The 144,179-nt window shown below is 42.1% G+C and overlaps 2 long non-coding RNA genes across 5 annotated transcripts; both read left to right on the top strand.

Moving 5' to 3' along the window:
* Positions 1-46,097: 46,097 nt before the first annotated feature.
* Positions 46,098-126,978, top strand: LOC138737400 (uncharacterized). Of its 4 annotated transcripts, none has more exons than XR_011340882.1 (3): positions 46,098-46,211; positions 46,519-46,676; positions 126,897-126,978. It is a non-coding gene; the product is annotated as an uncharacterized lncRNA (long non-coding RNA). The 4 variants fall into 4 exon arrangements; XR_011340879.1 differs by lacking the exon at positions 126,897-126,978 and adding an exon at positions 74,994-75,791; XR_011340878.1 differs by lacking the exon at positions 126,897-126,978 and adding an exon at positions 70,263-72,045.
* Positions 126,979-128,675: 1,697 nt separating this feature from the next.
* On the top strand, positions 128,676-131,165 carry LOC138737399 (uncharacterized). The gene is made up of 2 exons (XR_011340877.1): positions 128,676-128,859; positions 130,958-131,165. It is a non-coding gene; the product is annotated as an uncharacterized lncRNA (long non-coding RNA).
* The last annotated feature ends 13,014 nt before the right edge of the window (positions 131,166-144,179 follow it).

The following is a 144,179-nucleotide window of genomic DNA, read 5'->3' as shown; positions in this document are numbered from 1 at the left end:
AAGACCCAAGGGCTGTAGCTGCGGAGGCAGACATTCTATGGCTGGCTAAAAAGCACATCAAGGAAAGATAAATCTTCGCAATCAACCCCTCCAGTTTTGACCCCATGTCACATTCTAGAGCACTTACCACATCACTCCCTGCAAGCTGGCAACGCCCCAAAACAGGCAAGCAGCTTCTGGACACCTCGTCTTGGTGTTATTACCACAGGCGTTGGGGAGTAACTGCCCACAAGTGCCTTCCACCCTGCTTATTTGCGGGAAATGCCCAGGCCAACCGCCAGTAAGGGCTACAGCAGTTGTGGAGAAACCTGTAAACTTACTGTATGTACGGAACCAGTTGTCCCAGCCAAAATTTCTGGTGGACACGAATTCAGAAGTTAGTATATTTCTACCCACCAGTTTTGACACATCCATCCTAACCCAGACCTGCAACTACGAGCAGTTAACAGTTCCAACATTCTGACCTTTGGCACCAGAAAGATGAAATTCAAGTTCGAGAATCATCTTTACACTTGGGGGCATTTATTATGTCAGCAGTATCCCAACCTTTGCTTGGTGCAGATTTTCTTCGGCCTCATTCATTCCTCGTCGACTTAAAAGGGCGTCGGCTGATAGATGGAACTAATTATCAGACCATTCCTCTGGCAGACATCTCTACACCTGCTTTGCTCCTCCAAACATTAGGTAAACCAGTAGATGAATTCTCCAAGCTTTTGGTAGATTTCCCTGAGATTACAACTCTACAATTTTCTGCCTCTGCAGAAAAACATGGTGTTACTCACCGCATTTGTACTAAGGGCCCTCCTATCCATGCTAAAGCTCATTCCTTCCCTCCATAGAAGCTGTGTTTAGCTTAGGAAGAGTTTGCCAGGATGGAGGAATTAGGCATAATTCGTAGGTCTGACAGTCCCTGGACTTCTCAATTACATATAGTCCCGAAATACAATGAAGGTTGGTGACCATATGGAGATTACAGGCATCTTAATGACACCACCATCCCAGATTGTTATCTGATGCCTAATTTTCAGGATTACTCAGCTAATTTGCATGGAGCGAAGATCTTCTCTGAAATAGATTTGGTGCGTGGCCGTCACCAAGTACCGGTAGAACCGGAAGACATTCCAAAAACAGCAATAATTATCCTGTTTGGGTTGGAATTTTTATGAAAGCCGTTCAGATTAAAGAATGCAGCTCAATCATTTCAGCATGTGATGGATGTTTTAGGACGTGGTATGACCAATGATTTCATTTACCTCGACGGCATTTTAGTGGCCAGTGTGATCAAGGAAGGACATTTGGAACATCTTCGTACACTTTTTATTTGTCTTCAAGAATTTGGACTGACCATCAATCTGGATAAATGCATTTTTGGACAAGAAAAGACTGATTTCTTGGGGCATAGAATTACTTCAGAAGTTGTGACCCGCTGCCATCCAAAGTTGAGGCCATTACTGAATACTCAAAATCTGTTCCAGTTAAAAGTCTATAGGAATTCTTGGGAATGGTAAATTTTTACCGTTGGTTTCTTCTGGGAGCAGCTCATATCATGAAGCCCCTCTTTTCATTTTATGTCCAGAAATGCCAGAACCATCCATTGGACTGAAGAGGGAAACAATGCCTCCTTGAAGATGAAAGATTTGCTGACTCACGCCACTATACTCAGCTGCCCAGTTTTAAATGCAGCCACCGCCCTTTCTACAGAGGCTTCCAGTGTAGCCATGGAAGGTGCACTTCATCAATATGTTAACGGGCAATGGAAACCGTTAGCATTCTTCAGCTACCTTCTTCATGAAGCAGAGAAGAAATACAGTGCTTTTGATAAGGAGCTTTTGGCCATTTACTTGTCTATTCAAAATTTATATTATTTTTTTGGAGGGCAGAGATTTTAATATGTACACTGACCACAAGCCCTTAACATTTGTGTTTTCCAAGGTTGCAGAGCCCTGGTCAGCTCGACAACAATGGAAATTATCACTCATTTCAGAAATTTCCATAAAAATACTACATATTTCCCGAAAAGACATTGTAGTAGCTGATGTACTTTCCCGCTCTGCTCCACTCAAGGTTTCGTCTGTAGATCAAGGTATTGTTGACACAGTTTTGCCTGTGGTCTAAAGAACATGACCATGAGACGAATACTTATTGGACTGCAATCACCAACCTGCAATTGAAGGATACCTTCAATTTGTCCAGTTTGGACTTCATGGCAAACTACTCCTCTGTAATATATCAATGGAACACGCAAGCCCCTGAATCATGGAAATGTCAAGATTTCAACTCTGTGCATAGTCTCTCACATCCATTAATTAGATTGATCATTCATATGGTTTCTGACAGGTTCGTGTGGCATGGTCATAAAAATGATGTTGCACAAATGGCAAGGTCCTGCATTGCCTGCCAGAAAGCAAGACTTCAGCGGCATTCTAAGGTACTACTGCAGTCCTTCCTGGAAGTTACTCAACATGTCAACATGGACATTGTTGGTCTGCTTCCTGTTTTAAGAGGATGCTGTTACCTTTTTGCAGTAATAGGCAGGTTTATGCAGTGACCCGAGGTTGTGCCTATGGTAGATGCTACTACAGACATTTGTGCTCGGGCATTCATCAGTTCCTGGGTGTCTTGTTTTGGTTTACTGGTGCGTGTTACTTCAGATAGAGGACCACAATTTACTTCCTCGCTGTGGATGACCTTGTCTCGCTTGCTCAGTGCAACAATTCATCATACAAATGCCTATCATGGAATGGAAGAAACATTTCATTGACATCTCAAGTCAGCCTTGATGGCTCGGTTAGACAGCCCGAACTGGGCTGATGAGCTGCCATGGGTGTTACTGGACATTAGAACAACTCTAAAGAAGGATCTCCAAGCTTCATCTTTGGAGCTCATGTACGGCGCACCATTGGTGGTCCCAGGGGAGTTCCAACTCCAGCGATGAATCTAAGGAACTGCTGACCAGGCTAAGGGAGACCATAAGAAAATGGACCCCTATACCACCATCTTCGCATGGAGAACACTCTTCTTTTGTGCTCAAAGACCTCAAAAACTATGAATATGTCTTTGTCCATAGGGAAACACTTGGTCAACCTTTGCAGATGCCTTATGAAGGACCTTATAGGATACTCAGACAAACTAGGTTGACCTGTATTTTGGACTTTGGAGGGAAGCCGCAGTCTTTCACTATTGACAGGTTTAAACTAGCTTTTGTGGATAAGTCTTTCCCATTGCAGCAGCCAATGGTCCTTCTCAGAGGCCGACCACCTAAATGACAGACAAACCTTTCCACTGGTTCTTTAGGGTGAGGGGGGGGGGTGTAGCAGTGCTATGGTGGCACTACAATTCCCAGAAGGTATCGAACCAGTTATGTGATGTCAGTGCCTGATAATATCAGTGTTTGTTGGGTACGTGATTTGGGTTTTTAAAAAGTTGTGCGGATTTTGAAGAGAAAATCCATTTGATTCACTCTAAAAATGCCTTGAGTGGTTATTTCATCATGACCATTGTGATTCCAGTAGCTGCAGCACAAAAAATTTATGGACAGTCATTTTGGCGTCACCCTCTCTGATAGTGTCATCCAGTTTGGTTGCACCCCCTTCACCCCCCCCCCCCCCACTCCCAGTTACGCCAGTGTCTTGAATCTAATTGTTCACTCTAGACAGTCTCATTACATGAAGGTGATGGGGAGAATCTGAGGACAGTTGGTTGGAATACAATGAGAATAAAATAGGATTGCTGTGGGTTTGGCGTGATTGGCAAGGGCTTGGTGAGCTGGGGGTGGAGGAGCATTTTCCGTAGTTCAATTTTTAAGAAGGTTTAGCGGTTTTTAGTGATTCAATGTTTTTAGCACTGGGGATTACACAATGACAGTGGCCAATTCTCCAGCACCAACAAATCACTGCTCAGCATAATCCAGGCATCATTTGATTCACCAATGCACCTTCCAGAGGCTAATATTGGACTAGATGCAAGCTCAATACTTTTAACTGCTCCGGTTAAAAACCTAAGGGTAGTTTTAGCACCTGGGTTTCTGTGCCAGTTTGGATAGACCATAAGCTTTACAGGGCCCCGGCCTCGGTCGAGTGAGGCAGGCGGAGGTCCCGATACAGGCAGAGAGTTGGAGGCGGCGGCCCCAGTCCGGGCACAGGGAGAGCAGCAGCGGCCCCGGCCCCGGTCCGGGACAGGGTTATAGAGCTTTGTAATACAGTTGGGTGGTTCCTTTATTTGCCAGATCGTCAGGCAGCTCTTTCCATTCATTTTAAAGTGTGCATTTTTAAGTCCATATCTGATCACTAATTTCTGTATTTTCCACTCTAAAGCTGCCTTTGTTACTCAAGATAAATGATATGCGCATATCCTAGTTCCCAATGAAGCTGAAGACAGCCACAGCTGATTGTAAAACTAGCCACAAGAAACAATCTTATCTGGAAACAAAATAATTCAGTTGATGGGCTAAAAATTAGCAAGATTTTTTTTGAGAGCAACAACATCTTGTTATACAAAGTATATATACAAAGTGGCCTCACTGAAAAATGTTCAAAATGTGAAGTGTTAGACCAGTTCCTATAAACCTGTTAGTAAACTATGCTCAGATTGTTTGTTGAGCAATGTGGACATATAGGGACAAATATACACTTCTGACAAAAGTAGGGTTTCCAGGCATCCCGCATATACAGGACGTGTCCTGTATTTAATGATTTTTGTCCTGTGTCATGATTTGACTTTATCAGGACACCTTAACTGTTTTATTTTAAGATTTTTATAAATCAACTGCAAAATTCAGCAGTTTTGAGCTGTATGATTTGGAATTTTCAATAATTTTATTTGTACTGCATATACTTAAATTTTACTTTATTAAAACTAAAACATTAAATAACCCCATTATTACGTTGAAGGAAGCCACACGAAGACAGCAAGTATTTGCGGCAAGTAATGAACTTGTTTGAAATCTCACGTATCATGTGTGCATTTGTTGGCTGCAGCCACTGGCCACCACCAGCCTGCCCGCCTGTTAGTTATGTGTTTTCAGTTGTTAGTGATGAATCAATTAAATATCCAGTGTTACAAGTCCAGAGGATCCCAAAACCTCTATATACTCTGTCACACCAGGCTTGATGTTTTCATTTCTTGCATTGGTAAGCTAGCAAAATATTTTCCATTTGTGTTTGGTAATTTAACCCCAACATGTCAAAACGAAAGAGTAAATTTTGTGACGAATTCTCTGAAGAATGGACATTTATTAAACAAGGGGAAAGTTGTTTTGAAGCTCTTTGTGGAGGAGGCAATTGTTCATTCAATATAAAAAATGGTGGGAAGTTGGATATAAAGCAGCATATACAAACAACAAAGCACAAGGGATGGACACTTTCCTCGACTACAAAAGAAACTGATAAAGTAACACATTTCTTGATGAAGAGAAATACAGAAGAAGAAGATAAAATAATTAAAGGAATGTAATTTAAATATTTATATTCTAATTGGATAAGAAATGAATATTTTGGTAACAGGGTCTCATCTGCATAAAGTTAACCTGATTAAATTTTGTATTTAATCCAGAGACTGTGTTACCAATATTTTTTAGTATATAAGTTTTTACCATGTAGTAATATTATTTTATCTCAATGTACGTATGTATACGCAAATTAGAGATCATTTGAATTTAAATTTGAACAGGGTGTCCTGTATTTATATTTTGCAAATCTGGTAACCCTATACAAAGGGTTTCAATTTGAAACATTGACTGATCATTTCTATCCATTGATGCTGCCTGACCTATCGAGTTCCTCCATCAATTCTTTGTCTGCTCAAAATTCCAACATCTGCAGCCTTTGTGTTTCTGTAACCTTAATCCTGTTTGTCTTCTTCCTACTCACTCTGTTGTAGCAAATACAGATGATTTGGTGATCGCTTTACTTCATTTAAAGATAAATTTTTAGTTGTGCTTATTATCCATTTGGCACCAACATTCATTGATGGTTGAAATTGCTGGAATTTGTTAATGTAGATGAATTCAACTGTGTTCAATGTGTGAAGGTTCCAGTCTACATGTTATGAGAAGCATAAGCATAACAGGGAATTGGTTGCAATTCCTGTTCTTCACGTTGAATTTGGTGATGTTCTACTCCTGTTGTGAAACCTTAGCAGTTCTGGAGGGTCATAGAACTGGATGAGGAAGCCAGCACATTATGTGTCAAGTTCCAGAGAACATCAATGAAAAATAAGGAAATACTGGGAAAAGAAGGGCCAATGGGGGTAGTTTCCCAATCTGTGTTGGTATCTTCCCTTCCACAATTGACTATGCTTTGTTATTTTAGTAGCTTGGATCAGGAAAGTAATGGCTCTGTGCTGGCATCCTGTATTCCGTTATTTATAAAACTGCCCCTTTTAGTGGAGTCATTCTGGAATGTGGATTGTCATTTTAATGATGTAAACATAGGAAATTAACCTATGGTCCCACGATCAGGAATGAGAGAACAATATCAATACTTTTTTTTAACAAGAATTGCAACTGAATGTTTATTTATTATTTTATATTTATTGTATTTTTGTCTCATGGGGAATTGTGGTAATTTAAACTATTGTAGTTAATGTAACTGGCATACTTGTGTAGCTGCAGCAAGTAAGAATTTCAGTGTGTTTGTACAGATGTATGACAATAAACTATCAAATCAATTAATGGGATTGAAAAAAGATATCAACAATATGAACCATGTTAGGTTTAGAGCCATGGTGAAACAGCACAAAGCAGGCTCTCTGACCCTCCAAGCCCAGATCCAACTGCGCTGGGTAGGTCACGTCTCCAGAATGGAGGACCATCGCCTTCCCAAGATCGTGTTCTATGGCGAGCTCTCCACTGGCCACCGAGACAGAGGTGCACCAAAGAAGAGGTACAAGGACTGCCTAAAGAAATCTCTTGGTGCCTGCCCCATTGACCACCGCCAGTGGGCTGATCTCGCCTCAAACCGTGCATCTTGGCGCCTCACAATTCGGCGGGCAGCAACATCCTTTGAAGAAGACCGCAGAGCCCACCTCACTGACAAAAGACCACATCCAACCCCAACCCACCAATTTTCCCTTGCAACCGCTGCAACCGTGTCGTCCTGTCCCGCATCGGACTTGTCAGCCACCAACGAGACTGCAGCTGACGTGGACATTACCCCTCCATTAATCTTCGTCCGCGAAGCCAAGCCAAAGAAAAGACATAATCCTATTTTATTCTCCCCTCTTTATTGTCAACTGCAGATTTTACCACTCACCTAGAGATTGGGGATAATTTACAGGGGACAATTACCTGTCAAGTCGCATGTCTTTTGGATACAGGAAGAAATCACAGCGATCGGGAAAAATCATGTGGCCACAGGGAGAATGTGTAAATTCAACGCAGGGAGAACCAAAGGTCAGGATTGAACTTAGTTCACTGGAACTGTGAGACATCAACTCATTATACCACTCCAAATATTATTCTTCACCTAATCCAACTTTAGGGTTTCACTCCAACTGAAGAAAAGAAAATGAGTAATTTCCCATTATCAGGGATGTGGCTCAGTATTTCAATTAGATCAGTTTTGAAAGGGGCCATTAAACTTACATACCACATTCACCCTTACACAGAACGAAAAACATATAACAATACAGCGTATAATCAGGCCCTTCATCCCAGATGTCTGCACTAAACATGATGTCCAAATCAAAAATCTAAAAATCTGATCCCCCTCCATCCTCCAAAGCACCATTTTTTTATTTATTGGTTTAGACATATAGTGCAGTAACAGGCCATTTTGGCCCATGAGTCCGTGCCACCAAATTTACACCCAATTAACCTACACCCCTGGTACGTTCGAATAATGGGAGGAAATTGGAGTCCCTGGGGAAAACCTACACAGACATGGAGAGAATGTAAAAACTCCTTACAGATAACACGGGATTCAAACACCAGTCCCAATCACTGACACTGTAAAGGCATTGCACTAACTGCTAATCCAATCCTGTGGCCCTATTGTTGTATCTTCTACTCCTGGTGGCCCAGTCCAAGCACTTCTGTGTAAAATATTTGCACCACTCATCTCCCTTAAACTTCCCATCATGTCCTCTGGCATGTGACACTTTTGGCCTGGGTAAAAGATTCTGACTCTCTACCATATCAATGCCTCTCATAATTTAAAAACCTTCATCAAGTCTCCCTCAGACTGCTACACATTGGAGAAACCAGGCCCTTTATCTAGTCTCTCCCCATAACTCACACTCTCTAATCCAGGCAACATCCTGGTCAACCTTCTCTGCACCCATTCCATATCCTTACTGTTATGGGGTGATCAAATTTGTTCAGTGTTCCATGTATGGCTCGACCAAAGTTTTTATATAACTGCAACATGATCTCATTGCTCTCATACTCAATTCCCTGGGCAATGAAGCCGCACATACCAAATGCCTTCTTTACCACCCTATCTACTTGCGTGGCCACTTTCAATGAACTCTGGACCTGGACCCCCAGATCCCTCTGCACATCAATGCTGATAAGAGCCTTATCATTAAGTGAATACATTCCCTTTACATTTGACCTCCAAAATTGCAGCAACTCAGACTTGTTTGGATTAAGCTTTATCTGCCATTTCTCTATCCATTTCTATAACCCATCTACATCCTGTCATATTCTTTGATAATCCTCTACACTGCCCACATCTTTATCAGGTTTTTTGTATAAATCTACCTCCTTTTGCATCTAAATATTTATATATATCACAAACAGGGGAACCAATACAAATCCCTGGAGAACACCTTTGGTCAAAGATATCCATCCTGAATAGCAGCCTTCCACTGCTTCCCACTGTCTTCTATGCACCAGCCAATTACAGATCCAAACTATCAGCTGACCATGGATGCCAGGCATCTGAATTTTCTGAATTAGCCAACCAAGAAGACAACATCCTCTGCTCTCTCCTCATCAACCATCTTTGTCATCTCCTCAAAAACACAAATGAAATTGTTAAGACACGACCTACCCCTCAAGAAATCATATAGATGTCCATAATTGGAACATGGATTTACAAATGTGTATAAATCCTATCCTTGAGTCATCTTTCCAAGAATTTCCTTGCCATTGATGTGAGCCATCTCTACAGAGAACTAGCAATGAGCAAGAGGAACACTGGTAGACCCCAGCTTCACTTCAAGGACCTCTGCAAGTGTGACATGAATGCCTTAAAGATCAACACAGAGTGTGGGGAGGATACAGCAGATGTCTGCAACAAATGGCGAGGGACTCTTCATCAACACATAGAGAAAGGTGAGGGAGTGATCTTGAGTCAGTTTGAGGAGCGGAGAGCTAAGTGAAGAGCACATTGGACAGCAGTCAACAATTCAATGATGCCCTATATTTGCAGCAACTGTGGCAGAGCCTGCCATTCCAAGATTGGCATCCATAGCCACAGTCGACGCTGCTAAACAAACTAGTGACTACCGGAAGGGCAAAACCCATGGTCGATCATGACTAAAGGAGGCCAAGAAGAAGAATAAGGTATGAGACTTACTGACTTATCATTTCCAGGATTATTCTTTTTTCTGATCTTAAAGAAAGGCAAGACATTAGCTGTTCTCCGGTCCTCTGGAACCTCTCCTGTTGTAATGAGGATATAAAGATCTTTATGAAGGACCCAGGAATCTCTTCACTTGCATCATTCAGGGCTATCAGGGCCTTAACCTTCCCCAAAAGACCCAACACTATTTCTTTCTTGATCTCAAAATGTACCAACACACAAAATGTACCAAAATTCTCCGCATTTTGTTGCCTATCACTGTCCATGCCCTTCTCCTTGGTGAATACTAATGTAAAGTAATCATTTAGTACCTCATTCACTTACTTTAACTCCAAACACAAGTTGCACCCTCTGTTCTTGAGGGTCATCTTCTTTTTTAATGAAATGGCTTGGGATATTCTTTAATCCTGCTCCCCAAGGACATACGGCCCTCTTTGGCCTTTCTTGTACACTGTTTGTACTCTTTCCTGCATCTTGTATTTCCCTCTATGTTTCTTATTGTAGCCTCCTTTTACTTCTCATCAATCAATGTTTTTTAAACTTGCCATCCTTTTCCTTCCTTTCCACTGGAACAGACTGGACCTGGACTCTAATTAATTTGTTCTTAAGTAACTCCCATCGAGTGAAACAACAAAAGTCCACAGACATTGTGAATATAGTAAAAACACAAAAATGCTGGAGAAACTCAGCAGGTCTTGCAGTGTCCATAGAAGTTAAAGATATGCAACCAACATTTTGTGCTCAAACCCTTCTTCAAGGTATGAGCAAAATACAGGCAACGCCTGAATAAAAAGGCTGGGGGAGAAGAGAAGAAAGAGCAAGAGGAGCACAGGTCAACAAAGAAAAGGTCAAAAGGTGATCATTGGACATGGACAGGAAGACAGGAGAGGAAAGATGAGAATTGATCAGGGGAAGTGGTGGCTCTGTGAATACAGAGTGGAGGAAAGGGGGGGGGGAGAGAGAGAGAGAGAAGGAGTTAGAGTGAGAGAGAAAGGGATAGAGATAGAGTGGGAGAAATTAAGGTGTGGGGAGGGCTAATGGAACCCAGAGAAGTCAATGTTAAAGCCATCCAGTTGGAAGATACCTTTGAGTTATTTTCCTGATCTGAAGAATTTCTAGATCAGTTAATCTCTGATTATTAAAATTCAGTGGCTGAAGAATCTCATTGATTCATTCAGTAACTATTCTTTCTTCACTGCCTATTTATATTTATGGGGAGAAAATACAAAATTCAGTGTTTCAAATTGACTTGGAGCCTTCATGCAGGATACCCTAAAGGTTAACCTCCAGGTTGAGTCAGTGGTGAAGAAGGTGAATCCAATATTGGCATTCATTTTTAGAGAAATAACAAATAAGTGCAGGGATGTAATGTTGAGACTTTATAGGGCACTGGTGAAACCTCAATTGGAGTTCTGTGTACAGGTTTGGATGCCTTATGCTGGCGTGCTGGCTTTGGAGAAGGTACAGAGAAGATTTACTAGAATGATACAAGGAATGAAAGGGTTATATCACGAATGTTTGTTGGCACTTGTTGGAGTACAGAGGATGAGGGAGACCTCATAGAGATATTTCGAATGGTGAAAGGCCAGGACAGAGTAGGCATGGCAAAGTGTAACCCATGGTAGAGCAGTCGAGGACAAGACGGAACAATGTCAGGATAAAAGGGTGTCAATTGAAAACAGAGATGTGGAAAAATTTCTTTAGTCAGAGGGTTGTGAGTCTGTGGAACTTGTTGCCATAGACGGCTGTGGAAGTGAGGTCGTTGGGTGTACTTAAGTCAGAGATTGCCAGATGTTTGGTTAATCAGGACATCAAGGGTTATGGGGAGAAAGCTGGGGATTGGAGCTGAGTGGGAGGATGGATCAGTTCATGATAGAATTGCGGAGCAGGCTCAATGAGCTGATTGGCTTACCTCTGTTCCTATATTTAGTTATCATATGATAGCTAAACTTATTTTATATATAATACACACACACACACACACACACACACACACACACACACACGCACACACACTCATCAGTTAAATTGAAAAGTGAGTTGGCTTCTTTTAACACAGTAAATATTGGTACAATTTAAAATACAGGTAATGTAAAATAACTCAATGGCAAAATCAAACATGTCAAGTTTTGTATATTTGCATGAAAAATTCTAAACATCAAATTAACCCTTCGTACTCCAGCCATTTTTAATGTTTCATAATATATACTCCAGATTGAGTTCATGGGTAAACTGCAGTACAAACACTAGAGCAATCCTGGAAAACAATCCTGGAAAACAGGGACAGAACGTTTATGCCCTTGTTGGTTGTTCCTGAAAACTGGGACATGGAGTTCAAAGGGTTAATGATTGGTAATATTTTAAATCCACAAACTTTATCTTCTGTGCTTCCTGCCACCATTTAGAGAATAATTTAATCAAGGTCAAACAAAATGGGTTGATTTCCTTCTAGGTTATTCATTTTTATGGATGCCCAGTTTTGCCAAAATACACGAAAATCATCCATATGGTAACTTTAGCTCGATGGTTTTGTAATGAATGGCATCAAATTCACATAAGAATGATCAAAAAGAATAATTACTAAAAGAAAAAAGAGAAACTAGTTCTATCGCTAATAGGAATGAATGTATTGATGGATTTAATAATATTATGTGGGGTCATTAGTATGTAAGGGACTGCATAAATTGAACATTTGTAACCCAGGAATGGCTATTACAAAGATAGTTCACAAAGTCCTTGTGGTTGCACACCACTGGCCTACTGCAGGGGGCAACCTCTGTAGCTGCAGAAGAGTATGGGGACAAGACAACACCTGGCCGACTGTCAATCAGCTGAACTGAATGGACCAAGCCCCACCCGGTCAGGTGTCAATCACCCTCTGGGATATAGGCCAGAGCCAGCCCTTTGAAGACACTCTCAGCATTTTCAGCAGGCACAAGCTCCCAGCTGGCTCTGAGGAAGTTTAATGAAGCCTGTTGTACAGTCTTTTGGTTTTGTGTGTTTGCTTCTGACCAACAGCGCACCATAATCCTTTATATATTTTAATCCCCTTCTTACCCCACTTAACCAGATACATGTTAAATGACACACGCATTCAGATGCATCAGTACTTCCACTCTAATGGAAACAGATAACAATCTGGGCCAGCCATATTATGGACTATAAATTGGGAATTGAATTCTGGATTTGCTGAAAATATTTAAAAAATGTATTTCAGCATGAATTTCTATTCTTTTTGAACAAGTTAATGAAGTTTGGAATCTATAGAACCATAGCAATTTAGCCTTTGCTATTTTTTGTTACATGAGTGTTTTACTATCTTTTTCAAAAGTCCCAGAGCCTTTTATTGAGTAGCAAAATGTTGATCATTGAATAACAATTTTTTAAAAATGAACAGGTTTTTTGATGTTGCTGTGCAGTGGGTCAAAGTGACATAAATTTTGACAGAGTTAATTAGAACCAAGTATTTGTTTGGGTGCTAGAATTTGGGCAGAGTCTGAATCCTGCTTAAGTTAACTTTATATGTGAGTACAATTAGAAAGGTAAAGGGATATTAGACATGTTGTGGCTGATAAAGGGCTTCAGGTGAGCAATGGAGTGACATTTAGGTTATTAATCTGTACATATTAGATCATAAAGACAATACCAATAATATTATTCTTGCAACTTTTACTAGACTGATTTGATTCTCTATACTTAATATTCTATGTGACTTTGGTGTTGAGTTTATTTGATATACAGCTGATTGTAAGGTATTTGAGAGGCTGTTGGGACATCTCTTCCACCATATAAAATTACTCAAAAAAATCAGATTTGAGATATGAGCAATTTGACTCAATTGTTACTATTTTTTTAAAAATTAGATATACAGCACAGTAACAGGTTACTTTGGCCCTACAAGTCAGTGCTGCTCAATTTACACCCCATTAACCTATATCCCAGTACGATTTGATTTAATTATAGTCTCAAAAAACAAAATAATTGTTTGACTTGGATAAATGGTACATACCATGTCTCCTCTATGCTTTTTTGAAATACAAGAGTCAGCTTTGTGGCCTTAATGTCAGAGAGCTGATTGTTCGGCTTCTTTATCCTCCACTAGCATCAAGAAATCTTGATTATACAAAAAACAAAAAAGGGCAGAGAGAATGATAAGCAATCTTCAGGCAAGATTGTTAGCGGGCTTGTACATAACAACTGCTGGGCAAAGTGGAAAACTGCAATCCCTCTTTATTTGCTAGCTCTCCCACCCCCACTTCACCTTATCCAACATTTGTATCAAGACTTGGAATGAAGTATTGATTTGTGAAGATTTTTGTGGAATGAGAAAACAAGGAGATAACTCATCAGTGAATAGAAAATAAACTTTGTTGGGACAGTTGTGTCCTCTGAGTATTGCTTCCTGTCATTTGTAGTTTTGTTGATAGCCTTGTGTGCTCAAATTAGTGCAGACAGGAAACTCAAGGAAAATAAAAATCAGATGTTGAAAGAAAGAAAGATACAGAGAGAAAAAGAGAAAAAGAAAGAAAGAACAGATGTAAAAGAAATTCTTGCCTCCTCCATGAATTAATCTTATGGCTGGTAAATGATTTTTCATTTATATTAAAAAAAGTGTTTGTTTTGAGACAATATAAATATCTTTTAAAGCATTGTAAAACCAAAGAAATCTTTATTTTGCATTCAAATAAAACAAAATATTTGTTAGTCATCGGCAGTTAAAGCAGAAACAGGTATTTCTGGTCAATATCATAACATCATCCTGTTGCAACGAGAATGTGAATGTAGAAGTTAATAATTATCTCTAGTTTAATTTTACAAAAACAAAATTTCTTTCCTGTAATATATCAAGAAAATCCTGACAATGTTTTCAAAAATAGTCAGTAAATTCTTTCAAACATTTCTGTGCCAAAGTAAGACAATATCATCCTACCATATTTTAAGTGAATGATAGCTGTCTGTTTTGGCTATATAATACTCTGCTTTAAAAAATCAGTTCAAGTTGTTCACTGTTCTTCCTCCATGGAAACCCTTTATGTAATGCATGGTTACAATGAGTTTCTTGACATACTGCAACCGTGTCTGCCTGTCCCGCATCGGACTTGTCAGCCACAAACGAGCCTGCAGCTGACGTGGACATTTACCCCCTCCATAAATCTTCGTCCGCGAAGCCAAGCCAAAGAAGAAGAAGAATAAGAAGAATCTACATATGCCTCAATTCTTACTTGCTGCAGCCAAACAGGCACTTTGTAATAAAAAGCAACCACCCTAATAGTCTGCAATTGTTACCATACAGAAAGAGATAAAACATACAAAAGATAGATAATAAAACATTCACAGCTACAGTAGTGCAACAAAAAATATTTTTTCAATGCTATGGTGCAGTTTAGTGCATACAGCTGCAAGGGAAAGTTCTAATGGGGCGGTATGGTTAGTGTAGCAGTTAGTGCAACGCTCTTACAGTGCCAGCCACCCAGGTTCAAATCCAGGGCTGACAATAAGGAGTTTGTACATTCTCCCTGTGTCTGCATTGGTTTACTATGTGTGCTCCAGTTTCCTTCCACCCTTCAAAACATACGGAGGTTGTCGGTTAATTGGGTGCATTACAAGCTCCCGTTTCATTGAGTGTGAGTATCAGGTACCAGCTGCATCCATTCACAGCTGTGAACAACAACTAGAACAGACTGGACCCAAATTCGCTATTTTGGAGAGGAGAAGGAACATTTGTTTCTTTTTCCAAGGACACAGGTGGTGAGAGAGTCATGTAGGTGAAACACTGAAGAAACAGGACATTATTGACCACCAGCCATATCATGGAACACTTAGTTGAAGTGATCCTTGTGAAATGGACAATTCAGCTGAATCTCCCTGTTAGGGGAAATCACTGATCTTTACCATGACCAAAGCAAAGGTTACTTTGATTGATCCTACCTGGGCTTTGGACACATCGTGGAAGTGACTCATTCCCCTCCCCCCGCCCCCCCCCCCCCCCACCCCCACCCCACCTACGCAAGGAAAAGGGGAGTTGTGATAGGATCTTTTCTCAGGAAAAAACTTGACAAGAATCCATGAGTTTTTGGCAGTCCAGTCACTCAGTTTCTCCTACCTTCTTCATGATTACTTGTGTGCATCAGTTTAAAAGCCTGTGTTTTAACAAAGGATTTCTTAGACTGAACTTTGGAATGACTTTACAGAATTATGCCTAAGCTGTAATGCTTTGGGTATCACACACACACACACACACACACACACACACACACACACACACACACACACACACACACACACACACACACCACACATACACACACAACACACACACACACACACACACACACATATACACACACACATTCGTGCATAGTTGTGGTTGATTTGACTAATGTGTTATATTAATACACTGTCATTAATATAGCTTCACATGAGCATTATCAAACATAATTAGAGTTCAAGCTACACAAGGGGACACAAGTAGATCCATATTCAATTAGTAAGTTTAAAGAGAAAACAAATGGAGGCGAGGAGGTTTCAGAGAAGGAATTCTAAATTTTAGGGTTATGGCAAGTGCAAGTATGACCAGTACCTGGATTGGAGCCACAATATCACTGATGTTGTTGTCAAAGATGCTGGAAATGTAGAGAACCAAGGTCCTGGAGAAAATTGTACACAAGGAGAATTTTAATTTCAAGGAGTTTTTAAAAATACCATTAATTTATAAACTGTGAAATAAAGTGAATTATATCTTTCAATTAATGGAACAGTTTATTCATTTTTCTTTAATAAACATGGCATAAGCAACAGGTAAGTGATAATTCTTAAGCCTTCCTGTTCTTTCTTATTCCATGAAGAAGGGTTCAGGCCCGAAATGTTGGTAATAATACGTTGACCTCCTCCAGCATTTCTGTGTGCTTTTAGTACAATCAAAGCATTAGCAGACTTTTGTATTTCACTAAGCAATAATTGCACACCTTCCAGCTTCTCAGCACATAACGACAGAAGGATCCTGTTGTTGCAAAAGCTGGTGAATTTCTGGAATTCCCTATGCCAAGGTTTGTGGAAGCTAAACCCCAGTGGACAAAGGTAGATAACTGAAATGTTTGGGAATTGAAGGATATGGAGAATTGACGAAATGTGATGGGCTGATTATCATGGTCACATTGAATGGTGAGGCAGACTAAAGGGACCAAGTGGCCTACAACTGCTCCTATTTTCTTACATCCTTATATTCCCCAGAGGAACTTTGAAGCATAACCTAAGCATCTAGTGTCTCGACCACCATGTCCTGCACCTCAGAATATGTTGGTTGATGACATTTATTGCACTGAAAGACCACAGAGTTTCTGGCTGGCCAAAAGTAATTTGTCAATGAACTCAGAACCATCCAGAAGCAGTTTATATTTGTCTTCGCATGCAGTATGCATTCCTAGGAATAGCCCATAGATTGTAGACTCCTGCATAGATCAGAGATCAGTTTCCAGACCTCTTGGTAAGTGAACATTCCAGAAGGAGATTGGATAATGGCCTCATCCCTGCCGTAGCCACTTAAGGACCATATACTGCAGTAGTGAGACTCCCCTATAAACAAAATATCTGACAACAAGGACTCTTTTCACCATCAGCAAGGAAGGTATTGGTGCTTGTCTGAAAATTCGAGGGACAAGGCCAATCTGCTGAATGGTTTTGAGAGGTTTCTCTGGAATCTTTATGTAGAAAAGACGCGAATGATTTCAAAATTAAGGAGTTGGTTAACTGAGAGCCAGTGCAGTTCAGGGAATCCAGCATGAAATGATTTTATCGCAGATGTCATCACTATGACCATACTTAAAGTATGACAAATGTTTTAAATAGTTTGGCTACAATTTTATTTGAGCAGATATGTATATTCAATATTTCAAAGCTTAATTCTGAAGATGAATATGTTAAAATTAAACTATATTTTAAAATATGTCTGTAAAAGAAAGACTTATTTAAATAGAGCCAGACTTTTAAAAAAATGTTGTTATAATATGTACATTGTAATACTGAAGGTTGTTATAATAGTGTTCGACTTTATTCTGTAATTTACTCAAAAACAAAAATAAACTAAAACATGTGGAGCAGCAAAATACAACCTCATGTAGAATTTAAGTGTGTGTAATTTGGGCTACAAACATCCATAGCATATTGTGTGTCTTTAGAACCAAACTGCTACTTAACTGGAAATGACAGATAATTGTAGATAATTGTGTTCAGTTACATAAATGAATACACTGGAGTGTAAATAGAAAATGTTTCAGTTTTTCTCCCCCATTTTCATTGCATTCAAGGGAAACATTCCTGAATCCACACTGTCAAATCATGCCTGTGAGAGATAACAAAAGGGAACTGCATCTTATGAAAATAATGTGTACTTAACAAAACCTTTGCACTGGTCAAAGTGTCTCAATAAAGCGAAACACACACAAGATAAAACTTGATACACCACTGATATGAAATTTAGATCAAGTAAATCTCATTTGAGTCTTTGCAATATTTAATAAGGTCATCTGCAAAAAAAATTCTTCAAACATTTCTGAATAAAAATAAATAAACACATTTATATTTCACCTTCCAATCTACTGTAATAATAATAAGTTATTATTGTAAGTCTAGCCACTGGCCTATGTTGGTGAATAGGAAGATCAGGTTCTGCACAGTAAGGAAATAACAAGGTAAATGGAGAATGTTTCTGTTTTGGCTGAGGGGTGAGTGATGCAGATATCTTTCTTTTCTTTGATGATTGCAAGTCTTTAGAACTCTCTTCCATGAAGGTCAGTTATGAACTAGTACATGGACATTTTTCAGGCAGACATCGATATATTCCAGAGAAGTAAGTGAGTAAATGTTTACTGGGGTAGACAGGAAGGCAGAATTGAGGTTACAATAAGATCAACCGTGATGTACAGTGATTGAATGGCAAGTCAGACTTGAGGAGCAATTAACCTTGTCATACTACTAAAATTTATGAGTATTGGTACAAGCCCTGGAAGTATTTCCTTTTGTCTTCTTTAATGCTTTATGTTTTCCTGGTTGAACATCATGTTCCTTTGCTATTCAATTGTGTTCATTGAAACCAGATGGAGGGACATGGCCAATATTTTGAAATTTACAGCAGAAAGATTATCCCTTACTTTGTTGTCTTGAACAGCTGAAAAATCATGATTCTGTCCATGAGTGCCAAGGCCAGTCACTTGCTTTTGCTCTGCATAAGGCAGTGAAGATTCAAATCCAGAGGGAGTAAAGAGGTTAGATTTTGCCTTGGACATTTCACTCTCCCAAATGATGGACAGAATATTGAATGGCATTGAATCTCACCAGAGCCACCTGTGCACTAAAGCATATAATGCTCCATATGGATGCTGCTGTCTGCTTTCATTCATCAGTGGAATGACCACTGAATCATACATACAACATGATAACAGGCCCTTCTGGCCATGAGCCCATGTCGCTAAAATATTCCAAAGAACCTACAAACCTGGTACATTTTGAATAGTGGGAGGAAACCCACACCAACACGGGAACAACATTACAGACAGCATCGGATCGAACCTAAGTCGTTGGTGCTGTGTATCACGCCACCAGCTCGGTTAACTATGCTGCATTATTGCCCTCCCAACATTTGTTTGAGCCTCAAATCAGGCATAAATCTAACCAAATTACAATTTATAAAAAATATAAAAAGGGATGATGAGTGTTAGGTCTGCTTTGTTCATGAATGAGTGAGACAAACACCAGGCTGAGTCGAAATCGGGGTTCTTTGTTCTTCATTACCGGATTGTAACACTTGCGACTAAACATTGTTAGTCGGAGAATGCATTCTGCCGTTATCAGCAAAATGGTGATTTTTTATACCCTTGGATACATGCTTAGAACATCATCATATCATTACTTGTCCAATGACTAAAACTGTTGCTATCCTTTCCCTGCTAGCTTCCTGCCTCTCAATCCATCAATGTCTCTCTTATCTTGTAAGTACAAGGATGCATTCTGTTACTCCTTAGTACTGGGTGACTCCTTCTCCGGTCCCATCTCATGATGTTTTACCTAACATGAGTCAGTATACAGAAGGGAGATTGAAAACTTGGCTAAATGGTGTACTAGCAACATCTTTTCACTCAACGTCACCAAAACCAAGGAGCTGATTTAAGACTTCAGGAAGGGAAAAGTGGAGGTGTACGATCAATGATCATTGGGGTAATCAGAGGTTGAGAGGGTGGGCAAATTTAAATTTCTGGCAGTCACTATCTAGGAGGATCTTTCCTGGACCCAACATACTAATGTCTTTGAGAAGAAAGCACATCAGCACCTCTACTTCCTCAGGTGTTTGTGAAGGTTCGATGTGATATCGGAAGCACTAGCAAATTTCTACAGCTGTGTGGTGGAAAATGTGCATTATTTACAGTAATTCCAGCCTAGTATTAGCTACAATTCTGAATGCACTCCCTTCCACCATGTTAAATCCAGAACAGAACAAAAACATTATAATAAATGGATGAGGTCCCAAATAAATACATCTGTGGAGAAGGTTCAAGAAAGCTTGGTGTGACAGATTATATTGTATTTTATATTGTATGTAGATATGATTTAAAGGAGATAAATTGTGGTGTTATTTTTAGTGTAGGTCACAAACACTCCACAACAAATATCTCATTTAAAATACCAGAGCTCTGCTCAAGCCAGACAGTCCAGGCTCCCAGTGCCTTTGTAAAGACAATGGAAACTTGTTTTGCTGAAGGACTTCACAAGTAGGTGTTAATTAGACATGCTGTGGAGTAATGGATTATTGTCTTGGAAAGCAACAGATGAACGGACTCAGAAGATTGAGTCCAGTGCTACAGTTTGTCTGAATGCAGTTTACTGTTGTAAGAGGGTCATGTGGTTTTGCAAGCAGAGAGAGTCAAACAGGTTTTTCCCTGAATGAGTGTGTGTGTGTGTGTGTGTGTGTGTGTGTGTGTGTGTGTGTGTGTGTGTGAGAGAGAGAGAGAGAGAGAGAGAGAGAGAGAGAGAGAGAGAGAGAGAGAGAGAGAGTTGGTTTTCTGCAGTGGCTTTTAGAAGCTTATTGGAAACCCAATTTTGAAGACAGGTTGTGAGTTTTTAATTCAGCCTGTTCAAAACCTTTGTGGTCCATACAAGAGGAGGCTGGCTGTATAATGTTTCACCTGAGAGAAGGGAAACAGAAAACGAACTCTGTGGTGACCTGAAAGAAAGAGGTTATCATCTGGAAAACCCTGATGGGGCAAATTTCTTTAGCAAAATACTGACCTGGCTGATTGGAAGGAATCAGTTTGTGAGCAACAAATCTCTCTCTGAAAACTGACAAGAACCTTCCTGAGCAGTAATCATTTACCTTTCAAGCACCAAAGTCTGATGAAGATTCATAAATGTTAAATTCTGTGCACAGATAACAGTGAACTTGGAGGAATGAGAAGTGAGATTGGACTGTGAATCAAAGATCTTTTTTGAACTTATACACACATTACATACACATTCCAAATGGGAGTCTGGTCCAGATTTTTACAATATTAGGCAATCACTAACTCTTTCTGGTTCCTCTGTTTCCATCTCTTCTTTACCTGCTTCCATTCTCATTTTTCTTTCTAAACTTTTTTTATGTCCCTTATCCACATCCTCTCCCTAAGTGTCTCTTCCCTGATTGTCTCTCCCCCTCTCTCACCTTCATTTGACCAATATCCTTTCATTCTTTGGACCCTTTTCCTCTCCTTCACCCCTATACCCACCTTTGTATGTTTACAATCTCCCCTTCCCACTTTGGTCTTGTTAAAGTGTCCCAACATGAAAACTTTACAGACCATTTCTCTTCATAGATGCTACCTAACCTGTTGAGTTCCCCAACTAATGTTTGTTCACCCAAGGTTCTAGCATCTGCATTTCCTGTTCTTCACCACCGTCAGGCCATTCATTTGAAAGGAATATTATTATTTAGGCAGTTGTTGCTAATCAAATGTATTTTATATTTTGAGGGCAAAGATAACAATTAGGCTTCTCTTTTTCACTGGTCAAAATTCAAAGTTTGAATTTATTGCCAGAGTACAACACATGATATAATACCCTGAGATTCTGTTTCCTGCAGCCCAGGCAGAATTTCTACTTCCTCAAGAAAAAGATACGAATACAAAAGATAAAAACATAAACACTTACCATTCATCACATTATCACATCTGATACAAATCATACAGATGGTGTAAACATGTCCCTCCACTGGGAGAGGGAAGAAAAATGATAAAAACAAGGGAAAACAGGGGAAGGTAAAGAACAGATGGAAAGAGTGAAACCAGATCAGGATGAGGTTACCTAAAATTGGAAAAATCAATTTTCATGCTGTTGGGTTCATACCTGTCCAGGAGGAATATGATATGTTGTTCCTCAGTTTACATTTAGCCTATCCGTGGCAATGGATACATGTGTAGGAATGGTGAGGGAAATTAAACTGGCTGGCAGCCGGGAGTTCCAACTTGTATCTAAGGACAGAACACAGATGTCTGTCTATTTTCTGAGATTCTGAGGCTAGTTGATGTACATTGGGTGTCAACTGCATGTGTGTGAATTAATTTATAACACCAACAAGGCATTTCACTGAGGATCGACATTACCCTGCTCTGTGTGGTTGATGCATGGATGTGTAATAGATATGGAATTGCTCAATCAGAGGCTCTATTAAATCTTTTCTCACTGATCGCTCATGATTATACCTAAAAATCATTTTCAGATTTCAGATTTATTGTCAGAGTACATACATAATATCACATATAACCCTGAAATTCTTTATCCTGTGGGCCAGGCAGAATTAGCACTTATTGGTAGTGGAAAAAAACCAGTACACTATGTGAACAAATAAAAACAACTGGCTATGCAATACAGAGAAGAGAAAAAACAAACAACAAAGTGCAAAAGTAAGAGTCTTTAAATGAATCTCTGTTTGAGGTTGTTGTTGAAGAGTCTGATGGTGGAGGGGTTTCATCTGTTCCTGAACCTGGCAGTGCGAGTCTTGTGGCACCTACACCTCTTTCCTGATGGTAGCAGTGAGAACAGACCATGTGCTGCGTAGTGTGGATCTTTGATGATTGCTTCTGCTCTCTGATGACAGCATTGCCTGTAGATGTTCTCGATGATGGGAGGGGGTTTGCCTGTGATGTGCTGGGCTGTATCCACTACATTTGCAGGGCTTTACACTCGGGAGTATTGGTGTTCCCATATCAGACCATGATGCAGCCAGTCAGCACACTTTCCGCTACACATCTGTAAAAATTTGCCAAAGTTTCCAATGTCCTACCAAACTTCTGCAAACTCCTGAGGAAGAAGAGGTGTTGACTTGCTTTCTTCATGATGTCATTGGTGTGTTGGGTCCAGGAAAGATCCTCCATGGTAGTGACTCTCAATAACTTAAATTTGCTCACTTTCTCCATCTCTGATCCCTCCAATGACCATTGGATTGTACACTTCTGGTTTTCCCTTCCTGAAGTCAACAACCAGCTCTTTAGTTTTGGTAACATTGAGTGCAAGGTTCAGCCAAGTTTTGAATCTCCCTCCTGTATGTTGACTCATCGCCTCTTTTTTACAATCCACTACCGTGGTACCATCAGCAAATTTGTAGATGGTGTTGTACCAAGCCACACAATCATTGGTGTAAAGTAAGTAAAGTAGAGATCTAAGAACTCAGCCCTGTGGTTCACCAGTACTGATGGAAATTGTGGAGGAGATGTTCTTACCAGTCCTCACTGATTGTTGTCTGTAGGTGAGAAAATCAAGAATCCAATTACGCAGTTAGGTGTTGAGTCCCAGGACTTTAAGTTTTCAGATCATTTTTGAGGGGATGATGATGTCAAATGCTGCAGATTGGTCATGATCAGAATTAACACATAACTAAGTAAAGATCTGGATCCTCTGCAATTCACCTTTTGTTACAATCACTCCACAGCAGATGCAATATTGTTGGCTCTCCACTCAGCTCTGGATCACCTCAAAAATACCAATGCATACATACAACTGCTTGACCTTCAATACCATTATTCACTCAATGCTGGTCAAGAAGCTAAAAACTCTAGCCCTCTGTACCCCCTAACCCTTGACTTTTTCATTGAAAGACCACAGTCAGTACGAATTGAAAACAACATCTCTTTCACATTGATCATCAACACAGGCGAACCCCAAGGATGCATGCTTGGTCCTCTGCTCTACTCATTATACACCCATGACTGTGTGGCCAGGCACAATTCCAATGCTATCAATGTTTGCTGATTGTCAACCACTGTTGTCAACAGAATCACAAATGGCAATGAGGAAGCGTGCAGGAGAGAGATCGATCAGCTCATTGAATGGTGTAACAACAACCACCTTGTACTCAACATCATCAAAACCAAGGAGGAAGTCAAGGGAACACACCTAGTCCTCATCGGAAGCTCACTAGTGGAGCTTCAAATTCCTGGGTGTCAATATCTCTGAGGATTTGTCCTGGAGCCTCCACATTGATGCTATCACAAAGAAGGCCTGCCAGCAACTATACTTTTTGAGGTGTCTAAGGAGATTCAGTATGTCATCGAAGACCCTTGAAAACTTCTACCGGTGTACCGATTAGAGCATTCTGGCTGGTTGCATCACTGCCTGATATGGAGGCACCAACTCTCAGGTCATGAATAAACTCCAGAGGGTGTTAACTCAGCCTGCGACATCACAGGCACAAGACTTCTCTCCAACATGGACATCTACATGAGGCGGTCTCTTAAAAAAGCAGCCTCTATCCTCAAAGACCCCCACCACCCAGGCCATGCCCTCTTCACTCTGCTACCATTGGGGAAAAGGTACAGGAGCCTAAAGACAAGCATCCAGCGACACAAGGTCAGCTTCTTCCCCTCTGCCATCAGATTCCTGAATAATCAATGAACCAAAGACACTGCCTGACTTTTTACGCACAATTATTGTAATTATTACTTTATTTCATTTTTTTCTAGTAATGTTGTAAGATGGTTATAATATGTATGTTTGCACGATGATGTTGCTGCAAAACATCAAATTTCATGACTTGTTTATGACAATAAATCCTGAATCTGAACTGGAGTTGAAAAAGAGCATCCTGATGTATGCAACTCTGCTGTCCAGGTGTTCCAAGGATTTGTGTTGAGCCAGTGAGTCCGGACTGGATGCTTTCCACGGATTCACTCTCCTCGAATACAGACTGGAGGTGATCATCAGGAGACATTGGGGTGCACAGTTCTTTCTTGTTCCTGTGGTCGAATCAGTCGTAGAAGGCATTGAGCAGCATTTAAAAGGTATTTGCTACACAATGAATTTCAAGGCCAAGAACTTGAACATTCATAATAAATACCTGTTTCAATAACAGAGTTAAAGAAAGGTAGATTTAAAGTAGAAACAGAAGTTTGAAAATAAACAGCACAGGAAACTTTTTTGTGAAGTATACTCTTTTGAGTCTAAAATGCCTTTCTGCTTTTGTTTGCATGAGATGCATTTGAAGACACTATCTCTTCACTCAAGTGTAAGCATTGAAGATAAATCAAAGCAAGTTAGTCAACTGTTGCAGCATCACTATTAACCCTCATAGTCTCACCTGGCATCTGCATTGACATTCTTCCAGGAAAGGATGGTGAACAGCGACCAGGACCTAGCTTCTGCCATTCCTGAAGCAATTGTTCTCAAGCCATGTGTTAGTCGTGAGACTGCCAATACAAGAAGGCTCATGTTGTTCCTGATCATATTGGATGTTTGGAACCACAAGCTCAGGTACACCACTGGAGCAGACAGGAAACTATGTCGTTGCAAACGTTACAGAAGCGCAGGAGATCATATATTAAGATTACAGGATATTGAGAGAACAAATGTAGCATTGTAAACATGTAGACTGATGAGAATGTATAGATATAACTGACATTATGAGTATAAAAAGACTTGAACTATTTTCCTGCTTGTAAAATAATTCTAGACAAAGTATGTCGAATGACAATGTGTAGAAATGACAAGGTGTCACATTGGTACAAGATAGCAACTGTAACACAGTTTCGATAAAAGAATGTAAAATGTACAATGACGAGAATGTATTGATATGATTAACACTATGAATGTAAAAAGTCTTGAACAGTTTTCTTGTATTGTAAATAATTTATTGTGAATAAAATATTTTAAAAATATATATATCTTTACCTCCTAATTGAGCATGGAGTGTGGTTTGTGATTATTCAGGTCCCTTTATGCAGTCCCTTGAGAATCTTCCAGCTCTGTGGGTTCAGAGGTGGCTGATGAGGCCATTGTAAATCCTGCAGATTGGCAGAAGAGGGACAAAGAAGTAGGTGGATGGAAGGCTTGGGTGGTGATGTGTCTGTTTTGCCATTTTTGTTGGAGTTCTATGTTGTTGATGGAGGAATTTGAAGTTCTCAATGCCATCCAGAATGCTTCTTCTCCATTTTGAGCAGTCATGGGCCAGTGAAGCCATCAAGTTGGCTGGGATATTGCATAGTTATTGTTTTTCTTTAAATTTCTTCCTTTTATTTAATTAGGAAGCTAGTGAGACTTTCATTAAGTTAGACATACAGCATGGTAACAGACCCTTCCAACCCAAGAGTCTGCCTCTCCCCCAATACCCCAGTACATTTTGAATGATGGGAGGAATCTGGAGCACCTGGAGGAATCCCACACAGATATGGGGAGAACATACAAACTTATTATCGCCAAAATGAACTTGGATCAGTAAAACTGTAAAAGTGTTGTGTTAACCGCTATACTAACTTTGCTGCCCCATTTGTACATCATACTTAGGTATGTGTGATAATAAGCTCTCTTCCATTTAATTGAGGGGAAGGCATAGTTCCCCCTGTTTTCAGAAGCTGCATTGAGGGATTCCTCTTGAAAAAGTCATGCCCCCTGGACCTGGGTGTAGGGTTGCAAAGTGTAATGATCTCACAAGTGGATCAGGCCACAGATGCACTTTCAAATGCCATTTCCCACCAACTCCTAATAAACAGCCTACCAGTTCTATATCCTTGAATGCCATATCACACAAACAGATCCTCCAGTGCACACTTATATACTTCCTCATCTTTTGCGGAACATGATGGTACAACATCTGAGACACCAGGACATCATTGGATGGACAAGCATGCCTGTAAATCTGTTTCCACCTCCTCACTGGGACAATCCTTGCTGAGGCTACAGCCAGCAGAATCGTCTCCAGTGACAATAACTTGATTTCTAATTCTCCTGAGCAACTTGGATTTATTTTTTGATTTATGAAATGTGCATTTAGTGCAAACTGTAAAAAGTTTTCTTTCTGCATAATGGTTTTACCATTGACCCATTCTCAGAAATATACAAACTATATCCAGGCTAAATGATCAAGAAACGTCAAGAAGACATTGATAATGAAACAATACTCTCACTCAGTTTTACACTTACAATCTTTTAGCTGATTAAATTATCCCAAAATAATTTATATTGTATTATATATATTGTGTGTGTGTGGTGTGGGGGTAAACACAATTATGCCATGATTGGCCTCAGGACATGCCTCCTGAGACTGATCTTACCCATAGCCCCTGACATGCTCCCCTTTCTCTTTGCTTCGATGACAATGAGGTTTATGGTTGTTCCAGTCTTTAGTTACTAAAAGCCTGATAGTTTCAGAACTCCAGCCTTTTGTGATTATTGATGGTACATCCATTTTATTAACTAAAAATTTTTTTAAAAGCATGGAACAGAACCTGAAACCTGAGAAGCTTGACATTGACCCTCAGTTACCAGACACCCTGAACACATTTGAACTTTGGCTACACTGCTTTGAAAACTTACTGGCAGTGGCCATGGCTGCCATCACCACTGATGATAACCGACTGAGACTACTCCTCTTACGTGTCGAGCCCCAAATGTTCCCGATGATCAGCGACGCTAGCTCATAACAAGCAGCTATGGAAATCCTCAAGGCCCAGTATCACAGGAAGGTTAATGAGGTCTACACCAGGCATCTCCTGGCCACCATAAATCAGTGATCTGATGAATCGAGCGCTGAGTACCTGCGGATCCTCAGAATCCTGCGTAGAACATGCAACCATAAGGCTGCATCTGCCACCCAGAACGCAAAGGACCTCATCAGAGGTGTGTGCGTGGCCGGTATCCACTGCAGGTACATATGACAATGGCTAATGGAACAAAAAGTACTCGATCTGCAAAGGGCAGTTGAACTTACAGAGACACTGGAGGTGGTCTTGCAGAACTCGGATGACTATTTGGCCACTTGGTTGCCGAGGGAGCTGCTATCCTAGGATGGGGCATTGTCCTACCCCATGAATGATTGGTCCTCTACACTGTCCCACTACCCTAGTGATCTGATCTTGGCCACCATTGTGGGTGATCTCTCCAAGTGCTACTTCTGCAGGCAGGGTCAGCACCCAAGGAAACATTGCCTTTCCAAGGATGCAGTGTACTCCAGGTGCCATTAAAAGGGGCATTACACCAAAGTTTTCCAGTGCAAACCATCCGTGAAATCTAGCAGTGCCACGTGCAGACAGTCTCCATTCTGGGAAGTGCGATCAGTGCCATCTTCCCTCCACACCAGCCATGCCATGTGCGAATCATTTGAGTTGCCAGTTTGGACTGCATGCCAAAACCAGGCATAAGATACCATGAGGTGTCGAGGCCAGCCACCTTGGGGCCAGGACAGCCATATCGGGCACAGGAGCACCCATCAGACTTGGACAATGAATCTATACTAGCCTCAATCACCCTGAACCAGGAGGCACTGCACGAACTCACCAGGTCCATGATGGACGTCTAAGTAAATGGGCATATCAATATTTGATAGCGAGAGTACAGAAAGCTTTATCCACCCCTTTACTGCTAAATGACTGTCCCTTAAAGTATGACCCACTTGCGTCCAAATCATATACGGCAGCCACCCTTGGGGTCCTGCGTAGAGATCCTCACTGTTGGAGGTATAGTGTACAAATGCTTCAGACTGCTCGCTATGCCACAATTCGGTGCCCCCTTGCTAATGGGGAGGATTTCCAGTGCCAACTTCAGAAAGTCACTCTGCGATTCAATGGGCCTCTCCCTCCTCACCGTCTGCAAAGAATAGTTCACAGACAGCCCCTTTCAGGTAACATTGGTCTATCGACCCTCAAGGTCGACCCCTCGCTCCACTGTTCGCCAACCTTATCCCCAATTGCAAGCCAGTGGCCACTAGGAGTAGACAGTACGGTATGGCTGACAGGGCAGTCATTGAGGCAGAGGTTCAGTACTTATTGGGCGAGGGCATCATCAAGGCCAGTAATAGCCCTTGGAGGGTTCAGGTGGTCTTTGTAAAAAAAGGGGATAAGAATAGGATGATCATAGGCTACAGCCAGACCATCAACTGGTACAAGCAGCTCGATGCTTATTCCCTTCCTCACATATCTGATATGGTCAAACAGATTGTACAACATCGGGTATTCTCCACGTGACCTGGTCAGCTCCCGATCTGCCCTGGAGAACGCCAGTATACAGCATTTGAGGCAGATGGCCACCTCTACCACTTCTACGAGACCCTTTCAGCGTCACAAACAAGGTCGCTATCTTCCAGCGGAAGACTGACCTCATGGTGCACTGGTACGATCTACAGATCACCTTCTCATATCTAGATAGCATTACTATCTGTGGCCACGACCTGCAGAATTATGATGTGAAACTCTGCAAGTTCCTCCGGGCAGCAAAATGCATGAACCTTACGTATAACGAGGATAAATGTATGTTCCGGACAGCAAGGCTAACCATACTTGGCTGGATGATTGAGAATTGTGTCATTGGCCCTGACCCGGACCATCTGCACCTGCTGATGGACCTACCCCTCCCATATACCCTCAAAGCTCTGAAAAGATGCCTCAGGTTCTTCTCATACTAGGCTCAATGGGTCCCCAACTATGCGGACAAGATTCACCCATAGGTTAAAGCATATTTCCCCTGCCAGCAGAAGCCCAAACCATATTCAGCAGTATCAAAGATGGCATCACCAAAGCCACCATGTATGCCATAAATGAGTCCACACCATTCCAAGTTGAGAATGATGCATCTGATTTTGCCCTGGCTGCCACACTCAATCAAGCGAGCATACCCTTTTTTTTCACACATCTTCCAAGGCCCTGAAATTCATCACTCCTCAGTCAAGAAGAAGGCTGTATGCCACTGGAGGCACCATCTCACCTGGAAATGGTTCACCCTCCTCACAGATCAGTGAGCAGTAGTATTCATGTTTAATAATAAGCAAAGGGACAAAATCAAGAATGATAAGATCCTCAGGTGGAGAATCGAGCTGTCCACTTACAATTATGACATTCTCTACTGACCCGGCAAACTTAACGAGCCACCAGACGCTCTTTCCCAAGACACCTATACTAGTGTTAAAATGGTCAGACTTCAGGCTCTCCACATTGACCTTCGCCACCCCAGAGTTACTCAGTTTTCCCATTTTATGAAATCTCTGAATCTACCATACACTGCTGAAGCCTGGACTATGACAAAAAACTGTCAACTCTGCGCTGAATGCAAACTTCAATATATCAGCCAGACAAAGCGCATCTGATCAAGGCTACCTGCCCTTTTGATTTCAAGGGAGCCCTCCCCACCTCCAACCAGAATGCCTATTTCCAAACAATCATCAATGAATACACCCATTTTTTCTTACCCATACCTTGCCCAGACACGACCACAACCACAGTTATCAAGGTACTCCATAATATCTTCTCACTCTTGCATCCACAGTGACCGAAGGACATCATCCATGAGTGATGAGCTGCAGCAGTACCTGCTGGCCAGAGGCATCACCATGAGCAGGACCATCAGCTACAATCCTAGTGGTAACGGGCATGGAAATGGAGAAAATCACATTATGGAAGACCATCCTCCTGACACTGAGGTCACAGGGTCTCTGTCTCCCAATGGCAAGAAGTCCTCCCATATGCACTCCACTCCATCCTGTAATTTTTATGTATGGCCACCAACAACATGCCTCATGAAGGGATTTGCTTTCCTGAGGAAGTCTGCATCAGAGCCTATCCTGCCCACCTGGCTAACCTCCCCAGGACCAGTCCTGTTCCAAAAGCATATCAGGCAATCTAAGACTAACCCGCTGGTCGAATTGGTCTGCCTTTTTCCATGCCAACCCCCAGTATGCCTATGTTGCCTTCCCTAATGGGCGTGAAGACACGGTCTTAATCGAAGACCTTGCTCTATCGGGAGCCTCCCCGTCCACCCCCTTCCCTGGCTACTGTTGTTGCCAATGATGTACCAGCTGCACACTCCCCCACTACCCGACCTGTCCCCATTTCTCAACAAACTATTAACAGGCCAACACCACAAGCTGCTCAGGATGCTATGGCAGTGCCCTAACCATTGCCATGTCACGCTGTGGCAAAGGACACTCCCTGATAGACTTAACCTGTAAATTGTATATCTATATACTTGTTTCACCTTCTCTTTTTTTCTCACTCCATAGAGCTCTTCTTAAAAAAGAAGGGTAAATGTGGTAAACCAGTTATGCCATGATTTGCTGCTGCCAGCTGGACATGCCTCCCAAGACTGATCCTACCATCAGCCCCTTACATGCTGCCCTTTCTCTTTGCATCGATCAGTCAATGAGGTTGATGGTTGTTCCAGTCACAACTTCAGCCTTTTTGTGATTATTGATGGTACATCTATTTATATATGCATACATAAAATTAATGTGTGAATATACAGTACAACTCCGATTATCCAAAATCTGAATCTCTGAAATCCTCATTTATCTGATTTTTTTCAGAGCTGAAATGACTGAGGATGTCGGGCTCCTGGCGCTGGAAGCACTGGGAACTTAGGGCTCCCAGCGGCAATGGGGACCTCAAGCTCTCGGGCAGGAGCAGGACCCTCAGGCTCCCAGCACGAGTGGGGCCTTAGTGGGGAGGAGTCAGTGATTGGTGGTGGCAAGCATTTTTTTTTGGTGAGAATTAAACATTATTTTAATGCTTAAAGCCTTCCCTTGTTGTTTGTTGTTGCTTAAACACTGATACAAGTGATTTTTTTTTGTTATTAGTGGGCTGCTTTTTAAAAATAAATGGGTGTCTGTAAAAAACCGTTTATCTGAAATGGGCCTGGTCCCGATCATTTTGGATCATTGGAGTGGTACTGTACATATTATTTGTGCCTGTGTGTGTGTATGTGTGTGTGTGTGTGCCTATGTGTATGTATATATATATATTTTTCTAATATAAATATATAAAATATATACTGTAGATAGAGAGATTATTATTATGTGCTGTGTATTGTGTATGCACCATGGTCCAGAGAAACACTGCTTTTGTCTGGTTGTATATGTCGAGTGAGATAATAATAAAGTTGAATTTGAACAATTACTAGTGCAGAGTTCTGCAGCCATGCACTTTAAGGAATGGAATGAATGCAAAATCTGTGCTTGGTGAGTTTTTGGCTGGCCTCATCCAGAGTGGTGGAGGAAGAATGTTTATTTTGTAGTGGGTTTTATTTCTGTTCAGCTGCTAAAGGAAGATATAATCTGAGTACCAGTTCATGGGTTGGGCAGTGGTCATGGATCATTTTAAGAACAAATGACCATTGTCTTCCATTAGCCACCCTTGATTTTCGGTTATTAAAATGGCCACTTTGGCCTTTTGGCGCCGCTCTCTGCGGTTCAAAACGCGGCAGAGTAATGGCTGTCTTCCCTACCCATAATCCTCCTTGCAGCTGGAACTGTCTGGGAAACACAGAATGGTTTCAGCTGTATGGGGGATTATGGGTAGGGAAGACAGCCATTGCTCTGCCGCGTATTTATGATGGGTGGCGCCATGGCACCAGTCGCCTTGCTTCCATTGACTCCAGAGGGTGCTACGAGGCTGCTCCATGGGAGATAAGTTTATGTTTTCCCTCTGCACTTATAGCTGGCGTCCAGGTGGAGGCCTGGCATGAAAGGGCCTATTGCCTGTCTGCAGCAAGTGCAAAGTTTCACATGAAATTCTTTTGTAATGCACAGACATCTCATGCTACGTCATGTGTTGAAATGCTTCCTGGAAGTCCTGGGTAAATTATGGCTCCTGCTGATAGCCCTGCTTCTCTCCCTCATTCTCCCCTTTCAAGCAGCTCATCGCATTGTGCAGGACCTCTGCTCATTCTCCTAGTCAGCCCAAGGAAATTCCCCCAACTACATCTATGTATAGCAACAGCTAATCAATATGGTAGTGCTGTTGGAACTGATGAAATGGCAGCGCTGCCACAGGTGTGGACCGGGTAGAACAGAGTGGTGATGCAGCACTATTCCAAAGGTTTCAACCACTGGTTCCAATTCTAGTGGTTCTGTACACCCTTTAAACAACCTGTTAATGGAGCTGATGGTGTTTTAATGTAAAATCCTGCAACCATGAGGTCTGTGTCCAAGATGGTGGTGCCTGTGCTGGGTAGTGGCCATGAGGGGTTGCAAACCCTGGAGAGCAGCAGATCATTGCAATGGACCAGAAACGGGGAGAAGACCCTTCATTTAGAAGGAGAAACATGGGAGATAACCCTACAGGATGAAGACCATGGCAGAAGACAAGCGATGGGCTCAGTGACTGAGATACCCACACACACTGTGGGTGACTTACAGTCGGAGGACCTGCATGGCCTGGGGGCTGCTGCAGACCAGCTCACGGGAACCAAGTATCGGATCTGGGATTTGAGAGGATGCTGAGGGGAAGAAGGGCTCCCAAAGGGCCTCAGGCACAAGGCTTCTTGATCATGTCGGATATTTGGATCTGGAGCTCGTGTTGCCAATGAATCGAACCGGAGTCTATGGAGCTTCAGAGTCTACGGAAGTACTGGAGGTGAATCCACGGACAAATGACTCTGAAGGGCCTCTCTTTTGCTTCTCTTTCTCTTGCACTGTAAGAGGTGGTAAGTAATAATAATAGTGACTCTTTGTTTGCTTTTAACAGTTGGCAAAAGTTTAAGTATATCATGTATGTTATATTTGTAATGTATTGTTATGTTCTTCTTTGGCTTGGCTTCGCAGACGAAGATTTATGGAGGGGTAAATGTCCACGTCAGCTGCAGGCTCGTTTGTGGCTGACAAGTCCGATGCGGGACAGGCAGACACGGTTGCAGCGGTTGCAGGGGAAAATTTGTTGGTTGGAGTTGGGTGTTGGGTTTTTCCTCCTTTGTCTTTTGTCAGTGAGGTGGGCTTTGCAGTCTTCTTCAAAGGAGGTTGCTGCCCGCTGAACTGTGAGGTGCCAAGATGCACGGTTTGAGGCAATATCAGCCCACTGGCAGTGGTCAATGTGGCAGGCACCAAGAGATTTCTTTAGGCAGTCCTTGTACCTCTTCTTTGGTGCACCTCTGACACGATGGCCAGTGGAGAGCTCGCCATATAACATGATCTTGGGAAGGCGATGGTCCTCCATTCTGGAGACGTGACCTACCCAGCGCAGTTTGTTATGTAACAATAGAAGAAACCTTGGAACTGGTTTGCACAGAAGTATTGAAGTCAGAAAAAAAAATCTTTCATCTCTGATGTAACTACTTAAAGAGCTTTGCAATTTTGAAGAACTACAGAAAGACTAAAACATTTGTGGAATTCCAATAACAGTCAGATCTCAACCAGTTGTAATGATGGATTGCTACCACCAGGAGGAGTTGGAAATGGAGTATGTAGCATCTGGGGAATGTTGCATCTTGGGAATGCTGTTACATCTTGGGTAGTTTCAAGATGGATGCTTCCACATGAGGACCTGCCTGTGTGTGCTCTGTTCTTAGTGCTGTTTGCTTAGTTAATAAATCTATTTGTTTAAAAAGAACCCAAATTTCTTTATTGTTATTAAAAGAAACATTACACCAGCAACCAGATTACAAGGCAACAACGACTCCGTGAATTAAAGCTGATTGGACAGTCAGTCTAGCTCTTTGATGTACATCTGGCTCTGCAAGGTTCACAGGTTGTTAACGTCTCCAAAATGGCAGATTGCTGACATGGTAATCAGTCAGCTGAGGAAACTGTCAGCATATCCTTTGCATGAAATCTGATGCTCTCACTAACCTTTGTAGAGGCATACAACACACCTTTCAATCTGTCTTCTGTATTTTGAGATCTTGTAAAGACTAATTGAACTTTGTGTTACATCAATCAATGAGGTATGATGAAGGTGGATGGAGATTGGAGAAAAAGTCCTTTGCTCTGTAAGCTTTAAAATTCAAAAGCCTAGAGGAAGCCGTTTAATCTACATTTGTTTATATTGTGACAGAGCATATAGATATACTTTTGGGAGATAAATTGGGAAAGGTTTGTTAGAGTAGGTTACATACAAACACTTTAAAACAAATCTTGTTTGAAATACTGGAGCTCTGCCCCATTCTAGATATATTGTGAGATATATCCTGCATGTGTGTTACAAGGTCTTTGGCTGAGAAAATGAGAGCTTCTGAAATAGTTTTGAAAGAGAAGGGTAATTGTGAGAGTGAGGATTTCTCTTTGTCAAGGAAAATTAATTCAGCAAAAGTGGACAGATACAGATCTTATTGACTTAAGGGACAAAGCAGTAATTGAACAGGAATTAAAGAAATAGCTTGTGGATATTACTTAAAGGGTGAATTGTTGATGAGAAAATGGAGACTTCTTGATATTCCTGCTAATGAAGAGTTGTGGGGGGGGGGGAGCTGGTCATCTTGGTGTAAATAAAACCATGAATAAGATTTTGAGACAATTTCAGAGGAAGGATGCTGTAAATTGCTGCCGGACATGTCACTTCTGTCCAGGTTGTGGGGAAACCTAACTAGGGTCCTCCAATATCTCCATTGCAACCTATTCCTGTTGTTGGGGAACCTTTCACTTGGGTTATTGTGGATTGTGTAGGTCCCCTGCCTAAAACTAAATCTGGGAATCAGTACTTATTAACAATTATGTGTACAGCGTTGAGATTTCCAGAGGCTATACCATTAAAAAATATTAAATCCAAAAACGGTGGCAAAAGCTCTGGAAAGATTTTTCATAGTGTTTGGATTACCTAAAGAGATCCAGAGTGATCAAGGATCTAACTTTATGTCTGGGTTGTTGCAGCAATTGATTTATGAGTTGGGAATAAAACAGATCACTTAATCCGCATATCATCCTGAAACACAGGGAGCTTTGGAAAAATTTCATTCTATTCTTAAAAATATGATGAGGATTTATTGTCTGGAGAATGGAAAAGATTGGGACAAAGGTATTCATTTATTGTTATTTGCAGCAAGGGAGGCTGTGCAGGAGTCATTAGGTTTCAGCTCTTTTGAAATTGTGTTTGGATCTTAGGTGAGAGGACCTTTAATGTTGATAAAAGAACAGTGGTTTAATGAGGATGTGCAGTTGAACTTGCTGGATTATGTTTCTAAATTTAAAGATAGGTTACAAAATGTGTGGACTTTGGCTCAAGGGAATTTAGAAATGGCTCAGGATAAAATGAAGCTTCTTTTTGACAGGAAAGCTCAAGTGAGGAATTTTAAGACAGCAAGTAACATTTTGATTTTGTTTCCAACACATGACAATCCTTTGAGAGTTAGATTTTCTGGACCATACATAATTAAATCAAAACTGAATGATGTTAACTATGCTGTTAACACTCCAGATCAAAGGATTAAAACTTAAGTTTGTCACACAAATATGTTGAAACCTTATTATGAGGATAACGGTAGTGGAGAACAATCTGTATCAGAGGTATTAGTTGTTGACAAGGTTGAGAAGATTATGGAAACAAAATTTTGTGAGGGTAACCTTAAAGAAACCATAGTTCCTGTGCGCCTGTCTAACGCAGCAATTTTGGAAAATTTGGAGGAAAAGTTAAGTCATCTTAAGTCACAAGAACAGATGCAGTTGAAAGAATTAATTTTGAAATATACAAATTTGTTTCCTGATGTTTCAAAAAGGACATCAGTGATTTAGCATGATGTAGATGTAGGAGAAGCAAGTCCCATAAAACAACACCCATACAGAATAAACAGTCAGAAGAGTAAAATCATGGATCCGGAGGTGGAAAATGTGTTGAGAAATTATATTGTTAGACCTTCAAACTTAGATTGGAGTTCTCCTTGTATTCCGGTACTGAAACCGGATGGAACTGTTAGGTTTTGTACAGATTACAGGAAGGTTAATTCAGTTACTAAAACAGATGTTTATCCTATCCGAGAATAGATGACTGCATTGATAAAATTGGCAAAGCTAAGTTTCTTACTAAATTAAATTTGTTGAAGGGTTACTGGTGTGTGCTTTTAACTGAGAGAGAGGAAAGAATATTATGGCTTTTGTAACTCCATCCAGTTTATATGAGTATAATGTATTATCTTTTTGGCATGAAAAAATGCTCCTGCAACATTCCAAGGGATGATTAATTCAGTAATCCAAAGCTTGACACATATAGATGCTTATATTGATGACTTGGTCACAAAAAGTGACACATGGGAAGAACATCTAAGGGAATTGGACTAATTGTTTGCAAGATAATCCAAAGCAAACTTCTTCAACATTAATTTAGCAAAAAAGTCCATTTGAATATGTCACTGTAACATACTTGGGTCATGTAGTTGGGCATGACAAAGTTGCTCCTATTCAAGCTAAGGTGAATGCAATTTCTGAGTTTCCTATTCCTAATGGCAAGAAAGCAATGAGAAGGTTTTTAGGAATGGCAGGATATTATAAGAAATTTTGCTGAGGTTGCTCTTCCTTTAACCAACCTTTTGAAGAAAGGGAAGAAATTTGTGTGGACTAAAGTTTGTCAGACAGCTTTGGAAAATTTAAAGGAAATGCTATGCCATTGCCCTGTGTTAAAATCTCCTGATTTTGACAAACCATTTTCTTTCGCGGTGGATGCCAGCAAGGGAGCAGCAGGTGCAGTTATATTACAAAAACACAATTAATTGACCATCCAGTTACCTACTTTTCAAAAAACATTCAATGTTCATCAAAGGAACTATTCCACTATTGAAAAAGAACTGTTGTCTATCATATTTGCTCTGCAGAATTTTGATGTATATCTTGGTACCTCATGAACCAACTGTGATATTTACTGACCACAATCCTCTGGTGTTTTTGAATAAAATTAAGAATAAAAACAGAAGATTGTTAAACTGGAGTTTAATATTACAAGAATATAATCTGCAAATTAATCATATCAGAGGTACAAATAATGTAACAGCAGATTATCAAGATGTTAAAATTGATCATGTATAGGGTTGCTTTATTAGAACATGTTATATATTGTGTATTGTTATCTCCTTAGTGATTTTACAAACAGTTTAGTTATAACTGAATTTTAACTCAAGAGTTAAAATTCCTTTAAAGGGGGAAGGTGTGACAGAGTACATACAAACACTTTAAAACAGATCTGATTTGAAATATTGGAGCTCTGCCCCATGCTAGACATATCGGAGCCTCACAGCTTTTGCAAAGGTTTTGAAGAGTGCTTAAGAGACTTCACTAATGGATTTTTGTTTACAAAAGGCAACAGATAAAAGATCTTGTGGGAACCACCTTCTGTCTGGAGATGTTCTAAGAGGTTCATGTGGTTTTGCAAGCAGAGAGAGTCAAACAGGCTTTCTCTCAGAGAGGAAGAGAGAAAAAGAGACACACACAGAAATCATTTCTTCAGTGTTACAGCTAGCAACAGTAGCTGGGACTGGAACAGAACAAGCTGGCAAGCTTGTGGAAAGCCCCATTTCGGAAGATGGCCTAGTCAAAGCCCTTGTGGTTCATGCAAGAGGCTGTCTAATGTTTCACTTGGAATACGAGAAACAAAAAGGAACTCTGGTGACCTGAAAGAAAGAGGTTATCATCTGGAGAACCCTTAAGGGGCAAGTTTCGTCAGCAAGACACTGAAGTGACTGATGGAAGTACATCAGTTGTGGATGTTCTGGAACAGCAAATCTCTCTCTGAAAACTGACAAAACCTTCTTGAGTGGTAACCATTTACCTTTCAAGCACCAAAGCCTGATGAACTTTATAAATGTTAAATTCTGTACACAGTATAAGAATTGTCTGCAACCAGTGAACTTGGAGGGATGAGAAGTGAGATTGGACTGTGAACCAAATAACTTTTCTGAACTTACACACACATTACATACACATGCGCTTAGAATTAGAAGGGGGTTAAATTGGGTTAGTTAAGTTAAAGTGTGATTCTGTTTTCATGTTTAAAGATAATTAACAGCATAAGTAACCATTTGTCTTGATGAGTATCTATTGCGGCTGAGTTTTGGGGTCCTCTGGGCTCGTAACAATATCAACACCGAACTTTATTTTCCTGATTTTTGTAGTTTTAACTTCACTCTGCTCACTGGAGATGTAATTATTCTTCTTCCATCAAGAAACATGAATTTTTAATTTGCTAATTCCAGAACAGAAATGTAACTACAAGGTATATTACTATACGTAAACATTTAGAAGTGAAAATATTTTTAAAAATCACAATGAAAATGATGAAATCTAAATTATACAACATTAAGAGTTACATAAATGTTGGTAATCTTGTTTTGATGGTGAACAAAAAAATAAGTTTTTCAATTATTTTGTTCATGTGTTTAAATTCCAATTAGTTATCTAGCCAAGTGTGCCTACATTATTTATAATTTTAAACAATATATCTGGGGACATTTTCATTGTTAATCCAAAGACAATGCACATAAAAGTAACACTATTTTTTTTAACAGAAACAATTTCAGTAGCACTGACAACTGTGCACATTTAAAATAATTTTATAGCTGTTTACTTTCTGTTGTGAAGACCATGTTTCTGAACTATATTTTTTTTAAATTTTGAAGCTCATACGAATTTATGGAAAAGAAGAAATAAGACTTTTTGTTATTTTGCTTACTTCATCATCTCTTTAAACAAAAGCAATAATTGATATCGTGATTCAGAGCCTAAGACCACAAAATAGCACCTAGTGTCCCTGAACCATCTTCCAATATAGTTTACTGTGTAAATGTCCCAAAGTATTCATGTAAAAATGTTGACTAAGGGTGGTCATCATCTGTGTGAACTATTTGAGATCTCATATCATTCTCATATCTCCTCTAAAGGCAGGAGGAAGCCAGGCAGCCTGAAGTGCAATCATAAGGAATGACTTCCATTTTAGAGGAAAAGTAAATAGGCTTCAGATCGTGCCATGGAATTCGCTTTCCATTGGAGAGTTTTCTGGTTTACTTTCTTAAACAAACAAAATCCTTGGGTGATGTTTTAAGTGTCACTGTGCTGCTACTATTCTTTGAGTTCCAAATTAAAACTGCATTGCCTGTCCACAAAGGGGATTCGCTGCAGTGTGACATGCAAGTTTTAAAATGAATTTGATCTCCTGAGTGTTTACACTGCTCATCGCATTGCCAAACAAATCCAGGCCAGGTCATAGGAACAGGAGTAGGCCAAAAATGGCCCATCGAGCCTGCTCCGCCATTCAATGAGATCATGGCTGATCTAATTTATGACCTAACTCCACCTACCTGCCTTCTCCCCATATCCCCTAATTCCTCTATCATGTAAAAATTTATCTAACCGAATTTTAAATATGTTTAATGTACAGCCTCAATCAGTTCCATGGTTAGAGAATTCCAAACATTCACTACTCTCTGGGAAAAACTATTTTTCCTCATCTCTGTCTTAAATCCACTCCCCCGAATCTTGAGACTGTGTCCTCTCGTTTTAGTTTCCCCGGCCAGCTCAAAAAACTTTCCGACATCTATCCTATCCATACCCTTCATAATCCTATATGTTTCTATAAGATCTCCTCTCATTCTTCTGAACTTGAGCGAATATAATCCTAGATGATTTAATCTTTCATCATAAGTCAACCCCTTCATCCCAGTAAATTTTGAACCTAGTAAACATCCTTTGGACCGTATCCAAAGCCAGTATATCCTTCCTCAAATATGGAGACCAGAACTGGACACAGTACTCCAGGTGCGGTCTCACCAGTACCTTATACAGTTGCAACATGACCTCCCTACTCCTGAATTCAATTCCTCTAGCGATGAAGGCCAACATTCCATTTGCCTTCTTAATAACCTGCTGCACCTGCAACCTAACTTTTTGTGATTCATGCACAAGCCCTCCCAAGTCCCTCTGCACTACAGCATGCTGTAGTTTTTCACTCTTTAAATAATATTCAGCTCTTTTATTTTTCTTGCCAAAGTGGATAACCTCACCCTTACTAACATTGTACTCCATCTGCCAGACCTTTGCCCACTCATCCAACTTAACTCTATCTCTCTGCAGACTCTCCACATCCTCATTACAATTTGCTCTTCCACTCAATTTGGTGTCATCCACAAACTTGGCTATTATGTCCCCTCCTCCAAGTCATCAATGTAAATGATGAACAGTTGTGGGCCTAGCACCGACCCCTGCGGCACCCCACTTACCACTCTCTGCCAACCTGAAAAACTCCCATTTATCCCGACTCTCTGCCTCCTGTCAGACAACCAATTTTCAATCCAGGCCAATAGACTTCCCCGGACTCCATATTCCTGTAACTTACTGATAAGTCTCTTGTGCGGCACCTTATCAAACGCTTTCTGGAAATCCAAATATACAACATCAACCTGTTCCCCTCTATCCACCGCACCCATTATATCCTCAAAGAATCCTAACAAGTTTGTCAAACAAGATCTTCCCTTTCTAAAACCATGCTGCGTCTGCCTGATTGAACCTTTACATTCCAAAAGTTTCACTATTTCATCTTTAATGACGGCTTCAAGCATTTTTCCAACTACAGACGTCAAGCTAATTGGCCGATAATTTCCAGTCTTCTGCCTACATCCCTTCTTAAAAAGTGGCGTGACATTTGCTGTCTTCCAGTCTGCCAGGACCTGCCCAGAATCCAAGGAATTTTGGTCTATGACCACCAATGCATCAACTATAACTTCTGCCATTTCCTTCAGAACCCTTGGATGCATATCATCAGGACCAGATGATTTGTTTGGCTTTAGTTCCATTAGTTTCTCCATCACTACTTCCTTTGTAACAACTATTTTATCAAGGCCCTCCCCAACATTCACATCCTTAACTCCGCACTTGAGCATGCTGGACGTGTCTTCCACCGTGAAGACTGACACAAAATATTTGTTCAATGCCTCGCCCATTTCTTCATTTTTTGCTACCAGTTTTCCTTTCTCATCCTCCAAGGCTCCTATGTTAACTCTGGCCACCCTCTTCCGCTTTATATATTTATAAAATTTTTTGCTTTCTGTTTTTATATTTTGTGCCAATTTACTTTCATAATCCTTTTTCCCATTTCTTATTACCCGCTTTGTAACCCCTTGTTGTCTCTTAAAGTTATCCGTATCTTCCAGTTTCCCACTGCTCTTTGCAGCTTTGTACACCTGCACCTTCAATTTTATACTCTCCTTTATTTCCTTTGTTAACCACAGTTGATTTTCCCTCCCTTACTGCCCTTTTTTCTGACTGGAATATATTTTTGTTGAGCATGACAAAATATTTCTTTGAAAATCTTCCACTGTTCCTCAATTGTTTCATCAATTAGCCTGTGCTCCCAGTCCACTCTGCCCAATTCTTCCCTCATCCTATGGTAGTCACCCCTGTTTAAGCATAATATATTAGTTTTAGATCTAACTATTTCCCCTTCCATCTGAATGAGAAATTCAATCATACTATGATCGCTATTTCCCAGATGGTCTCTGACTATTACATCATTTACTCTACCTATCTCATTGCACAACACTAGATCCAGGAGAGCATTTTCTCTTGTGGGTTCCTTAACCTGCTGCTCAAGAAAGCTATCGTGGATGCATTCTATGAAGTCCTCTTCCAGACTCCCATGAACAACTTGATTTTCCCAATCTATGTGGAAGTTAAAGTCCCCCATGACTACTGCCGTATCATTATTACATGCCTCGCTTATTTATTTCCTGTGCCACTAAACTATTGTTATTTGGTGGGCGATAGATAACACCCACCTATAATTTTTTCCCTTTGTTATTCTTTATCTCTACCCAAATGGACTCAACATTATGCTCTTTAGATCTTATATCATCCCTCACTACTGCCTGGAGCTCATCTTTGATTAAGAGTGCAACTCCACCTCCCTTACCATCCTGTCTATCTCTTTGCACCACCTGATACCCTTGAAAGTTTAATTCCCATTTAGGGTCACCCTGTACCCATGTTTCCGTGATGGCTACCCAATCATAGGCATGGGTACCGATTTGCGCCTCAAGTTCACTAACTTTATTTCTAATACTGAGGGCATTCAGATAAAGTGCCCTTATGCTCTTTGTCCTTTTAATATCCAGTGACTTCTGTAACCTTTCTTTTGATTTTTCTGCCCATTATTTTTCTTTGTAATTTTCTTAACACTATCATTGACCCGAAAACTCACTGCACCATCTGATCTTTTACTTTCTCCTCCCAACATTACTTTTCCTATTTTACTTTTCCTGGCCATTACTTTAACTTCCCTACCCTTTTCCCTATCACTCTGGTTCCCATACCCCTGCCAAATTAGTTTAAACCTTGCCCCACTGCTGTACCAAACATACTTGCCAAAATGTTGATACCTTTTGGATTTAGGTGCAACCCGTCCCTCTTATAAAGATCATGCCTTCCCCAAAAGAGATCCCAATGATCCAAGAAGCCAAATCCTTGCCTTGTACACCAGCACCTCAGCCACACGTTCATTTATCCTTACATTTTTTTCATCACTTGCATTTGGAACAGGTAGTAATCCTGAGATCACCACCCTCGCGTTCCTGTCTTTCAGTTTTCATCCCAGCTCACTGTAATCCCTTTTTATTACCTCCTCCCTTTTCTTGTCAATGTCGTTTGTACCCACATGTACCAAGACATCAGGCTGCTCTCCCTCTCCTCTCAGAATATTTTGGACTCGATTTGTGATATCTCGTACCCTTGCACCAGGGAGGCAGCACACCATGCGTGTATACTTATCTGGCTCACAGAACCTCCTGTCTGTACCCCTGACAATGGAGTCCCAAATAACTACTGCATTTCTCCTTTTCTTTTTCCTTTGCATCACTCTGCCAGGCTCATTGCCATTGACCTGGCGCCCGTGGCCATCTTCTGTCTGGTCATCTCCCTCAACAGAATCCAACACAACATAACTGTTGCTGAGTGGGATAGTCACTGGTGTGCTCTCCGTTTTACTCGCTTTTTTCTTTCCTCCCCTGACGGTTTCCCACTTACCTGACACGGGTTCTGGAGTATTTATCACCCTGAAAGTTGAGTCGATTAACTCCTCACTCTCCCTTACAAGCCGCAGGTCATCAATCTGCAACTCCATATCCCTAATTCACTCCCTTAGTAACTGCATCTCGGTACACCTGGTGCAGATGTGGCCATTTGGGAGGGTGGAGGTCACCCATTGTTCCCACATCTGACACCCAGTACAGAGCACTAACCCTATTGGCATAACTCTGAATACGAAGGCAAATAACTCAGCTTACCTTTTCCCCTTGCCTGCTTTCGCCGAAGCCTGGTAAGCCAAAGCCAGGAAGTCTCACTCCTTCACTGCTCCACTCACTCACTGAGCCGCTCCTCGCTGGCCGCTCCCTCCCCTTTCACTCCTTTTATTGGCCCCTTGACCAATTAACCCCATCACTTTCACCAAGCTCCTCCTCCTCCAACTCACAGCCCAACTCTCTCCAAGCTCCTCCTCCGACTCCCAGCTGAACCAAGTAGCTATTAGGTCAGTTATTAATAAATAAGTACTCTAAGTTCAGAGGGCAAGATAGCATCTAAAGAATGAGATCCAAATCTTGCCTGCTTTCACCAACATCTTTTTTTAATTCAATCCTTTTGAAATAGAATTCGTAAACTGAATGTTTCTCATACTGAATTTATGATGTTGATTAATCCCCTGTTTAAAATATACAAAAAGTGTAAAAACCATAAGCTCCATCTTATTCCTGAGTAACAGATCACATGTTTTAAACAATATAGGTTGCATACCCACTTGCGATTAATGTAAAAAAAATTCAATAACATCATTACAAATGAAATCAGTATTACCCTAAATTACATTTAATGCTAAGCATATCTATAAAAGCAATCAAAGACTTAAATTTCCCACTCAAATATATACATGAAATCTACCCACATTTTGGAATAATATCACTGATCATTCAGAAATCTGATGACAGTGGGGAAGAAGCTGTCCTTGTGCCGCTGAGTGCTCATCTCCAGATTCCTGTCCCTTTTCCCCAATGGTAACAGAGTGAAGAGGGTGGAAGTCCTTGAAGATTGAGGCTGCTTTCTTAAGACAGCGCCTCCTGTAGATATCCTCGACAGAGTAAAGCATGGTGCTGTGATGAAGCAGGCTGAGTTTACAATCCTCTGGAGCTTTTTCTTGTCCTGAGTGTTGGCACCTCAGTACCAGACAGTGAAGTTACCAGCCAGAATGCTCTCCATGGTACACCATAGAAGTTTTCAAGATTCTTCAGTGACATACCAAATCTCCTCAAACACCTCACCTTGCCGCTGGTGAGCCTTTTTCGTGATTGCATCAACATGGTCGTTTCTTTGGTCGTTCAGCATTCTCACTGCCCATGGGAAGAAGCTGTTCCTCAGCCTGGCAGTGCTGGCTCTGAAACTCCTGATACTCTTTCCTGAAGGGAAAGAACTCCTGCAAGGAGTTTATACACTCTCCCTATGACTGTGTGTGTTTACTCCGGCTACTCCGGATTTCTCCCACCCTTTAAAATGGGGTAACAAGCCCTTCCAGCCCACGAGCCTGTACTGGCTAAATACCCCAATCATCCTACAATCCCCATACTTTTTGAATTGTCATTTAATCTCATCCACCTCATTCTTTTCCCATTCTGCTGTATTTTTTTTTCTTCAATGTGCTTGAAATTCTTCTTTTGAACCTGATTGAGAGGTTGGGGATGGTATATTTTCATTTCGGTTATCAAGGTCTGAGATGACTGTAGAGTTTGTTATAAAATGAGCAGACTGGGCAGGCAGGGTTTGATGGGATGGGTGGATGGATTATTTGGAGCATTGTATACCCTTCCTTCATTTCCTCATGGTCTCTATCTGCCCATTGTAGAGACTGATGGTCAACTGTCCTTTTCAGAAGCTCTTGGTCCATTTTCAACAGTTACAGATCAGAGTCATGAGTCAATGATGTTGCATTATTTCAAAGAGACATTGACAATTTCTGAAGCATTCTCCTTTGCTCTCTGCAAATCTCTCACTGTGGCAGATCTCAGAGCAAGAGTAGCTCCAGGAGTCTGGCATCAGACATGTCTACTGGTATTCTAGTTTCAGATTTAGTTAAATGATATCAGAGCTTTAATGGTGGCCTGACATTGGCTCATTGGACCTACCAAAGAATTTGCAGCAGTGTTACAGAGTTCTGTGCTGTGTATTGACCTATGTGTTGGGTGGTTTTATGTTAAAAAGTGACAGTTTGCCTTTGAGAGAGCCAAGGTGAAGGTGGTGGTGCTGTGGAGTGGAAGGCAGCCCAGTGCATGAGTCATGGTCTGGAGGACAGTTTAGAATGTTGGGCATTTTAAAAGGGATGAACATTCCGAAGGCAGCCAGAAGAATCCGGACCAAGCCACTGTTCCTCTCTCTGCAAGCAACACAATAAGACAACTTCGAATTTTGTGCTCTCTTTCTCTCAAAGATCTTTTGTTTATGTTCTTTGCTTTGGTTGAGATCGAAGTTTTGTGAGTCTTGTTTGTTTTGTGTAAGTTTTTCTGTGGGGTGGTTGGAAATATAACTTAGACTTTATTTACATATGTTATATTTAGGCTGGGGAATTTATTCGTTTTACACTGATATAGAAATTTGCATAGTAACCAGTGGGCATTGTTATAAAAGGGGGGATTTTGAATTAAAGTTTGAAGATGAATTTTTGTTAATAAAGTAATTGTTCATCTTTACCCTTGTGTGATATGCCTTCTTTGTGGTTGCTGGTTTGATCTTGTAACATGTTTCCCTATAGTGTTCTGTTCTACGATGTTTTGCCCACAGCTCCAAAGCTTGGAAGAGAGCAAGCATCTTTGCTGATTGGTCAAACTTGCGCTTGGTTCCATTCTGAGGACTTACTATGCAAACACCCTTTTCTTCATGTCACGAGTGCACTGGAAGCAGTGTGCCTGCCTTTGCCGAGAGGTAGCTCCTGATGTAAGGTAAGCAATTCATATTTCCAGTTTCACTATGGATTTGATTGTAGGGTAATGATGAGTACAACTTGGTGCAAGAACTGTTCTCTTATACACTTTAGTGAAAGAGTAAATGGTGACTTGGAATTCTGCTTCCAAACCCTGTCTGTGCACTGTAAATCAATATCTATGTCCACCCATCAAGGGGAACAATGGATATGATATTCACCAGGTAGCAATTTGAAAAAAAAAAATCTGTTCTGCACACTGTCAGTGGTCTTGTTTAATCATATGAAAGTTTTTAATTCTATCAACTGAATGGATTATGGAGAGTCCTCAAAATTTAGATGTTATCTGCTTCATAAACTGTGATCCTAACTAACGACTCAACGACTACTACTGACTCAATCCCAATGCAGACTGGGGTCAAGCAATGCTTTGTTGTTGCATCCAATGACCTTTCCATGGAGAGGAGTTAATTGATCACATTAGCAGGGCACTGTTCAACGTTCATTGTCTCCACTCAAGAACCAAGATCACCAAAACCATTATCAATCATGTATAGCAGGAAGACAAACTCGAAAATGTGTCCTTTCAGATACCAACTGCTTTATTTTCCAAATGACTCTCACTGCTTTCAGATCTTTGTCTCTTCTTTATAAAATAATTTTATTAATATAATAATCTCATATACAAGTTGCATTAACATAACAGAATATAAAAATGTACACATAATATATAAATGTTAAAAATGCTCTAATTAACAGTTTGTAGCAGCTACTAAAGCAATGTGCGCGCACACACACAAACCAGGTTAGTCAACACAAGACTGAATTATTCAATCTTTACAAGCTTCTTTTATATATCGCCTGTCCTGGGCTCCACGGGACAAGATGGGAGGTCACTACGAGTTTGCTGCCACACCACGGGACTGGCAGGTTTAAATTAAACATTGTGAGTGTCCCACACTTTCCAGCAGGAGACTCAGCAGATCAACGTGCCGTTCCTTGGCACGCAGTACCACTCATGTGCGGTCAATTAGGTGAGTATTCAGCTGTCCGTATTGTGGTTCTGCATGCCTGCAGAACTGTGCCAGCGACGGTTTGCAATACCATGCTGTGAGCCCGCTCAGCCCACTACACGGCTGCTACATCACCCCACTCCACCCCCAGAACCATCGCCAGAAATTAAAACACCAGCTGTGTGTGCCTTAGGTGGACACCCTCAACATCTGGGCTAGGGGCAATGAATGGGTGAAGTGGAATCCACATGGGCAGGCTTGAGTCTGTCCACACTAAACAGCTGCAAATGCCCCCCAATGTCCAAAGTATACACAAACCCGTCCTTCTTAATCACATGGAAAGGGTTCTCATGTTGTTGTTGTAATGGCGCTCTTGGGACCTGTCTGTGTACAAAAACAAAATCAGCGTTCAGGAGCGGTGCGGGCACATGCTATTTAGAGGTTTCATACCAGTTGGTAGGGACAGGTTTGCTGATCGCAACACCATGTTGAAGTTGCTGAAGGACGTCCAGGTTAGAGTTGGTTACAAAATGAATGTCCCCTGGAACTGTAAGGACCGTACTATAAACCATCTCTGTGGACGATGCAGACAAATCTTCCTTTGGGGCTGTGTGCAATCCCAGTAGAACCCATGGCAACTCATCGACCCAGTTGGGACAGGTGAGTCGGGCCTTAAGTGCAGACTTTAGTTGCCAGTGGAAGGCCGTTGGACTGTGGGTGGTATGTTGTGGTGTGGTGCAGATGTGTGTCACAGAAGTGTGCAAAGGCAGTCCATAACACAGAGGTGATTGTGATCCATGGTCTGAAGTTATGTGCGTCGGGACACCAAATCTAGCGATCCAATTGATGATGAATGCTCTGGCGCATGTGTCAGTGTCAATGGATGGCAACGGGATGGCCTCTGGCCAGCGCGTGAAACAGTCTACGACTGTTAGAATGTATCTCATGTTTTGAGATACTGGCAATAGTCTGACCAGGTCCACATGCATGTGTTCAAACCTCCTACATACTGCTGGGAAAGGCTGAAGAGATGTCTTGGTGTGCCGCTGAATTTTGGCAGTCTGGCAGGAAGTACATGTGTGCACCCATTGCACAATGTCTTTTTGTCAGTCCATGCCACATATATTTATTTGACATGAGCTTGATGGATGTCCTGATGGACAGATGAGACAAGCTGCATATCTGGTCAAAAAGGCATCACCTCCAAGATGCCAGAATCAATGGTCTAGGGTAGCCCAAAGACATGTCACAAAGTAGGGTTGGGCCACCCAATTGTGGTGCCATCTGTTGTATGTCCAGGTTAGTAAAGGCCATACTATATGCCTGAACATTGGAGTCCATGACCTGTTCACTGGCTAATTCAGAAATATCAGTGCCACCCTGAATATGATATACAGTCGACCTGGACAGCATATCCATGACGAGATTGTCTTTATCTAAAGCATGTCGCATGACCGTTGTGAATTCTGAAAAGTATGGTAAGTGGTGCTGCTGTCTCTCCAACCATGGATCCGTTATTTTGCTGAAGGCAAAAACGAGTGGCTTGTGATCTGTAAACACAGTGAAATGCCGATCCTCCAAAATATATCGGAAGTGCCATATGGCAATGCCAACAATTCCGATCAAATGAACTACATTTCAATTCCGGTGGCCTTAGATGTCGGCTAAAGAAAATGAGGGATTGGCAATGGCCACTGACACACTGCCGTACTTGAGGCGTCAGTGCTAAGTGTCAAAGTAACATCAGGGTTAGGATGGGTGAGCATTGCTTCATTGACGAAAGCGTGTTTGGCAGTCGTAAATGCAACCTCTGGTTCTGATGTCCAGGTAACGTCCCTGTGTTTGGTGGTGAGGATCTGAAAAACAGTGGTTAAAGAATGTCAGCAGCTGCTAGAATGAACCGGTGATAGAAGTTTATCATGCCCAAGAATTTCTGCAGTCCCTTAACTATGGTAGGTTTGGGAAAAGCATGACTGCATCTACCTTGCTGGATAAGGGAAAGACACTGTTGGCTGTGATTTTGTGTCCCAGGAAGTCGATGGTGGACCTGCCAAATTGATATTTGCTGGGATTGATAGTAAGACCATCCAGCCATTGGAACAGGCGGCGTAAATGCAGGTGGTAATCCTGTTCTGTCTGGCTGGCTATGAGGATGTTATCCAAGTAGATATAAGCGAACTCTAATTCCCTACCCAAAGCGTCCATAAGCCGCTGGAAGGTTTGAGTGGCGTTTTTCAACCCAAATGGGAACCTAAGAAATTCAGAATGCCCAAAAGGACTGTTGGAGCGCCGAATGATATCCAATTCCTCCATTGCAGTAAACTCTGCCCTTGCCTGCCACAGTTTATCAGGTGAAAGATGACGAGCCCTGGGATAAATTGGCAGGCCTGAAGTGGATATGAAATGGGACACACCATGGGTCGTTTTGGAGGTATTGAAATTAGGAGAGAGAATATTGTGAAATTCGTTGAGCAGGACAGGATAGGCATCTTTGTGCAGGGTATGCATCCTGAGTTTGAAAACTCTCCCTTTGCTGCATACCAGTGGGTATGTTTGAAAGGTTGTGGCATGAACCAATTTACTTTGCTTCACATCTGCTAGCAAGTCATGGGACTTTAGAAAATCTCAACCCAAAATGGGTGCAAGCCAATATGCAATTCCAATGGAATGTCGCCCCTCCTATTCCAATCGTGACCTGTCGTGTGCCAAAGCTGGGAATGGTAGTCCCATTTGCTGCTTGAAGAGCTGGGTGTTGATGTTTATGTGATTTTTCAAAATAGATTGGCGGATGCAAACTGACGTCAGCACCCGTATCTACAAGAAACTTGCGTCATCCTGAAGACACAATAGGCCAGTATTTGCGCCAGCTGCCGAGCCCACTACTGGCAGCCGGTTTTTTCATTTCCCGCCGTTTAGCTGCAAGAGGTACATGGTGGGATACATTTATAGGCATTTTTTCCCCAGTGGCAATGGTGAAAACACCATTCTCACTGCCCATCAGCGCGTTCCTCCTTCTTTGACTGAACTGCAGATACAGGGGGCTCGTAGGACACGGGAGATAGATCTGCTGAGAAAACGGGCTGTATGTGAGCAGACTCTTGTTTTGGAGAACAGTAGAGCCTGTCAGCCTCCCATGCTACATCATGGGGACGGTGGAAATCCATGTTAGCGGTTGGTATGGCGACACGGCCCGGGAGTTTGGACAGGATTAGAGTTTCAAAAAGTAAGCAATGAGAATGACCATCTGCTAATGCGAGCATCTCATTCATTAGGTCAGATGGATTCCTGTCACCCAGGCCCTCCATATTTAAAAGCCACATGCCACGCTTATGTCTAGTCAATTCCAGCGTGTCCAGGAGAAATTGGCAGAACCTGGTTCTCTGCCGGGGGATTGGCAATAAATTCACTTAATTGAGATGCTGGAGCAACTTCCAATGCACCTACAATGTGCCAGAATTTCGTGTCTTCTGCCGTTATGCCACAAAGATGAAACTGGGTTTCAGCCTGATTAAGCCATTCCTGAGGTTGATGGGACCAGAAAGGAGGTAAGTGAAGTCCCACCACATTAACCGCCACCGTGGCGGCAGCTGCTGCTGCTGGTTGTACCCATGATAACTGGAGATTCAAGCTTCGGCTGAATCTTGCAGTCGGGGTCACCAAAAACATGCACACACACTAAAACAATGTACACACGTACACAAACTAGGTTAGTCAACTCAAGACTGATTTATGCAGACTTTACAAGCTTCTTTTATATATTGCATGTCCCGAGCCCCATGGGACAAAGTGGGACATCACTACGAGTTTGATGCCTCTCCACGGGACAGGCGGCTTTAAATTAAGCCTTGTGAGTGTCACGCACCTTCTGGCAGGAGACTAAGCAGATCAACGTGCCATTCCTCGGCACACAGTGCGGTCCATTAGGTGAGTATTCAGCTGTCTGTATTATGGTTCCGCACGCCCGCAGAACCATGCCAGCGACGGTTCGCGATACTGCACTGTGGACCTGGTTGGTCTCCTACACGGCTGCTAGAAGTTTACCATTTTCATTATTAATTGTTAATTAATATTATTAAAATTCAAAATAAAAATCAAATGAATTACTTCATAAGCAATCTGCTCGCAACTTGATAAAATATCAATTAATATTAAAGTGGAGAACCATCATATAAATTGGTCACTTATATTGTGAACCAAAAAAAAAGTAAAAACCTAAAATCTGACCAAATACCTCTAATCAAGGTTACATTAGAAAAAACAGAGAAAAAAGAGAACAATGAAACTAGATCGGGTTGCTACCTCCAGAAGCCAGACAGGAAATCGTCAGAGCAGCCCAACAGCCTAAAGCTACCAACCATGATATATTCTATTAATTGACCCCATATCTTTTCAAATTGGAGCTTTTTATCTTTGATATTATATCCAATTTTTTCTAAAGTTAAATATGCCATTACATCCTGTAGCCACTGCCCATGCATTGGTAGAAGTTCATTTTTCCACTTCATTAAAACCCCTCATCTGCCAATCAGTGTACTAAAAGCTAAAACCTTCTCTTGAGATACAGAAAAACGTATTGTCAGATTGCAAATAAAGCCAATTTTTTTCCACCTTCTGTTATAGATGCAATTTTTAAGGAATGGTGTAGATCAGGTATTAAAAGTTACAAAGATTTATTTATCCATAAGAATTTGGCTTCTTTTGAACAATTGTCATTTAAACTTAAGCTTTCCAATAGACATTTTTTAGATATTTGCAAGTTAGACATTTTGTCCAATTTAAGCAACAAGGTTTTCCTTGAATCATGGACACAGATATTCTTGATATATTTTTTGATTTGCAGTTTGTTCACAGAGGATTAATATCATTTATTTATAATAATTTATTGGTTAAGATTAAAATGATTGGGAACAGGAACTTAAAATAACTTTTTCAGAGGAGGACTAGCATTCCACTCTTAGCTTGATTAATGATTCATCATTTATGCTCGATATTGTTTATTACAATTTAAAGTGGTTCACAGAATACACATGTCCAGACTTAAATTATCTTGTTTTTATGCAGATGTTGATTCACCCTGTGAAAGGTGAAAAGTATAGAGGCCTCTCTAACCCAAATGTTTTGGGAATGTTTAGGGCAACATTTTTCAATCTTTGTCAACGATTTTTAAGACTAAAATAGATTCAGGTGTTTATCTTAATGTACTGGACAATACACTTGCCAATGGAACCAAGGAAATTCAGAATATTTCATACTGTTCAGTCTGCAAATGCATTACCTGAAAATAATTAACTTTCTTTTGACTCAAATGGCTTACATTTGAAGCAAGTGTTTTGGAATAACAGTGAATGCATCTTTATGTTCTTTTAGCCTTAAGGAAGTTTGATTTGTGTCACAAATAAATGAGAACTACAGGGACTTCCAAACTTTTTATGGTAGCCAATGTTTAGAACATATTTACAGAAGTTAGCAATCTGGAACAGTCATATCTACATGCAGTAGAATGGCAGCATTGATTATCATAAAGCATATTATTCATGATTCGGGTCAAATTTTTGGCAATTGATATTCCAAGGTAAATATCATTGAAACATTTAAAAAAAAACTATAAAAAGCAGCACTGAATATGCTTGTTCAGGAATGAGGAAGACAAACAATTTAAATCATTCCCATCTTCATTGTTATCTTAATGTTATTGAATATCATAGATGATGCTTATGTATTTACATTCTGAAATTTCCAATTATGAAGCTTCCTGGAGAAAACATTAAGGCAAAATGTTGCTTTTAGTCAAGGATTAGCTGCAGGTTGCATAATCAGTGGTCCTTCAGTAAATAAATTATATTTGATAGCCGGCCAGAAATAAAATGTTCCCACTTTCGCAGCTGCTACTACTCTTATTGAGAGTCTAACTGTGCAAATTGATGATGCAGTCTTTAATTAATAAGATACTTAAAAAAAACAATAGGGGAACATCTTGGCCACAACATTCAAACATCTAAGGCAGTAAAACATGGCCCATCTACAGCAGGGGGTTGCATTATAAATCAGGTGTTTTTTGAATGGAATGAACTAATTGTTTAGTCTGAATGTTTATACCCTGAAAACATAGCATTAACTGTTAGAAACTTATTGCAGTAATAAAATGTCTAGACAGCAATTAACAGCCTTTTTCTTCAGATGTTTTTAAGAGTGTCATCGATGTCTGTTCACAGGTCTCTGGAAAGGCCAGAAAAGTTGGTTAATTTGTTTTATTCTTGAAGGTGTAATATTTCTTTTCCTGTGCTTCCTGCTGACATTTTTAAATCTGGATCACAAATTTAAAAGAGACATATCTTTTCATTTTCATTTAATAAAGATAGCTGAATCATCTCACCTTTAAAAACTAGGTGTTACTTTATTCGTGCAATCTTTACCCATCATTCTGATGAACTCAGTCCAAGTGGACAGTTATACCAGAAAATAACTGGTTTAAATTGAGCTGAAACTGAGGGGGTATTCTGTAAAGTTAGGACTTTATTGGAAAATTTACATTAAGAGTATAAATTAAGATCTTTCCAACAGAAATTTGCAATTAAAATATTGTCACAATATTTTCAATTTATTCTATATATATATTTTTTAAAGCCTTTCGTTGCCTTCTTTATCTGCTCAAACCGAAGCATGTTAATATAGACCTGGTCAGTTAGAAGATCTGTGAATGCATTCTATTTCAATGTGTTTTAGAGGCAAGAAGGTGCAGGCATGGGTGAGAAGAGTGCTGGGTATGGGGTTGGTGATCATGGGATTGGGTGCTGGGAGTGACCCCCTAATTCTCCCTCCTCTTTTGTGGAGTAGATCCTGGTCAAAGGGATTTCGCAACTCTAATTAGAAATGAGTGACAGGAAGTTTAAAGTGTGAACATATTATTATGTGCTCCCACTTTCATTTCCATTTTAGTGGGGCTGTAACTTTAAGAGCTAACAAATCAAGTTGCAAAATCCTATAAGCTTTGGAGTAAAAAAACAAAATGCTGGAGAAGCACAGCAGGTCAAACGGTCTTTTATGAAGCAAGAGGTAAAAATATATAACCAGTGTTTTGGTCTTGAGCTCTTCATCAAAGTATTATATGAGTATGATGACTCGTAGACGGTGCGACGTTGGACACAGCGGCCTCTCCAGGACTGGTAGTTTTATCTTCATTTTCTTTTAATTATCATTATACAGCAGAGTTATATAGTTACATCATTTTAGTTTTTATAGTTATGGGTACCTGACGCGACTACAGTCTACAGCAGGGGTGTCAAACTCAAATTCACGGAGGGCCAAAATTAAAAACTTGGACTAAGTCGAGGGCCGAACTAAATATTTATTGAAAATTTTCAACAATATCTGCATGTTTTCTCTTCTTTCAACATATGTAATGTTAAACTTTTTCTTATTAAAAAAAATGTTTAATAATAGTTTTGGATAAACTCTTTCATTGTCATTGTCACTGGCCCATTTCCTTTGGAGTTCTGAAACCGTGCACATGATGAATCAATGAGGGATGATTAAAGCAGTGGTCTTCAAACTTTTTCTTTCCACCCACAGACCACCTTAAGCAATCCCTTACTAATGACAGAGCACCAATGGCACAGGGACGCGAGTGGAAAGAAAAAGGTTGAGAAGTGTTGTATTGTGGTAACTCCACATCTGATTAGGTTAATTGTTAGGCAAGTGGTCAGAGAAGGACTCCCCCCCCACCCACCCTAAGAAAGGCTTAAATCACAGGAACAAAATAAGCTTCCGTCTCACTGCTCCCAATCTTACACACAGTCCTGATGTGGAATGTGGGGTCGCAGCTCCACGTTCACCCGAGTTCAGGTGCTGTCTGTGTGGAGTTTGTACGCTCTCCCCTTGTCTTGGACCAACAAGTCGGTCGCCTGACGAAGGCACCCGAACCCCCCGTTGAAACGCCGGCATCCGGGGCGGTGGAGGAATTGGCTGAGAGGGATTAAACTGTGATCTCACGGCGCCGGGCTCGTCTCCAACAAAAGGAGTGGGAGGCAGGGTCCGCCGCGCACAGAGCGAGGGGGAAGGCCTCACCAACGAGACGTTCGGTCCGGCGTCGCCGCTGAAGCGCAGACTCAGCGAGGATGGTCCCCAACTCCAGCCGCGTCTGTGTGTCCGGGAGCCGGGCAGGCTGAGTGCAGCGCTCCGATCCCCGGGATTCGGGACTCTGAGATCCCTCCACACCTCCGGCGTCTTCATTTTCACCTTCAGTGTGCATGCGCTATACTGGCGCGGCGGCCAGCGGGCCAACTCTAATATATATTTAATATGATCTTGCGGGCCAAATATAAGAGTTTGACATGTGTGATCTACAGGATTTAAGGTCAGTTAGAAGCACAACTACTCTCCTCTGGGAAGATCTGCGGGTCAAGCTACATGACCACAGGCAACTGCAGGCACTAGGCCTAAAAGCCTCAGGATCGCAGAGGAGAAGGAAGCAGTGCGCTAGGTGGAGGAAAGTGAACAGGGGTTCGTGCGAACCCCTGTTTCCAGCTCATCTTTTCCCTGGTGAATAAAATAGATGACATCCGACTCTAGAGGCCTGTGCAGCATGAGTACAGGGACTTCACTGAAATGTGGCTCAGTGACAGAGATCTAGACGCTGCCATTTAGCTGGATGGGCTCACTTTATTTCAGACTGACAGATATGCTGCTCTGCATGGTAAAGTCTGTGGTAGTGGCTTGTGTGTTTATATCAACACAGAATGGTGTAAGGACTCTGCTCAACACTGGTGGAATTTCTGACTGTCAGATGTAGACCATTTTATCTAACACAGGAATTTACCACGGTCCTCATAGTGGGTGAGTACATCCCCCACCCCACCCCACCCCCCCCCCCCCCCCCGCACCCAGCTCTAATGTTAAGGAGCCAATCTGGGAATTGTATGAGGCTATAAGCAGATTGATTATTATCAGTTGGGATTTCAACCAGGTGAGCCTCAAGTATGTGGACTTTGGTACAAGAGGAGTGAATGCGTGGGACCTTGTGTTTATGAATATTTCCAACATATATCGGTGAAGCCCCGCCCCTGCCTCAGATACTCAAACCATATCTCTGTAATGCTAATCCCAGCATACAGACCACTCTTCAGATGAAGCAGGTTAAAACTTGGCCTGCGGGGGCCCTTCATGCACTCCAAGACTTTGAGTGCACCTACTGGCACATGTTCAAGAAACAGCAACCGGTTGCAACTGCATCAATCTGGATGAGTACATGGCATCAATGACCAGCTACATTAGTAAGTGTACTAATGACTTCACTGAGCCCAAGACCATTATTACTCGTTCTAATCAGAAGCCGCGGAGGTGTCTGTGCTGCTGAGGAACCGAGACAGCCTTCAGAGTGGGCGACAAGATAGCCTTAGCTATTGCAAGAGCCAAACTGTCCAAGACCATCAGGAAGCAAAGCGTACACATGCCCTGCACATTCATAGTCACTTTCTGGACAGCAAGGACATGTGACACATGTGGAAGGGCATCCAAGATATCACCAAGTACAAGACTAACATCATCTGCCTGTGCTGGTGATGCCTCCCTCCCAGATGCACTGAATAACTTCTACGCATGCTTTGGGGTGAAAACGATGTGGCGGTAAAGAAGACTACCTCTCCTCCAAGTGATCAGGCGCTGTGTCTTACAGTGGTTGATGTGAAGAGAGAATGTTAGGCAAGGTCAACCCGGATAACATTCCCGGCAGAGTGCTCAGGCGATGTGTGGCTCAGCTGGCAGATGATCTCATCAACATCCTTAACACCTCCCTGAGAAGCACCGTGGTCCCAACGTGCTTCAATCCGGCCACCATTGTCCCCATGTGGAAGAAATCGTCTGTGTCCTGCCTCATTGACTACCACCCTGTCGCGCTCACCTCTATCGTCATGAAGTGCTTCAAGAGGCAATTCATGGGGCACATCAAGCTCCTGCTGCACCCATCACTGGACCCCCTGCAGTTTGCATATAGATCCAACTGCTCTACAGATGATGTCACTGCCCTTCATGTCGCCCTCACCCACCTGGAAAATAAGGACTCGTATGTTCAAATGTTGTTTATTGACTTCAGTTCGGCATTCAACACAATCATACCTCAGTACCTGATAAGGAAGTTGAGCCTGCTGGGTCTAAACACCTCCTCTGAAATTGGATTGACTTCCTGGTGGGGAGACCTCAGGCACTCTGGATCAGTAATTATACCTCCAAGACCATCACACTGAGCATGGGGGCCCCCAGGGCTGCGTGCTTAGTCCACTGCTGTTCATTCTGACTCATAACCATGCAGCAAAACACAGCTTGAACTTCATCAACAAGTTTGCTGATGACATGACCGTGGTGAGCCTTATTAGTAAGACTATTGAGTCAATGTACAGAGATGAGGTGTAGTCGCTAACGGACTGGTGCAGAGCCAACAACCTGTATCTGAATGTTTAAAAAAAAACAAGAGATTGTTGTCGACTTCAGGAGGGCCCGGAGGGACCATGCTCTGATAACCACTGACAGATCTACCATTGAGGTTGTCAAGAGTATCAAGTTCCTTAGAGTGTACTTGGCAGAGAATCTCACCTGGTCCCTTAACACCAGATCCATAGCCAAGAAAGCCCGGCAGCACCCCTACTTCCTGTGAAGGTTGCAGAAAGTCCATCTTCCACCCTCCATCCTCAGTACATTCTATAGAAGATGTATCGAGAGTATCCTGGGCAACTTGGCCTGGTTTGGAGACTGTATGTCCTTAAACCGTAAGACCATGCAGAGGATACAGAAGTCAATGGAAAAAATCATTCTTTCATGACAGACATCTACACACAGGATGCATGCAGAAAGCAAGAAATATTGTGTAATAGGCCACATGCCCCTCATGTAAACTGTTCTCCTTTTTGCCATCTGATAGGAGGTAACGTAGCACTCAGAGCCCTTATGTCCAGATTGGGCAAGTTCTTCCCCCCCCCCCCCCCCACCCCCACCCCCCCCCCGCCAAGCCATCAGGCTTCTGAATTCCCAGAACATATGGGAATAATGTACCATGGACTTTTACTGTATATGTCTTTAATATTTTATCTTCTATTTTAACATATTTATGTAAATCTGCTCCATGGACCTGGTGAAATGCTATCTCATCTTTACCATGCATGAATGACAAAAAGGTGACAACTTGATGTGAGAAAATGCCACAGGAATCCAAACAAAAGAGTGGAAGGGGAAGAGGGGAGGCAAAGGCAGGAGATGATAGGTAGAGAAAGGAGGGAGGGGACAGCAGCAATGGTGGGGGGGGAAAGGATGGCTGGTTGGGTGGAAGAACTGGAAAGACAGCAAAGGGGGGGGGGAAAGAAAAGACGAGCAGGTTTAGTGGAAAGCAGTTCTTCTTCTTTGGCTTGGCTTCGCGGACGAAGATTTATGGAGGGGTAAATGTCCACGTCAGCTACAGGCTCGTTTGTGGCTGACAAGTCCGACGCGGGACAGGCAGACACGGTAGCAGGGGAAAATTGGTTGGTTGGGGTTGGGTGTTGGGTTTTTCCTCCTTTGTCTTTTGTCAGTGAGGTGGGCTCTGCGGTCTTCTTCAAAGGAGGTTGCTGCCCGCCCAACTGTGAGGCGCCAAGATGCACGGTTTGAGGCGATATCAGCCCACTGGCAGTGGTCAATGTGGCAGGCACCAAGAGATTTCTTTAGGCAGTCCTTGTACCTCTTCTTTGGTGCACCTCTGACACGATGGCCAGTGGAGAGCTCGCCATATAACACGATCTTGGGGAGGCGATGGTCCTCCATTCTGGAGACGTGACCTACCTAGCGCAGTTGGATCTTCAAAAGTGTGGATTCGATGCTGTCAGCCTCTGCCAGCCTCCTGTTGGAGCTCTGCGCAGAACAGCGGCTTGTCATTACAAACACCCTTTTTCAGCAGAGGGACAGCCTGAAGACTACCTGGATGCATCCCCGATCCAAACACTGGCACCTCCTGGACTACGTCCTGGTGAGAGAAAGAGACAAACGAGATGTGCTCTACACCAGGGTCATGCCCAGCGCGGAATGCCACACTGACTACCGGCTGGTTCGCTGCAAGCTCAACCTTCACTTCAAGCCAAAGCCCAGGAACAGTAAAGGCCCCAGAAAGAGGTTCAATGTTGGAAACCTGCAGTGAGATGAAGTGAGAGGAAACTTCCAGGCAAACCTCAAAGCAAAGCTCGAGGATGCAATCCACCTCACGGACTCGTCCCCTGAAACCCTCTGGGAACAGCTGAAGACTACCATACTGCAATCCACTGAAGAGGTACTGGGCTTCTCCTCCAGGAAAAACAAGGACTGGTTCGACGAAAACAGCCAGGAAATCCAGGAGCTGCTGGCAAAGAAGCGAGCTGCCCACCAGGCTCACCTTACAAAGCCGTCCTGGCCAGAGAAGAAACAAGACTTCCGTCGCGCATGCAGCCATCTTCAGCGCAAACTCCGGGAGATCCAAAATGAGTGGTGGACTAGCCTCGCCAAACGAACCCAGCTCAGCGCGGACATTGGCGACTTCAGGGGTTTTTACGAGGCTCTAAAGACTGTGTACGGCCCCTCACCCCAAGTGGAAAGCAGTAAAGTCAATGTTAATGCCATCTGGCTGGAGGGTGCGCAGATGGAAAATAAGGTATTGTTTCTCCAATCTGCGGGTGGTCTTGGTGGGGCTGTACATAAGGCCATGGACAGACATGTGATTTTGGGAGTGTGACTTGGAATTGAAATGGTTGGCTACTGGGAGGTCGCTATGGTTGTGAACAGAGCAGACGTGCTAAGCAAAGTGATTTCCCAATCTGCGATCGGACTCTCCGATGTAGAGAAGACCACAAAGGGTGCACCAGATGCAATAAATAAGTCCTATGGAAGTACAAGTGAAGTGTTGCTTCACTTGTAAGGCCTGGTTGGGGCCCCAGACATTGGTGAGGGAGTAGGTGTGGACCCACTCTTTTGCTCGTACATTTGCTGGGATTTTTCTCATCCTTTGATGAAGGGCTCAAGCCTGAAACATCAGTTCTTCATCTTTACCTTTGCTACATAAAGGACACTGTTTGACCTGCTGAGCTTCTCCAGCATTTTGTGTTTTTACTTTAACTACGGTGTCAACATATTTTTGTGATTTACTTCTGCAAGCTTTGGAGATGATTGTGGGCTGACAACAGACTGGTACAGCATGTACCCATTTCACTACTGAAGAGAAGCAAGGAAGTGTTCCGGGGACACAGATGCAGAGTCATGTGACCAGCATATTAAAGAAATAGCACATTGTTTGATATGGCGCTATTTTAAATGAAGCACTTGGAACAGCAGCTCTTTGGAAGGAATACTTTGCTGGAGTGGCTATGTGGTAATGGACAATTTGTTTGTTTTCCCTGTAAGGAGGATTTTGATTCCCACCGTGGCCAAAGGTAAATCATTTTTGAAAGGTCCAATGTACACCATGGCCAAATGAAAGGTCATTTTGATTAACCTGCATTTGGGGTTCTGGAAGCAGAGAAATCACTGCATTTGGATTGTGACCCCTGTGATGGTCCTTTTGGACTGACCCACATCTGTGTTCTGGAAATATTATGAAAGTCGCTTGTTGTCAGTTTCCCACAAAAGGAAAAGGGGAGTTGTGACCACCACTTGTCTGAAAGGACATTCGCTCTGGAAGTAACTCATCAAGGTTTCGTGAGTTTTCTGCACCCTGGTCACTCGGTCACTCCTATCTCATTCGTAATCACTTCTTTGCATCAATTTAAGAGTCTTCGTGTCAACATTGGATGACTAAGAATGACTTTGGAATAACTTTCCAGAATGGTGCCTAAGCTGTAATGGTTAGGGGTTTTGCACCCCCTTCCCCCCCCCCCCACCCCACCCTGCCAAAATATACACACACACACAGTTGGGGAGTTAAGTTTAGATAACCATTGAATGCTACAGCACGGAAATCAGGCCATTCAACCCTTCAAGTTTGTGCCGACAATTGTTCAGCTGGTCCCAATAACCTGCTCCTATTTCATAACCGTCCAGTCCTCTCCATCTATGTATCTATCCAATTTATTCTTAAAACTCAAGATCGAGTCCACACCAACCACATCAGATGGCCGCTCATTCCATACTCCCACCACTCTCTGAGTGAAGAAATTCCCCCAATGTTCCCTTAAACCTTTTCCCTTTCAATTTAAAGCCATGTCCTCTCGTATTTATCTCTCCTAATCTCAAAGGAAAGAACCTACTCACATTTACTGTCTGTACCCTTCATAATTTTGCAAACCTCTATCATATCTCCCCTCATTCTTCTTCTTTCCAAGGAATAAAGTCCTAACCTATTTAAGCTTTCCCTGTAACTCAACTCCTGAAGACACAGCAACATCCTAGTAAATCTTCTCTGTACTCTTTCAATCTTATTGATATCCTTCCTATAGATTGGCAACACAATACTCCAAATTTGGCCTCACCAATGTTTTATATAACTTCAACATAAGATCCCAACTCCTATACTCAATACTTTAATTTATAAAAGCCAAAATGCCAAAAGCTTTCTTTACAACCCTGTCCTCCTGCGGTGCCACCTTCGGGGAACAATGTACCTGTATCCCCAGGTCTCTTTGCTCCTCTGCACTCCTCAGTTCCCTACCATTTACAGTGTACATCCTTCTTTGATTTGCTCTTCCAAATTGCAATACCTTGCACTTGTCTGCATTAAACTCCATCATCCATTTACTATCCCATTCTCCAAGTTGGTCCAGATCCCTCTGCAAGCTTTGAAAATCTTCCTCACTGTCCACTATGCCTCCTATCTCTGTGTCATCAGCAAACTTGCTGATCCAATTTACCATGTTATCATCTATATTATTGATATAGACAACAAACAACAATGGTTCCAACACAGATCCCTGAGGCACACCACTTGTCACAGGCCTCCAGTCTGAGAAGCAACCATCCACTATCACTCTCTCTTTTCTCCCACACAGCCAATTTCAAATCCAGTTTACAACCCCTCTATGTATACCTAGTGTCTCTGAACTAACCTCCCATATGGGACCTTTTTGAAGACAACATCCATAACCTTTCCTACCTTTTTGGTAACTTCCTTGAAAATCTCTACAAGATTTGTTAAACACAACCTACCATGCACAAAGCCATGCTAACTGACTTTGATCAGCCTATGGTTGTCCAAATACCTATATATCCTATTTCTCAGAACTCCTTCCAATAATTTACCTACCAATGACGTCAGGCTCACTGGCCTATAGTTACCTGATTTATTTTTGGAGCCTTTCTTAAACAGCGGGACAACGAGCTACTCTCTAATCTTCCAGCACCTCTCCCATGGCTAAAGACATTTTGAATATATCCATCAGGGCCCCTGCACTTTCAACATTTGCTTCCCTCAAGGTCCAAGGGAATATCATATCCGGCCAAGGGGATTTGTCTACCTTTATTTGCTGTAAGGCAGCAATCACCTCCTCCTTAATCTCCATGTTTCATGACACTTCTATTTGTTTCCCTTCCATCTGAATGCACTACGCCAGTTTCCTGAGTAAATACTGATGCAAAAATACTGTTTAAGATCTCCCACATTTCTTGAAGCTCCGCACACAGTTGAACACTCTGCTCCTCTAAGGGACCAATTTTGTCCCTTGTTATCCTCTTACTCTTAACACACTTGTAGAAATCCTTCATATTTACCTTCACATCATCTGCCACAGGACCCTTATGCCTTCTTTTTGGCTTCCTGATTTCCTTCTTTATTATTCTCTTACATTTTCTACGCTCTGCAAGTACCTCATTTGCTGGTTAATGCCTATAATCAGTTATACAAACTCTGCACCCTCCAAATCTCACCTTTGAATGACTTCATTTGCCGGACACATGCTTGCCAGAAAACAGCTTATTCCAATCGACTCTTCCAAGATCCTTTCTTATTTTCACAAAATTGGCCTTTCTCCAATTTAGAACCTCAACTCGAGGACCAGATCTATCCTTATCTATGAGTAACTTGAAACTAATGACATTATGGTCACTGGACCCAAAATGCTTACCTACACAGACTTCTGCCACCTGATCTGCCTGGTTTCCTAATAGAAGATCAAGTATTATATCCTCTCTCATTGGTACCTCTATATATTGATTAAAAAAAAATTTCCTGTACACATTTGACAAACTTCAAGCCATCCAGTCCTTTTACAGTGTGAGAATACCATTCAATATGTGGAAAGTTAAAATCTCCTACTACCTCAATTTTCAGTTTTTTAGTGTGCTCACACCTTTTCTGTTCCTTAGCTCCAACCACATGGCCTCTGTAGGCAAGTCTACAGTGCTGCCCTGTCTAAGCACAGCTGTGATATTTTCCATGACTAGCAATGCCATTCCTCCCCCTCTATCACGTCTGAAACATCAGAACCCTGGAACATTGAGCTGCCAGTCCTTCCCCTCCTGCAGCCAAGTCTCACTAATACCAATAATGTCATAATCCCACATGCAAATCCACGTCCCATGCTTATCTGCCTCACTGACAATACTCCTCGCATGGAAATATATATCGGAGATTATTTCTATCATGTACAAACCTCTGCCTTCTGTCTTTACGTGCAGTGGTCACATGTCCTTGACCATCCTCCACCTCATTATCTGCTCTATCACTCTGGTTCCACTCCCTCTGCAAATCTAGTTTAAACCCCCTGGAGCAGCACTAGCAAACCTACCCTCAAGGATCCTAGTCCTCCTCCAGTTCAGGTCCAAACCGTCCTGTCAGAACAAGTCCCACCTTCCCTGGAACAAAGCCCAATTCTCCAGAAACATGAAGCTCTCCCTCCTGCACCATCTCTTTAGCCACATGTTTAGCTGCATTATCTTCCCATTTCTAGCCCCACCAGCATGTGGCACAGGTAGTAATCAGGAGATCACCACCCTGGAGGTCCTGTGCTTTAACTTTGCACCTAATTCCCTAAACTCTCGTCACGGAGCTCCTCACCCTTCCTACCCACATCATTGGTTCCTACATGGTCCATGACATCTGGCTGCTCACCTTCCCTCCTTAGAATCGGGAGAACTCAATCTGTGATATCTTGGACCCTGGCACCAGGGAGGCAACAGACCATCCAAGATAATCTCTCCCATAGAACCTCCTATTTGTTCCCCTAACTATTAAATCCCCTATCACAACAGCCCTCCTCTCCTCTCTCTTTTCTTTCTGAGTAAAAGGTCCAGTCTTGGTGCCAGAGATGTAACCACTACAATTTGTCCCTGCTGGTCATCCCCACCAACAGTATCTAAAATGGTTTACCTATTGTTTTGACAAGTTTATATAAGGTGTTATATTATTGTAATTAATAAATAAAAATATTACTTTAAGTATAACACTGTCTTGGTGAATTTCTATTGCTGCTGACTGAGACGTAACAGTATTGTCATTTGTTCAGTGTACCACAATAGTCCTGAGCTTGAGTGCTTAAAAATTTCCACACACCTAGATATGTCGAAACCAAAACCTTTGATCCAGGAACTCCTGATGCCTATTAGAACACATCATCATTTGTGCAGGAGCCTACAAGAACGTCCATTTCACAGTGCCAATTACTTTTTTAAAAATATTTTATTTTTTTGTTTTCCATCAAAAAACAAGGATTTTTCTTTGGCTTGGCTTCGCGGTCGAAGATTTACGGAGGGGTAAATGTCCACGTCAGCTGCAGGCTCGTTTGTAGCTGACAAGTCCGATGCGGGACAGGCAGACACGGTTGCAGCGGTTGCAGGGGAAAATTGGTGGGTTGGGGTTGGGTGTTGGGTTTTTCCTCCTTTGCCTTTTGTCAGTGAGGTGGGCTCTGCAGTCTTCTTCAAAGGAGGTTGCTGCCCGCTGAACTGTGAGGCGCCAAGATGCACGGTTTGAGGCGATATCAGCCCACTGGTGGTGGTCAATGGGGCAGGCACCAAGAGATTTCTTTAGGCAGTCCTTGTACCTCTTCTTTAGTGCACCTCTGTCACGGTGGCCAGTGGAGAGCTCGCCATATAACATGATCTTGGGAAGGCGATGGTCCTCCATTCTGGAGACGTGACCTACCCAGCACAGTTGGATCTTCAGCAGCGTGGATTCAATGCTGTCGGCCTCTGCCATCTCGAGTACTTCGATGTTAGGGATGAAGTCGCTCCAATGAATGTTGAGAATGGAGCGGAGGCAACGCTGGTGGAAGCATTCTAGGAGCCGTAGGTGATGCCGGTAGAGACCCATGATTCAGAGCCGAACAGGAGTGTGGGTATGACAACGGCTCTGTATATGCTAATCTTTGTGAGGTTTTTCAGTTGGTTGTTTTTCCAGACTCTTTTGTGTAGTCTTCCAAAGGCGCTATTTGCCTTGGCGAGTCTGTTGTCGATCCTTGCATCCGATGAAATGGTGCAGCCGAGATAGGTAAACTGGTTGACCGTTTTGAGTTTTGTGTGCCCGATGGAGATGGTGGGGGGGCTGGTAGTCATGGTGGGGAGCTGGCTGATGGAGGACCTCAGTTTTCTTCAGGCTGACTTTCAGGCCAAACATTTTGGCAGTTTCTGCAAAACAGGACGTCAAGCACTGAAGAGCTGGCTCTGAATGGGCAACTAAAGCGGCATCGTCTGCAAAGAGTAGTTCACGGACAAGTTGCTCTTGTGTCTTGGTGTGAGCTTGCAGGCGCCTCAGATTGAAGAGACTGCCATCTGTGCGGTACCGGATGTAAACAGCATCTTCATTGTTGAGGTCTTTCATGGCTTGGTTCAGCATCATGCTGAAGAAGATTGAAAAGAGGGTTGCTGCGAGAACGCAGCCTTGCTTCACGCCATTGTTAATGGAGAAGGATTCAGAGAGCTCATTGCTGTGTCTGACCCGACCTTGTTGGTTTTTGTGCAGTTGGATAACCATGTTGAGAAACTTTGGGGGGCATCCGAGGCGTTCTAGTTTTGCCAAAGCCCTTTCCTGCTCACGGTGTCGAAGGCTTTGGTGCGGTCAACAAAGGTGATGTAGAGTCCTTTCTTTTGTTCTCTGCACTTTTCTTGGAGCTGTCTGAGGGCAAAGACCATGTCAGTAGTTCCTCTGTTTGCGCGAAAGCCGCACTGTTATTCTGGGAGAACATTTTCGGCAACACTAGGTATTATTCTATTTAGGAGAATCCTAGCGAAGATTTTGCCTGCAATGGAGAGCAGCGTGATTCCCCTGTAGTTTGAGCAGTCTGATTTCTCCCCTTTGTTTTTGTACAGGGTGATGATGATGGCATCACGAAGGTCCTGAGGCAGCTTTCCTTGGTCCCAGCAGAGGTTGAAAAACTCATGCACTTTGGCATGCAGAGTTTTGCCGCCAGCCTTCCAGATCTCTGGAGGGATTCCATCCATACCTGCTGCTTTCCCACTTTTCAGTTGTTCAATTGCCTTATATGTCTCTTCCCGGGTGAGGACCTCATCCAGCTCTAGCCTTAGGGGCTGTTGAGGGAGCTGGAGCAGGGCGGATTCTTGGACTGAGCAGTTGGCACTGAAAAGAGATTGGAAGTGTTCGTACCATCGGTTGAGGATGGAGATCTTGTCACTGAGGAGGACTTTGCCGTCTGAGCTGCACAGCGGGCTTTGGACTTGGGGTGAGGGGCCATACACAGCCTTTAGAGCCTCGTAAAAACAAGGATAACATCACTGAATTTTACAGAATATATCAATATCTCCCAGAAACCTACATACATATGGTGTTTCTCCTGCTCTCATTCCCATCACCCCAGCCCCCCAGAAAAATAAGAGAAAGACAGAGAAAATGAAAAGAAAGGGAGAGAAAAAAGAAAGGGTGGATGTGGTGTCAATGCTTCCAGTAAGTGTCCATAGAGGCAGTGGAGCCACCCCTGTATATAATTACTTTTATTAATCCATCTATTGATAGATCTCTTTAAATCTTTTTATCGGCTACAGCTCTGCTCCCGTGTATGACAGATATGGCTGCCATATTTTAACAAAGGTGCTGTGTCGGTTTCTAAGATTATATATAATTTTTTTCCATGGGAACATAGTTATCCAACTTGGTAATCCACTTACTGTTGAGAAGAGGGGTGTCAGACTTCCAGGTCATCGCTATGTGTTTTTTTGCTATGGACAAAGCAATAAATACGAATTGAATTTGGAATTTAGACATTGCCAATGACTCTTGACTGACTACCATCCAAACCATCAGTAATGTCCATCTTTCTGGCTTCTGAACGATAATGGAAGGAGGGGCACTGTTGCAGGAGACTCGGTGTCAAAGCTTGTAGAACCCCCTTAAAGAAAGCGTTGGTCAATTTATGCCTGACAGAAGATGTGATGAGCTTCATAACATCAGGACAAATAATTCTCATCAGTGATTCTCACTGGAGTTTATATCCCTCCGGATTCCCAAACATGTACTTGAAAACCTGAACAATGTGTTAGTAAACAAAAGCCGAAGTACCCTCACATCTTCCCAGGTGCTCACACAGTCTCCTGTATTGTCTTCACAGATTCTTTGGAATCCTTGGCTATATATTATCACTCAGAATGGAGAAGGAGCATTCGTAAAAAAACCAAACATCTTACGTTATGAGAATGTAGGGATCTAGAGTGCTTGATCATCCTCAATCCTGATAGTGTAAAAAGAAATAAGCGTAAAAGCAAAAACCCATTCAAATTTTTTCATAAAGTCGAATACAGGTTTCTTCGAAAAAGTGTATTTTTGTAAAGAGAGTATTTGTAAAACGGGGTATACCTACATTGGTCAGGTGTTACAGAATTGTTATTATTAATCTTGAGTTATTATTTATTTCTTAGTAAAGTTGATTTTAGGGTGGACATGGCACACTTACAGAGACAATTACACTCCAAGAAACCATTTTGAAAGTCAAAATGTCTGTTAAGTCATTGTTTGGTGGAAGCTGTGTAAACAGTCATAGAGGTGAGTGTCAATGGCTTGGACAATGAATGTTTGCTGGAGAGACACCTGTGTATACATGGAAGCCATTTGCTGGTTGGTCAGAAGACAGTATGAAGGCATCGGTTCATAAAACTTTTGGAAGAAACAAAGTCATATGCTTTTAGCATATAGATAACTTTGAAATAAACTTCAAAGACAGGAATGTATGTCATGTCATATGTTAAAGATACTTTGAGAAAGAAAGCATTTTTGAATGTTAAGGAACTAATTTCAAACTTAAGCTAGAAGACACATTATCATCCTGTAGGTCACACTGGATAGAAGTTGCTTGGCCATCCCGTAAGTCCCAAAGGATTAAAGATACCGTATCCAGAACCCCTAATGTGTTACTCCTGGTTAAAGAACACAGAATAAGTGGCTTTCAAAAGAGACTGACCACTTCTGACTGTCTCTTTAAGAGAGAGAGGACAATCTTGTGGTGTTCATTTCTACATGGGTACTTCATGTAATTCTTGCCTTGGTTTGTGAAATCATCGTGCTGAGATCACAAGTACTGAAACCTCCATGCAAGAAGGGGAAATCAATCATATGAAAAAAGAATTCTCTGAAAGCTGCTCCACAATTCATGAGTTTTGAGAGTCTGATGCCTCACACTTACTCCATAATTGCTTTTGAGCAACAATTTAAAGAATCTGAGTTTCAAAATAAAACTGACTAAACTTTAAAATCATCTCTTCAGAATTATGTCTGAACTGTAATGGTTTTGGTTTTGACTCTCTCTCTCTCTCTCTCTCTCTCTCTCTCTCTCTCACACACACACACACACACACACACACACACACACACACACACACACACACACACACACACACACACACACACACACACACACACACACATGCACATAGTTGGGTTAAGTTAGAGTTGACTTCAGAGTTAAGTAAGAAGTGTTATGTTATTATTAAAAATTATTGCTTTGAAGACATCATTGTCTTGGTGAATTTCTATAGCTGCTGGTCTAGTACATAAAACAGACCACCCGCACATCTGGAGCAATGGGATTTTTTTTTGTTCTTGCTCTAAACTGAAACTTTTTTTCACTGCTGCAGTTTAAATTTCTCCAAATGAAGTCTGACTTTTCATATTATAAATATTTATAGGGTAATGTTTGAATGTGTTTGCTTTTGAAAAAATAATTTTGCTGCTCATGAACTAGTGTCATAGGAAGGAACAAGTTAAACCAACAACATTTGGATGTACTTCTGGAGCTTTTATTTCACAGTCTCCTGCCTCTAACCACTCTGCCTGCTCAGTCAGCCTTTGTCCCATCCCATGTATTTTTATACCAATAAACCAAAACACAGGCAGTCCCTGGGTTATGAACGTCCAACTTACAGACAACTCATACTTATGAACAGACTATGTGCGGCTTCTGGTAAGAAGAACGCCATCTGCCATTTTAAGTTGGATCACGTTGCAATTAACACTGTGTTAAGTGTGCATACTTCAAGAAATTGATTCCAGTAGTTTTACGTGCACAGAAAGGAAAACTATATACTAAGACAAACACTTGACTAACTGATGCTAAATAAGAACCGTATGTTCGGACTTATCTACAAATTCGACAATGACAGACTTAGGAACGGATATTGTTTGTAACCTGGGGAATGCATGTAATCACAAATTTTGAAAAAAAGCTCTTCTTTTTTCTTTGCAGCCCCTATTTTTACCCCAAGAAGCTCAGAGCAGTTTCAGGATTTTGTAAGAAGATGGAGGTATTGTACCTCCAAGGCTAAAACCAATGTTATAATGGACCAATGACAGAACCCCACCCTTTGTTAACCAGGAGAAAGTCTATCCTTTATTTCAGAAACACAAAATCTGCAGAGCTGGAGTCTTGAGTAGATGAAGAATTGATGGAGGAACTCAGCAGGTCAGTCAATATCCATGATTCAAAATGGTCAGTCAACATTTCAAGTTGAAACCCTTTATTAAGGGTACTCCCACATTTTTCCACACTCAATAAAGGTGAAAGATCAATCTTTGTTTTACTTCCACGGATGCTGCTCAACTTTGCTGAGTTCCTCCAGCAGAGTGTGCTTAGCTTAGTTGGAGAAATGTTGTGCAGAAGTTAAAAATCTCTGATTGAGCTCACAATTACACAAGTGGTCGAGAAATTAGATCACATGCTGTTCCTCTTTTGTTCACATTATTACCCAATTCCAATAAAAATTTCAATTGCTAAGTTAAATCACAGATTCGCTGTAAGTTTCATGAGAGCTGATTTCCCTTTTTGATGCTCTGCTTCTCTGATCTGTACATATGAAACAACTTCAATGTTGGTCATTACTGCCTTGACTTTGGAATATGTATGTGAGACCCGTGAATGGTACTGGTTACCAATAAAGGTGACATCCTTCACTGAACTTAGTGAGACCAAATTTGACATTACCATACTTAACATGACGTTCCACCAAGTCCAATACCAGAATAGAAAATGCGAGACTCAGGAGTTTGGGCAGTGTCCAAGGCTCCTCATCAGTTATCAGTTTCTCTTCCAACAGATGATGCCTGCCCTGTAATGTATTTCTATCTGTTTTTATCTCAGATTTCCAGCATCTGCAATTTTTTTGATTTTCTAGGAACCAACCATGACTACACAAATTCTCCTAAAATTCTTCCTGGTATTCTCTTCACCACTCCCCTAACAGTCTGATCCCCGACCCTACACTATCCCACAGCCCAACCTTTGTGCAACTCAGGCACCCAATAACATCTTAATTCCATAAACCTGATCAAAATTCCAAAAGATTTGATTCATTCCCCAACTCCTTCAGTTAATGCTCTGAAGAAGTCTAGGTGCCATTAGACTCATACCACCAGGTTCAGGAACAGCTGCTACCCCCCCCCCCCCCCCCACCATCAGAATCCTCAACAACAAACTCAATCAGGGGCTCATTTAAGGACTCTCAATTTTGAACCTTATTGATTTTTTATTTGTCTCTGATTTGCAGTTTGTTTACATTTATTTATTTGTTTATATGTGAACATTGAGTATAGCTTTTTTTTTGCACTACCAATTAGTGGTCATTCTGCCTCACCCACAGAAAAAAGAATCTCAGGGTTGTATGTGACATCATGTACTCTGACAAGATTAAATTTGTGTCTGAATCTGAATCTCTTGCTACATTCTCACCATTCTGCAACTCAGACTAGTGTGCTCAAATTTTACCTTATTTTCTCTGCATGCTCCAGCAGAGCTAAGTGCATGCAGGAAGGGCCTGAAAGGCAAGAAGAGCATGACATAATATTTCTTGTGCAGGAACCAGATTGGGTGGCACACTAAAACCTGGTGCACAAATAAAATCCAATTAAAAGGCTGTATCATTCAGTGGGAGGGGTTTGATTCTACTTTTTTTCTTTTTTATTACTTATATTAGATAAATGTGAGTTGAATTGAAAATTGTAAACATTGATTATATTACAGAAAATAAAGTTAATATCTGAGAAGTATAAATTCCCTTTTTTAAAATAAGGGAATTTTATTCATAACATTTTAAAATAAAGTTTTTTTTGTCTCAGGTGGGGGATTATCCCCATTTTTTCTTTTATACTTTTCTTTTTCTTTTCAATATTAATAATTTATGGTATGTTTTTGATTTAAAATTTATGTACATTATGTATATGATATGGCTTAGGCCTTTCACTAGATTATTATGTGTATTCTTCTTATTAAACTCAATAAAGATATTTTAAAAAGAAAAGGCTGCATCATTAACAGGTTTGGAAAGCATAATGTTACAAATTAAAGATTAATTAGCTGATTGTCTCACTTGTGTAAAAGTATGAAGCATGCAGATTCAGTTGGGGTGGCTAAATGTTTCATTTTATTTAAGCTGCTTGGGTTTCAGCCTCTTTTTGAACTGCAGATCTTTAAACAACACTTCTGTTGGCCTGACCCAATTAATACACTTTTACAGGTAACAGTAAAATAATTCCCACTTTGCTCATTCCACGTTCAGAACCTACAGCATCAACAACTTGAAAGTATTTGGTCTTACATTTTCAACCCAGACTTCTGCTCCAGACTTTTTTTTTAATCTGCAAAGGCTTCCATAATGGAGGGCAGCAATTAAAAGTAAACATTATTTGTTGGCTCACGGTTAAATGATTCAGTGAGAAATCATAGGGTTTAGGCCAGAAATTCACAATACAAATTTCAGACAGTTGCAGAGAATTAACATTAACATCAACCTCCCACTGTTGGCTGATTTTTAAAAAAAGATCATTTAAGTAAGGGATAATGAAATCATAGGGAGACTCATTTGCACAATTTATTGAATTAGACAGTGCATGGAACCTGAACTAATATCAGTAAAGTGAATCATAAGACCAGTCATGAACACTGGATATTTTTTTGATTGCTATTCTATATGACTCAATAACCTTTCATGACATTACATAATTCTCACCTTTTAAGGAAAATATAAATTTCCTCCAGAGTAAAGGAAGTATCAGACTGAAATATGGGGTCACTTTTAACATCTACAAAGCAAGAATGGTGTGTGGGGAGACTATATAAGAACAGGAGGAATTAATTCAACTTCCTTAATCTATTCTACCAATGAACAGTCTCCTCCTTTAATATAGAAGCCAACTCTAGTGCACCAATCAGGAGTGTTGTGGAGGTTGGATCATTGAAGTGGATTATGCTCTTGACAAACCATGGAATTGAGGGCCCTGGGGAACTGGAACAGGAAAGGTGATGAGGCCTGGGAAGATTAACTATGATCATATCGAATGGCGGACGAAGGCTTGTTCCATCAAGCGACCTGCTCCTACCTCTATTTTCTTTGGTTCTCATATGCTTATTTAGCCTCATCCGGATTTCTCAGAAGTTTGTGAAGGTCTCTTTGAGGTAGTTGGCCAATGAACTAACATCACTTAACCTTCAAGGACTGCATGCTTTGATTTTAATCATTTAAATCTTCAAATATAGTCATGATAAATTCTTGAAAAATGGGTTGCAAGTTGCTGAATTTGATGGGATTGATTTTGACAATGTCAATTTTAAACCTTTTCTCTTTTGGATGCTGCACTTTCCATGCTTGTGATGCAATCTGTGCGCCATGAGGTCAACACCTGCACTTTACAGAGGGCAAATTCCCATTGCCAGGGAAATCACTTTGTGAAATTAATCATGATCATCTTAAAAATATATGATTGCCACTTCCCTCCATAAATTACAGAATGAAAGAGGGCAGGATGTGGGGAGAGAAGTGGGGGTGCCTTGTGTGCAATGGTTATCGATAGGTACAAAAGTCTTAGAAGAAGATTGTTTGCCTATTTAGAAACAAAACAAAGGCTGGAAAAATGTTTACTTTAACCATCAGTAATTTGCTTACATTAGATTCCAGAGATGGATTTGACTGTTTTGGACACTCCCTGCCTGAATAACAATGAAAAGAGGAATTCCTAGTAAGTGCAATCTCGTCTAAACCTACTTTCTCACTTGACATCAGAAATCCTCGAAAATGGAGCATAAAGTCAGTGATGGACATCATGTGTAACAGCATTTTAATGCCACTTCCTGTGTCTCATTCTGCAGGAGGTACCATAACAATTGAGTTCCAGATAATTTGCAAGCTGTCTATTTGATCTGGAGATCATATCAAAGTTAGCAGATGCACTGTTTCTGCCTTAAACAGGTTGTATTATACTCCAGTTTGTTCTGCCATCTTCAGTTGCTTGAGAAAGATGGGCTGAGGAAAATATATCATTAAGATTGAAGATTAAAAAACAAACAATGTGCACTGCAATGCAGCATGTTTGTGTACACCTGCCCTTTGAGTGAAAAGATTGGTCATTTGAGTGCAAAGCACATGCAGAACAACTATGGTGATCTGCCAACACATCTATTAATCACACTAAGTATGTGTATAAGACAGGCTGAATTTGTAAGAAGTATCATATTCTCTTCAGATTTTATCAAAGGGTTTAATATACTTCACATGACAATGATTTCCTGTTTATGAAATCCTCAAATTCTGCCATAATGCAAGATATTGCCTCAATGATCTTTAGCTTTATTTACCTTCTTATAAATCCCTTTACTTTCTGATTATCATACTTTCTCAGATTTATCTCACTGTTGTCTGTTATTTTAATCCACATACTGCATCTCCTTGTTAAAATGGGGATGGAAAGGAGAAAGGTACTAATGCCATAGGCATTCAAACCATGGATGTAGGTAACAACTGACTACACTTCTGGGCATGAGAAAAGACAAAGGGGAATAAACAACTCATTCAACTTGTCTCCATATCCGCCAATGAACTCAAAGAAGACTTGTAGAATTATTTATTGATATTCTTGGCAGCCTACATCCTGTGAAGACGTAATGCACATTTACAGATTGTGCATGTGACTTTTTTCTCTTCATTAACAGAACCTTAAAATTGAAGATGACTTGGCTCCACTCCAGTTTTGTGGGTTCTGAAGTGGCTAATGAGACCAAAGGAGGAACTAAAGACTATCCCACCACTCAAGGAGGTTAAATAAGAAGTTTCAAGCAAAATGAAGAGGTGGAACAATTCATTTAAGAGGTGGAGGAAATCAGTAGGACATTCAACATCCATACAAAGTAATAAGCAGTCAACATTTTGGGCCTGAGCCCTTCAACAAGGCACATTCAGCAAAATCTCAATCAGGTCACTGATGAGTTCTTTCAGCACATTTATGTATTGTTCCATTGCTAATGGAGCAGGTGGTAGCCAAAGGATTAGGTGGGATGGGTAGTTTGTGAAGCTACTGTAATGCCAAAGTACTTAGTGAGCTGTCAAGATTAGTTAAAACACCAAAGGACAACTTCATGAAACTACAGTACAAATGTAAACCCATCAAAGGCATCTGTTCACTTGGTACACGGTGATCAAGAGACAGGGGCATGTTGTGCCATTCATTAGCTCCTGCCTTCTTGCACCACTGGCTCCTGAAGAGGATTGACAATGGAACTGAACACAGCTCAAAAATCAAGCACTTCTTCACTTCTGATCACACAATGAAATGGAGATCTCTTACCTCACATGTAAGGAAAGGTGAGTTGGATGAGATAATGTAAGACTAACATACATAAACATTTCCGGATAAAATTTTAAAAATGCATTTGGCTCTGTTTCATGTTGTCGTGCCATTAAGATGTATTTTAAAATTATTTTCCAAATGTGTGGGAAAAACATATGGAATTTGAATGGCCTTTGCTTATTTTCCCATTAAACATGTTGAAATAAATGGTGTAATTGTTTGGCTCACACCAGATATAACAGCTGACAAAATAACTGATAAATATGGCCAGAGAGTCAGAAAAATAATAAAATGTGAATGGGGAGATGAGGTCATTAACCATTAAATCAGAGGTTTTCTTATTTAATACACTATGGATGTCCTGTGGCTGATCACCAGATGTATAGTCAGAGGACTAGGATGCAGACTTCAGAAAACAATTTCCTCATAATAGCAGCTGGAATGACAATACTTTTCTAGACCTTATGATCATGCATCTTTCAGCATCTGTATTTGAAAAAGCACATGGAAGAATTTTTGATATTCCTTTTTTAAGATGTTTAGTTTCCCCTGTGGGCACTTTGCAATCTGTTTGACTGCTCTTATATTTTCTTCTTTGCACAAAAGTATGCCTATTTTCATGATAGCCAGGAAAAGAAAGAACTCATTAAATAAAATGACTGGGCAGTTATTTAAAAAGCAAAAATCTGCAAATGCTGACACTTTGAATCAAAATGAAAGAATTGAAAATGTCCAGGATATCAGACAGCATCTGGGAAGTGTACAGATGGTTTAGTTTTTGGGGGCGATTTCTTTATTGAAATAATGAATGGTGCACAAGACACTGAAGCATCTGTTTCTTTCTCTGCAGATGTGGCCTGGTCTGCCAGATGTTCCCTGTATTCACTGTTACCTTTTTTCATAAATTCCCTTATTAAATGACATTGATTCTTCAGTCCTAGTGCAACTTAATCAACTAATCTATCAAGTGGTTACATTCAGTCATCATATTCTCTGATGTGATTCAAATGATCCGTTTATCTAATGCACATTATGCAAACAAACAACTAAATCACTTCACGGATCTTTTCTTTTCAATTGCAAATACATTGTAAAACATTGATAATTATGTTCTATTCATGTGTTCATCGCTGGCAACAGCTAACATTTATGGGAGAGTCACAAACAAGGGTACGAAGCCAAGCCACAGTCTTTTAGGTTTGAGGGATGTGGAGATCTTTTCTCTGAGAATAGTAAGTAAATCTCTAGAATTCTTTGAATCTGAGAGTGCTGGAGGCTAAATCAATAGATAGAGTTGAGGTAGAGATTGATTAATATTTTAAAGACTGAAAATGGAACTAGCACAGATTGATTTGAAATGAGCATAAATAAGCCATTTTCATATGGAATGGCAGGAGACTCATCTTATTTTTGTTTGTCTTGTGTAATATTGCACATCCCTTATTTTACATTTGCCATGATCATTATGAATGGTGAGGTAGGGATGAGGGGCCTAGTGGCCAAGCCCTGCTTCTATTAGTAAAAACACGATGCTGGAGAAACTCAACAAGTCAAATAGTGTACTTTATGTAGCAAAGATAAATATAACCAATGTTTCAGACTGAAGCCCTTCATCAAGGATTGAACAAAATATAGGCAGGTATCTGAACAAAATGGTGGGGGGAGGGGCAGGGGTAGGACCACAGTCCCACAGGCGGAGGTAATGGGTGGATAAGGGAGGAGGGCATACCAGCAAACCAGGGGAGGGGAGAATAGCTCTGTGAATGGAGAGGGAAAAGGGTGGAGAATTGGAGGAAAGAAGACAGAGGGATGGGGAAGAGAAGGAACCTGTGATCGGGATCACTGCTGCGTTTGAATCCCGTGCTGTTTGTAAGGAGTTTGAATGTTCTCTCCATGTTTGCATGGGTTTTCTCCGTGTGCTCCGGTTTCCTCCCATCCTTCAAAATTGTACCGGGGTGTAGGTTAATGGGGGGAAAATTGAGCGGCATGGACTTGTAGGGCTGAATTGGCCTATTTCAGTGCTGTACATCTAAATTTTTTTAAAAATTAGGCAAGCAGAAACTGGAGAAATCAATGTCAATACCATCTGGTTGGAGAGTGCCCAGACAGAAAATTAGGTGGTGTTCCTCCAATTTACAGATGGCCTTGGTTTGACAATACAGGAGACCATCGACAGATATGACAGCATGGCAGTTGGGTGCAGAATTGAAATGGTTGGCCACTGGGAGATCCCCGTTGTTATATACAGTGGAAACTTGGGGCTATTTTATGGTGGAGTATGAACACTGCAAGACTGTAAGAGCTGCATCACACTTGAGTGGTGAGCATACTCAGTACGACAGTGTATTCATACATGACCAGCAGCCTGAGATGTGAATAAAGGCTTGTGCTCTAAACTTACAAGCTTCTTTGAGTGTTTATTAAGACCTCCGATGGTACATCCGAGGACATAACACGGTGGCAGAGGTGGGATTGACTGAAACCCACATCATATAGGAAAAAAAATCCCTATAAACCAAAACAAACACAAAGAGAAGGAAACAAAGAAAAAAACACCATGACCTGATGAGCAGAGCTGGAGAAGAAAATGGCCGCAGCAGCAGCATTTCACCCAGTCATGAACGGGGAAGCTGACGACATCATAGAGGGTTTTTAAAAGTTCAAGCATTAGTGCAACCCGGCATTCAAAAGTTTCCTCAAGGGAATCACACCAGAGGAAAAGGTTAGTTACATCCTTCTTTGGACGGGGGAGCGAGATCTAGACCTGTTTAATAGCTGGGAGCTGGCTGAAGAGGAAGAAAATAACACAGAAAGGATATGAGAAAAAATTTCCTCTCATCTGGAACCAAAATCCAGCCATAGAATAAAGCGAGATGAGTTCCAGGGATTAAAACAAGAGCCTGATGAGTCAGTTGATAATTTCTTTACAAGGCTAAAGAACATTGCAGCAAAGTGCAAGTTCAAAGAAATCGAGGAGAGAATAGTCGACCAACTAATCTGGGGAAGGGCTCATCCTGAAGTGCAGAAGCTTTTAGGAAAAGACAGCTTGAAACTAGTAGATGCCGTAGACGTGGCTAGGGCCTTCAAGGCCACTAGGAGGCAAATGCAATCCCTCTCCATGCAGGCCAACATGCAGCACAGAGATAGAAGGGTCGATGCCATAAAGCGCATGCAGAGAAAGTCGCAGACATCCGAGAACTGCAGGAGGTGTGGCAGAATACACCCCTTCGATGACCAGGATCGCCTTGGTAGCCAATTATAGTCCAGCCCTTGACCAGGTTTAAAATTGTCATTGTGGCTGTGACCTGTGACGAATTTCAAACTGACCATAAATATTGAGGTTTTTCATCGGAAAATTTCTCCTTGAAGGTCTCAGGAAGATAATCTGAAATATATTTCCCCTCTTCTTCCTTCCCTTTGCAGTTTCTTCTCCCCTCAGATGTTCAATCTTCTTTCTCATCACACAAAAGGATTAAGTTCATGAACAGCAATTTGTTCAAGTATTAAAGCCAGCATAAACTCCATCTGCGTCTGCTACTAATCTCCCCACTACCTTCCACAACATGGAACCAAAGGAGAGGGAAAAACCTTAACAGAATGGTAGAAACAATTTAAAACAACCAGAGTGAAGAAAGCATGCGTGGGTGGTGGAGGGTCCTTGAGGATACAGGTTGCTTTCTTAAGGCACCACCCATTGTAGATGTCCTTGATGGACTGAAGACTCGTACCTGTGATGTTGCAGGCTGAGTTAACAACCCTATGGAGGATTTTCTTGTCCTGAGCATAGGCACCCCATTCCAGGCAGTGATGCAACCAGCCAGAATGCTCTCCACAGTACACCTGTAGAAGTTTTTGAATCTTCAGTGATATAATGAATCTCCTCAAGCTCCTCACAAAGTATAGCCACTGGTGAGCCTTATATTTACGATAATATATTTTAATTTCCTAAAAATCTATCTGCATCATGTTCTATTAAGAGGGAATGAGACATTCACTATTATTTCAATATATACACCTACAAAAATGTTCAATGTTCCTTTTATGTTTTGTACTAATTTATGATTTTAAGGTAATCAAATTCATCTGGAGAAATTTGGCAGAAGAAAACTTTTTGAAATTACTTATCTTCTTAAACCTCTTTGAAGCTAGTCAGTTACTGCCAGAGTATGTTTGGATGAGCTGTTGGACCCAGTCCACAGAAGAAATCACTCCCAGCATTGAACAGGTTAGTTGAGCATATATAATGTGAACCACAAAGCTTATCTTGTAAACTACCTACAGATGTCTAGTAATGGACTTCCCAATTTCAAGCCCTGTAAGTTCTGCCATTAACCATTTCTATGAAGATATTTGTATGAAGTGTGGAATTTCATGACAATAAATCCGATAAAAATGAAGTGGACTTCTCACTGCACCAAAAACAGCACCAAATAGCTTGAATACACCTGAGATTGTCTGATCTCAGAAGTTAAAACATAGAAAATAGGTGCAGGAGGAGGCCATTTGGCACTTGAAGCCTACACCACCATTCAATATGATCATGGCTGATCAGTACCCGGTTCCTGCCTTCTCCCCATACCTCTTGATCCCCTTGGCCACAAGGGCCAAATCTAACCTACTCTTAAATATTGACAAGGAACCGGCCTCAACTACTTCCTGTGGCAAATAATTCCACAGATCTACCACCCTCTGAGAGAAGAAATTTTTCCTCGTCTCAGTTCTAAAATATCTTCCCCCTTATCCTTAAACTGTGACCCTGGTTCTGGTTTTTCCCATCATTGGAAACAACCTACCCGCTTCTAGTCTATCTAAACCCTTAAGAATTTTATATGTTTCTAAATTCTAAAGAATACAAGCCTAGTCTATCCAACCTTCCTTCATATGCAAGCCTTCCATCCCTGGTATCAGTCTAGTGAATCTTCTCTGCACCCCCTCCATGGCGAGAATGTCCTTCCTCAGATAAGGAGACCAGATGTGGTCTCACCAAGGCCCTGTACAGCTGAAGTAGGATCTCAGTACTCCTGTACTCAAATCCTCTTGCTATGAATGCCAACATAGCATTCAGCTTCCTCACTGCCTGCTGCACCTGCATGCCCACTTTCAATAACTGATGCACAGCAACACCCAAGTCTCACTGCATCTCCCCTTTTCCTAAATAGATATCATTTAGATAATAGTCCTCTTTCCTGTTCTTACCTCCAAAGTAGATAACCTCGCATTTATCCACATTATATTGCATCTGCCACGTCTTGGCCCACTTGCCTAACTTGTCCAAGCCACTCTGCACCCTCCTAGCATCCTAGCAACACAGCCAACCCCGCTACCCAACTTTGTGTTGTCTGCAAATTTTGAGATATTGTTATCTATTCCCACATCTAAGTTGTTAATATATATTGTAAACAACTGTGGCCCCAGCATGGAGCCCTGCAGTACCCCACTAGTCACTGGCTGCCATTCCGAAAATAACCCATTTATACCTTCTCTTTTCTTCCTGTCCATCAACCAATTCTCTATCCACCTTAATGCCAAACCTCCTATACCATGCTTTTTAAGTTTGTACGCTAGGCAGGCTCAGGCCTGGTCAGTACTTGCAGGGGAGACTGCCGAGGAACACCAGATGCTGTAGGTTTCGGTGAGGGGTGCTCAACCAAGTGGTGACTAACTGTCTGCCTTTCGATAGACAAAGTTAAAGAATTTCATGTATGTTACCTTCTAAATGTAGTATTATGTGACAATAATGGAACCTTTACCTTGAATATCTGAAGAACCCTTTCCAGTTTTGAATATTTCAGCAGAAATGGAAAACTTTGCACAGGAGGACTCCATTAGACGTAGAAAATTTCACTCTGCCTCTTATTTTCCTGTGGTGTTCCTATTCAACTCATGTTAGACTCCATCATTCTAATACTTGCCTCCTTCTTCCTCCATCATTTCCCCACACTTTAATTCTGCCATATCAGGTAAAAGTAATGACGGGCATCTAATCATCAAGGCAGTGTTCAAGGGGATCAAGTTGCACAGGCCTTCTATCTTTTGATAACTGGAACTTGGCAAGGGGCCATAAAAACATTGGAATAAAACAATAGTCTTTTGGACTGTCTGTTTTATTGATTACTCTGATTGAACTTTTCAAAGAACCAAAACTATGTATTGAAAGGAATGAAGAAACGGTGTAACTATAGGAAAGAAAGAATCAAAGGCAAAGAATTCATCACCATTGACATCCAACATACCATAAATAAGCTCGTCACAAGGTAATATCGCTCTTTGCCAGGGTGGACAACCTTTTAATTTTACATTTTTAATTTAGACCTACAGCACAGTAACAGGCCATTTCGGCCTATGAGTCCGTGGCGCCCAATTAACTTACACTCCTGGTACATACACGTGGCCTGAAATAGCCTGTTACTGTGCTGTAGGTCTAAATTAAAGATTAAAAATTAAAAGGTGGGCCACCCCTGCCCTATGCTGTCATGGAAACATTCAGAGGAATCAAGGCCTTCAGACCTTCACGTATGCAGTCAATCCCTTATTTCTTTTAATTACCCCCAGATTCTCCCTCCCCTATTTTAGGGGCAATTTACAGTAACCTCACCAAACTGATGGACTTTATAATGTTAAACAAATTTCGACATACAGCATGGTAACAGTCCATTTTTCCCCATTAGTCCTTGCAGCTCAATTCACATCTATTTAACCTACACCCACACCCCTGCCCCCATATGTTTTGAACGGTGGGAGGGGAATGTACAAACTCCTGACAGACAGCACGGGATTCAAACCCCAGTCTCGATTGCTGGCACTGAAGAGGCCTTGCACTAACCATCCGTGCTGCCCCTAATATGGCAAGAAACTGGTATACCAAGAGAAACCCAAGTGATTAAAAAGAGAAAGCACACACCTTTACAGGCAGGAAGCACTCATACATTGAACGAGAGGTCAAAAGGTAACCAGGATTGCAGGAACGTCAGTAAGCAAGATTATGTTCAAGTCAAAAATCTAACAAAGAGCACAATCAATTGAAAATAATTCTACTGTTCAACTATGTTGATTAAAGCCATTAATCTAAATCATTGTTTTTCAAACTATTTCCACTCAGATAGCCCCTTAAGTAATCCCTATGCCATAGGTGTTCTGTGATTAGGAAGGGATTACTTAAGGGGTTATCTGAGTTGGAAAAAAAGGTGAAAATCACTGCTCTAGGCCTAATTGTTACTGAAATATTTTGCTTGAGAAAAGTTGTTATTGGCTCAATTCCTTTGGAGTTCTGAAAACGTGCACATAACAAGTCAATGAGATTAAATTAAAATAGAGTTTTTCACACTTATTCTTTCCACTCACATTCTACCTTAAGTAATCTCTTATTAATCACAGAGCACCATTGGAATAGGGATGGCTTAAGGTGGAATGTGAGTGGAAAGAAAAAGTGTGAAAACCACTGGTCTAAACCAAAGAAAAGGTACAAGGACTGCCTAAAGAAATCTCTTGGTGCCTGCCACATTGACCACCGCCAGTGGGCTGATATCGCCTCAAACCGTGCATCTTGGCGCCTCACAGTTCGGCGGGCAGCAACCTCCTTTGAAGAAGACCGCAGAGCCCACCTCACTGACAAAAGGCAAAGGAGGAAAAACCCAACACCCAACCCCAACCAACCATTTTTCCCCTGCAGCCGCTGCAACCGTGTCTGCCTGTCCCGCATCGGACTTGTCAGCCACAAACGAGCCTGCAGCTGACGTGGACTTTTACCCCCTCCATAAATCTTCGTCCGCGAAGCCAAGCCAAAGAAACCATGATAATGCAGATATTTTTTACTCATAGGTGTGAATCCCAAAAGCCTCTATAATATGATATATTACAGATGTAATGAGGTTTATATCAATCTGATATAATTCCTAACATCTGTAAATAAGTATGTACAATAATTTATGCATTATTAAACAATTTATTGGATACTGATACAGAGTATTACTTCCCGCTGCTTTCTTTGAAGTGAGCTAAAATTCCAGCATGTAATTTTAAGTGATATGCTCCTACTTTCATTCCAACGACTCGGTCGTGCCTTTTGAGCTATGATGGCGTCTAACATGAGTTGAATAGGAACCAGAAGACACAAATCACAAAGGAAAATATTAACATTAACAAATCATAAATCTAGGTTACAGTTAAAACATCACATGGAGGTAGTTTCTGTCAACTGGATCACATTGAATAGGTTTTTGCTTCTGGCTGTAAATAATTTTAACCTCATGGTTGGACTGCCTGGCATTTGCTTTTTAACGAGTTTTATTATTCCTGTTTTGTTCTTTGTTCCTCTTCATTAAGCATTGACCCTGATAGATAGAATTCAACACTGGCATAACTCTTGAAAAACCTATGCAACAACTACTATTCATATCTTTCTCTGTGGACCTTATAGCCTAGAGTTTCTGAGCTCAAAATCAGGACCACAGAGCCAGCTTTTCTATGCAGAACAATATGTCCTCTTACTTTAGCCCCACTTTCTCACATTAGACCCATACCCCTTCAACCCTCTCCCATCCATGTGTTTGTCCAAGTATTTCTTAAAAGAAGCTAACCTGCCTATCACTTTGTCTGGCAGCTCATTCCATATGCAAAACACCTCTGGGTGTTCCTTCTAAATTCCACTCCTCTCACCTAGATTCTCCTACTCTAGTTGCATGGTTCATCTTATTGATGTCAATAAGACCTTCTCTCAACCTCCCAACCCTAGTGTTTCCAGTCTCTCACAATAGCCTAACTTTCCTAATCCGGATAACAAATTCTGAAAGGGTCCAAATGCAAACCTGGGAATTATAAGCCTGTAAGTCTGACGTCTGTGGTGGGCAAGTTGATGGAAAGTGTTCTGAGGGATGCTATTTACAAATTTTTGGAGGTACAAGGATTGATAGGGAGAAATCAGCATGGTTTTGTCAGGGGTAGATCATGCTTGACAAACCTGATTGAGTTCTTCGAGGGGGTTACAAAAAAGGTTGATGAAGGGAAAGCTGAGGATGTTGACTATTTGGACTTTAGTAAAGCTTTTGACAAAGTTCCCCACAGGAGGTTAGGAAAAAAGGTGGAGGCATTAGGTATAAATAAGGAGGTAGTGAAATGGATTCAGCAGTGGTTGGATGGGAGGTGTCAGAGAGTAGTGGTAGAAAATTGTTTATCCAATTGGAGGCCGGTGACTAGTGGAGTTCCTCAGGGTTCGGTCCTGGGTCCACCATTATTTGTTATATATATTAACGATCTGGATGAAGGGGTAGAGAATTGGATAAGCAAGTTTGCGGATGACACAAAGATTGGTGGTGTTGTGGACAGTGAGGAAGATTACCGTAGATTAAAAGGTGATTTAGGAAGGCTGGAGGTGTGGGCTGAGAAATGGCTGATGGAATTTAATACAGATAAATGTGAGGTGCTGCATTTTGGAAAGGCAAATTTAAATAGGTCATATACATTGAATGGTAGACAATTGAGGAGTGCAGAGCAACAAAGGGATTTAGGAGTTATGGTAAATAGTACCCTCAAGGCTGATACTCAGGTAGATGGTGTGGTGAAGAAGGCATTTGGAATGTTGGCCTTCATAAATTGGAGTATTGAATTCAAGAGTAGGGAGGTTATGATGAAATTGTACAAGGCATTGGTGAGGCCAAATTTGGAGTACTGTGTACAGTTTTGGTCACCAAATTATAGGAAGGATATAAACAATATAGAGAGAGTGCAGAGAAGGTTCACAAGAATGTTGGCGGGATTTCAAGGTTTGAGTTACAGGGAAAGGCTGTGCAGACTAGGGCTTTTTTCTCTGGAGCGTAAAAGATTGAGAGGGGACTTGATAGAGGTGTTTAAGATTTTAAAAGGGACAGACAGAGTAACTGTGGATAGGCTTTTTCAATTAAGCAAGGGGGAGATTCAAACTAGAGGACATGGTTTAAGATTGAAGGGGAAAAATTATAAGGGGAACATGAGGGGAAATTTCTTTACGCAGAGGGTGGTGGGGATGTGGAATGAGCTTCCGGCAGACGTGGTCGAGGTGGGATCATTGGTTACATTTAAGGAAAGACTGGATAGTTACATGGATAGGTGAGGACTGGAGGGGTATGGACCAGGTGCTGGTCAGTGGGACTAGGAGGGTGGGGATTTGTTACGGCATGGACTAGTAGGGCCGAACTGGCCTGTTCTGTGCTGTAAGTGGTTATATGGTTATATGCCTCTGCAAATGCTTGCTTTGGCTTGGCTTCGCGGACGAAGATTTATGGAGGGGGTAAAAAAGTCCACGTCAGCTGCAGGCCTCTGCAAATACATGTATAACAACTAACAATACAATTTCATTTTGCCCAGCTGAATGAGCTTGATATGATTTAACATCCCCATTATTGCTCTGACTGATATTAGTAACATAAGGCACTTTCAGGTGGCCAAAATATCCCGATGTAAACCGTATATTATACACTTATGCGGCTTTCGGGAGGCCACCTGAAAGCGCAGGAGGACTTTGTAACCCTCCTCCGGGAGGGATAATCGCCGGAGCACTGAAGTCCCCCTGGGCGCCAGAATGCAGCTGCCTGAAATCAGCTGCTAAGGGGATAACAATCAGCTGGCAAGTGCCTGACAGTCCCCCTCCCTGCTGCCCATGCCCCCCGGCATGGGACGTCAGGGCAGGGGTGGCCAGCACGGGCTCTCAAGGTTGGGGCCGCCCCAACCCTGATAGCCCACACCGGCCACCCCAACTCTGACAGCCCGTGCCGGCCACCCCAACCCTGACATCCCAAAGGTACAGGAGTCGAAGTGTGCTCCAAGGCACCTCCCGTGCAGCTGTCCCTTTCAGGTAGCTAGCATTGCGCTTTAAGCGCTGCCATCTGAATGACCATTCCACAGGACTGAATCCGCTTCTGCAGGCGCATTCTTGGCAGAGAATGCACCTGAAAGCGGCTATTAGCACTGGCCACAAAGTAAATTTGGGTCCAACTTACACATTTGGTTATGGAACTTAATACCAATGGAACCATTGGTGAAACTTTTAACTTAATCTCAACTGCTTTGACATAATAAAGATGCTTCAAATTCAGATATATTATTTCTATCATTAACCTTCTTTTGTGTTAGATGTGGCAATAAGTCACTAAGTTTATAAAAGGACCAGAATTGTCCTTTTGTCTTTTATCCTGCGTTGAATATAAAATATGTGAACAATAAATACTCGATTTAATTGTAAATGTCCTTTAAATGTATGAGTTAAGTTGTCCACTAACATAACTAACATAAATCTATTGAGGAAAATAAATATTAAATTGTTCCAGACAACTTAATATTTTTTTTCCTCAATAGATTGTTAAGCCGCTTTCGGGTGGCCAGAATACCCCAACGTAAAGCCAACTAAAATACCAAAATGCAGCTGTTGGGAGACCACCTGAAAGCGGAGAACCATGACCCGAGGAGTACTTACTCAACCCTGCTCAGGTAGGTATATTCTCCGCTTCTGAGCACTCCCCCTAGGCACCTGAAAGCGGACGTGACTATGGCCAGTCAACAGCGCCTCTCCCTGCTGCGGACCTTTCAGGTGCCAGAGCAGCGCCTTCAACGCTGCCACCTGAATGTTGCTTCGCACACACCTGCAGCCGGCTCTGGGGCCACGTTCTCCCAGCTATTCCGCCTGAAGCGGCTTTAGTTTTCATGAAAGTTATCAGAGATTTGTTTCTCTATATTCATTTAACAGAAATATGTAACATTTTCAAGTCCAACAAGAATCCATTTTTACAGGTATGTTGACCTTACAATCCATCAATATTCATTAACTGCACAGTTCTTTTATCAGGAAAGTTGATTATCAATCACCAGTTTATGGATTTTGCATTGTTTGGTCATTAAACGATTACATTTGAGTATTTATTATGTAAATCCAAAAATGTGTTGCTCTAGTCATACAATCCAATAATACATCTTGAAAAATCATCTAATTTTGATCCCTGTTCCTGCTTAACATTCTCAGTTAGGACTTTTGACCCTAACATATCACACTGGATTGTCAAAGGAAATATCCCAAATTAATGTTCCTCTAGTGACACAAGGAAGTAAACATACACTTTAGTTGGGAATCGTCAATTCTGTCTAGTTGTAGACTCAATACCAAAATGTATACCAATAATCTTGAACAAAATCTGGAATGTGCACTTTCATTGCATGTAAAATGTTTGATACCAAATTTAAAACTTTGGAGCCCAGAGGCAAATAGAGAAAAAAATGTATTTGTCCTAAACATTATTGAGGACACTGTATACTTAATTTTGGGTTTTACAAGAATTCACTTATCGACTTGAATTACCTTCAAGTAATTCATCAAATTTTTTTAGCTTGTATTTGTATATGTGAGTTCTTAAACATGGATGAAGGAAAAAGTTCTTTACTTTAAAATTGTTGTAAACAATCACCATGAGGCTTGCAAACCTCTATTATAGATCTCTCATGCAGCAGTCTCTTCATCTGTGTGAGGCCCCTGCTGGCAGCAAGGTATAATCAAATAGGAACTATGATCCTTAAGACATTGCTAGTTGCAATGCAAACATGATCACTATTGTTACACAGGCCTCATGCTTTGATTCCCCATTTAACACCACTGAACACTCAGCATCTGGCAATCTATTGGAAAAGGGCCTGCAAGATTTTCTAGATTGCTCAAGTTATTGATTTTTAGCTCTATTATCTATCATCTAGCGGAGCTAGATGCTGAATTTACCATCACCGATGTCAGAAAAGCAGTCCACTGCATGAAAAATAACAAATCACCTGGAATCGAGGGTATCTCCTCTGAGATCTTGAAGCTTGGCGGCAAAGCGCTTGTCTCCGAGGTCACAATACAATTCAAAACTTGTTGGGTCCACTGCTGCATCCCCAAAGATATGTGGGATGCGAACATTGTGACCCTTTACAAGAACAAAGGTGACCGCCAAGTCTACAACAACTACTGTGGCATCTCACTGCTCAGCCTTGTAGGCAAGATACTCTGTCGTGCAATCCTCCCCTGCCTGCAAACCTTCACCAACAGAATACTGCCTGAAAGCTAATGTGGCTTTCGGCCATCTCGATCAACTATCGATATGATCTTCACCTTCCGCCAACTGCAAGAGAGATGCATCGAACAACGCAAACCCCTTGATGTGTGCTTCATTGAGTTCCCAATCCGCTGCAGTGTAAAATAGGGCTGCGTACTCGCTCCATTTCTGGTTGGCATTTTCTTCTCTGCTCTTCTGCGCTGTGCCTTTCCAGAGACTTCAGGCATAGCCCTGCACACAAGGAACTCCGGAAAACTTTTTAATCTATCACGGCTCCGGGCCAAGACCAAAATAAGAAGAGTTATGATTCGAGAACTGCTCTATGCAGATGATGCTGCCTTCATGGCTAACTCCCAGTCAGAGCTGCAAGTGTTGTGCGATGCATTTGCATCTGCCTGCACTGAATTTGGTCTGAAAATCAGCCTGGGCAAGACAGTCGTCTTTAGCCAACAAATCCATGACACTCCATCAATTACCATCAATGGGTCAGTGTTCTCCAACGTAGAGAAATTCTGCTACTTGGGCTCCACCATGTCAACAACAAACTCACTTGACGCAGAATTGGACACAAGCCTGGGAAAAGCATCCACTACCTTCGGATGCCTCCGTGCCTGTGTATGGGATAACTGCCACCTCTCCACCAAGTTGAAGATCTGAGTCTATGAAGCCTGCATGCTGAGTACTCTTCCCTACGGTTGGGAATCCTGGGTCACATACAGAAAGCAAGAATACCGCCTTAATGCATTCCATTTCCGCTGCCTCAGATCCATCCTAGGCTACTCATGGTGCGACAGAGTCACAAACGTCTAAGTCCTGGAGAAGACTGGAAGTACAGACCTCTACTCAATCATCCACACTCGCCGCCTGCGGCGGCCTGGCCACATTGTCCACATGGAGGATGGCCGATTACCCAAAGATGTCCTCTACGATGGGCTAACAGATGCTCCCCTGTTGACTGCCCACGTCTACGCTACAAAGACGTAATCAAGCACGATCTCCAGTCATTCCATGTCAACCATACTGACTGGGAGGCCTCGCAGAAAATCGCACTGCACGGCTTTCCACGATTTGTAGTGGCACATCACAATGTGCCAACAACTACAAAAAGTTCTGTGAGGGCAGAAGAGCTACAAGGCACCATGTTCATCTTCGCTCGCGAAGGGATGGGCCATGATGATCTATCATCAAATGAACAGTAACCCCCTATCTCTCTCTCTTCCCAAATGCTGTCTGAACCAGCAGTTCTTTTTTAAAAAAATTCACAATCCCAGCATCTCCAGCACTTTGCTTTTGTGACACAAACAATTCACATGGTACCAGGTAAAGTCAGAATCATGCAAATAATGACATAAAATCTCAGATTTATTGTCAGAGTACATACATGACATCACATGCAAGCCTGAGATTCTTTTTCCTGTGAGTGAGGCAGAATTACCGCTTTTTGGTAGTGCAAAAAAAAAGAACTTACATACACATGTAAAACAAATAAAGAAATGTAAACAAACTGGAATACAGAGTTTGTTGTTGAGGAATCTGATGGTGGAGGCATAGCAACTATTTCTGAACCTGGTGGTGCGAGTCTTGTGGCACCTACTGTACACCCCTTTCCTGATGGTAGTAGTGAGAACAGAGCATGTGCTGGGTGATGTGGATCCTTGATGATTGCAGCTGCTCTCTGACAACAGTATTGCCTGTAGATGTTCTCAGTGGTTAAATCTAAATTAAAATGGGAAAAAAAGATATGTGCTCAGCAATTTCTCAGGATGATTGGATGAAATTGTGTGAGGATAGTATGACTAAAATTGTAACTGTAAGGTAGAGATTGGTTCATTATAAATTTCTTCATCAGTTATATTAATGTTCATTATTGTGCTTAATAATGAGTAGAGTCGGCAGATGCAGTGAAACCAAAACAAATACTTGACTATCAAGATAAACGTATTTACATTGCTGGAAGGGGGAGAGCTTGCAGCTTGTGCCCACAGCCTTTTGTATACTCCTTACTAATGAACTAGGCACCCCCACATGTGCAGTACCCCACTGTAGATACGGAGGCTGCAGCGGGATTGCAGCAGGAGTAGAACAGCCATAACAACAGCTGCCTACATCCCCTTTCTTGAGCTAGCCCCCACACATATTGTATTCCACATCTACATATATCAAACCAACAGCAACTAAGTAAATATATACACATATCTGGCACAGTCCTGATATTGCGGGTTAGGCCTGCAAACACTCCCCAGCCATGTCATATAGAATCCTTCTTCCCAAGTTGAGGCTTGTGGCAGCTCCACTGGAAAATCAACCTCATTTACGGTTGTTGGGATGGTGTCTGCGTCGCTCATGACTTCCTCTAGAACAGATATGGGGCTCCCTATAATTTCTGGGTCCTCTTGGTCTCTATGTTCATCCGAAATATTGGTTCTTTGACCAGGAGGATGTGCCTTCTATTCCTCCAGTATGGTTGTCCCCTACTTTGATGAGGTACGACCTCGACGTTACAACTCTGTTGCACAATGGCTTGGCGGTCGTACCCTTCTGGAGTCTGGCGCCAAACCATTTGCCCTTCAGGAAGGGGTGTCAGTGGCCTGGTTGATCTATCGTAACATTTTTTCTGTATAAGGCGCTTGCATGGTAGCTGAGCATTAATGTCCTGAGGGTCCTTGATGTGAGGCTCTAAGAGCTTCTTTGCTACCGGAAGAGTCGTCTTGGTCTGGCGGGATACCAAATGCTGGGCTGGCAAGCCCAAGGTGTTATCCCAAGGGACATTTCTCAGGTTCAGCAAACTGAGGAAGGTATCTGCTTTGTCTCTGTAACAGTGCTCCATGAGTTGCTTGGCGCTTCTTACAGCTCTTTCATCAAGCCCACTGGACTGAAGATATTCCAGGCTGCTAGTAATGTGCTTGAAATCCCATGAGGAGGAAAAATCATGGAACTTCTGACTGGTGAACTGGCCACCGTTGTCGGACAGGTGTACATGTGGGCCTCCATGTACTGAGAAATGGCGACTCAGTTTTTTGATCACTGATTCTGAAGTGGTAGTTCGCAATAAGTCTATTTCAAACCAGCCAGAGTATGAGTCGGTCAATACCAGGTAGTGCTGTCTATGCTACTCGAAAATATCCATTGCCACAGTGGACCATGGGAAGGTGGGCACTGGGTACAGATGCAGTGGCTCCTTTTGCTGGTGTGGCCTGGTATGGTTGCAAACCACACACGACTGGACTTCCTCGTTTTTGTAGTGCAGCGAGTATGACTGCTCTTTGGCCTTTCATGTGATTCCTTCATCGCTAATCAGCTTGTCCCGATAGGGAAAGAATGGCAGTACAGCAGGTGGCAAACTGCACTGTTTATTTGGCCAGCCCCCCTGAAATGAACATGCCCAGGGAGCTCTGTCCTGCCCAGAGTCTTGTCATCTGCAGTGTGCTGCCATAGCTCATTGAGACAGGGTGAAGAGATATGGCTTGCTGTCATGACATCAAAAGTGTCCTTTTCCTCAGCATGTTGGGTAGTGCACTTTCTAGGAAGTGCAAGGGCATCTCTTTACCACATCTATGGATCAGAGTGATGCTGTACTTTTGCAGATGGAGCATCATTTGCTGAAGTCTCACTGGTGCTGCATGGATAGGTTTATTGATGATTGTTACCAGGGGTAAATGGTCAGTTTTGACAGTAATTGGTCTTCAATATGTATAGTCATTAAATTTGGAGCAGACAAACCCTACTACTAAAAGCTCTTTCTCAGTTTGGGCGTACCTTGTTTCCGTGTGTCTGTTAGAGATCTAGATGCATACGCCACTGGTTTTCCATCCTGTTGACATGCTGCACCAAGGCCATACTGTGAAGCATCACAGGTTAGCAGCACAGGTTGGCGCACGTCGAAGTAGGAGAAGACAGGGGGGCAGGCCATGTGCCATTTGAGGGTTGGGAACACATCCTGTTGTTGCTGGTGCCAAATACACTCTGTGTCCTTGTAGATCAACTGCCAGAGAGGAGCTGTTAATTCACTGGCATTGGGTATGAACTTTCCCAGATAGTTCACCATACCCAGGAATCGTTGGAGAGACCCCATGTCTGTGGGTGCTGGCATCTCGCTCATGGTCTTAGTTTTCGAAGGCTCTGCTTTTAGTCCCCTACTGGTAAATACGTGGCCCACGTACATGACTGCATTTATCGGGGTTGAGCCTCAGATTTACCTCTCGTGCCTGGTTGAGCACCCTTCGCAGATTCTCGTTATGTTCTTCACGCGACGTACCCCCCACCAGTATGTTGTCAACAATGATGGCACAGGATACCCAGCAAATATTTGCTACATAGCCCTTTGAAACACCTCACTTGCCGAATTGATACCGAATGGCATTCTCCGGGACTTTTACTGGCCGAATGCTGTGCTAAAAGTAGTCAGCAGGGACGAATGACGATTAAGCAATATCTGCCAGAATGAGTTCCTCGCATCTAGAACTGAGAACACTGTTGAGCCTGCCATCTGTGTGGCCACTTCCTCTACTGTCTGCATAGGATGATGCGGCCATTTGAGAGCTGTGTTAAGGTCTCGTGGACCGATGCAGATGCAATTTACTGTCTGTACTTCTTTTTGGTAGCCACCATGGACGAGACCCATTCTGTTGGTTCCGAAATTGGTGGTATGACACCCAATTCTTCCGTTCTATCCAGTTTGGCTTTAACCCTTTCTTTCATGACCACAGGAATGTGGTGTGCTGGACGAACCACAGGTCTCACCTCTGGGTTTAGCTGCATGGAATATGTCACTGGGAGCCTTCCCAGCTCGTTGGTGAAAATATTCTGAGAAAATTGTTCATGAAAAATCATCCTCAGCCAGGTTTACTTGATGGATGTCAGCACCAAAGTAAACGAGTCCCATGTTCATGCATGCAGTGAGGCCAAATAGAGGCTTGACATCCTTCTCCACTACAAAGAAAGGTACAATGAGAATTCCCTTGTATCCAGCATCACAACTGTACAGTGCCAGTGGTAGGGATTTTACTGCCTCCAAAAGCCACCAAGCTTGTAGATTCGGCACATGGTTGTACCTGTTCTTTGTCTTTTAGTCGTTGGAAGGTTTTCACTGGCATAACATTGCACTTTGCACCAGTGTCTGTTTTCATCTTGGCTATTTTGCCATTTACCTCCATGGACTCACATGCCTTATTATTGCTTCTGATGTGGGCTGTCATTCCTGCAGACACTCCATCGACCTGGTATTCGTCATCTGGGTCACCCTCTCCGTTTCTGTACCCTGGCTCCAGTAGATTTACCGCCCTCTTGTGTCCAGTCCATGCAGAGGCTAGCTGTCTGTACCTAATACACCTGCTATGGTGATTTCATCTGCCACAGTTTCGACACTGCCAGGCACATCTCCCATTTCAGAAAGTGATCTGCAGTCCTGGGCATGGAGTGGCCTGTCTGGGGAACTGTGCATCCTTTTCGATCCTCTGGCCACTGTCTGTTCGCCGGTGCAGCTTGTACCGTTTCAATATTTGCAGTAGGGTGCTATGAAACAGTCAGTTTTCTGCTGTTCTCCTCAGTAGCTTCATAGGCAAGGCACGTTGCAATGGCCTTCTACAAAGTTAAGTTGTCCTCTCACAGTGATGACCTCATGCAGTCGTCACAGATTCCACATATTATACGATCTCTAATCAGTTCATCAATAAGTGTGCCAAAGTTGCAGATTTTGGTTTTAATTTTTAAGTCACTCACATATGAGTGTATGGACTCTCCAGTGTTCTGGTCCCTTTTATTACATTTGTGTCTCTCCATTGTTATATTCTTTTGAGGGTTGCACATCTCCCTAAACTTCCATTTAAGGCATTCGGGGTCCTCCCTCATTTCGGCTGCCCGGATCACGAGATTCCCCTCATGCATTTCACCTGCATAGTCAAAGGCCCTCTCCCTTTCAATGGCTTCTGTGCCCGCCAAATTTAACAAGATGTATGCTCTGGTACTTGAAGGTTATCACTGTGTGCTGCTGCCAAAAAAATATCATATTCCTGTTCAAATATGAGCTACTTCTTGCCCACATTTCTTTCGAATACCATGCGGATGGGCCATATAAACATGCCGGCCATTTTGAGGTTTCACAAATGTGGTTTGAATTACTCACTGTTGTACTTCTTCAGTTTTGAGGCTTCACTTCTGACACCATGTTCATTATTGTGCTTAATAATGAGTAGAGTCGGCAGATGCAGTGAAACCAAAACAAATACTTTACCAACAAGATAAATGTATTTACATTATTAGAAGGGGGGGGGGGGAGATCTTGCAGCTTGCATCTAAAGCCTTCCATATACTCCTTACTAATGAACTAGCTACCCCCACATGTGCAGTACCCCACTGTAAATACGAAGGCTGCAGCAGGATTGCAGCAGGAGTAGAACAGCCAAAACAACAGCTGCCTACACTTAACTCCAGAGAAATTAAGGAAATATAAGTTTATCTCTTATGTTTCAGATGTCATAAGGAAGTTGGTTCTTTTTTACATTCTACTTGGTTATGTAAAGCGGTGAAACACTTTAGGGGTAGATATAAGGAACTTTTAGAAGCTATTTTTAAATTTCACTTGACCCTTTGGTATTTTTATTGGGTTATATTAAGAAATTGAGCTTAGAGTTAAAATTAAATAAATTTCAAATTGCTTTTTTGAGATTAGGTCAAGCTGTGGCTAGAAAATGTTTGGCAATTACTTTGAAAAATGAGGCTAATTTGAATATTCAGCGATGGCATTTGGAAATGAGATCTTGTATTCCATTGGAAAAGATAACATATAATTTATGTAATAATTATTCTTTCTTTATAAACCTGGAGCCTGTATTTGGAATATATGGGGTTGAATTATTAATCTTTTTCCCACACATTGGTGTTGCTCCAAACCATGGCAAATAATTGAAGAGTGTTATGTCAACTGATTTCCTTTCTTTCCTTTTTTTTCTTCCTGTTCTTTTGGGATAATTTAGAGGGGGGTTGGGAGGGGTGGGTGGGTTAGGGTAGGGGGTGGGGGATTGTAAGGGGTAAAATATCATATATGTATTATGTTTTATTTGTTTGCATCTTTATTGTATGATTTATCATGATTAATAAATAAAATTTTCAAAAAAAATGTTCTCAGTGGTGGGGAGGATTTTACCTGTGATGGCTTGGGCTGTATCCATTACCTTTTGCAGAGCTTTATGCTCAGTGATATTGGTGTCCTTATACCAGACTCTGATGCAGCTGGTCAGCACAGTTTCCATCGCATATCTGTAGAAATTTGCCACTGTTTCCAAGTCATACCAAACTTCTAAGGAAGTAGAAGTACTGACATGTTTTCTTCATTATGTTATTTGTGTGCTGGGTCCAGGAAAGATCCTCCAAAATAGTGACTCCCAAGGACCTAAATTTGCTTAGCCTCTCCACCTCTGATTCCCCAATGATCACTTGATCGTACACCTTTTGTTTTTCCCTTCCTGAAGTCAACAATCAGCTCCTTAATTTTGGTGACGTTGAGGGTGAGGTTGTTGTTGGTGCGCCATTTAGCCAAAGTTTCGATCTTCCTTCTGTATGCTGACTTATTGCCCTTTTTTTATACAATCCACTACTGTGGTGTTTTCAGCAAAGTTCTTGTCATACTGAGATACACAGTCACAGTAAAATAAAATGTTCCTAGAAAACTTGCTTTAGAAACTTTACAAATTTATTTTAATAAACCCTTCACTTGGGCTCACCTCTTTAAAATCTTAGCACTTCTGGGTTGAAGCTGCACTGTGGCTTCCAGCTGGTATTCGGTTCACTGACTGTGCTCTGAGCCCATCAGAGCAGTTTCACAGGGTACTCAATGGCTTCAATGACCTTACAAATTATTCCAAAAATGTTCCAAACCTTCAAGAGTGAATATTAAAATGCATGTTGGTTGCTTTGCACCTTAATTAGATTGTATGGGATCGTAGTCTACATGAAATAGATATTAAAATAAATTTAAAAAATCATGTCAGTGAAGATCTCACAATGAATGGGATGAAGTACAGTATTATGCCATTTGTTTGCAGCACCCCATGGGTTACTGTGTGGTGAATGTAATGTCTCGTTCTCAGCATTGAAAAAGGTTTACAAGTAGTGTTATTGAAGTTTTTTCTCCTTTTTTAATGGTTGCTTGGGTGATTAATCACTAAGGAGCCACTGCTGCAAGGAGGCTTTCAGTTCCTGAGTTATTTGATTTTGTCTTTTGTCCAAGTGATTTGGGCTTTCAAAGAATTCTTCCCGCATCCACCATAAATAAAACCATTAAGGCCACACAAAGAAAATGCTACAGTTCTCAGGGACTAGTTACTCCTCGATCAGAAGACTGAAGCTTTTTAGATTCTACTGATCTGAGAAGACATTTCTATGTCATTATTTCATATGAAAATAAAAGAGCAAGTTCCCACCAGAGGGAAAATAATGAGTTTGTTACAATATTCCCCAATTCCAAGAGCCAGTTTTAAAAAGATGTCTTTCAAAGCAATCAACAAATAGACAAAGTTGTAATTCTTCCACAGTGGTTCCTTTATTTCAATTTCAAAGCACTTTGTGGCAGATGATAAACTACCATTTTAAGCAGATTAAATGTATATTAATATCTTACTGGAGTGGCCTTTGACATTCTGTCAATAACATACGTTTACATTGGTATTTTAACTGATAAATCAAGTGGAGATGTTTTTATATATGTCATGTGAAAAAATGTCAGGGACATCAATTCTTTCTTCAGGATTTTATTACACCAAATACTTGTCCATTGCTTATAAATGCTTTGCATGTTATGTGAAATGGGCAGACAATGGCTGAATATTTAAATGTCAATCCCAATTTAAGGCTAAAGTTTTAACATTCAAACTAGAATTGGATGGAAACAAGTCCTCCCTACTGTTTATCCTTGAACAATCTGTTAGATAAAGATTTTCCCTGAGCAAGAATGAATAACATGGGAGTTTATTGCCATATATGAATGTATAATGTACAAATGCAACTTCCCATTTATGTTTTTAAAACACACAAACAACAATTTAAGTACAGTATAATGAACACTAGGACACCATGACAAGAAAAAAAAATCAGATATATATAAGCATATTAGAAGATTATTCCTGGGATTAGCTCATCGAAGGAACCTTAAAGATACAGATCCATGCCACCACTTTCTAAGAAATTTGAGGATATTTGATATGTCATTGAATACTCCATTGAATTATGGCATTTACTGTGGAAAGTATACTAGCTGGTTGGATCATAGTCTGGTTTGGAAATTCATTCCTTGAAGAAAGGCTCATGTCCAAAAGTTCAGTTATCTATCTTTACATCCTGTGGACACTGAAAGACCTGCTGGGTTTCTCCAGCATTTCTGTCTTTTAACTTGGCAAGTTAAATCCCCAGGAACATGGAAGAAGTCTGCATGAGGCATTGACTCAAGAAGGCAAACAAAACTATAAAACCAATGGTTTTCAAACTGCCCTCCTAAACTCACATTCCACCTTAAGTAATCCCTATGCCATAAGTACTCTGTGATTAGTAAAGGATTGCTTAAGGTAGTATGTGAGTCTTTTAACAGGTAAAAGGCTCTTGAATCTCCCCATATCACCTTAATCATAAGGACTTATCCAGGGCTTCCATGGATCTGTCTAAACGATGGCAACATCACAGTTTTTTGCACTGAGTGCAATTGTGGATATTTATTGATTCTTATATATTTATCCTCTTATGTGAAATATCTCATGATATAATTTATACTTACTGATTTTGAATGTATTTTATGACAAAAACAAGCAAAAGTTTCATGTGTCTGCACAGTGAACATGTGTATGACAATAAATTTTCCTCATGATCCCATTTTGGTCAAGGCTTGCATTTAAACCCAGATCTCACTTCTGCCAGGATGTGCCTTCAAGTTTTTTTATATGTTTGTAGCGGCAGCTCCACTGTTCCTGCAATAACACACACAACCAGACGGGTTGAGCTCAGTGAGCAGACTAGTTTATTGCAGGCTGCTGGGCTGCACTTAAACTTCCAGCCCGGACTTGGCTGAGAATTGCGCTGGAGGGCGCTGACATCACCCGTGCACTACATGGTCCCCAAGCACGGGTTTCTGAGACACAGATTCAACATTTAAAATAAATTACATATTTTGGTATGACTTACTCGGTTGCAGGATACTTTTTATCAATTTCTCAGACTATGTGAAGAAGCTATTTCCCAGTCTGACAATCTTGATTTCGATGCACCCATACTTCCTTCTGTGCCAAAGATAATATGTACTGATTGGAACGGGAATGCACCTGGTGAATGTTGACAATAGAGGAAAGGGAGATCCCTGTGATCTTCTTGGACATTTGGGTGATCCTCTGCATTAACTTCAGACCAAAGCCTTGCAGCTGCCATACCAGACTACGATGCAGCAAGATAGGACACTCCCAATTGTGCTCCTGTAAACAGGTATCCTCACGTGTTGGCATTTGCTACCCAGGGAAAAAGGTGGTTGCTCTCCATTCTATCTCTGCCTGAGTCGCCTCCCATCCTCCATTGCTGCAAAGAGAAAAACTCTAGATCACTCATCCTTTCCCTGTAAGACATGTTTTCTATCTAATCCAGGCAATATCCTGATATATCTCATTGAAACCTTCCTAAAGCTTCCACATAATGAGACAACCAGAATTGAACACTGTGGTAATACAAATATGTGATTGCCAATGGATAGCTGGCCTGTCCCCCACAGGTGACTTGCTCCCTGGTAACTTCTCCCCTTGTTGTGACCCTAGAATAAAGGTCAACATCCCTCTCCCTGTCCTCAGTCGAGCACTTGGAATCGGGCCAGGTAAAGTATAATAAAGCCTATTGTTCCTCACTCTACAGCTTTGGAGTTATTGATAGAGCCTATAAATTTATTATACTTTAAATTTTCCACACGGGATGATAAACCGCTGCGACCACAGACTAGACCTTGACCCACAGACATCTGGACCCCAGAGATGTATGAGCAGTGGATCAAGTGGTTCACAGACTCCCTGGAAGCTTCTGAGGACCTCGTGGACTCTGACAAGAAGCAATTCAAGTTACCTTGAGTGAGGGTCAGCTTGCGTGTGTACTTGGTGATCAAGGGCTGAACAACTTACTCTGCAGCCATGACCGAGCTCCGCAAGTTCTACAGACCATGAGTAAATGAAGTCTACCTCCTGGCCTCAAGAAAACAGCAACCCGGTGAGACTCTGGACAATTTCTTTCTTCCTGCATGATCTGGGGCGAGAATGCAGGGACAATATCCCTGCCCTGTTATTGGCAGACCAGTATGTGGAAGAGCTGGCTTGAGTGGCTAGGGTGAGGTCTGATTACATCCACCAGCAACTGCTCGGGATGTGGGAAGAAAGGACACTACGAGAGAGTGTGTAAGTCAAAGCCTTCCCTTCTGAGCGGTGCCGTGTGCACCCCTCGGGGGTCGGCCATTGAACCCAGCTTCACTTCCTCCTGTAGCGACCACATCACTTGTGGCCTCGAGCAGCTCGACTGCGTGGGTGACCTGGGGGCCTCCACCTTACTTGACTCCACTTCCACCATTGTTGTCTACGTCATTTCGACCTTTTTCATCCACCTCTCCAAGTACGACCACGTGGTCAATGTGGAGACTGCCATCTTACCCAACTGGCTCCCCCTCTGGCACCGACAGCAACCCGGTCCTAGTATCCATCATCTTGGATCATGGCAGCCCTCGCCCGATCACCCACTCGATGATGGAGATTGAGGTAAATGGGAAACGAACTCACTGCCTGTTCAACAGTGGAAGCACTGAAAGTTTCATCCACTAGGATACTGCCCACAAACTCTTCTCTCCCAGTCAGACCAATGAATGGCACGATATCATTGGCCATTAAAGACCAATCTGCCGAGATCTGTGGGTATTGTATTTGCGTTATTAACTGTGCGGGGTGAACATTATGACAATTTCCATTTACTGTTAATGCCTCAGCTCTGTGCATCAATCCTTCTGGGGCTGGACTTCCAATGCCAGTTCAGGAGTGTCACAATGACATTCGGGACCCCAACCACCCATCACTGTATACAATCCCCAGCTCACGGACCTCCTGCAGCCAACCCCCTGCCTGCAGTCTCTCCACCCTCTGCATATTCCCACCATGGCTGTTTGAGAATATGACCCCGGACTATAAGCCCATAGTGACTAAGAGCAGAAGCTACAGTGCTGAGGACAGGGCATTCATAAAGTCCAAGGTGCTGTGACTCCTGGAGGGGGTCAGAGCATCCAGCTCCAGCCCTTGGAGACCCCAGGTTGTGGTGGTCAGGGGTGGAAGTAAACCCTGTATGGTAATTGACTATAGCCAAACGATTAACCACTTCAAGGAGCTGGCCGTACCCTCCCTTCCCTGGATCACTGACATGGTAAACAAGATCACCCAGTACAGGGTGTTTTTCACCACTGACCTAAAGTCGGCGTTCCACCAACTCCCCCTATGCCTCAACAGCTTTGGAATTATTGATAGAGCCTATCAAACATAATACTCTATAAAGGGTCCAAATAGATTTTTATAGAGCTGCAAAATTACCTCACAGCTCTTGAACTCAAGCCTCACGCAGGTCAACACACCTTCAAAGTGCTTTTACATTCCCAGAGTATAGATATATTGGGAAGGGATACCAGGGAAAGATGACAAGGTCTGGAAACGTTTGGAATTTCAGAATATGGGAGCTTTGGATTTGGATTGAGTAATGATGGAGGACAGAGAGTGTGAAAATAGAGGGAATGAAGTCCAGGAGTTGGTGAGATCCTTGAAAGTTGTAGGTGAAAAAGGGTGGAAATGAAGTGGCATGTGTGCATGAGCTGCATGGTGGTGGGATTTCCATTTAATTTTGGCTTCTTGCTATGATGATCTGCTCCTCCTCAACCATATCATTCCTATTAATCAGCCTCAACCCTTGACTTATGGAGTGTGTAGCTCCTTGCTGTCACATCAATTATTTGCTTTGCAGGTTAACAGCTAGACTTACCCATCTCAAATAATATACTTACTAAAAATATAGTCTTTAATATTAAATTTCCAAAATATAAATGAAACATTGTTAAGATAGTGGATAGGAGGAATGGGGTCTCCAATATCTCTGAGTGGAAAGCTGTCGGAGAGCAGCAGCAATCATCAAGGATCTACAGCACCCAGGACATGCCCTGTTCTCTATTTCTGTTTGCACTGCTGCCATCAGGAACAGCTGCTCCCCCTCCACCTTCAGGCTCCTCAACAACAAACTTAATCAGAGACTCATTTAAAGATTCTTACTTTGCACATTATTTATTCCTGAATATGTTTTCTTCATTGCACAATTTGTTCACATTTCTTTTTTTTGTTTATATTTTTCTCTTTATATGTATTTTACTTTGAGTACACTTTTTTGCACTCCCGCCAAGTAGAAATTCTGCTTGGCTCACCGAAAAAAAGAACCTCAGCACTGTACGCGATTTCATGAATGTATTCTGACAGTAAATTTGAACTTTGAAATGCAGTACTTGTACTTTCAGAAGGTGATTGACAAAGGTTTTGACAAGGTTAGTGTAACTGCTGGGCAGCTCAATTACTGTAGGCAGTTGGACGACATGGTTAGTGTAGTTAACACAGTGCTATTACAGGACAAGGAGCCAGGTTCAAAACCAGTGCTGCCTATAAGGAGTTTATATGTTCTCCCCCCCCACCCCCCCATGTCTGCGTGAGTTTCCTCTGAGTGCTCCAGTTTCCTCTCACTTTTAAAATGTACATGTTGTAGGTAATTGGTGGTATGTCTAAATAAAAAGTTTTATTAAAAAATTAAAGTGCTGTGGAAAATGCAAAATAACAACTTTAAACCCATGTTGCTAGAGGTAAAATTGGTGTGAATAGGTTGGCATACAGCATGAAGCAGTGAGAGGGTCATTTTCAGGCTGGCAACCTATAACTTGTGGGGTATCATGGAGATCAGCACTCATGATGTCATGTATGTCTGACAATAAACTGCATCTAAAACCTGAATCTGAGTTAAACACATTGGGTCTTTGGAGTTTTGAAGAATGAAAGGCTATCTTATTGAAACAAGCAAGATTCCTCAAAGTTAAAAAGGGTAAACAATAAAAGGATGTTTCCTCTCATGGGAAAGAAAGTCCAGAATCAGAGGCCATAGACACAAACTTAAGACTGAGATGAGGAAGAAAGTTTTCTGTCAGGTCATACGTGTTGGAATTCCTTGCCACAAAGAGCTGTGGAGTACAGTCCTTGAGTATATTTAAGGTGGAGACTAATAAAATTCTTATCAAGGAAAATAATGAAATTGGACTTGAGGGACATTGGATCAGCTGTAATCCTATATAATGGTGAACGGGCATGGTGCTTAGAGGCTTAGGTCTAATATGGTACCTTGTTTATATAATTTAGTTTTAATCTAAAACTAACATATATTTCTGTATACAAGTCAAAAGGCAGATAAGTCAATCCCCCATTTACAGCCTCATTTAAGGGTTCCATCATATATCAGGCATATCTACCCCCAAAAATCACAATGCCTGAGATGTTGACTGTTTGTCAGCATATAAATCGATCCCCAAAAATTGCGATAATTGATATTCTAGGCATTGGATAGAGGTGATTGTTATCATGAAGGCTCCATCATAATGACAAAAATATGAAGCGAGTTTTATATGGCAAGAAAACCAACAACTGCACTGCTGCAAGAACATTTGATGTACATGAGAAGTTGGTAAGAGATTGGAAGAAGAAAGGAAACTTTAAGAAAAATACCAAAAGGGCAATGTTTGATGAGAAGAGGAATCACTCATTGGCCAGAGTTGCAAAATCATGTTGCAGAATGGATACATGAACAGAGGGAAAATTGCTACAGTCACCCAAAATAAAATAAGAACATTTGCACTTCAGTGGGCCAAGTCACACCCAGACCTCAGTAAAGAATTTGAGGCTACAGTCAGCTGGTGCAACAGTTTGATGAACAGGAAAAATTGGGTATTACTACAAAAAAAATTGCTCATAATCTACCAAAAGATCTTGATCATAAAGTTGTGTTTTCACCAGCTTATTATACGGAACCAGCACAACACCAGTATGCATTGGCAAATATTGGAAACATGGATGAAAGAATGATAATAGAACAATGGAATGTAAAAGTGTGAAAACTGTTCAAACCAGAAGTACAGGCCATGAAAGGACCAGGTTTACCGTGGGATGAAGTTAAGACCCATGATAAACTTCAAGTGCAAACTTAGATCGAAAATTACATTCCCTGAAGGTATTTTTGTACATTTTCAGGAAAAAGGATGGATGGATGAAAATGGTATAAAACTATGGATAGACAATGTGTAGAACAGGCGGATAAGCGGTTTATGCAAAGAATGGAGTTTGCTGGGCTGGGATATGTTTTGTAGCCACTTAACTGAGAACACTAAAAGTAGATTAGCACATTTTTTCTGGGTGGTTTGATGTCTCTATTGTAACCTCTCGATATCTGCGTGAACAAGCCATTCAAAGACCATGGGATACATGGATGTTGAATGCAGAGTGGTGAAAAGCATTTGTATAGATGTATGAACCTATCTGACCTTCCCTAATCCCTCCTGTGGCTCCCCCTCGCATTTCCCAATAAAGGCTGGCATGCCTGGACTTTCCCCCTTTTGCTCTTGTACCTGGAACCTGGCCAAGAAGTGTATCAGCAATGCTCCAATTTTTGGTAATTAAAGCCGTTTAATCACTCCATCATATTGACATGATTATTGTGTGGGTGTTTCATCTTGTATTCGTGTGTGTGAGTTCTTAGATAACATATGGATGAAGGAAAGGGTTATTTACTTTAAAGTTGTAGTAAACAGCACCATGAGGCATGCCATGAGGCTGCAAGTCTCCATTACAGATCTGTATACTGTGTGTCAGTTCCCTGCTGGCAGTCAAGTCTAATCAAACAGTAACTATAATCAGGGCCTTGCTAGTGGCCAAGCAAACATGGTCACTATCATTACATCTCCCTTTCTTAAAACAAAAGTAGCTTATTCTTTACAAACATGTTATCTTTGTATAACTCTGCAATTTTAACTTTAACACCAGGAACTTACATTTTCATTATTATCAACATTGTTTACATTTTTTAAACTTGTTTTGTGTTTTCATATTTACATACAGTAAAACCTGAAGAGTGAATAAGATAGCACTACTTCATTCTATAACAGGAGTCTTTAAATTTGCTCTATGAGTCTCTTAGGAGGATTCACGTGTCTTGACGAGCTCATGATTGATTGTCCTTGAATATGAGCTGTTGCCTCAGGTGATGTCTTCTCAGATGTGCATTCAGGTTGTTCAACAGTATCCAACTTTTCATCTGATCCCATTTGAAGATCTCGATGATTTCTTCACAGAACAGTACCTTCATCTGTCTGAATGGTGTATGATTTTGGTTGGACTTCACCAAGGTCAGTTCCCTTCTGAGTCTATAAGTTCATTTTGTATTTTAGCCTTACTTGGTCACCAGTGTGGTGTTCTGGTAGGTATTTTGTTCCTCTGTCAAAGTAATACTTTTGCTTTTCTTACTGTTGTACTTTGAATTTCCTCACCTTCTCCCCCTCTTTTGTTTTTAGGAGGTTTTCCTGAATAGGTAGGTTTGATCTTAGCCTATGTCCCATAAGGAGTTGTGCTGGTGATATAACACACTTGAGTGGCGTTGTGCGGAATACTAGCATGCTCTGGTTGAAGTCAGTTCCACTGTCTTTTGCCTTGTTCATCAGTCTTTTCACAGACTATTGGACTGTGGAAAATGAGGACTTGACGTGGTGGATACAAAGTCCCATTCTTTGGCAAACTGTTTGAACTTTAAATTGCAAAACTGGGATCCATTGTTTGTAAAGACCTCACTTGCCACACTATGTCTAGAGAATATGGCTTTCATACCTGTTATTACAGCATCTGCAGTGGTGGTGTTCAGTATACACATCTCTGTATACCGGGATTAATGGTCTGTGAGTACAAGATAGTCCTTCCCTTGACATTCAAATAGGTCAGCACCTACCTTCTAGTAAAGTCTTCATGGTGCTGGGTGTGGCTTTAGTGGTTCTGCAGGATTGCATGCTTGATAATTCCAGCATATTGTACAGTCTGACACCTCATTTGTTATATCATTGTTGATTCTTGGCCAGCACATCTCCTCTTGCGCTCTTTTCTTAAACTTTTCAATTCTGAGATGTCCTTCATGGATCCTTCTTAGCATCACTTTTCTCAGACTCTTTGGGATAAGGATTTTGCTTCCTTTGTCGATTATGTCTGATAGTTCCGCCCTGCAGTTCCAGTACTCTGAAACTTCATGTGAGCAGTCCTGTTTCATGTTGGGCCATCCATCCAAGTTGCTTTTTCTCAGTTATCTCAGTGTTTCATCTTTGTTTGTCTCTGACTTTATGAGCTCCAATTTTGCATCTGATATGGGCGGTGCACTTGTGATCATGCACACGAAGGCATTCATGGCTTCATCCATTTTGGTGTTTACAGGCTCTCTTGTGTCAACAGCTCTAGACAATGTGTCTGCTGTGTATATTAGCTTACCCAGAGTGTACGCTACATTCAGTGTATAGCGTTGCAGCCTAATCATCATTCTTTGTATTTGAAGTGGACATTTATTTAATGCCTTTTGGAACAATGCAATCAAGGGCTTATGGTCAGTCTTTACACTGATTGCTTGTCCTGACACAAACTGATGAAATCATTCACAGGTGTATGTGATGCATATATAATGGGTTGCCAGTCATCATATTTTTGCAGAAGAGCTGCACCGAGCCCACTATGTAATGCATTTGAAGATATCGCTGGGTTGTAAAACCTCAGAACTGGTTCCTCTGTGAGCAGTTTCTTTAGTTCACTCCATGACTTTTCATGCTCCTAATTCCACTCCCATTCAATATTCTTTTCTGTCAGCCTTCTCAATCCTACCTCTTCTTTTCTGAGAGGTAGGATATGAATTTATTCACATAGTTGACAATTCCATTAAACCTCTGTACATCCTTTTTGCATTGTGGCCTTGGCATGTTCCCAATGGTGGACACCTTTCTGGAATCTGGTCTGATGCCCTCACTGCCAATAATATCTCCTACAAATGTTAGTTCTGTCACCCCGAGCTGGCATTTCTCTCTATTCAGCCTCAGGTTTGCTTTCTTTGTTGCTTCCAGGACTTTCCATAGTCTCTCATCATGCTCCATTCTCGTGGTTCCCCATACTATGACGTCATTTATTGAGGTATCAACTTCTTCCAGGTGCTCATAAACCATATGGATAGTTTTGTGATACACTTCAGGAGCTGAGGCAATTCCGAATGGCAACCTTAGGAATCTGTATCTGCCAAATGGACTATTGAACGTGCAGTATTGAACTTGCTTCATCTAATTTTAACTGCCAAAATCCTGATGATGCATCTAACTTGCTGAAAAACTTTGCATTTGCAAACTGTGACATGATTTCTTCACATGTCAGAAGCTTAGTGTTCTCTCTTTATTGCTCTATTTAGATCTCTTGGATCTAAGCAAGTTCTAAGCTTTCCATTCTTTATGTCCACAATGACAAGTGAACTCACCCACTCTGTTGGCACATCTATATTCTGAATCACGTTCAGGCTTTCCATCCTACCCATCTCTGCCCTTATTTGCTTTTAAAGCACAAATGGAACTTTTCTGCATGGATGTATATCAGTGGCACACATTTATCCACTCTGATTGTGCGTTTATCCACTCTGATCGTGTGTTCCCCTGGAAGACAGCATAGACGCTGAAATAGATCATTGTACTCTTTCATGAGTTCATCATAGGCTGTCTCTCCTTTGCCTTCTACAATGAGGACTCTTTTTACCAGGTTCAGTTTCTCACAGGCTGTTAAACCTTGTATAACCTGTACATCCTTTGGTACCACGATGAATGCAAGCATATGCTCTTTGTCCTTGTGTTTCACTTTGACCATGCATTATCCTTGCACTGGTATATCAGTACCTGAATATCCTGTAACCTTCACTTTTGTTCCATACATCTGTGGTCTCAGTCTAATCTTCTTAAAATCGGTCTCTGATAATACATTAATTTGTGGTCCAGTATTCATTTTAACTGAAATGTATATGCCATTCACTTTTAATCTCAACATCCAGTCTCTGTTTTCTTTCTTGTTTTCAGTAACAACATCTACATAGAATTCCTCTATCTCCCTTTCATCTATTGCATGAACCTTGTTTTGTTGCACTTGGTTCCTACAGCAACGGACTTAATAGTTACTTTTGTTGCACACATAGCATGTTTCACCATATGCTGGACACTTTTTTGGAGGTGTTGTGTGCCACACTGATGACATTGCTTTTGATTGTCCCCTTCATTTTTGTTCGCTGGCCACGCCTCTCTCTCCACTTAGGCGCATTTTTTGTTAAACAGTTTATGTCTGTTCTTGCTGTCTGCATCCATGTTGCAGCTAGTTTCACTGAAAAGCTCTTTTGCCTGCAATTTTACAGTTTCTGTACCCCTACTGAGTGCTATGGCTTTTTCCAAGTCTAGATTTTGCTCTCTTAGCAGTCTTTCCCTGAGACTGTTATTTGGAATACCACACACAAGTCTGTCTTTTTATCTGCGAGTTGGTCAGTCCACTAAATTCACATAGTTTGCTTCTGTTTCTCAATTCAGTCACATACTGAACAATACTTTCTTCCGTTTTCTATATACATGTGAAAAATCTGTGCCTCTCAAACATCACATTATGTTCAGGTATGCAGTATGCCTCAAACCGTTCTATTATTTTTTCCAGTTTCATTTTGTCTCCTTCAGCAGCAAATGTGAAGTTATTATACACTTCCAGGGTTTCATCACCCACGACATGCAAGAAAACTGATGTTTTTGCTTTATCACTTTTCTCTTCAGCTCTAACTGCCACTAACTACAATCCAAAATGCTGTTTAAATCTGTTCCAATTTTCAGCCACATTACCTGTCAGCTGAAGTTTTGATGGTGGATGTAATCCTTGCATTTTTCACTTTGATAGCTTCCCTTCACTGATCAGTTGCTGACTTTAGATTTTACCTTTTAAAGTATTTTCTTTTAATTTCCTTCATCCCACTTCTGACACCATGTTTCATCTTGTATTCCTATGTGTGAGTTCTTAGACAACACATGGATGAAGGAAAAGGTTATTTATTTTAAAGTTGTTGTAAACAGCAAAATGAGGCATGCCATGATGCTGCAAGTCTCCATTACACTTGATCTTAGCCAAAAGGCTGAGAAGCGATCAAATCTCCATTACAGATCTGCATACTATATGTCAGCCCCCTGCTGGCATCCAAGTCTAATCAAACAATAACTATAATCAAGGCCTTGCTAGTGACCATGCAAACATAATCACTATCATTACAGTATGCACCACAATTTAATTACCAAAAGTCATGGAAGCTCAGCATACAGGACAAAGCAGCAGCAATCAGGAAGATGCCTGGACCACAGACGGTGGAGTCGAACCAACTACGTGGTGCAGGAGTAGTCGCATCGCTGGGGTCTGCAACAACTCTGCAGCGGTTAAGTTTGCCGGCTGACCATACTCACGATTGAACCCAGGGAGCCCAACGCAGTCATTACCTTCAAGAGGTGGCTGCATGGGATGCAGACGTTCATGTGCTGCCACAACCTAAGTGATGCTGAAGATAAGTATGATCTCCTGAAATAATTAAAGACTGTCAAACATATGATTCAAAGCAATGGCCCTGCTGCAGAAGCAGTATGGGATCTCGACAACCCAATGTATACGAGGTACAAATTAATGTCCCGGCGTCAAGCACCTGGGGACCCTTTACACAGTTTGCGTGGGCAATGAGAGATCTAGTTAGAGCCTGCGGGTGTACAGCAGTAAGTTACTCCGAGTATACCGACAAGCTGATGTGGAATGGGTTGCTGACAACCATGCTATCGGCCCAGGTCCGTCAAAGACTTCTGGAAAAGGTAACTGCATGTTGCAAGTACTGGATTTGGGGGAGGCAATGGAGACTGTGGTGCAAAGCTGTGAGGCTTACAACGCTGCCAGCCTGGCAACCTCATGGGGAATGAGGGCACCGCCAAATTGGGATGTGGCACCGATGGGCTGTGTCGACTGAGGCCGGGAAGTGCAGGTACTGTGGGCTGGCCTGGCATCCCTGGAAGTCCTACCTGGCCAGGGACGCAGTGCGCTCAAATAGCAAAAAGGGGACTAGGCATAAAGGTGTGCTGGGAACAGCCCATTATCAGCAGTGCCATGTGAAATCCGAGGGAATGTCACCATTTTCGGGGGAGCTGTCATCAAGACAATGACCACTAATATCATTTCAGGCTTCAGATCAGTGATCGCTAACTTCACCTCCGGTCTCAGCCATGTGCGAATACTGGGGACAGCCATCTTCTTTCGAGCCCAACATATTACCAACAGGAACGGTACAATGGTGTCTCTGAATCAGACCTAACCCTGGCCTCCATGTAGCTGGATTAGAACAGGCCTCATCAGCTGACACAATCGATGATGAACAATGAGGTAGATGGTCGCGTCACGGGTTGTTTGTTTGACACAGAGAGCAACAAAAGTTTTATCCACCTGGACTTCATAAAGTGCTGTGCACTGAAGGTGTCTCAGGAAAAGTGCCAAATATCTCTGGCATCTAAAGTCCAGTCTGCAGAGACGTATGGCTACTGTCGGGTAGACTTAAGGGTGCGGGGCAGGGAATATAGGGATTTTAAAATCATGGTAATGCCCAAACTCTGTGCACCGGTTAGTGTTAACTGGAAAGTGTATCGATGCAGTTTGATGGCCCACCCCCCCCCCCCCCCCCCACCGATCACAATGCAGATCGAGGAATTTGGCCCAACCAATGAGAGTAAGCTGGGCAGTATGTGTGGGCTGTCCCCCCTTCGGGTCCCTTCACCCCCACTATTTGAGCACTTATCAGAGAATTGCAGTACGATAGCCCCCAAAAGCTGGAGATATAGCCTGGAGGACAGAACGTTTCATTAAAACCAAAGTCCAGAGGCTGTTGGCTGAAGGCATCATTGAGCCCAGTAACACCCCCTGGTGAGCGTAGGTGCTGGTGGTAAAAGGGGTGGGGGGTCGGGAGAAGAACCGGATGGTAATAGACTACAGCCAGACTACGAATAGATTTATGTTACTGGATGCCTACTCCTTACCCCGAATCACCCACATAGTGATCAAGATAGCCCAATACAGGGTCTTCTCCACCATAGATCTTAAATCAGCATTCCATCAAATCCCAACCCGCCCAAAGGATAGGCTTTACATGGCTTCTGAAACTGACGGCTGATTGTATCAGTTCCTCAGGGTGCCATTTGGTCTGACAAATGGGGTATCAATGTTCCAAAGGGAGATTGATCGCATGGTGGATGATCACAAACTAAAGGCAATGTTACCATATTTGGATAATGTCACCATGACATGGAGGAACACGATATGAATCTAAGGGAATTCCTCGCCACGACAAAGATCCTAAACCTGACGTATAATCAGAAGAAGTGCGTGTTCCACACTTCACGGCTGACAATACTAGGATATGTGGTGGAGAGAGGGATTGAGTCCCTGTACTCTGAGAGAATACGTCCTCTTCGGGAACTCCCGTTGCTCCAGAACCTGAAAGCCCTTAAAAGCCTGTTATGCCCAATGGGTCCCCAATTACACAGACAAGGCCCAGCCATTATTAAAGACAACAGATTTTCCCCCGTCAGTGGAGGCTTGTAAAGCCTTCGAGGGCATCAAGGATGAGACTGCCATTGATGAATCCATCCCATTCGAAGTGGAAAGTGATGCCTCTGATGTTACCATAGCAGCCACACTGAATCAGGCAGGCAGGCCAGTGGCATTTTTCTCTAGAATACTCCAGGGCCCGGAACTCAGGCACTCGGCAAATGAGAAAGAAGCTCAGGCCATAGTGGAAGCTGTGCACCACCGGAGGCATTATTTGGATAGTAGACCATTTACTCTGCTGAAGGACCAGAGGGCCATCCCATTTATACTTGACAACAAACAGTGGGGTAAAATAAAAAATGATAAGATCATGCGGTGGAGAATCAAACTCTCCACGTTTAATTAGGAGATCTTATACCGGCCCAGGAAGCTTAACCAGCCACCCAATGCTCTATACCCAGAGAACGTGTACCAACATACAAGCGAATTGTCTGAAGTTCTGCATCTCAAGGCTGTATCACTTTGTGAGGCTAGAAATTTACCCTACTCAGTTGAGAAGATTCGGGAACTATGCTGTAACTGCTTGGTCAGTGCTGAATGCAAGCTGCATTTTTACAGACTGCATAGAGCCCAACTGATTAAGGAAACCCGTCCCTTCAAACATCTTAGTATGAACTTCAAGGGTCCCCTCCCATCCAATAACAGGAATCTGTACTTCCTGAATGTGGTGGATGAGTAATTCTGATTCCCGTTTGTTATCCCTTGTCCAAATATGACCGCATCTGTGGTCATCAAAGCACTCCAGACCATATTCACTATGTTTGGATACCCCAGATACATACACAGTGACATGAGTCAGGAGCTGCGACAGTATCTACAGGCAGTGGGAATAGTCAAGAGCAGAACTACTAGCTACAACCCCTGCGGGAATGGGGAAGTGGAAAGGGAGAACGGAACAATCTGAAGAGCAATCCAGTTGGCCCACACGTCAAAAGGGATGCCTGTCTCCCAGTGGCAGGAGGTACCTCTGGACCCGCTGCACACTACCAGGTTGTGCACAGCTACTAATGCCACCCCCAAGAGAAATTATTTTCTTTTCCCAGGAGGTCAGCATCCAGAACTACTATGGCAGTCTGGCTGACGACACTGGGGCCAGTAAACCTTTTCAGACATATTAGATCCCACAAGACAGATCCTCAGTGGAAAAAGTACATCTGGAACACATGAAACCACAATGCACATTTGTCCGGTACCAAGACAGGAGCGAGGACACTGTATCAGGCCGAGACCTGCCCCGGGCAGGGTACACTAACGCTGATCAGGTGACCCCAGAAGAACCAGTCGGTCAATCGACACAACGTCAATCTATGTCCCAGGGATTTGAAGTACTGAAAAGTATATCCAGCGTATAAGTCGACATCCATTTTTTTGAGAGATTTTTGATGGTTTCAAGGCTCGACTTACATGCTGAAATATATGGTATATCCTCCTGAAATCAAAAATATTCCTTCTCCACACAGAATCATCTGCAAAGTTCTTCTCCATTAACCTGCATTTCCTGTGATTTTCTGTGATTGCTTAAAACAGAGGGTGAATTACAAATCTGTAAAACATCTCTCAAATTTTTTTTGTATCCTTTAGCAGTCTTCCTATCTTCTTTTGTGAAATGAAGGCAGAACAAATAATTAAGTAATAGAGGGGCTCACAACAGTAACTAACGTCTGGATTTATGCTGGTTGCTTGGTGCAGTGAAGTTGGATAAGAACTGTTGCTACAAAAGTAAGGGTCAGTAATTTTTAAAGAGTGAGAAAAAGAGCTAACTGTTTAGCCATGACCTGGATTGTTGATCCTGTCCAAGAGTTTAATGAGACTTTCAGTTGAACACATGCTGCTTTCATATTTATTACTTTTGATTCATCAAACACATGAACTCAGAGCAGTATGATCAGTGTGTCTGAATCTTATTATCTTTTCTTTTCACAACTCTATCTTCATGTTCAACATAGCTTGTATCAGGAAACTAGTAGAAGTGGGGAACTGAGCCAGTAGCCTCCTACTTCACTGCTTCTATCAGTTTTGACCTGTTCATGGGACTAACTGACTACGTTAAGTTCACTGTTACGGCAAAGTAACAGGCAAAAGCAGAAAATTCAATAAGCTACAGCATGTCCAATGAAACATAAAAGACAGCATAACATTAGCAAAAACATACAGTAAATATTGTTTTGTGCAATTCTATACTGCTCCATAATATACATTTTTAGAAATTAAATGATATTATTATTACAAAATTATAGCCAATTTTCTACACACCAGAATAAGTACACATACTGCAAAGTCTAACACAGGGTGTCTCAAATTTGCTGAAAAGCTTGTGACCCCCAAATGACCCAAGGTCACATCATATCACAGAGCTTACTTCGGAAGGGAAACCAAACTGCAAATAAAGCACTGGCCCATGTCTGCTTCTGAACAGTGCTACATTAAGCACAAGTCAGGACAAATCTGTATACTCCTCAGCTATGGTGGAGGTCTATTAGATGCAGATCTGAGCATGCACTGAAATGGAGCTAATAAAGCACTGCAGATGAGCAGCTCACATTGCAGTCATTAAATTATTTAAAGCAAAAACCCTGCACTGATCTGAAATGTATATTTTACAGGAAAGTTATATTTCAAAAGCATTAAAGTATGAAAATATGAACAGCTGCTAGCTGTTTGAAGATGTTAATAGTTTCTAAATATAATATAGAAAATAAATCATAACATTCCACATTATTTCACTCTTCATTGAAAATCTAATTTTTGTTGCAATAGAAGCATCTTCAGGAGAAGATGGAGTGTGATGATGGGAGTCTAATGGTTCAATTGATGATATCAAAATGAAAAGAGAAAATTGAAACAAGAAAATCCCTTCTTCACAGTCTCTGTGAAAATGGTCAATCAGTTTCTCTGGTAGAAGGTTAATTAACTTGATCTTAGAACTTCTGAACTGAGTAGGAAGTAACTCTGGAATATCTTTGGAGGATGTGGAAGCTTTGCAGAGGGGGCTGAGGAGATTTACTAGGTGTTGTGTTGGGAAGAGTATCAGAGGGTTCACAAAGAGATGGGTCTGGACACAAGTGTTACAATCACACATAACTTTAATTAACACACAGGAGACAAACAGGGGAGAATGTCAAATGGTACTAGTGTAGTGGCTACTCCAGTAGAGCTACTAAATGAATACACCAGACAGTATTGGTCAGCAGACATTTTATTTGAATTTGCCTCCACTTTTAAACTCCTCCCAGCTTGGAACCAGAAGTGACATGCCCTGTGCCTGCCACTCACCTGCAGAGCTCATGTCTTTAAATAAAGATGACGCAAGCCCCATGCCTGCTTGAAGGTGCCCCAGTCTCCAGTGTGCTGCGACCTAGCCTATGGTGCCGTGCACGACCCCCCCTGGTGAAGTGAGTGAGCAGTGACCAGGCCCGCGGTGCTGTGCAGGCAATGGTTCAGCCCACTGCCCCACTACTCTAGGTTGCTATATTACTTAAACAACGATATAGACATTCACATCGGACCCAGATTGGATTCCAATAGCAGTGGCCATCTATACTCTACACGTTCACACATTTGAGTAAACACTAGACAGGGACTTTACACACACACACACACCCAGTTCCCTGTACCAACAGGGGTGTGGCTCTCTGCAAGGACTGATCTATCACAGTACTATGGCTCAGCTTCAGTGTCGTGCACACCTTACCCTTGACACTTCCAGTGATGTCCACAGTAGCGACCTGGCATGCAGAGATGTCCAGGACTTGGACCACAAGGCAGAGAGAGAAATGTGCTATGCATCAATGTTCTGATCTGGTATCTAGCCAATAATGACCCTAGGTGATTTAAATTAGCCAACAGCAAGGAGTACATTAATGGATTGCCTGAGTCCAACCTTGATTGGCAAGTGATGTGACTTCCAAATGAGTTTGGGACAGGGAGGACACATGACCACCTGCAATCCTCAATATTTGAAACAGGCACAGAGGCCTTGTTTTCCTCCACAATCCACATATAACACTAGGACACTGCATGGATTAGAGAACATGCCTTTTGAGGTTGGGTCCAGGAAAGATCCTCCAAGATAGAGTGGACAGCCAGCATCTGTTTCCCAGGGCAGAATCAGCAAACATCAGAGGACATAGGTACAAAGTGAAGGGAAGGAAGCTTAGGGGAGACATCAGGAGTACATTTTTTATACAGAGAATTCTGGGTACCTGGGATGCCTTGCCGAGGATGGTGGTGGAAGCTGAAACATTTAAGAGACTCTTAGACAGACACATGGATGAAAAGAAAATAGAGGGTAACAGGGTAGGGATGATACTATTTTTTTAAGGAACAACATTGAGGGCCAAAGGGCCTGTACTGTGCTGTAGTGTTCTATGTTCTATAGTTTTATCACACTCTCCACATCTGATCTCCCAATATCATTGGATTGTACAGCTCTGGTTTTCCTTTTGTGAAGTGAGCAATCAGCACCTTGATTCTGGTGACATTGAGTATGAGGCTGTTGTTGGTGGACCATTCATCCAAGTATTCAATCTCACTGCAGTATGACGATTCATCTCCCCTTTTTACGCAACCCACTATTGTGTTATCATCAGTGAACTTGTTGATGGTGTTGCTGTCCATACTGAGCCACACAGCCATAGATGTAAAGTGAGTAGAGCAGGGGGGCTAAGAATACATCCCTGTGGAGCTTTGGTACTGATAGGGATTGTGTAGGAGATATTCTTGCCAATCCTCACTGATTGTGGTCCAGAAATGAGGAAAACCAGGATTCAATTACACAATGAGGTAGGTGTTGAGTCCCAGGTCTTGGAGTTTGCTGATCAGTTTTGAGCAGATGATGGTGTTAAATGCCAAACTATAGTCAATTAAGAGCATCTTTTATTTTAGGGGTTTGTGTAGAGCCAGTGAGATAGCATCCCCCATAGATCTATTGCTCGATAAGCAAATTTGAATAGATCCATGTCGCCATTCAGACAGGACTTAATATGCTTCAAAATCAGCCTTTCAAAACACTTAATCACTGTTGATGTGAGTGCTACTGGTCAATAGTCATTTAGGCAGGTTACCACACTCTTCTTGGGCGCCGGTACGATCGACATCTGTTTGAAACAGGTGATTACCACGCCCTGCCAGAGTGAGTTGTTCAAGATATCCAGGAATACATTGACAAGTTTGTCAGCACAGATTTTTACTACTTGGCTGGGTATTCCAACCGGACCTGATACTTTCCTTGGATTCACTTTCCTGAAGACATCCTGCACGTCATCCTGGGTTACGGAGAGGAGAGGATTCATCAGGGGTCACTGAAGTCCATAGTGGCATTTATCCCCTGTTCTTGTGGCTGAATTGGCAATAAAAGGCATCGAATTTCTCTGAGAGAGAAGCTCTGCCATCTCTTACTGCACTGGATTTGAGTTTGTAGCAGGTTATATCATTTAGGCTCTGCCACATCCGTCAAGTATCATTCATTGATTCCATTTTGGTCCTTAAACTCCACTTGGCCTGGGAGATGGCTTTCCGAAGTTCATACCTGCTCCTTCTGTAGTGATTTGGATCTCTGGACTTAAATGCCTGTGATCTGTCTTTCAACAACGTTCTGGATTACATTGTTCATCCAAGGCTTCTGATTGGTCAAAACACTGAATGATTTGATGGGGCACACTCATGTACGGCTATTTTAATAAATTCTGTGACAGTCTGGTGTAATCATTCAGATCTTCAGTTGAATGCTTGAACACTGCTCAATCCGCTGACTCAAGGAAGTCCTGTAATTGATCTTCAGCCTCATGTGACCACCTTCTCGCTGTCCTGAACTCTGGAGCCTCTCTTTTTTGACTCTGTCTGTATGAAAGCAGAAGGAACATAGCCCAATGATTCATTTGCCAAAATGCGGTCTCGGGAAAGAACAGTAGGCCTTTCTTATCTTTTTGTGGCAGTGATCGAATGTGCTGGGAACTCTGGTGTAGCTGGTTACATGCTGGTGCTAGTTGGGCAAGGTTTTCTTGAGACAGGCCTGGTTATAGTTACCCATTAAGATTTGTAGTGCATCACGATGGGCCATCTCTTGTTTACTGACCACATCATGCAGTTCCATAAGAGCCTATTTGAAATCTGCATCACAAGAGACATAAACTCCAGTGAGAATCACTGATGAGAACGGGGGAGATGACAGGATCTGCATATAATCAAGATTTGTACTAAGGTATTAGAGCAGGAGGTTGACATAATGCCAACGTCCATGCACCACCCAGTATTAACGAAAAAGGACATTGCCCCTTCTCCCTTTTCCAGAATCCGAGTTACGTTTCAGTCTGTTAACGGTGAAACTCTCTAATTGGATAGCGGTGTCTGGTGTGTTCTGTTAGCCAGGTCTCGGTTCAGCAAACAGCTAAGATTTGTCCTGTCTCTGATAAAGCAGCTTTGCCCTCAGGTTGTTAAGTCGAGAGGCAACTTAATAAAAATGTACAAGATTATGAGAGGCATGGAGAGAGTGGATGGCCAACACATTTTCCTAGGCGGCAATGGTTAATACCAGAATGTTGAAGATCAGTAACTTTGCAGGTTGCACAGCATAGGAGGCAGAGATATGTATATAATAAAAGTTTCAGGCCTGAGCCATTGGGCAGGGCCTGAGATAAAATGAATTTTAAACCAGGGTCAAAAATCGTGGAAATAAAATTTAAGGTTGACATCACAAATTCTAAATTCCCTGTTATTTTCTGTTGTTTATGTCAACTTCATCTGGATTTTGCTGATAAAATTGTACAAGAAATGAGTATTAAAATGTTTGATGATTAGAAAATTAGTTTGAAAAATTGTGGAAGTGAAAAAAACCCTGCTTGTCACAACCTGTCAGAGAGTTGGGGTGGTTTCCCTTGGACACAACGGATAGGGAGATAATATATGAGGATGTGTAAATAAGGTGATTTAGACTCATTCAGGTGGAAACCTAATCTTGGAAGAAAGCTAAACAAAGTTTTTTGAAAAATCCAGTAGCTCCCACAATGTCCATAGGAAGCAAAGATATATAACCAATGTCAAAAGTGTCTTTTAGCTCATACCTTGATAAAGGGCTCAGAGCCTAAATATTGGTAATATATTTTTGCCTCCCATGGATGCTGCGGCAACCGCAGCAATTTTGTTTAAGATTATTTTATTGTCTTGTAATAAAACAGATGTAATATTGCACACAATTTCATTTAGTCCGCAGTAAGGCAGACAAACATTTGCCATCAGCAGAAATTGCCTGGTGTTTCTGACATTCAAAGAAAGAGAAGTAAAAAGGGAGCCCCTTCAGAGTTAATGATTGTCCGTGAATTCAACTCCATCACCCCTGCAGTCTCCTCAGGCACACAGCCTTCAGTCCAAACCACCAGAAACACAAATTCCAGATTAAAACCACCGACATGATCAGGAAGCCTTCAGTGCCCTCAGCACCCTTTCATATCCCATTTCCAAGCCAATCTCCAGCAGTCCGCAGCCTGGTGTGTGTCTTTTGACTGCAAGTCGCTAGCAGCCCACTGCTTGCCTGGGTTCCTTGCATCAATTCACCAATACTTAAGTTTTCTTCAACCACAGAGCCCCTCACTGGTCCACCGTGAAAGTCTGCAGATGTTGCAATTATAGTGAAAATACAGAAATGCTGGAGGAACTCAGCTGATCTTGAATAGTCCATAGGAGGTAAAGATATATTACTGGTATTTCTGACCTGAGCCCTTCCTCAGAGTATTAGTTAAAAAATAGAAAGACATCTGTACAAAAGGCTGGGGAAAAAAGGGAGGAATGGGAGGGGGAGGAGTGCAGACCAACAGACAGAAGTTTTTAATTGGATATGATAAGAGGACAGAAGAAAAGAAAGTGAGAAAAGATTTTGGTTCTATTAAAAGAGATAGAGGGAAAAGAAACAGAGCTAGAGTATGGGAGAAGGAAAGATAGAGCGGTGTGGTTTCAATGGAAACCGGAGATCTCAATGTGTATGATGGGATATGCCCAGATGGAATATGAGATATGGTCTCAGTCTGGAAGTGCATGTGACCATGGACAGACATGCCAGCAAGGGAATGGGATGAGGAATTGAAATGGGTGGCCACTGGAAATGCACACTATTGAGATGGACAGAGCAGAGGTGTTCTACGAAGCAACCTCCCAGTCTGTGTCTAGTTTCTCCAATATAGAGAAGACTACAACGGGAGTACTGGGTGCAGTAGATGACACCTGCAGATTCACAAGTGAAGTAGGAGGAAGTGAATATTGCCATATATTGGAGAGAACAAACTAATGAAAAGAGAATTTGGAAGAAAATGTAGCAAAGAAAAGACAAAAATCACTGAGGAGAAACAAACTGGGCAAACAAAAAGACTGGCAAGTCAGTTTAGATATCTGGATTGAAGTACAATTTCTGAGTTGCATTTATCCTAAGAAGCATAATCATATAAGCCTCAGAAAGAAAAAAAAAATGACTGAATTAAAGACTGCAGGCTCAAAAATGTTCACTCACACATCTGATTTATTGTTACCAGCGGGAAGTTTAAAATTTGCTCCTGCTGTCGTTGACAATAAATTGCACTCTACATGGGCATTTTCATGTTAACAGCCTTTAGAACTAGATCTTGTTTTTTTGAATTTGTTTTGGACCACCAGTCTTTACTGCATTGCAACCAACTGATTGTATAAAGATCCAAGCCAGGATGTGGATGGACAAAGGAAACTTCCTTATATGGCCATTATTACTTTTGTGACTCACTTAATCCATCGAAGTTAACTGCAATTGACATTTGAGTCAGAGAGAGCAGGTCTGATGCAAATCTTGTGCATCAGTGACCGAAATTGATTAGGACAATGTCTTGGAGATGCCCACATTTGGAAAACTATAAATTACAAGAAAGAAGACAAGAGGGAAATGCAAAAACTGTAGATACTGAAATCTTGAGCAAACAATGAGTTGATAGAGGAACTCAATGGGTCAGACAGTACCCAAAGGTGGAAATTGTCATCAATGCTTTGGGTCTGTGGTGGTCCACCACCGGCCTACTGCAGGGGGCAACCTCTGTACCTGCAGGAGTGTAAGGGGACAGGACAACACCTGGCCGGCTGTCAATCAGTCGGCCTGAATGGATCAAGCCTCACCCGGTCAGGTGTCAATCACCTTCTGGGATATAAGCCTGTGCCAGCCTCCCAAGGCCTCACTCAGAGTTGCTGCAGCCACAGTCAGCCTGGCTTTGTGGAAGTTTTTGTGGATTAAAGCCTGTTGTACAGTCTTTACCTTGTATGTGTCTGATTCTGTCTAACAGTGCACCACAGGGTCTGGGCCCTTCATAGAAACTTTTAAAAAAATTTAATTGAGACATACGCCACGGTAACAGGCCATTTCGGCCCACGGGTCCATGCCGCCCAATTTATACCCCATTAACCTATATCCTCAGTAGGTTTTGAATGGTGGGAGGAAACTGGAGCCCCCAGAGAAAACCCACGCAGACATGGGGAGAACGTACAAATTCCTTACAGACACCGAGAGGTTCAAATCCCGGACCAGTCCCGATTGCTGGTGCTATTGCGCTAACTGCCTCGCCATTTGTGCTGCCCCTTGATATGAATTTCCACCTAAAACATAAACTAACCATTTCTACCCGAGGATGCTGCCTGACCCATTGAGTTCTTCAAAGAAAGGTAATGATTTTGGCTCAAAAAGGTCTAAATATTGGATATTCTGAAGCTGTGAAGGGAGTGTATGAATATTTTACCCATTCATTCTCTAGATGTGAGAATTGCTTACAAAGTGTTTTATTGCTCATTTCTAAAATGTGTATGGGCCTTTCTTATAAAGCACTAGAGTTCTCAGTATTACGGTTGTGTTCAAGCCCCACTCTAGACATTTCAGCATGTAACCCTGAATTCTAATATAGTAGAGAGGGAATACTTTACTGTTAAAGGGACATCTGCTGGCATCTAGTTCCTGGATCAAAATCGATACTGTGGGAGGTACAGTTAGTGTAGCTGTTAGCGCAATACTATTACGGAGCCAGCGAACTGGGATTGAATCTGGTGCTGTCTGTAAGGAGTTTGTGCATTCTCCCCATGACCTCCGTGGATTTTCTGTGTGTGCTCCAGTTTTTTCCCACCCTCAAAAACAAATGGATTGGTAGGTTAATTAGGTGTAATTGAGTGGCACAGATTTCATGGGCTGGAAGGGCCTTACACTGTGCTGCATTGTTAAAATTTAAAAAAAATGAAGCTGAGCAGAATTGTGTTTAGAATTTAGGTTTTTAATCCACACAAATTGGCCACTTTGAACTTAAATAGTATTTTCTAGGGGGCCTGAAGTACTTTAGAGACCCTATGTCTGTGAAGTGTTAGACAAGTACATTTTATTCAAAGTTCAAGGTCCTTTTATTGTCATGTTATGAAACATAAAAATGTAATCTACATGAGCAATTCCCAGCGCCCTGAACAGTAAGAGAAAATTAAGCAAAAGAGAGTGCCTTCAAAGGAACTGAGTGTCTGTGGATCTCCCATATCCTCTGCAGCCACACAGACTCCTATTTGAGACACTGGCAGCCTGAGGTTCAGGTCCAAATCTTTGATACAATCAGGAAGCCTTCAGTGTCCAAGGCTTTTCGGGAGCCTTTCTTGCACTTAACACCCTCTCAAATCCCGGTTCTGACACCTGGTTCCCATGACCCAGTTTCCAGCAGCCCGCAGCCTGTGTGGGTCCTTCGACTGCAAGTCACCAGCAACCCACAGCCTGTGTGAAACCTGACTTAATATATATATGTATATGTATAATATATTCTACATCCTCTTGTCACTCCTAAGTATTGTACTTGAAATGAAATTCATTATTTATGTGCCAACCAGTGAGTGGTTGGCACTGAAAAGAGATTGGAAGTGTTCTAACCATCGGTTGAGGATGGAGATTTTGACGCTGAGGAGGACTTTGCCGTCTGAGCTGCGCAGCAGGCTTTGGACTTGGGGTGAGGGGCCGTACACAGCCTTTATAGCCTCATAAAAAGACCAATGTCCGCGCTGAGCTGGGTTCGTTTGGCGAGGCTAGTCCACCACTCATTTTGGATCTCCCGGAATTTGCGCTGAAGATGGCTGCATGCGCGACGGAAGGCTCGTTTCTTCTCTGGCCAGGACGGCTTTGTAAGGTGAGCCTGGTGGGCAGTTTGCTTCTTTGCCAGCAGCTCCTGGATTTCCTGGTTGTTTTCGTCAAACCAGCCCTTGTTTTTCCTGGAGGTGAAGCCCAGTATCTCTTCAGTGGATTGCACTATGGCAGTCTTCAGCTGATCCCAGAGGGTTTCAGGGGACGAGTCCGTGAGGCAGATTGCATCCTCGAGCTTTGCTTTGAGGTTTGCCTGGAAGTTTCCTCTCACTTCGTCTGACTGCAAGTTTCCAACATTGAACCTCTTTCTGGGGGCTTTACTGTTCCTGGACTTTGGCTTGAAGTGAAGGTTGAGCTTGCAGTGAACCAGCCGGTGGTCAGTGTGGCATTCCACGCTGGGCATGACCCTGGTGTGGAGCACATCTCGTTTGTCTCTTTCTCGCACCAGGACGTAGTCCAGGAGGTGCCAGTGTTTGGATCACGGATGCATCCAGGTAGTCTTAAGGCTGTCCCTCTGCTGAAAAAGGGTGTTTGTAATGACAAGCCGCTGTTCTGCGCAGAGCTCCAACAGGATATATAATATACAAAATATATAAAAATATACAAAAAGACATACCAAAAATGCCTTTTGAATTAAAGCCACATTTTACTAAGTTCAGTAAATCAACATTACAGATGATATGATTTTGTGTGATGCAAGGCAACCGATAACATGATCAAGTCAGCTCTGATTTTAAAAAATTGTAAAGGATTTTATAAAATGACTAATTTTACATGATTTTGCAAGAAATAATCAATATAGCATACTTATTATTGATGGTTATACAATTCTTTTTAAAATTTAGACAATCCCCATGTTGGTTTTCTGTGGTGTTACATTTAATGATATTGCACCCCTAACTTCAAACTTCACCCACCCATTGAAATATGATTTTTCTCTGGTCTCATTCATCGTTTCTTTTTCATTCTTATTTCTGATTATGCTAGTGTGGTGATATGACTGTATGCACTGGCTGGCCCACCCTCCGGGTGTCTCCCCGCATTAGCTCCTCCCTTAGTCCTGCCCATGTGACCCCAGACCATAAAGGTCGAGTCCCCTCTCCTTCCCACTCATTAGGGTTAGGGTTAGGGTTAGGCCAGCTGTCTCTAGCTCAATAAAGCCTATCGTTCCCCTCAGTCTTCTGTCTGCATCATTATTGGGGCTACCGATAGCGCGCAACAGCTAGATTCCGTTATGAATTTCTTGATGAACTGTTCATAAAAAGGCAGTGCTACTGGAGGTGATGGTGTTATAGAGGCGCTGCCGTTGGTGTAGAACCAAGAGTGCGGGGAGTGGAGACAAAGCGCTGTTCTACAGGGTCCTACTGCCCAGTCCTGATACCAACAGCACTGTATGGGCTTTAAGTGGTTTGTTAAAGGAGCCAATAGGGTTTTTGTTTAAATCCTACAACCAGAGATCTCTGCCCAAGATGGTAGCGCCTGCACTGAGCAGTGTACCATGAGGGATTGCAGACTCTGGGGTAGCAGTGGCCCGGCACAGGCCACCAGAAACAGGGAAACATCCTACTTTTCAAAGTAGAAGCTTGGGAGATGACCAAAGGTGCAGACCAGCGAGGGGCTAAGTGGCTGAAGGATCCACATAGGCTGTGGGTTTTTGGTGACTTGTGGTCCAAGGACCCACACAGGTGTTGGCTGTTGGAGACTAGCATATGGGAACCAAGTATTGGAACCAGGATTCAAGAGGGTGCTGAGGGCAAGAAGCCTTTTTGAAGGGCCTTGAGCACTGAAGGATTCCTGATTGCATCAGAGGTTTGAACTGGAGCCCAGACTTCTGCTGATAGGCTGCAGAAGGATTGGAGGTGAATCAACAGACACTCAAAATCTCTAATCCTTTCTCCTACTGTTAGGAGCACCGGGCAATGCTCATGGCAACCCTTTGTTTGCCTTATGCCAGACAAATGTTGAAGTATATCATGTAAATTACATTTTAATATATTATTACATGACAACAAAATGGACCTTATCCTTTGAATCATTTTGATTCACATTTTTTTACATTATTACATTTACATTATAACTCTCTGCAACTGGATCCTTGACTTCCTCATTGGAAAACCACAATCAATATGAATTGGAAACAACGTCTCCTCCTCAATGACAATCAAGACAGGTGCACCTCAAGGATCAGTGCTTTGCCCACTGCCCTACTCACTCTGCTTACGTCTGTGTGACTAGGCACAATTCAAATGCCAATAACACTATGGTTATTGGCAGAAACACAGACAGCAATGAAGAAGCAAACAGGAGGGAAATAAATCAGCTTGTTGAGTGTCGTCACAACAGACTCAACATTAGCAAAACTAAGAAGCCCATTGTGGAATTCAAGATGAAACTAGGAGAACATGAACCAGTCCTCATTGAGGGGTCAGCAGTGGAGAAGGTCAAGAACATCAAATTCCTGAGTGTCAACATCTCTGATGATCTCTCTTGGGGCCTTAATGTCAATGTAATCATTGAGAAGGCTCACCAGTGGCTATACTTCAAGAGGAATTTGAAGAGATTTGATATGTCACCAAAGACTCTCGAAAATTTCTACAGACATTCTGTCTGTATTCTGTCTGGTTTAATCATTGTCTGGTATGGACGTGCCAATGCACAGGACAGGAAAAAACTCCAGAGAGTTGTTAACTCAGCCAGCGGCATCATGGACACCAGTCTTTACTCCATCGAGGACTTGACAAGAGGCGGGGTCTTAAGAAAGCAGCCTCTATCCTCGAGGACCCTCACCACCCAAGCCATGCCCTCTTCACTCTGCTACCAGCAGAAAAGAGGAACAGAGGCCTGAAGATGAGCATCCAGTGGCACAAGGACAGCTTCTTCCCCTCTGCCATCAGATTTCTGAATGGACAATGAACCACAGACATTACCTTTCTTCCACTATTTATTTATTTTTGAAATATTATTTATTGTAGCGGGGTTGATACGGTTATAGCTTGAGGTTAAAAGAAGACTCGTACACAAAGGGAGTGTAATCAACACTGGCTTTATTGGGCTGCGGCTCTAACCTTTATAGGCAGCTGGCCATGTCACCACCATGGTGTGGCTTGAACAGGTTGGCTGCTGATTAGCTGTCCCGGATGCACGGGCCCGATTGGACCCCCAGCAATCCGCTTGCAGTGATTGGTGGATTCGTCCGCTATTCCTACGGCCTATAGAAACGGGCATCTCATCCCGCATGCTGTCTACCCAATCGTCATGTTCGACGGGCTGCTACATTATAGCAATGTAGCTGCAATGCTGCAGAAATACAATGAATGTCATGACATGTTCACGGTAATAAATTCTGATTCTGAACTTGATTGACTCATCAAGCTTGTCTGACCACTACCATTCATCTGACCAACTTCTCCCTGTCACAGATCTCCCACAATTTGTGAAAGTGTTGGTCTCTTGTCATATGGGTGCAGGCCACTCACCAGAACATCCCTAAAGATCTCATTTTCACAAAGAGAATAAGGAGCATAAAGGCGCTTGGCATCCATTTAAAGGACAACCTATTCAAGATGCTCCACACCTTCACATTAGCCACTTCCAAAGGAGGTTGAGGAGGACAAGGCTACCAGCCTCCATCCCAACAACTTCCTACAGGAGCACAATAGAGAATGCGTAGCTGGCTGTATCATAGTGTCCTATGGTAGCTGCAGTGCATAAGATCAGAGGTTAATATGGAGTGTGACTAAAGCTGCTGAGAAAATCACTGGTGTCTCCCTTTCCTCTATTGGCGATATCTACAGCAGTGCTTAAAAGAGGGCTCAGATAATCACTGAGGTCCCTTATCATCCAGCCCACAGTATTTTGAGCCAAAATCTTCAAGGAAGAGATACAGGAGCATAAAAACCAGGACTGCCAGGCTGAGAAACAGTTTCTTCCTGAAGGAAGAATAATTCAAGAAACCAACAAATTATTGATTTATTTAGGATAATTATGTATATTTGTCATTTTGTGCGTAGGGTACACATATATGCCCTACTCACAAAACAACTACTGCACCACTCATTGATTCAAGTCAGGTGGACCTTAGAGGTCCTTTGGAGGCATCTTTCAGAGTAAGGGTAGCATTCTCCCCAGTGTCTTGGCCAATAAATCTTTCTTTTCTTTCTCGCTATTGACTAATTTACCACAAAATATAGCATGGTATTTTACTGGTATGCTAAATTCGTTATACATTAATTTTTCCCCAACATCAAAGAAGTGGGAGAAGATGGTCAGGAAGGTATCAGCAGATAAAAGGTAATGGATGGTAAATGGAATGATGAAACGTCACTGAACTATAATAGTAATTGTGTTTCTTTCTCCAGGGATGCTATCCGGCCGCTGAAAATTTGCAGTTTTTTTTTGTTTCTCTTTTTTAGGTAAGCCAATAGCTATTTCAATTTTAAAATGTTGAGGTCATTGGAATGCATTCAATATCATCTAACTGGTAATTATTAACCTGTTTCTTCTCTTCATAGTCATTCTTTCCTCTCCTCTCCAGTGTAGCCCTCAGGCCCTCATCCAACCATTCTGTATTTGCTACAAGGGGAAAAATAACAAATTCTTGGCTGACGACTGTAGCGTGAATAAAAGCTCTCACGACTGGAGGGAGAACAAATGCTTTTATTAGCTTATAACAAGGCGTAGGGTCTCGCAGTAGTCTTTGGAAGAGTTCTAGGTTTAGGTGGGAAACAAGGGTTATATGTGAGCAGAAGGGGGCGGAGCCAACCATCAGCACAACACACTACCAGAGAATCCCAGTTCAATGCATTCACCCCTTCCTGTAGAATTTAGGGTCTGTGAATGAAGAGAGAGAACATGGATTCAGAAAAAGAGTAGAAAAATATAGTGTTATTTTCAAATTTACAAATTTAAGCAGTCTGGAGATCCTGGTGGAGTGCCTTAGCACCGGGGGACCTTGGACTCCTTGGGTCTCCTGGTCCCCTTGTGAGGAGGAGTGGCAGGTGGGGTCTCCGGTTCAACTGTGGAGGGAGATGCACTTTCCTCCTGAACCAGATCCCCTGAGGCCCTTACAGGGGTTGGCGAGAATGAGCTCCATGGTTTGCAGGGCACTTGAGGAAAAGGACCCTCTATACCAGCGGGTGCCAGGTCCCTGATGGAAACGGTGTCCTCTCTGCCATCCGGGTACTCCACATAGACATACGTGGGATTGGCATGGAGAAGTTTCACCCTTCCACCAGGGGGGTCAGTTTTGCTTCTCCTCATGTGCTTCCTGAGAAGGACTGGATTGGTGAGCCAGGTTGGGAGTGTAGTTTTGAAATTGAATAGGAGCTTGTGAGGAATAGTGTTGGTCGCGGCACATAGTAGTGACTGGATGGAATGGAATGCCATAGGGAAGACTTCCTGCCAGCGAGAGTCTGGAAGGCCTTTTGACTTAAGGACCAGTTTGATAGCCTTCCAGATTGTGGCATTCCCCTTTTCAACCTGCCCATTCCCCTGGGGGTTGTAGCTCATAGTCCTGCTGGTTGTGAGGCCCCTTGTCAACAGGTACTGATGTAGCTCATCAGTCATAAAAGACGAGACTCGGTCGCTATGAACATAGCTGGGACACCCAAACAGGGCAAAAATGGAATCTAGGACCTTTATGACTGACGAGGTGGACATGTCTGGACATGGAATGGTGAATGGGAAGTGGGAGTACTCATCAATGATAAAGTGTTCCAGTTCATGGAGGGGAAAGGTCCCTTAAAATCGACATTGAGCTGTTCGAAGGGCCTGAATGACTTCATCAGGTGTGCCTTTGTGGGGCGATAGAAGTGAGGCTTGCACTCCATGCATACATAGCAAGATATGGTCATTTCCCTGACGTCTTCCATAGAGTAGGGCAGATTGTGTGTCTTGACAAAATGAGCCATGCGGGTAACCCCTGGATAGCAGAACTCATTATGCAGACACTGCAGTTGGCCGGTGTGTGCAGAGGCACAGTTACCTCTGGATAAGGCATCTGGAGGCTCATTAAGGGCTCCTGGCCAATAGGCAATGTCACAATTGTAGGTGGAGAGGTCGACCCTCCACCTAGTAATTTTGTCTTTTTTTTGATTTTGCCCCTCTTGACATTATTAAACATGATTGTGACAAAATGCTGGTCAGCGAGGAGCATACATTTCCTACCAGCCAGGTAGTGTCTCCAGTGCCTCACAGCTTCTACAATGGCTCAAGCTTCCTTTTTCACAGATGGATTCCAGAACTCATGACCTTGCAGCCTGCCCACCTGGTTGAGGGTAGCGGCCAGGACTACGTCTGAAGCATTGCTTTCCTCTTGGGAAGGTACGTTCTTTTCCACCGCGTGTATGGTGGCTTTCACATTGGTAGTTAAAAGCCGTTTGGGCTTCAGCTGAGAGGGGGAAGATAGTGTCTTTTAAGAGAGGGTGAACCTTATCAGTGTATTGAGGAATCCATTGGGCGCAATATGAAAAAAAAACCCAGGTATCTCCTCAAAGACTTTGTGGTCCTGGGAATGGAGAGTTTTAACAGGGGGCGTATCCTATCGGGATCGGGACCAATGATTCCATTCTCCAACATGTAACCAAGGATAGTCAGGTTTAGTCTTGCACTTGTTAAAGTTATAAGTGAGGTTCAGGGCTTTTGCCGAATGGAGAAAACTCTAGAGGTTGGCATCATGGTCTTCCAAGGTATGGCCACAGATAGTGATATATCAAGGTAGGGGAAGGTAGTTTTCAACCCATACTCATCCACCATTCTGTCCACCTGCCTCCAGAAGATAGAAACCCCATTAGTGATACCGAAAGGCATCCTCCATAATTGATAGAGATGACCGTTAGTCTCAAATGTTGTATATGGACTATCCTCGGAACTGATTGGCAGCTGGTGATAAGCATTTTTCAGGTTGATGGTCGAATAGACACGATTCTGTGCAATATCATTCACCATGTCCGAAATTCAAGAAAGGGGGTATGCGTGCGTCCAGGAATGTGTACCATTTTGGCTATAGTCAATTACTAGCCTGGACTTGTTTTCTCCTTTTACCACTACCACTTGCGCTCTCCATGGGCTGGTGCTAGGTTCAATGATACTGTCATTGAGCAGACATTGTGTCTCAGACATTATGAAATCGTGGTCTGCTGTGCTGTACCTCCTGCTCTTGGTAGCAATAGGTTTGAAGTCCAAGGACAGATTCGGGAAGAGAGGTGGGCAGGGGGTGGGGAGGCTTCTTGTGAGTTCTGATTTTAGGGGTCCTCCGTTCCAAACCATTACAGGGAGGATGGGACCAGAATACTCCAAGGTCACGCTTTTAAGATGACAGAGGAAGTTCAGACCCAACAACACCAGAGTGCAGAATTCATCAAATACATTCAGGCGAATCTTACAGAACTCCCCCTTCAAATGACAGATGTTCTATATAATGTTGTTGAATACGTGTAGAATGCGAATGAGACTCAAGGAATATGTAGTAATTGGAAGGATACATCTTTAGGTTGTACTCTTGCACAGTCCATGAGTCTATGAAGTTTTCAGTAGAGCTTGTGTCGATTAAGCATTTAGTGGAATGTCTGTTTATTTTCAGTCACTATGGAGTTGCTGAGCTGGTGAGGTCTATCCTGATCTAGAACCATTGATGCTAGGACCCCAGAGACCCCATTCTCCTCACTCGAGTGGTCCCCCACCATCCTGGGTTGCCCTTGTTACAAGCCCAAAGGACCCCAAAACTCAGCAGCAATAGACATTCACCAAAACAAGTGGTTTTCAAAACAAAAGTTATTTTTAATCAACTTCAAACATGAAAATAGAATCAAACTTTAACTTAACTCTATTCTTATACTATACTCTATACTAACCCAAATTACCCCCTTCTAATTCTAAGTGCACATGTATGTAATGTGTGTGTAAATTCAAGAAAAGTTCTTTGATTCACAGTTCAATCTCCCTTCTCCTTCTTCCAAGTTCTCTGGTTGCAGACACTCACCATACTGTGGACAGAATTTAACATGTATAAAGTTCACCAGGTTTGATGCTTGAAAGATAAATGTTTACTGCTCATGAAGGTTCTTGTAGGGTTTGCAGAGAGAGTTATTTGTTGCTCCAGGTTTTCCACAACTGAAGTACCACCACTAGTCACCTCAGGGACTCACTGATGAAACTTGCCCCATCAAGGTCTTCTAGATGGTAACCTCTTTCTTCAAGCTACCACAGAGTTCCATTCCTTCCTCTATTTCAAGAGAAACGTCAGACAGATAGCACTTCCAGTCATCTACTGCTCTGGAACTTGCTTTCATCAGTTTCAAACAGTTTTCCCTAGATTGCACTTTTCAGTTACTTAACAGTGTCCAACACACTGACTGACTGACTGACTGAATGAGCTGTTAACTCAACTCTCTCTCTCTCTTTTCGAACTGAAACTCCAAAGAGAGCATGTGACTCATGTCTTGCAAATCCCCCATCGTCTCCAGCAAACAACAGGAGTCCTTTCTTCTGCTTCCATCTGTTGTTAGATCAACAAAATCCAGAAGTGAGCACGCAGAAAGGGTACTGATAGACAGCATGACTCCATCAAGACAATGGTCAAGCATTTTATGAAGTCAGTTCAATTAACACCTACTTGTGAAATCTCCAGAGATCTTGCAATGTGATTCTTCAGTCTTTCAAATAAGATCTGTTTTAAAATGTGTGTATGTATGTGACCTACTCTAAATCTTATAAATTCTCCTCAAATATTAATATTGTTACACCCTGCGAGGGTAAGATGGCATTGGCCTCATGGCGTGGCAAGATGCCTGTCCTTCTTCCTCCTCTGACAAAGATGGTGCCAAGTTTGAATTTGGGTCACAGAAAGATGGCCGCCAAGCCTTTTCGCGCCGTTCCCTCACTACCACTGCCACCTTCCATCTTACTTCCTGAATGTAATTGACAAGTACTCCCTGTTCCCTTTTGCCATTCCCTGTCTGGATACGACCTTGGCCACGGTGATAAAGGCTCTATGCAGTATCTTCACTCTGTTCGGGCACCCTGATTACATCCACAGCGATCGGGAGACCTCGTTCATGAGTGAGGAGCTGCGGCAGTATTTTCTGGCCAGAGGCATAGCCACCAGTAGGACCACCAGCTATAACTCCAGGGAAAATGGCCAGGTGGAGAGGGAAAACGCCAGTGTCAAAGGCTGTGCTCCTGGCCCTGAAGTCTAGGGATCTACCAGTGTCTCACTAGCAGGATGTCCTGCCAGAGGCATTACATGCCATCCGATCCCTCCTGTGCACTGCTACAAACACCACCCCACATGATCGCATGTTTGCCTTCCCCAGGAAGTCGCCAATGGGCCCTCAGTCCCCTCCTGGTTGGCGATGCCAGGCCCGGTCCTGCTCCGGAGACATGTGAGTGTCCATAAAGCTAACCCATTGGTTGAGGAAGTACACCTCATCCATGCTAACCCTCAGTAAGCTTTCGTGAGGAACCCCAATATCCACGAGGATACAGTACCTGTCTGGGATCTAGCACATGCTGGAGAGCTCGGAACCACCCCATATACCCCTGACCATGCAGAGTTTATCACCACACCACAATGGGATACCACCCCCTGCGGACCTCACTCCGACAGCTCCGGCTCCCCTCAGGGCAGTGTCCCCATCTCCCTTTCATACCGTTTCTGGAAACACCCCAACACAGATAACACCCTCTCCACATAGTCAGATGGTGCCCCATTCCTTAACACTCAGCTGGCGGAACAGCAAACCACCCCCATCCCTGCTCCCCACAGGTCCCACAGACAGAGGAGGTCACTAGTGCGACTGAATCTTTAGTCTTGGCAGTTTTCTTTGTTGTTCAATAACTGGGTGGGGGGGGGGCAGGGAAGGTTCTGTTTTAAAAGGAGGGATGAATATGGTGATATGTTTCCTTCGTTGTATATAGTTATGATTGACTACTGTATATATGGAGCTGGCCCGCCCATTGATGACTCATGCCCTATGGCTCCTCCCCCGTGGTCCTGGGCCATAAAGGTCGAGCCACCTCTCCCTTCCCACCATTCCTATACCTGGATCTGGGCCAGCAAGGTTCTTCTGTACATTAAAGTCGATTGTTCCCTCTGCCTAGTCTTTGTAGTTACTGGTAGTGCACTACACTTAGTATCTCAGAACAGAGTGATATTTCACATTTAAAATGGTGTTCTATGCTCCACGAACACCTATATTTGAAACCTCCTTGAACCGCACAATTCCCTGACCTTTGCCTTCTTCTAATTTCATCTTTTGACAGTCCGATTTTCAATTGTGAGATCATTAGAAACCTTGTGATTACTTTTCCTGGCACGCACTTCAACAGAATGTTTTGTTGGCCTTTTATTTCTTTCAAGTATTTTTGGATGCCTCACAGGTGTCATAGCTCACCATGAGCCACATTTTCAGAATTATAGACACACGGCATGGAAACAGATCTTCTGGACTGTTAAATCCACACTGACCATCAAGTCAGCATCTGTGGACTTCCATGTTTCACACCAACCATCAAGCACCACACTTTTACACTCATCCTGCTCTCACCTATTTTATTCTCCCCACATTCTCATCAACTTCCCCCAAGATTCTATCACTCATCTCCAGATTAAAGGCAATTTTCTGTGGCCAATTAACCTTCCGACCTACAGCTCATAGGCTACCCTTTGCTGTTAGGTGGAGCACAGCATCAGGAATCAACCATTTCAAGAAATTATAAGGTTTATTTGATACTACTCTTGTGAAATGCTTCAGGGTGTTTTACTGTGCTAAAGGTGCCATTTAAATCCAAATAAGATTGTCTTGTTCTAATAAGCTTCAAAGAGATCAGCAATTTAGTTGCATGGTTTTGAAGTTTTATTGTGTTATCTGCTTGTAATTGATAAATTAATTCTGACAAATATAACATTAGGAATATAAAAAGGGGAACATTTGAACATTAATATATTCTAAAAGAGGGTGATTATGCAAATAATGAAAAGGTACTCCATAATGATTGTGCAGAGAACAAGGTAATGCAATGAAGGTGACTGATGAAAGTTAAAGAGAAAGATTTAGAGGTACAATTGTTGGTGTCTGCAAAAATTCTTATGCCCCCTCCCCTGGCTACTTACTGGATTCCACACATGGCTGTAATTTTATGCAGATTGCTCATCAGTTCCTCCGGAGGTAAACAAAGTAAATGGCTGGGTTTTGTTATTACATGACTATGACAACTGCTTGCATCAACAAACAATGGGCTGAGAGTCCCACAAGATAAGTAGAAGAAAGACATCTGTTAATGTCCCTCTTTTGAAATTCAAGATAGCTCAAATAGATGAGAAGCAATTCTTCTCTGCACATTATTTGGAGTCAAGCAATAATCTATTGCACCACCTTTGTTATCTTTATGAACGGTGCATACTATTCAATAAAATCAAAAATTTTATTTAAGAAATTATATTATGAACAATATATTTTTGCGGTTTCACATTCAACATTTTAGAAAAGATGTGTAATTTTGTTCATTGGTGCAGACAAAAGTTAAAGAATTTAATGTATGTTACATTCTAAATGTAGTATTATGAGACAATAATGGAACTTGTACCTTTACCTTTAATTATCTAACTCATTTAATTTGACCCTAAGAGCAGCTCTAAAGTCAACAATAAAATGACAGAACAGATAATGATATTTATATAATGCATTGAATAGTAATCATTGATTTCCAGGATTGTTATGCTTTGACCAGCTGGTAAATGGGTCAGCCACATGTTTTGTTAATTACTCAGCTTGTTGAAATCAGTTTTACAGTCAGGATGTTTGAATCTGAGGCTTCACTCAAAAAGTAATGAGGACCAAGTATTCCAGAAGTCACTTGAGAGCACTGACCAAGAGACATTTTTATAGGCATTAGCCAAGGTTGTAAAATTAAATTCAGTAACCAATGTTAAATAAAAACATTTTTGATGAAAATAATGTTTCATTTTTTAATGTTCAAATTATTCCAATAGAGTGCTAAAACTAAGATATAAAACAAATATGAAGAGTCACAATTGATTGAGATTAAAGCACTTCTGATGACTAATGATCTTGATGAGTAAGATCTCCCAATGGTAAGTCAGTATTGAGGGCACATTGCAGCATATCAAACAGAATAGTGGCCTATTATTATCATACTCTTTACAAACACAAATACTATTCAATTTAAAATGCTACTGTCTAATTATATCAAATTCAGTGGAAGGACAACAGTAAAAAAGGTGCACTTAATTTGCTTCTCAGAAAAAAAAATCGCACAAGTGAGAGAACAATGATCTTACTATTTTTCAATCGTTTAAACTTGTGGTAAGGAACCACAAAGGTTCAGTCTATAAATTTTAAAGCATGCAGATCAGATTTGATTCTTAGTTTGTGCTGATGCAGATACTTTCAACTGGATACAGGCATTACTTTCAACTGGATACAGACATTACTTTCCATTGGCTTTGGTTGCTATTTGCTCAATAAATGGAAGAGCCCTGCGTCTAACTGCTATTCAATGATCTTCACTAATGTGGAGATTAAATGCAGCTATAGTGTGTGGTCACATTGACAATCTGGTGACAGTGATGGTTTTGCCTCAGACGGGACACCATACATTTCATTCATTTGGAATGAGATTTATTCAGTGGATGAAGGGTTTGAGGAATGGGTGATGGGTAAGCAAGATGCATAGGGCGAGGCTAGTAATTAAAAGTGATCAAGCCAAGCTGTGACATTATCTCCCAGATCATTTGCTGCCTTTTCCTGACATCTAGTTACAAAAATGCCATCACTTGCTGCTTCACTTTATTTTTTTAAATTTCAACTCTCAGCATCTAACAAATATTAATATAAAAAACTAAAGTAAAATCCCTGGTATCTGGCACCTATGGGGATTGGTAGATGCCAGATAAGTGAATTTCCCAGTTGCTTCAGACAGTATGAATTGAGAACTAACGGTGATGCGCACCAATTTTAAACTGACGTATTTTTTATCCATTTATTTTCCTCAATTTTTTTTGCCAGTTGCCTGAAACTGAATTTTGGGTAACAGGGATTTTACCATATAATTGTTTCTTACTTCAATCCTATTTATGAATGTTCAATCACCTATTGTGGTGCCTTGTGGCACAGTTAGTGCAGTGGTTAGCATGACGCTATTACAGTATCAGCAACCAGGTTCGAATCCGGCGCTGTATGTCAGGTGCTTGTATGTTCTCCCCATGTCTGCGTGGGTTTTCCCCAGGTGCTCCGGTTTCCTCCTGCCATTCAAAACATCCAGGGCTGTAGGTCAATTGCAGAATTTGGAGGGCACAGCTTTGTGGGCTGGAAGGGCCTGTTACCATGCTAAATATCTAAATTTACATTTTCAAGAAGACATTATTTCAAACTCTGTTCTTATTTGTTTGAGTTGACTTGCATGGAAACCCTCAAGCTGCCTGAGCTCTAGTTTTCCCTGACAGGTTTTTTGGAATACTGGAAAGACTCAGCAAGTCTTCAAACATTGTTGTAAAGAGAAGCAGATTTTTTTTTAACCAAAAATAAAACTTTATTCACAATAAATCATTTACAAACAGAAAACTGTTCAAAGTTTCTTTGCACCCAATGTGGCACCTTGTTCTAACTACCCTCTGTTGTTTGAGCAGCTTCTCCTCACTCACAGATCCTCAATGCCCTGAAAAATGAAGGACTCTTGACAATGATCCTCCCCTACAGTACCTCACATTAGCTGCAGCAAGCTTCAGTGCATCCCTCAGCATGTACTCCTATATCCTGGAATATGCCAGTTGGCAGCATTCTTGCACTGACTTCTCCATGCACTGAAAGACCAGCAAGTTCTGGACAGATAAAAATGCGTCTTTCTTCAAGTAGATGGTCTTCCAGCAGTTCTGGATGCCTGACTCTGTGTAAGTCCGCGGGAACAGCCTGTAAATCAGAGAGCCCTCTGTCACGCTGCTGCTGGGGATTCTCGGTTGGATTCTCGGAGGTCCTTTTGGACATCTTTAACCTGACACTGCAGCAGTCCGTCATCCCCAAGGCTTTCAAGACAGCCACTATTATCCTGATACCAAAGTGGGCGACAGTAACAGGCCTCAACAACTATTGCCCGGTGGTACTTCAACCATCTGGTGATGGAACGCATCAAAGCTCACCTCTCAGAGACCTTGGACCCATTTCAATTCCCCAACAGATGGAACCATTCCACTGAATGCTATAGCCATATCCCTCCACTCAGTCCTGTCCTACCTGGAGAATGATGCCTCATACACCAGGGTGCTGTTAACTGACTTCAGCTTGGCGTTCAATATGATCATACACCAGAGGTTGGTGGAGAAGCTGTCATCACTGGGACTCCACATCCCTTTCTTTAACTGGATTCTGGACTTCCTAATGGAAAGATTGCAATCTGTCCAGGTTAGCAGCAGAATGTCAAGCATCATCACACTGAACACTGGCACACCTCAGGGCTGTGTGCTTATAACCCACAATTTGGTGTAAATCCTTTGACTCATGACGCTAGCAGCCCACAGTCTGTGTGGATTTCTCTCCCACAAGTTGCCAGCAGGTCACTGCCTTTCTGTTGTCCTGCAGCTGCAGAGCGCCTTGCTGGTCCGTCACCATGGCCAGCAAGCTTAAGATCATCTCGTCTATTTCTCCTTCTCAAGAGATGATGGTCTCCCCATTAGTGGTGCCCTTCACCAGATGATCCCCTGGAATTTGCCATCCTTTGTGGCCGCTGCCGAACACAGGCACCATCGTCTTTGGCCCAGAACCCATGGTCGCAGGATTTTAAATAGACTGAGAGAACAGTCAACACTGCTTGTCTCCACACTTGATGGAGAAGCTATCTGTTTCCCACCCATTGATTTGGACTGTTCTGTGTAGAGCAGTATAATCCAATTTTGGATTCCCTCCCAAAGTCCATTTTGGAGTGCATGTCCATCTGTACGTGGACAATATCCAGACAAAAGACTCATCCTGGTCTGCAGATCAGGTCAGTGTTCTCCCTCCAGTCCCGCATGGAGACGATTGTATCTCTGAGCACATGAGTCTGGCAGAGATTTCCCTGCCTAGAATGATGCAGGTTTGACCTGGGTGGGTCACCTGCCTCAGAAAAGCCTTGATATGATTGACGATAGTTTTTTTGTAGTCAACATTTAACAATGATATTGGTCTCCAATTACTGATATCCTTCTTCTCCCCCTTCTGTTTGAAGATGAGGATGATAATGCCCTTCCTCATGGAGGCTGACATGCTACCAGACAGGAGCACAGTGTGGTATACTTCCAGCAAGTCCGGGCCCACCCAGTCCCACACAGCTGGGTACACTTCAGCCTGGGCCATAGTTTCTGAAAGTTTTACCAGACCCAAAGGAATGGATGGAGTCCGTCACACCCCAGGGTAATTGGCTGGTGCAGACTCCCCTGCTTGCTGTTGTGTAAGACCTCAGTGATTGAGGAAAGAACATTTTGGGAGATCATTCTGTCTGTAGCTTTAGTATAGTACTGTTCAGCATAAAAGGATCTGCCTCTGTCTTCCTCTCCCACCACCTTTGAGGATAAATAACCTCTTGATGTTCTCCTTGGTCACTTCCCATGAGTTCACTGATGAATCAAAGAAGGGTTTCATTGTTCCTCTACATTCTCTGGGGTTCATGTTCAACTTTCATGTCCCCTTCCTAACTTCTGGTCCTCCTATAGGTGATAGGAGGTGTGAAGGAGGCAAGTAGTCAGAGAAAATCACCGGCGTGAGGTTGGTGGTTTTGACCAAGATAGCCTTTGACATGAAGAAGAATATTTCTGAAACAGGATTGAGGCACCTGATCTTGACCAGGTTGGCTGCACCTGAGCTCCACTTGGAGGGTTGCTGAAGACCTTGCACAGCTATGCATTCTTTCCCATCTCCATCAGGAGTATGGAAGCACTGTTCATCCTGCTGTCAGCACTGCCAGATTGTTTAGTTGCATTGATGATGCATTGAAGTTTCCAGCTGGGAGATGCTGGAAGAGGTCCTGCCTCTCACTTCATACAGGTGAGGTGCACACATTTGATCAGCCAGGGTGGGTTGTCACAGTATATTAGATCCACCATGAAAAGAATCCCCCAATCGTCTCCTTAACCTTGGTGATGACAACGTTTCCTTCCCACAGCAAGATACCCAGATCAGAGGCATGACTATTGCTTCCCCCTGACCATACTGACATCCCATGGGGCCATCATCATGACCATTCCAATAGTTAATGCTTAATGTGCTTTTTCTTGCCTTTTGAAATATTAATCCATTTGGACACAGCCTTTTAGAGGGAAACGTCACTCCCTACAAAGAGTCACTATCCACTGTGCCACGAGGATACCCCAGAACACAATGTGCAGTGTAATATCCTGCTCTGCACAAGGTCTATCTGCTCTGAGCTTCTTACATGACAAAAGGAATTGGATTTGTTCCAATATAGTAATAGATGTACACTTCCTCATTTGTAGCATGTTTCTTTTTCAGTGAAATACTAAAAAGTGTTGATGAAGGTCTCAGACATGTGGAAAAGGGATCTCATACCATGCTGTTAAATTGGAGCTCAGCACTCCGACTTGGTGGATGACTATAAATGAGAGAAACACATAAAATGGAGGAACTCAGTGGGTCCAGCAGCATCCATGGTAGGTAATAACCGCAGGCTAGCCTTCTTCATGATTGCATCAACATGGAAGTTGCAGGACAGATCCGCGGAGATGTGACATCCAGGAATTTGAAGTTCCCGACCCTCTCCACTAATGAGACCTCAATGAGGACTGGCTCATGTTCCCCTGACTTCCTCCTGAAATCCACAATCATCTCCTTGGTTTTCCTAATGTTGAGCGCAATGTTGTTGGTGTGACGCCACTCAACAAGCTCATCTTTCTCCATTCCAAACGCTTCCTCACTGTCATTTGTGATTCTATCAACAACTGTGGTGTTATCAGCAAACCAGTAATTAACATTGGAATTGTGCCTGGCCACACAGTTATGGGTATATAGTGAGTAGAGCAGTAGTCTAAGCATGCATCCTTGAGGTGCGCCTGTGTTGATAGTCAGTAAGGAGGAGATTTTTTTTACAATTACTACTGACTGTGGTCTTCCAATGAAGAAGTCAAGTCAAGTTTATTGTCATCTGACTGTATAAGTATAACCCGAGGAAACAGTGTTCTCTAGTCCTTGGAGCAAAAACATGCAGACACACAACTAGACATAACACACACAGACAAATAATACATATGCAGAACAAGTATTATATCTATAAAATTAAGTAAGTAAATCCATTTGCAGAGGTGGGTGCAGAGGCTTAGGGTTTGGAGTTTCTTGACCAGCATTGAGGGAATAATGGTGTTGAAGGCACAGATCCAACCCACCCTCCCCAAATTAATGCTCCCCTTTCCTCACTCCTATCCTCCTGTCCATGTCCAATTAACACCTTTTGTCTGTCAGTCTGTCCTCCTCCCCCTGCAATTCTCCCCAGCCTTTTAATTCTGGGACTTGTCTGCTTTTTATTCATATCTTGAAGAAGGGCTCAAGCTCGAAATGTCTGTTACATATCTATCTCCTGTGACATTGTGAGACCTGCTGAGTTCCTCCAGAATTTCTATGTTTTACCACAATCACTGTCTCTTATGAAAGATGGAGAAGCAGAAAAAATATATACAATGCAGCCTTCTTGATATTTGTATTTTAGCACACTCATTGCTTTCATAACAAAATTACATTTTAGCTTGATATAATTGGCAGTGTTCTCTGTGAACAACATGACACAGTTACTAAAGTATATTGAGGTGAGAAATTACTTCTGATGGGGTTCATTCTTGGGATAGTTTGGAGAAGTACTTTATCCAAGGATGTGGGTGACAGATGGAATGGTAGTTCACAAACTCTTGGTGGAGCTTGCAAACGATGATGTCCTTTAAACTGTCTCTCCCCATTCATAGAGGATTATACTATGTGTTTCAAAGGCTGCCCACAATGGGCAAGAATTTTGATTTGCCATTCACCACCTTCTTGCGTCACAGAAATGATCACAACATGGGATGTTCAACCAACACTCCAGTGCAAGTAGTGCTGTACAGATCACAATACATGGGAGAGGTCACATGACTGACCCTCGCTCCTGACAATGGCCACATCAAATGTACAATCCCTTTCAAAAATAATGTTTTTCCAATCAGAGATGCACCAAGCCAAGTCACATTAATTTTTGAGTTGAACTGGATTTTGGACATTGGAAAGCAAAGTACACAACAAGATACATGAATTGAAATGTTTGACCAATCATTGAAGTGTCACAGTACACTACCTAGAGAATTATAGAGATTTTGAAATATATATCTTTCGGGGAGGATAGACGAAGATGTAGCCTTGTACTTCGAGCCTGCACAGTGAATTTTTTAGGTGGAGTGCAGTGTGTGCAGTATGTACTGGCCCTGCTTTTTGCACCAGGGCTTTGTTCCAGCCTAGCACACTGGGAGTGACAGCCAGGTCCTCAGGTCGTAGGTCTTATGTCGGAGTGTCCTTCTCCTAGATGGATGGCCTGACAAGGCAAATGAGCCTATTCTGTCTGCATTGAAATCAGAGTTATCCTTCTCTTAGGATGGCTGCACATATCTCTGAGAACAGTGCCTATTCTTGCAGAATTAAAATCCCAATAGGGGATTATTACACAAACAAAACTGAGGTCAACTCAGTAGTGAGTCGAGACAGAGAGCCAACACATACTTTCACCCAATAAAATAACATTTGATATTTTCGTCACTGGGGTCAATGACTTTGCCACAGTATTTCTCTATTACGTGTGAGAAATGAGTATTGCTCTGAGCTCTGCATGTGCTGGAGAGGCACAGGGCAATGACTGGTATCTATTTTACCATCACTACATTCAGTGATCAGCAAGTCAACTGTACGTATCCGAGATCAGCAATCAGGCTGAAACTAAGTGTTTGTGGCCCCTCTACATTGAATAGATAAGCTGACATTGTTGGTTTCAAGAAGGGTTTTGCATCCATTGCTGTTTTGTAAATAAAGAACAGGTTTATCCAGGTTTCACCCTTATCACTCTGTCCCTGAGTCCCAAACAGAGAAAAAAGGCCAGAACGTTCCCAGGTCTCAATCAACTCAAGTCACCTTTATTTGTCGTTCATACCATACATTGCATGGTAAAGACAAGAGAGCATTTCTCCAGGACCACGGAGCAGATTTACATAAATAGAAGATAAAATAGAAGTTAAAATATTAAGACATATACAGTCAAGTCCACGGTACATTATCCACATATGTTCTGGGAATTCAGGAGCCTAATGGCTTGGGGTAAAAAACTGTTGCCCAATCTGTAAGTAAGGGCTGATTGCTACAGTACATTATGCAGATGGCAGAAAGGAGAAAAGTTAACATGAGCAGTGTGTGAAGTCCTTCACAATATTTATTGGTTTCTGTGTGCATCGTGTGTTGTAGATGTCCATCATGAAAGGATGATCTTTTCCAATGACTTCACTATCCTCTGCAGGGTCTTATGGCCTGAAGTGGTACAGCTTCCAAACTAGGGAGTGATGCAATTGCTCAGAATGCTCTCAATATATCCTCTGTAGAATATAGTGAGGATGAAGGGTGGAAGATGAACTTTTCTCACCTTCACAGGAAGTAGAGGTGCTGCTGCTGCTGGGATTTCTTGGCCATGGAGGTAGTGTTAAGGAACCAGGTGAGATTCTCCGCCAAGTGCCAACCAAGGAACTTGACACTCTTGATGCCCTCAATGAAGGAGTCGTCAATAGTCAGCAGGGAGTGATCCCCTGGGTCTTTGTGAAATTGACAACCATCTCTTTGGTTTTATTAACATTCAGATATAGGTGTTGGCTCTGCATCAGTCCGTTGGCAACTGCACTTCATCTCTGTCCACTGAATCAACATTCTTACTGATCAGGACGATCACAGTCAGATCTTCAACGAACTTGATGATGTGGTTTGAGCTGTGTTTTGCTGCACAGTTATGAGTTAGAAGAATGAGAAATTCCCTTTCTCTGAAACACCAACTGACTATTTTTCTCCATGGCTGATGAACCTGTGTCCATCCAGCTTCACAATTTTTGGTCAAGTACCAGCATCTGCAGTTCTTGTTTATCTTCAATATTTGTATATTTCTCCTATCTCACAAGCATAATGTCTTGGAGGAAGGGAATTCTCATAGCATCAGCCAAGCCACCACTTGCTTTATTACATCCAGAGAACATTTTCCCTGAATATTTATCATAAGAGTGACTTTCTTCACAGAGTCTCCTCATTAATGGCAATTTCATTAAGGGTTAGGATACCAAATGCTGATATGAATGGAAAGAGAGAAGCGTTTAGTTTGTATCAACAAATTTTCTCTTCATAGCCATTTGGTGCTGAAGACAATAATAACAGGCAAATCTCAGAGTGGAGATGGACTTTGTAAGGGCGTGGAGGAGAGTGAGCTGAGACTTTCTAGGCAGAGTGTTGAGACAATAGCTCAGGAAGTGCATTTACTCAAGAGGCCATTTTGAAGCTTGCATTTTTTCTTCTACAAGGCAAAGACTTTTCAAGTGAGAAAACAGATTGAGTATTTCCTTCAGGCTCCCATTACTGTTCTCAGTTCATTATGCTCTACTCCAGCTTGCTTAGGGCAAGGAGATGCAGGGTTTAGATTCCTAAAATACAGGGAGGTCCATTGGGGATAAAGTGGTCACCCACCTCCCCTCCCAGGATATCCAGCTGGTGATTCTGGTAAGGGTCTGCAAGTCAAGCTGAGCTGCCCATATGAAATGATAATTATATAGTGTAAAAACCTGGTATCTAGAATTCAAGCAACCAGCAGCCTCAAGCAATGGGAAAAAATATAAGGAAGATAACTTTTAAAAACTAAAATAGATAAGAATAAAATAATGGTTAAAAATAGATAATGTTTAAATTATATAAGTGAATGTTCTCTGAAGTAACACATACACCTTTGGTGAAGATGGAAGTAAATATTCACCCAGCGGAGTGCCTTGGTCATGCTTTGCTCATAGCAGCTGTTTGAATAAAGTTGTGTGAAACAGCAGATCACTGTCACTTCTCAGGGCAATTAGAGTCAAGCCAAAATGGTAACCTTGGCATGATCCACATATCACAAGGAAGAGGAGGAGCTTTTGAATGATAGAATTAGACAGCAAAATGTTTGGATATTTGGCAGTGCAAGGAATGAGAACTGAGGATGTTCTGGACAGGTAGAGCACAGAGTTGGTCTTCCATTGGCTCCCATTCTCCAGTAGAAGCTGGTGCATGACCTTGTGCACAGACAGACAGTCTAGTAATATTACAATGGTTGATTGGGAAAATATCCAAAAAAATTCTTATTTCTAAGTCAGTGATCTGCTGGTACATATTGGTGTTGTTGAATAATGTTCTAATTGTACTGAATTACTTAATCTGAAGCTTCATCTGCCAATAACTTTCTCAATTTGCATTGGTACCTCCCTCACATCCAAGAAATGAGAACAGTAATAGACTGGTGGCAGTAGGGCTCATTTTGGGTTTATATTGAAAGAGATGTATTAGTGCACTGTGCACTCAACCAAATGAGAAACCCTGCCCTGCTGGCAAGAAACGACTTTCCAAATTATATGAAAA

Source organism: Narcine bancroftii, chromosome 6 (assembly GCF_036971445.1).
Source record: "Narcine bancroftii isolate sNarBan1 chromosome 6, sNarBan1.hap1, whole genome shotgun sequence".
NCBI lineage: Eukaryota > Metazoa > Chordata > Chondrichthyes > Torpediniformes > Narcinidae > Narcine > Narcine bancroftii.
This window is presented reverse-complemented; position numbering and strand designations above follow the sequence as displayed.